General features: G+C 50.9%; 7 protein-coding genes and 1 pseudogene across 29 annotated transcripts in view; 4 read left to right on the plus strand and 4 right to left on the minus strand.

The window, feature by feature from the left end:
• The window catches only part of SUMO2 (small ubiquitin like modifier 2), a 15,129-nt gene extending 11,024 nt beyond the window's left edge, over positions 1 to 4,105 (plus strand). For both annotated transcript variants that reach the window (XM_055241190.2, XM_055241191.2), the window contains one exon: positions 3,434 to 4,105. In XM_055241190.2, coding sequence (XP_055097165.2) covers positions 3,434 to 3,496 — 63 coding nt within the window. In that variant the 3' untranslated portion in view covers positions 3,497 to 4,105. The remainder of the gene's footprint in view (positions 1 to 3,433) is intronic.
• A 15,730-nt stretch (positions 4,106 to 19,835) lies between these two features.
• Positions 19,836 to 43,561, plus strand: JPT1 (Jupiter microtubule associated homolog 1). Of its 6 annotated transcripts, XM_063617253.1 has the most exons (8): positions 19,839 to 20,184; positions 26,177 to 26,319; positions 27,215 to 27,312; positions 28,206 to 28,224; positions 32,476 to 32,558; positions 35,037 to 35,158; positions 37,387 to 37,482; positions 42,554 to 43,561. In XM_063617253.1, the coding sequence occupies exons 1-8, from the start codon at positions 20,129 to 20,131 to the stop codon at positions 42,594 to 42,596; spliced, it is 660 nt and encodes a 219-aa protein (XP_063473323.1). In that variant the 5' UTR covers positions 19,839 to 20,128; the 3' UTR covers positions 42,597 to 43,561. The 6 variants fall into 6 exon arrangements, 4 of the variants coding, with proteins under 4 accessions (XP_063473322.1, XP_063473323.1, XP_055097167.1 ...); XR_010115531.1 differs by lacking the exon at positions 42,554 to 43,561 and having other exon boundaries at positions 19,963 to 20,184; positions 34,261 to 35,158; XR_010115532.1 differs by lacking the exon at positions 35,037 to 35,158 and having other exon boundaries at positions 19,964 to 20,184; positions 42,554 to 42,770.
• A 3,411-nt stretch (positions 43,562 to 46,972) lies between these two features.
• NT5C (5', 3'-nucleotidase, cytosolic) lies at positions 46,973 to 48,605 on the plus strand. 8 transcript variants are annotated; one of them, XM_063617250.1, is made up of 5 exons: positions 46,982 to 47,302; positions 47,555 to 47,655; positions 47,730 to 47,782; positions 47,966 to 48,080; positions 48,195 to 48,220. In XM_063617250.1, the coding sequence occupies exons 1-4, from the start codon at positions 46,997 to 46,999 to the stop codon at positions 48,058 to 48,060; spliced, it is 555 nt and encodes a 184-aa protein (XP_063473320.1). In that variant the 5' UTR covers positions 46,982 to 46,996; the 3' UTR covers positions 48,061 to 48,080; positions 48,195 to 48,220. The 8 variants fall into 8 exon arrangements, with proteins under 8 accessions (XP_063473321.1, XP_063473320.1, XP_063473319.1 ...); XM_063617249.1 differs by having other exon boundaries at positions 46,985 to 47,302; positions 48,190 to 48,224; XM_063617248.1 differs by having other exon boundaries at positions 46,996 to 47,302; positions 47,754 to 47,790; positions 48,195 to 48,605.
• Positions 48,600 to 72,973, minus strand: ARMC7 (armadillo repeat containing 7). 8 transcript variants are annotated; one of them, XM_063617255.1, is made up of 4 exons: positions 72,504 to 72,914; positions 72,277 to 72,420; positions 53,211 to 53,315; positions 50,079 to 50,206 (listed from the first exon to the last, which is right to left on the minus strand). In XM_063617255.1, exons 1-3 carry the CDS (start codon positions 72,592 to 72,594, stop codon positions 53,233 to 53,235), a joined length of 318 nt encoding a protein of 105 aa, XP_063473325.1. In that variant the 5' UTR covers positions 72,595 to 72,914; the 3' UTR covers positions 50,079 to 50,206; positions 53,211 to 53,232. The 8 variants fall into 8 exon arrangements, 7 of the variants coding, with proteins under 7 accessions (XP_055097159.1, XP_055097160.1, XP_063473325.1 ...); XR_010115533.1 differs by lacking the exon at positions 53,211 to 53,315 and adding an exon at positions 67,321 to 67,808 and having other exon boundaries at positions 50,114 to 50,206; XM_055241186.2 differs by lacking the exons at positions 50,079 to 50,206; positions 53,211 to 53,315 and adding exons at positions 59,003 to 66,928; positions 67,194 to 67,198.
• A 4,110-nt stretch (positions 72,974 to 77,083) lies between these two features.
• SLC16A5 (solute carrier family 16 member 5) lies at positions 77,084 to 93,151 on the minus strand. Its single transcript, XM_055241162.2, has 6 exons — positions 93,106 to 93,151; positions 89,079 to 89,325; positions 84,755 to 84,898; positions 82,124 to 82,933; positions 79,063 to 79,277; positions 77,084 to 77,353 (listed from the first exon to the last, which is right to left on the minus strand). The coding sequence occupies exons 2-6, from the start codon at positions 89,275 to 89,277 to the stop codon at positions 77,135 to 77,137; spliced, it is 1,587 nt and encodes a 528-aa protein (XP_055097137.1). The 5' UTR covers positions 89,278 to 89,325; positions 93,106 to 93,151; the 3' UTR covers positions 77,084 to 77,134.
• A 10,827-nt stretch (positions 93,152 to 103,978) lies between these two features.
• Positions 103,979 to 107,960, minus strand: LOC129462345 (E3 ubiquitin-protein ligase TRIM65-like; annotated as a pseudogene).
• A 1,390-nt stretch (positions 107,961 to 109,350) lies between these two features.
• On the minus strand, positions 109,351 to 125,213 carry KCTD2 (potassium channel tetramerization domain containing 2). 2 transcript variants are annotated; one of them, XM_055241176.2, is made up of 7 exons: positions 124,962 to 125,213; positions 124,672 to 124,842; positions 122,933 to 123,041; positions 119,283 to 119,374; positions 115,429 to 115,524; positions 113,305 to 113,430; positions 109,351 to 112,228 (listed from the first exon to the last, which is right to left on the minus strand). In XM_055241176.2, exons 1-7 carry the CDS (start codon positions 125,211 to 125,213, stop codon positions 112,199 to 112,201), a joined length of 876 nt encoding a protein of 291 aa, XP_055097151.1. In that variant the 3' UTR covers positions 109,351 to 112,198. The 2 variants fall into 2 exon arrangements, with proteins under 2 accessions (XP_055097151.1, XP_055097152.1); XM_055241177.2 differs by having other exon boundaries at positions 124,672 to 125,049.
• A 22-nt stretch (positions 125,214 to 125,235) lies between these two features.
• Positions 125,236 to 132,298, plus strand: ATP5PD (ATP synthase peripheral stalk subunit d). 2 transcript variants are annotated; one of them, XM_055241188.2, is made up of 6 exons: positions 125,236 to 125,339; positions 128,520 to 128,650; positions 128,901 to 128,997; positions 130,991 to 131,062; positions 131,887 to 131,949; positions 132,095 to 132,298. In XM_055241188.2, the coding sequence occupies exons 2-6, from the start codon at positions 128,529 to 128,531 to the stop codon at positions 132,224 to 132,226; spliced, it is 486 nt and encodes a 161-aa protein (XP_055097163.1). In that variant the 5' UTR covers positions 125,236 to 125,339; positions 128,520 to 128,528; the 3' UTR covers positions 132,227 to 132,298. The 2 variants fall into 2 exon arrangements, with proteins under 2 accessions (XP_055097163.1, XP_055097164.1); XM_055241189.2 differs by lacking the exon at positions 130,991 to 131,062.
• The last annotated feature ends 5,298 nt before the right edge of the window (positions 132,299 to 137,596 follow it).

Here is a 137,596-nt window from a genome sequence, read left to right on the forward strand (position 1 = left end):
AAAATTAGCTGGGCATGGTGGTGCTCACCTGTAATACCATCCCAGCTACTCGGGAGGTTGAGCCAGGAGAATCTGGGCAGGGGAAAGGTGTCGGGGGCAGACGGTCAAGGTTGCAGTGAGCAAGGTTGCAGTGAGCGCAGAGGTCATGCCACTTCACTCTAGCCTGGGTGAAAGAGTGAAACTCTGTCAAAAAAAAAAAAAAAAAAAAGGCGCAATTATGGTATGTAGCCACAAGGAGGAGCTAAATTCTATTGATAAATGAGGCTGGGACAGGAACCTCATTTTTTAAAGGCATTTACAGTTTCACTGTAAAACTTCACATTTGGATAATTTTGTTTTAGTAGATAGATGACAGGCTTGTTTGGTTTTAAAAGAAATAGTAAAAGGCATCCATTGTGCTATACTCTCAGTTATTAGAATGTATTTCCTGTCTTAAAGCCCTCCTTACCCACCACTAAAACGGGATTATCTGCTATAGTAGTTACAAAGATTAAACAAGGAGTTATTTGTTTGGATCCGTGACCTTGAGGCATTTTAAAATCTTCAGGTTGAATTTGCAATTCATTTTACTTCATTTTGAAGAATTTGGAATTGATTCGTTTTAGAATTATTCTCCCAATATTTGTTAGATAGCAGGATTGTGATAAATTAAAACATCTTAGCAGGCCTCCTGCCCGCCCCTGCCTCCCCAGCTTTTTAAAATTTTTTTATTTTTCGAGACGGAGTTTTGCTCTGTCTCCCAGACTGGAGTGCAGTGGCGTGATCTCAGCTCACTGCAACCTCTGCTTCCTGGGTTCAAGCGATTCTCCTGCCTCAGCTTCCCGAGTAGCTGGGATTACAGGCGCCCACCATGATGCCTGGCTAATTTTGTTTTTATTTTGTTTGTTTATCTTGTTTTTATTTTATTTATTTATTTTTTGTATTGACGGAGTCAATACAAAATCAGCTGGGCATGGTGGCGCATGCCTGTAATCCCAGCTACTTGGGAGGCTGAGGCAGGAGAATTGCTTGACCCGGGAGGCAGAGGTTGCAGTGAGCCGAGATCGCACCATTGCGCTCCACCTTGGGCGGCAACAGCAAAACTCTGTCTCAAGAAAAAATAGGAAAACACAAATGTAGTCATATAATAAGCTGCTTTGCTCCTTGGGGTGTCCTTTTTTTTTTTAACTGCCCCTTACAGAGCATGGCTAACTTATATAGTCAGTGCACCCAGAGTTGGCTGCTGCTTAGTTTTAAAATTATGTTTTTATCCTAACACGGTATCTACGGCATGTTAAAGATATTTTCATTTCTGTACATGAAAATCTTATTTTTTAATGGCTATATGGTATTTAATATCTGAGCATACTATGTTTTATTAATTTGGGTGTTTTGTTTTTTTTTTTTGAGACACGGAGTCTTGCACTGTCACCCAGGCTGGAGTTCAGTGGCACGATCTCAGCTCACTGTAACCTCCACCTCACGGGTTCAAGTGATTCTCCTGCCTCAGCCTCCTGAGTAGCTGGGACTACAGGCATGTGCAACCACGCCCAGCTAATTTTTTGTATTTTTGGTAGAAACGAGGTTTCACCATGTTGGTCAGGATGGGTTTGACCTGTTGACCTGGTGATCCGTCCACCTTGGCCTCCCAAAGTGTTGGGATTATAGGTGTGAGCCCCAGCGCCCAGCCTAATTTGGGTTTTTATTGAGATTTGTTTTCAGTCTTTGCTAAACAGTGCAGCGAGATTCTTTAAACATATCACCCTTCTGTGGGCCCTCGACACAGACATATTCAGCTTTCATTTATTTAATTTTTTTTGAGACAGAGTTTCTTGTCACATGCAATGGCACGATCTTGGCTCACTGCAACCTCCACCTCCCAGATTCAAGTGATTCTCCTGCCTCAGCCTCCCAAGTAGCTGGGATTACAGGCATGCAGGCGTGCGCCACCACGCCCAGCTAATTTTTTTTGTTTTGTTTTTTGTATTTTTAGTAGAGACTGGGTTTCACCATTTTGGCCAGGCTGGTCTCGAACTCCTGACCTCAGGTGATCTGCCTGCCTCGGCCTCCCAAAGTGTTGGGATTACAGGTGTGAGCTGCCACACCCGGCACCCCCCCCACCTTTGTTTTTTTTTTTTTTGGAGACCAAGTCTCGCTCTGTCACCCATGTTGGAGTCCAGTGGCACAATATTGGCTCACCACAACCTCTGCTTCCTGGGTTCAAGCGATTCTCCTGCCTCAGCCTCCTGAATAGCTGGGATTACAGGCACATGCCACCATACCTGGCTAATTTTAAAAATATTTTTAGGCCGGGCGCAGTGGCTCAGAGGCTGAGGCAGCAGAATGGCGTGAACCCAAGAGGCGGAGCTTGCAGTGAGCTGAGATCCTGCCACTGGACTCCAGCCTGGGCGACAGAGCAAGACTCCATCTCAAAAAAAAAAAAAAAAAAAATTTTAATAGGGATGGGGTTTCACCACGTTGGCCAGGCTGGTCTTGAACTCGTGACCTCAGGTGATCCGCCCGCCTCAGCCTCCCAAAGTGTTCAGATTACAGGAGCGAACCATTGTGCATGGCCTCAGCCTTTTTTTCTCTTTTTTTAGTACAGGATCTTTCACTTTGTCACTCAGGCTGGAGTGAGCTGGTGTGGTCACGGTTCATTGCAGCCTTGATCTCAATTGATCCTCCCACCTCGGCTTCCTGAGTAGCTGGGAGTGTGGACATGTGTCACCATGGCTGGCTAATTTTTTTTTTTTTTTTTTTTTTTTTTTTTTTTTTTTTTTTAATTTTTGTAGAGATGTTGTCTCCCTATGTTGCCCAGGCTGGTCTAAGTGTCCTGGGCTCAAGCAGTCCTCCAATGTTGGCCTCCAGTAGTGCTGGGATTACAGGCATGAGCCACTGCACCTGGCTAATATTCTGCTTTTTACTCAAAAACTAAGTTTTGGCTGGGCGCAGTGGCTCACGCCTGTAATCCTAGCACTTTGGGAGGCCGAGGCAGGCAGATCACTTGAGCTCAGGAATTTGAGACCAGCCTGGCCAACATGATGAAACCCCATTTCTACTAAAAATACAAAAAAAATTAGCTGGGCATGGTGGCGGATGCCTGTAATCTCAGCTACTTGAGAGGCTGAGGCAGGAGAATTGCTTGAACCTGAGGGGTGGACGTTGCAGTGGGCTGAGATCACGCCACTGCACTCCAGCCTGGGTGACAGAAATCCTATCTCAAAAAAAAAAACACACACAACAAGTACGTTTTATCTAATAGTCATAAAAAAGGAAGCCAAGTGAAAAATTACTTAAACCAAGTGTGTTGATACATTAAGCTATGAGACATCTAAAATAATGAAACTTGGAACTTAGTGGAACATGTACATATTTTCAGCATACTTAAACCCGAAAATCATTAATTTTCAGAACTTAATCAGTGCTTTTACATTTGTTTTTTCTTTTATGCTAGTTGGAAATGGAGGATGAAGATACAATTGATGTGTTCCAACAGCAGACGGGAGGTGTCTACTGAAAAGGGAACCTGCTTCTTTACTCCAGAACTCTGTTCTTTAAAGACCAAGATTACATTCTCAATTAGAAAACTGCAATTTGGTTCCACCACATCCTGACTACTACCGTATAGTTTTCTCTATTCTTTCATTTCCCCCTTCCCCATTCCTTTATTGTACATAAAGTAACTGGTATATGTGCACAAGCATATTGCATTTTTTTTTTTTAACTAAACAGCCAATGGTATGTTTTGATTGACATCAAGTGGAGACGGGATGGGGAAAAATACTGATTCTGTGAAAATACCCCCTTTCTCCATTAGTGGCATGCTCATTCAGCTCTTATCTTTATATTCCAGTAAGTTATTTTGCTCTCACTGTTTTAACAAAAAAAAAAAACACAACAACATAAAAATCCTTGCATACCTTGTTCAATTGGAGAATTTTAATGTTTTTCATTTATCATTGTAAAACCAAGGACAATTTTATAACTTTTTTGTACGTAGCTGTTACATGTAGGGCAATCTGTCTTTAAGTAGGGATAAATTACTCTAAAACAAAAAAGAATCCTAGATAGTTTTCCCTTCAAGTCAAGCGTCTTGTTGTTTAAATAAACTTCTTGTTTAAAATGAGCTGTTTTCTTTATTCTGAGAAATATTAAATAGAAAATTGAGGCTTAGAAAAAACACATAAATAGGCCTGCTTAGAAGTAACATTTCAAGAAGGAAATAAAGCTACTTGGTGTTTCTGACAGACTGATACTGATGCCAAACAAAGAATAACAGTTTTATAAATATCACTTTGTTCCAAAAGTTTCTCTAGGTCCCATGTTAATATGCAAGTATACTAGCAGAAAAATTGGGCCATAGTATTGTGGATTTCCAGGTATTTTCTGTATATTAAGTGAGGCACAGAGCGTAGGGTATAGGGTAGCACATGTGGCAAGGAAAAAGTTCTGATTTTGCCTTTGTTGCTGATAAAACACTGAACCATTCTAGCCTGCACTTTAATAAGTAAATACTCCCTAACCTGAAATAAAGTTTTCATTCCTTATTCAAGGATTTTTTTTTGAGACGGAGTTTTCCTCTTGTTGCCCAGGCTGGGGTGTAGTGGTGCAATTTCAGCTCACTGCAACCTCCGCCTCCCGGGTTCAAGCGATTCTCTTACCTCAGCCTCCTGAGTAGCTTCGGGGTTATAGGTGCATGCCACCACGCCCAGCTAATTTTTTTTCTATTTTTAGTAGAGACGGAGTTTTATCACGTATGCCAGGCTGGTCTCGAACTCCTGACCTCAGGTGATCCACCCGCCTCAGCCTCCCAAAGTGCGGGGATTACGGCATGAGCCACCACGCCTGGCCTATTCAAGAATATTAAGGGGGCCGGGCGTGGTGGCTCACGCTTGTAATCCCAGCACTTTGGGAGGCCGAGGCGGGCGGATCACAAGGTCAGGAGATCGAGACCACGGTGAAACCCCATCTCTACTAAAAATACAAAAAAAAATTAGCCGGGCGTAGTGGCGGGCGCCTGTAGTCCCAGCTACTCAGAGAGGCTGAGGCAGGAGAATGGCGTGAACCCGAGAGGCGGAGCTTGCAGTGAGCCGAGATTGCGCCACTGCACTCCAGCCTGGGCGACAGAGCGAGACTCTGTCTCAAAAAAAAAAAAAAGAATATTCAGGGACAGAAAATATATATATATCCATCCTCAGAACCTTAAATATAGGGCCGGGCGCGGTGGCTCACGCCTGTAATCCCAGCACTTCGGGAGGCCGAGGTGGGCGGATCACGAGGTCAGGAGATCGAGACCATCCTGGCTAACACGGTGAAACCCCGTCTCTACTAAAAATACAAAAAATTGGCCGGGCGAGGTGGCAGGCGCCTGTAGTCCCAGCTACAAGGGAGGCTGAGGCAGGAGAATGGTGTGAACCCCGGGGGGTGGAGCCTGCAGTGAGCCGAGATCGCGCCACTGCACTCCAGCCTGGGTGAAAGAGCGAGACTCCGTCTCAAAAAAAAAAAAAAAAAAAAGAACCTTAAATATACAGGTCACTACAGTCTTTATTATTTTAATTTTTGTTTCTTAGGGTTTTTTTTTTAGGTGGTTGTGTTTTGAGACGGAGCATCACTGTGGCTCAGGCTGGAGTGCACTGGCGCAGTCTCGGCTCACTGTGAGCTCCGCCTCCTGGGTTCATGCCATTCTCCTGCCTCAGCCTCCCGTCTTAGGTCTTTTTGAAAGAGGTTATGCCTCTGTTGCCTAGTCTGGAGTGGTGCAGTGGTATGATCTCGGCTCACTGCAGCCTCCACCTCCAGGTCTTAAGAGATCCTCCCTGCTCGGCCTCGTGAGTAGCTAGAACCACAGATGCATGCCACCACAGCCGGCTAATTTTTGTATTTTTTTTACAGAGAGTTTCGCCATATTGTCCAGGCCGGGCTCAAACCCCTGATCTTAAGTGATCTATCTGCCTTAGCCTCCCAATGTGCTGGGTTTACAGGCGTGAGCCACTATGCCCAGCTGCTTTTTAATTTTTAAAAAATGTTTATTTTTGAGATGGAGTTTTGCTCTTGTTGCCCCGGCTGGAGACCAATGGCATGATCTCAGCTCACTGCAACCTCCACCTCCCAGGTTCAACTGATTCTCCTGCCTCAGCCTCAGGAAAAGCTGGGATTACAGGCATGTACCACCATGCCTGGCTAATTCTGTATTTTTAGTACAGAAGGGGTTTCTCTATGTTGGTCAGGCTGGTCTCCAACCTCCCGACCTCAGGTGATCCGCTTGCCTTGGCCTCTCAAAGTGCTAGGATTACTGGCTTGAGCCACTGTGCCCGGCCAAATTTTTATTATTTTTAAATTATAGGTGGGGTCTCACCATGTTGACCAGTTTGGTCTCGAACTTCTGGCCTCAATCCCTTGTCTTGGCCTCCCAAAGTGTTGGGGTTTCAGGTGTTAGACCCCATGCCCAATCACTACAGTTTTTGTTGTTTTTCTTTTTTTTTTGAGACAGAGTCTTGCTCTGTCGCCCAGGCTGGAGTGCAGTGGCACGACCTTGGCTCACGGCAAGCTCCACCTCCCGGGTTTACACCATTCTCCTGCTTCAACCTCCCTAGTAGCTGGGACTACAGGTGCCCGCCACCATGCCTGGCTAAATTTTTTTGTATTTTTAGTAGAGACGGGGTTTCACCATGTTAGCCAGGATGGTCTCCATCTCCTGACCTCCTGATCTGCCCGCCTTAGCTTCCCAAAGTGCTGGGATTACAGGCGTGAGCCACCACGCCCAGCCAACCACTACAGTTTTTAAATTCAAATATTTAGGGAAAGATGGCAGTTTTAGGCTGGGCGCGGTGGCTCAAGCCTGTAATCCTAGCACTCTGGGAGGCTGAGGCGGGTGGATCATGAGGTCAGGAGATTGAGACCATCCTGGCTAACATGGTGAAGCCCCGTCTGTACTAAAAGTACAAAAAAATTAGCTGGACTTGGTGGCGGACGCCTGTAGTCCCAGCTACTTGGGAGGCTGAGGCAGGAGAATGGCGTGAATCCGGGAGGTGGAGCTTGCAGTGAGCCAAGATCGCACCACTGCACTCCAGCTTGGGGGACAGAGCGAGACTCTGTCTCAAAAAAAAAAAAAAAAATGGCAGTTTTATAATCACAGATTATCTCATTGCCATTTTTGTTTTGAGACTGTCTTGCTTTGTTGCTCAGTGCTAGAGTGCAGTGGTGTGATCTTAGCACTGCAACTCCGCCAGGTTTAATTGAGCCTCCTGAGTAGCTGGGATTAGTCACCCACCACCACGCCTGGCTCGTTTTTTTGTATATTTAGTAGAGACAGAGCTTCACCATGTTGGCCAGGCTGGTCTCAAACTCCTGACCTCAGTTCATCCACCCACCTTGGCCTTCCAAAGTGCTGGGATCACAGGCGTAAGCCACTGCGTCCGGCTGCTGTACCTTTGTTTTGATACACTCTTTACATTCTCTGTTTCTATAGCAAATGAGCATTGCCAGTGACAACAGGAATGCAGTAGGTTTTTCTTTACGTTTGTATATGTATGAATTTTACTCTTGAATCAACTAATTTTCCTATATATACAGTGCCACCAGCTTGTTTTTTTAAAATTTGTGGGGGTTTTTGTTTGTTTGTTTGCTTTTGGAGACAGAGCCTCCCAAGTAGCTGGAATTACAGGCGCCTGCCACTATGCCTGGCTGATTTTTTTGTGTTTGTAGTAGGGACGGGGTTTCACCATGTTGGCCAGGCTGGTCTCAAACTCCTGACCTCAGGTGATGTGCCCACCTTGGCCTCCGAAAGTGCTAGGATTACAGGTGGGAGCCACTGCGCCCTGCTTATTTTATTTTATTTATTTATTTATTTATTTTGAGATGGAGTCTCACTCTGTCGCCCAGGCTGGAGTTCAGTGGCGCAATCTTGATTCGCTGCAAGCTATGCCTCCTGGGTTCATGCCATTCTTCTGCCTCAACCTCCCGAGTAGCTGGGACTACAGGCACCCGCCACCACGCCCGGCTAGTTTTTTGTATTTTTTAGTAGAGACGGGGTTTCACTGTGTTAGCCAGGATGGTCTTGATCTCCTGATCTCGTGATCTGCCTGCCTCGGCCTCCCAAAGTGCTGGGATTACAGGCATGAGCCACTGTGCCTGGCCTACTTTTTTTTTTTTTTTTTAATGGAGTCTTGTTCTGTCACCCAGGCTGGAGTGCAGTGGCATGATCTCAGCTCACTGCAACTTCCGCTTCCCGGGTTCAAGTGATTCTCCTGCCTCAGCCTCCCGAGTAGATGGGATTACAGGCGTGTGCCATCACTCCTGGTTAATTTTTTATATTTTTGGTAGAGATGGGGTTTTACCTTGTTGGCCAGGCTGGTCTCGAACTCCTGACCTCAAATGATCCACCTGCCTCAGCCTCCCAAAGTGGTGAGATTATAGGTGTGAACCACCATGCCCAGCAAAAAAATTGTATTTTGAAACAATGGGAAGTTTGCCTGCAGGAATCTTCAGTGTGAAGGGATCAGGTAAGGATATTGCTCTTGTTGCTTTAGGTAATATTTACTGGAATTCTGTGGTGTCCTAAAAAATGAAGTTTCGAATTCAAGCTACAGAACTTTATTTTGGCCAGGCGCAGTGGCTCATGCCTGTAATCCTAGCCATGATGCCTGGCCATGAGGGTTATTTTTGAGTTAGGAAGATGCTGATTTTATATATGATGAATTGATTCTGGATTGTGGTTTTGAATTAGAATCCTCTGGCAAGTTTTTAAAAAATACCAAAAGCCTGTACCCTACCCCCAGAAATGTCTTTTCAAAGCAATATGTAATTGAAAACCACCTCTGGCAGGCATCCTCACAAGTTAATCACCTTATGGTGAAGATTAAATGAGATAATGTGTTTTGGTTTTTTTTTAACATTGCTATGAAAATGTGTGTTTTATCTTTTTTTTTTTTTTTTTGAGGCAGGGTCTCACTCTGTTGCCCAGACTGGAGTGTAGTGGCATGATCTCAGCTCACTGTAACCTTTGCCTCCCAGGCTCAAACGATTCTCGTGCCTCAGCTTCTGGAGTAGCTTGGATTACAGGAGTGGGCCACTGCCACCTGGCTAATTTTTTGTATTTTAGTAGAGATGGGGTTTTACTATGTTGGCCAGGCTGGTCTCGAACTCCTGACCTCAAGTGACCCACCCGCCTCAGCCACTCAAAGTGCTGGGATTACAGGAATGAGCCACCGTGCCCAGGCAATGTGTGTTTGAGATGCCTAGCATGGTGTCTCCCACATGTAAGTTGTTTTTTGTTTTTATCTTTTTTTTTTTTCTTTTTCTGAGACAGAGTCTCACTGTCTCTTTGGTACCCTAAGAAGCAAAGCATCCATCTACAGGATGCGTTAGAGTTCTGATTATCTAAATGGTGACTTGAAAGTTACTGCTGGTTGTAGTAGGAAATAGAGGCATACCTCACAGGGACTATGGGCTTGGTCCCAGACTGCAGCACTGCAATAAAGAAGATCATCTCAATAAAACGAGTCACACACATTTTTTGGTTTTTCAGTGCATATAAAAGTTATGCTCAGCCCTGGCAATATAGTGAGACCCTGTCTCTACAAAAAACAAAAGCCAGATGCAGTGGTGCATGCCTGTAGTTCCAGCTACTCTGAAGGCTGAGGTGAGAAGATTGCCTGAGCCCGGGGGGAGGCCGAGGCTGCAATGAGCTGTGATCGCGCCACAGCGGTCCAGCTACGTTGACAGGGTAAGACCCTGTCTTGGAAAAAAAAAAAAAGTTTATACTGTAGTCAGGTATTCAGTAGCCTTATGTCTTTAAAAAAAATACATATTTTAATTTTTATTTTTTGGGAGGGGATGACAGGATCTTATTTTCTGTGTTGTCCAGGCTAGAGTGCAGTGGTGCAGTTATAGCTTACTGCAGCCTCGAACTCCTGGACTCGAGCAATACTCCCGCCTCAGCCTCCCAAGGTGTTGGGAATAATGAGCCACTGTGCCTGGCCCATACCTTAGAGTACTTTTTGTTTGTTTTGGAGACAGGGTCTTGCTTCGTCCCCCCAGCGTGGAGTGCAGGGGTGTAATCACAGTTCAGTGCAGCATGGACATCCCGGACGCCTGTAATCCCAGCTAGTTGGGAGGCTCAGGCAGAGAATTGCTTGAACTCAGGAGGATGAGGTTGCAGTGAACTGAGATTGCGCTACTGCACTCCAGCCTGGGCAACAGAGTGAGACTCCATCTCAAAAAAAACAAAAAACACAGTATCTGCAAAGTGCAATAAAATGAGGCATGCCTGTATGCATGTTTTATAATGAGACTTTGGTTTTTTTTTTTTTTTTTTTTTTTTTTTTTTTTTTTTTTGAGACGGAGTCTCGCTCTGTCGCCCGGGGTGGAGTGCAGTGGCGCAATCTCGGCTCACTGCAAGCTCCGCCTGCCGGGTTCACGCCATTCTCCTGCCTCAGCCTCTCCGAGTAGCTGGGACTACAGGCGCCCGCCACCACGCCCGGCTAATTTTTTTTTGTATTTTTTAGTAGAGACGGGGTTTCACCGTGGTCTCGATCTCCTGACCTTGTGATCCACCCGCCTCGGCCTCCCAAAGTGCTGGGATTACAAGCGTGAGCCACCGCGCCCGGCCGAGACTTTGGTTTTTATAGTGGTTAGCTAATTTTAAAAGTTCCTTGAGGTAAAACATAATTAGAACAGAGTATATAAACTAGTTTGAAATTAATCTGTTGTTTGGATTATAGATTGTTATTTCCCTGTAAGCAGTGCTGTGACTATATTAGGCACTTTTAGGATTTCTTTTTTTTTTTTTTTGAGGTGGAGTCCTGCTGTGTTGCCCAGGCTGGAATGCAGTGGCGTGATCTCAGCTCACTGCAAGCTCCACCTCCCAGGTTCACACCATTCTGCTGCCTCAGCCTCCCAAGTAGCTGGGACTACAGGTGTCCGCCACCATGCCCGGCTAATTTTTTGTATTTTTAGTAGAGATGGGGTTTCACCGTGTTAGCCAGGATGGTCTTGATCTCCTGACCTCAAGATCCTCCTGTCTTGGCCTCCCAAAGTGCTGGGATTACAGGCGTGAGCCACCACACCCGGCCTCACTTTTAGGATTTCTTATACCCTGAGGGCTTTGTGAAACACTTTAAAGTCCAAGAATTAACACCTAATATTTGTTTTCTTGGCCGGGTGTGGTGGCTCATGCCTGTAATCCCAGCACTTTGGGAGGCCGAGGCGGGTGGATCACGAGGTCAGGAGATCGAGACCATCCTGGCTAACACGGTGAAACCCTGTCTCTACTAAAAATAAAAAAAATTAGCTGGGCATAGTGGCAGGCACCTGTAGTCCCAGCTACTCGGGAGGCTGAGGCAGGAGAATGGCATGAACCAGGGAGGCGGAGCTTGCAGTGAGCCGAGATTTCGCTGTTGCACTCCAGCTTGGGTGACAGAGTGAGACTCCGTCTCAAAAAATATATACATTATATATATATATATATATATATATATATATATATATATATATATATATGTATTTTTGGCCGGGCACGGTGGCTCAAGCCTGTAATCCCAGCACTTTGGGAGGCCGAGGCGGGCGGATCACGAGGTCAGGAGATCGAGACCATCCTGGCTAACACGGTGAAACCCCGTCTCTACTAAAAATACAAAAAATTAGCCGGGCGTGTTGGCAGGCGCCTGTAGTCCCAGCTACTTGGGAGGCTGAGGCAGGAGAATGGCGTGAACCCGGGAGGCGGAGCTTGCAGTGAGCCGAGATCGCGCCACTGCACTCCAGCCTGGGTGACAGAGTGAGACTCTGTCTCAAAAAAAAAAAAAATTTATATATGTATTTTTACCGTTCATATTTTAAAGGCATATTATGTGGCTAAATTTGCCACAAGTTACAGAATTTAGAATGTTAAGGGAAGAATTTTTCCACATTTTTTCTGGGGATATCTTTTGAAGTTATGTATTTGTAATTTTAACAAATATCTTTGAAAAGGAGGCTAAATTCTTCTCTAGGAGAACAGGACAGATGGGTAATGGGTTTTTTTTTTTTGTTTTTTTTTTTTGAAACAGGGTCTTGCTCTGTCACCCAGGTTGGAGTGCAGTGACATGATCATGGCTTACTGCAGCCTAAACCTTTGGGCTCAAGCAATCTTCCTGCCTCAGCCTCTTGAGTAGTTTGGACCACAGGCACACACCACCATACATACAAAAATACAAAAAATTGTAGGCCGGGCGCGGTGGCTCACGCCTGTAATCCCAGCACTTTGGGAGGCTGAGGCAGGTGGATCACTTGAGGTCAGGAGTTCAAGGCCAGCCTGGCTAACATGGTGAAACCCCGTCTCTACTAAAAATACAAAAATTGTCCGGGCGTATTGGCGGCTGCCTGTAATCCCAGCTACTTGGGAGGTTGAGGCAAGACAATTGCTTGAACCTGGGAGGTGGAGGTTTCAGTGAACAGAGATCACGCCACTGCACTCCAGCCTGGGCGACAGAGCAAGACCGTGTGTCAAAAAAATAAAGAAATAAAATAAATAAAGAAATAAACAAAAAATTGGCTGGGCACGGTAGCTCACACCTGTAACCCCAGTACTTTGGGAGGCTGAGGTGGGCAGATCACCTGAGGTTGGAAGTTTGAGACAAGCCTGGCCAACATGGCGAAACCCTGTCTCTACTAAAACTACAAAAATTAGCCAGGCACTGGTGGTGGGCGCATGTAATCCCAGCTACTTGAGAGGCTGAGGCAAGAGAATCACATGAACCCGGGAGGCAGAGGCTGCAGTGAGCCGAGATTCGGCCATTGAACTCCAGCCTGGGCGACAGAGGGAGATTCCATCTCAAAAAAAAGAGAAAGTTTGTCTGGGGGCGGTGGCTCACGCCAGTAATCCCAGCACTTTGGGAGGCCGAGGTGAGTGGATCACGAGGTCAGGAGTTCGAGACCAGCCTGGCCAATGTGGTGAAACCCCATCTCTACTAAAAATACAAAAATTAGCCAGGCATGTTGGTATGCGCCTGTAGTCCCAGCTACTCGGGAGGCTGAGGCAGAAGAATCGCTTGAACCTGGGAGGCAGAGGTTGCAGTGAGCTGAGATCACGCCACTGCACTCCAGCCTGGGAGACAGAGTGAGACTCTGTCTAAAAAAAAAAAAAGTTTTTGTATTTTTTGTAGAGATGGGATCTTGCCACATTGCCCAGGCTGGTCTTGAACTCCTGGGCTCAAGCAGTTCTTTTGCTTTCAAAGCTTCCCAAAGTGCTAGGATTCTGCTTGTTTTTAAATAGAGAAATAGCAGTATAGTATTGGGTAAACAGGACAAACTTAAACTACATAATTTTATTCAGTCCTTACTCTGAGGAGGAGGAAATATGAATTTCCTCTTGAGGAGGACAATTTAGGAATCATGCTCTCCATCTCTACACTTTAGAGCAGTTAAAAAGGACCCAAGAGGGGCATGTCAGACCTTAGTAGAGTGTGTGTGCCATTCTGTTAACCTTAACTTGAAATAAAGGGAGCACATAAACTTGACAAAGCCATTTTCCACATTTGAGAACTCTCGGCTTATTTGTTTAATGGCAAATGAGTTTTAAAAAGAAATAAACTCCTTGAGCTGTCTTTTCCAGTACATTGATCTGTCTTTTTTTGTGAGGATACAGCTAAGAAAAGAATGGACAGATGCATACTAAATTTGGCCTTCAGAGTAATGGATGCAGAATGTGTCTGTGAAGATGTGGTTAAGTCACAAGTGATACACTTAAGGGACGCCCTGAGATGTTGGGATTGAGAAGTAAAGTTTGGGGGAAACACTTGTCCCTGGACGATTTTGTTAGTTCAATCACTTAACCAAGTGCAAAAGCACATGACTAGCATTTTTTCCTTTCTTTTTTTTTTTTGAGACAGAGTTTTTGCTCGTTTTCCAGGCTAGAGTGCAATGGCGTGATCTTGGCTCACCGCAACCTCCACCTCCTGGGTTCAAGCAGTTCTTCTGTCTCAGCCTCCCAAGTAGCTGGGATTATAGGCATGTGCCACCACGCACAGGTAATTTTGTATTTTTAGTAGAGACAGTGTTTCTCCATGTTGGTCAGGCTGGTCTCAAACTCCTGACCTCAGGTGATCCATCTGCCTCAGCCTCCCAAAGTTTTGGGATTACAGGTGTGAGCCAACACGTGCCTGGCCAGCAGTGGTTTTAAAATGAAATCTTATGGAAACCTGGTATTGTTTTAGGAGGACAGTCAAGAAAAAGGTGACAAAGGACAGAGGGAGAGAGGGCCAAGATCTGGGATCATCTGCCCAGTTTTAATCACAGCTGCTTTGCTGTTAATCTATTATATATATATGGGTTTTGCTTTCATAGAAGTTCAAGAGGCTGGGCACAGTGACTCATGTCTATAATCTCAGCACATTGGGAGGCAGAGGTGGGAAGATCCTTTGGAGCCAGTTCGAGAGCAGCCGGAGTAACATAGCAAGCCTCTGTTTCAACAACAAAAAAAGCCAGATGTGGTGGCATGTGCCTGTAGGCCCAGCTACTCAGGAGGCTGATGTGGGAGGATTCCTTGAGTCCAGGAAGTGGAGGCTGCAGAGAGCTAAGATTGTGCCACTGCACTTCTAACCTGGGTTATTTAGAGCAAGACTCTGTCTCAAAAAAAAATGAAGTTTAAGAAACACTGCTATAGGTCACGAAGAAGCTGTTAGACCATTCCTTGTCATCAGGATTAATCTTTCTTCTGTTTCCTTTGATTTTTTGGTTAACTGGAGAACTTAAACAAATATGCCAAACAGGCCAACAGCCTTACTCACTTGTTTGTTTTACATACATTTGCTCTGATTCATAAATCAGATTAGATTAAAAGAGTTCTCCTGGGACTGATTCCTTACCTTTGTAGCAAAGGTTCTCAGCCCAAGCTGTAAATGAGAATTACCTGTTTAATATTTTAAAGATATCCATGACTAAACCCTCACCCCAGAAATTGCAATTTAGAAGATCTTGGGTGGAGACCTGGCATTCATTTATATTCTTCAAAAATCTCATAGGTGATTCTGATGTGCAGCCAGGATGGGGCACTTCTAATAGAAAGTTTTCTTGATTTTTTGAGATGGAGTCTTGCCCTGTCGACCAGGCTAGAGTGCAGTGGCATGATCTGGGCTCACTGCAACCTCCGCCACCCAGGTTCAGGTGATTCTCGTGCCTCAGCCTCCCGAGCAGCTGGGACTACAGGGGCGTGCCACCACACCCAGCTAATTTTTGTATTTTTAGTAGAGACGGGGTTTCACCATATTGGCCAGGCTGGTCTCGAACTCATAACTTCGTGATCCACCCGCCTCGGCCTCCCAAAATGCTGGGATTACAGGCGTGAGCCACCTTGCCTGGCCAGCATGTACATTCTTATATTTATCTCATTCCAGCCCTCACAACTCAGAACAGGTGTCAGAGACGTTTGAACCAGAGCAACTCCATCTTGAATAAGTTCTGGGTAAAATAAGGCTGAGACCTAATGGGCTGCATTCCCAGACGATTAGGCATTCTAAGTCACAGGATGAGATAGGAAGTCAGCACAAGATACAGGTCATAAAGACCTTGCCGATAAAAGAGTTTTCAGTAAAGAAGTTGGCCAAAACTCACCAATACCAAGATGGCAATGAGAGTCATCCTAAAAATTAGCAGGGCGTGGTTGCGGGCGCCTGTAGTCCCAGCTACTCGGGAGGCTGAGGCAGGAGAATGGCGTGAACCCGGGAGGCAGAGCTTGCAGTGAGCCGAGATTGCGCCACTGCACTCCAGCCTGGGCGACAGAGCAAGACTCCGTCTCAAAAAAAAAAAAAAAAGAGTCATCCTCACTACTACAGCCTCTCCAGCACCATGACAGTTTACAAATGCCATGGCAACGTCAGGAAGTTACCCTATGTGGTCTAAAAACGGGAGAAACCCTCAGTTCTGGGTATTGCCCAGCTCTTGTTTAGCATATAATCAAGAAATAACCGGCCAGGTGCGGTGGCTCACGCCTGTAATCCCAGCACTTTGGGAGGCTGAGGCTGGTGGATCACGAGGTAGGAGATCAAGACCATCCTGGCCAACACGGTGAAACCCCGTCTCTACTAAAAATATAAAAAATTATCCAGTTGTGGTGGCAGGCACCTGTAGTCCCAGCTACCTCGGGAGGCTGAGGCAGGAGAATGGCGTGAACCTGGAAGGCGGAGGTTGCAGTGAGCTGAGATCACACCACTGCACTCCATCCTGGGCGACAGAGCAGACTCTGTTTCAAAAAAAAAAAAAAAAAGAACCATAAAAATGGACAACCAGCAGCCTTCCTGGCTGCTCTACCTGTGGAGTAACATTTTTTGTTTCTTTCTTTTTTTTTTTTTTTTTGGGACAGAGTCTCGCTCTGTCACCCAGGCTAGAGGGCAGTGGCAAAATCTTGGCTCACCATCAGCTCCGCCTCCCGGGGTCACACCATTCTCCTGCCTCAGCCTCCTGAGTAGCTGGGACTACAGGCACCCGCCACCATGCCCGACTAATTTTTTGTATTTTTGGTAGAGATGGGGTTTCACCGTGTTAGCCAGGATGGTCTCGATCTCCTGACCTCGTGATCCGCCCGCCTCGGCCTCCCAAAGTGCTGGGATTACAGGCGGGAGCCACCGCGCCCAGCGTGTTTTTTACTTTCTTAATAAACTTGCTTTCACTTTATGGACTTGCTCTGAACTCTTCTTCGTAATATCCAAGAAACCTCTCTTGGGCTCTGGACTGGGACCTCTTTCCAGTAACACAAGTGCTATTAATCCCTTTTTTGTTTTTTTGAGAAGCAGTTTCACTCGTTTTGCCCAGGCTGGAGTGCAATGGCGTGATCTCGGCTTACTGCCACCTCCGCCTTCTGGGTTCAAGCAATTCTCCTGCCTCAGCCTTGTGAGTAGCTGGGATTACAGGCGCATCACCACGCCCAGCTAATTTTTGTATTTTTAGTAGGGATGGGATTTCCCCATGTTAGTGAGGCTGGTCTCGAACTCCTGACCTTCTGATCCACCCACCTCTGCCTCCCAAAGTGCTGGGATTACAGGCGTGAGCCACCGTGCCAGCCTGCAATCCCATTTTATAGCTAAGAAAATTGAGGCTCAAGGGCATAAATGATGTACCAGTGTCTTATATTGGGAAAAGGCAAAACCAGAACTTAGGTCTTTTGACTTCTAGTCTATTGTAGCATTGCCTCACCAAGCTATCTTCTACTGACTGCAAGGAAATAAATACAACCTGAAAATGTAAGCCAAAAGACCATGCAAGTCAAGTCCAAACCCCTCATTTAACATACAAGTATGTGATTGCTTTCTAAATAAGTCTGATAATAAAATGGACTATCACTTTGATGACTTGTATATTGAGCCAAGCAGTTTACATCCATGAGGTCACTTAGTCTTCAAAACGCCACAGACCTCAAGTACTGTTGTGTGTTTATTTCAGAGAGGTGAAAACTAGAGCTCAGAAAAGGTAAGGGTGGAGATTCCAATCCAAATTTCTCCCATGAGAGTCTGAGCTAGCAACCACTATACTCCACTACCTCCTAGTTGATAATTATATGGTTTCTGAGGAGGGCGTGCTCATTGGCTAGATTGGTCTGATTTTTTTTTTCCTTTAAGGTTTTGGAAATGTAGGCTCAGCCTTTAAGAGTGGGAAGATTGCGGCCGGGCGCAGTGGCTCACGCTTGTAATCCCAGCACTTTGGGAGGCCGAGGCGGGCGGATCACGAGGTCAGGAGATCGAGACCACGGTGAAACCCCGTCTCTACTAAAAATACAAAAAAATTAGCCGGGCGTGGTGGCGGGCGCCTGTAGTCCCAGCTACTCGGCGAGGCTGAGGCAGGAGAATGGCGTGAACGTGGGAGGTGGAGCTTGCAGTGAGCCGAGATTGAGCCACTGCACTCCAGCCTGGGCAACAGAGCGAGACTCCGTCTCAAAAAAAAAAAAAAAAGGGAAGATTGACCAGGTGCGGTGGCTCACGCTGTAATCCCAGCACTTTGGGAGGCCGAGGCGGGCGGATCACGAGGTCAGGAGATTAAGACCATCCTGGCTAACACGGTGAAACCCCGTCTCTACTAAAAATACAAAAATTAGCCAGGCGTGGTGGTGGCCTGTAGTCCCAGCTACTTGGGAGGCTGAGGCAGGAGAACGGCGGGAACCCGGGAGGTGGAGCTTGCAGTGAGCTGAGATCATGCCACTGCACTCCAGCCTGGGCGACAGAGCCAGACTCTGTCTCAAAAAAACAAAAATAACAAAAAAAAAAAAAAAAGAAAGAAAGAAAGAAAGGGAAGATTGGCCGGGTGTGCGGTGGTTCACACCTGTAATCCCAGCACTTTGGGAAGCCAAGGTGGGCAGATCACGAGGTCAGGAGATTGAGACCATGCTGGCTAACATGGTGAAACTGCATCTCTACTAATAAACTACAAAAAATTAGCCGGGCATGATGGCATGCACCTGTAGTCCTAGCTACTCGGGAGGCTGAGGCAGGAGAATCGCTTGAACCCGGGAGGTGGAGGTTGCAGTGAGCAGAGATCGCGCCACTGCACTCCAGCCTGGGCGACAGAGCAAGACTCTGTCTCAAAAAAAAAAAAAAAGAAGATTTTGGCCAGACGTAGTGGCTTACACCTGTAATCCCAGCACTTTGGGAGGCCGGGGAGTGTGGATCACCTGAGGTCAGGAATTTGAGACCAGCCTGGCCAATATGGTGAAATGCTGTCTCTACTAAAAATACAAAAATTAGCCGGGGGTGGTGGCGCACGCCTGTAGTTCCAGCTAATACAGAGGCTGAGGCAGGAGAATCGCTTGAACCTGGGAGGTGGAGGTTGCATTGAGTGCCATTGCACTCTAGCCTGGGTGACAAGAGCGAAACTCCACTTCAAAAAAATAAAAAAAAGAAAGAAAAAAAGGGAAGATTCTAACACAAACAAGTGGTGTGCTTCATGCTATTGTGGTAAGCACATAAATGCATCATCCATGCTTTCTAGAAGAGAACTTCTCACTGGCTTTTCATGAAAGCCCGGGAGGAGGGTGGTTAACCTAGACTGCCCAGAATACAAACTTCCAACTACCTGAAAGGTGGCTTTGCAAAGAGGAATGTGGTTCAATTATTATGGAAATATTGAGACAAGCCAAGACATCTGCCTTAAGGAAATATGCAAGACATGAGAAGGGCTTATCTATCAACTGCCTGCCCTCTTTTGCCCAAGGCTTTCCTATTATGATCTTGTAAACCATCATTCCTGAATCCTCCAAGTGTATCTGCATTTGTCGCATGGATAGATTTACCCAGACAGGTGGAAGAGTCATGACTTAAGGGTTATAAACAGCTGCAGAGGCCTGAGCTGCTCCCATAGTCTTGGTAGCAGGGAATGAGTCCATTCCTGGTGCCAGGCATTAACCAGCCTTAGAATAGGCCCCCAAATAGGAGCGACTGTAATTTTGGTCCAGTACATGCACCACCCATTACAACTAAACAGTAACATTAAAATGTAAAGAATTTCCAGTCCTTTTAAAAGGGATCATCTTGGTGCGCTCTCTGTTGCTGACTCATAGTGCTGCTGCTTTGACACTATTAGGTTTCTAAATGGGACACACAGTAGGTATTCAATAAATAAATGTCAACTTGTTGCAGTACTTTTCATCCTTTAAGGAGGATGCCCTTACTATCCCACCATCAGTAAAGCAAATGAGAGAACAGTAACAGTGACAAATCTCCCTTCTGCTTGCCGAGGTTGTAACTTCCCAAGAAAGAGCTTCCCCCTCTGTCAGGTAACGTTTTAAAGTGACAGCCAGCCCAACTTGCACCCAGCGCGAGGTAGATTCGCCTTCCGTCCAATCATCGCCGAGCTTTTGGGGGTGGGGGAGGGGAGAGAGTCCCAAGGCCTTCCCAGACCAGGAAGGGGGCGGGCTTAGGCTGAGCCGTGGCCGCCACAGCCCATCGTAGTGCCGCATGGTGCTTGGCACTCCAGAGAGCCAATAGGAATGAAAGGATTCATTTGAATCGCCCAATGTCGACGGGCTAGGGGGCGGGGGTTGAAAACCCTATAAAGGCGTCGATCGGCCGGACACTCGGCTGCGGCGGCTCCTGCAGCGGTGGACGGCTGTTGGGTGTGGAGTTTCCCTGCGCTCCTCGGGTCCGACCCTTTGAGCTTTCTCCTCCCGCGCCAGCCTACCTCGCTCCTCGGCGCCATGACCACAACCACCACCTTCAAAGGAGTCGACCCCAACAGCAGGAATAGCTCCCGGTGAGGCGACCGTGTCGCGCCCTAACCGCGCGGGGCTGAGGGGCCGGGAGGGCCGCTGCCGGCGGGGCTGAGGGGCCGGGAGGGCCGCTGCCGGCGGGGCCTCGCGCCGGTCGTTGCGGGTAACGAGCCCCATGCGCTGTGCTCGCGCCGGGCCAGGTGGCAGGGTTCTGCCGTCGGCGCCGCCTTTGTGCCGCCTGGCGAGACCTGCGCGCCGGCCCCACCCGGGTCCCTGCTGCTCTCCATTCATTCCTTCCACGGAGTCAGGGGCTGAGGAGGCCGGGGCTGGTCGCCCCTCGGAGCACGGCCGGTTTTCGTTAATTGGAACCTTCGGGGAGGGCTTCGCTTTCTCCTGTGTGCATCCGGGCTGGTCCATCCCTAGGGTGGTGGGCTTGGCCCCCCAGGTGCCCGGGGAGCCTTTAGGGCCCCATGCGTGGTCAGGTCTTATTGTCCCATTGCTGGGCCACGCGCTCCTGCCTCTGGCCCGTGGCGTGCGGTTGGTCTCGCTCTCGCGCGCAGCCATTGGATCCGGAGACCGGATCGATCAGGTCCGGCGGGCTCCTTACCCTCGCCGTGCCCCCACTCCTTATTCGGACCTACCTGGCAGGTGCATTTGTGGTCGGGCGGGGCTGGTCATCGGCGACCCTTCACCTCCCGTTCAGGACCCAACCGTTCTTCCCCTCTTCGAAGTGCCTCCCCTCTTCCAAGTGTCTCCCCTTCCTAACAAAGGAAAGACCCCTTCTCCCCATCCCTGCGCTCATTTCTAAGGTGGGGGGCGGGGAACGAGCGAACCCGAGTGGGTTTTCAGCGCTTAAACCTTCGGACCATGGCCTTTGCATCCTACCTTCGCTTCCTTCTTTGACGTTTGCCGAGTGAGTTCATCCCTGGCCCTGGTTCCCTTGCAGGAGGAGGTTTCTTGTTCTTGGGCGGGGCCGGAGACATCCATTGTCTCTAACATGGTAGCTCTACCTGGGAAGCGGGGGATTTTTCTTGCCCTTCTTCCCACTGCTTTTTGGGCTTGGGGCACTGGGTACAGTGTTTGGACAGGAACCCTTTTCCAAGTCCTTGCTTAACTTGGTGGAAGGGTTTGATTCTGTGGAAGGTGTCCACATTGTCTCAGCTAATTGCACACTGTTCTTTAAGGTGGGTTACAGTTATGTCTGGGATCCTAATCAAGGCTTGCAAGAAGCTTAAATCACTTTTTTGAGCATGTATTTTACATCGATTATGACCTGTATTCATGTGTGGCTAGCCTCGGGGTCCTGGCCAAGTGGCACAAAGGGAGCCATTTTGTGGGGCTAAGAAGACACGTGAAATAGCAATATCTCACTGGGGTTAGAGAACTTGGGAACAAAAAGCACGCCTCACTCAGCAATTGAGCCTTAGGAGGAAAGCATGGGAAATGACATTCCTTTACAACTCAATTCTTTCAGGTTTACAAGGTCAAAAAGACTAGGGTAAGATTCAACAAAATAAATTTGTGATTACTGGGAATATGGGGTACTTGAGTAGCACAGACCTAGGAAACTGGTCGCTCCCTTTCTGTGTTCTTTCCAATGAGATGATTTTTTCAGAGGACAGGAACAGATTGAGCCTTGGTTTTTCATTTTGTGATATGAGGCCAACTTTCTGCCGGTTAGACTTCAGTCGTTGGAATGATAATGTGTAATCTGGGGTTTTATTCTTTGGGGTTGAGTTGATATTAGTGTTTTGTAAAGAATTTCAGTAATCAGGTCAAATGAATCCTCACACTTTTTTCATATGTACATTTGAAATGTGAGACAAATGAGTTTTGATTCTGTGAAATGAATGTTTAATTCACCTTTCATCATCAATTTCCCTCCAATATTATGCTCTAGGACTGTAGTAGCATTGTCATTTTATTGTCTCTCTACCTTCCCTTTTTCTATATTCTCACCTAATTCTCATAAACTTAATTTTGTCCAGTAATGTTCTCCTGGCCCCATAAACTCTTATAAATTTAGTCTGGTAGGGAATGATCTGCAAAGATATACAGAAACTTCGGGATTTAAAGAGAGAAGAAAGAAAAGGAGTAATTTTTTAAAAATTGCTATCTACAGTACATGGACACATTTTTGTTCAGTCTTAAATATATAATCCTGATTTAGTTGTCGTGTATGATTCTGAAAGAATAGTAGGATCCTAAAACATTGAGATACTTTCTGCCTTATGATCTACATCCTTTGTTTGGGGATATCTCACTATTACAAATGGTCTCTACAACACTGACGTCATCCAAGTTGGTTACTACCTGCTATTGCAGGAGGAACAGAGACCTTTAAAAAGTTGGACTGGTTAGAGTTTTGACTTGCTCTTAAGCTGGTGTTTGGGTACTAGTGTCTTTTTCTTCATTTTTTTTTTTTTTTTTTGAGATGGAGTTTTGCTCTTTTTGCCCGGGCTGGAGTGCAATGGCACAGTCTCCGCTCACCACAATCTCTGCCTTCAGGTTCAAGCGATTCTCCTGCCTCAGCCTCCCAACTAGCTGAGATTACAGGCATGTGCCACCACGCCTGGCTAATTTTATATTTTTAGTAGAGACGGGGTTTCTCTATGTTGGTCCAGCTGGTCTCGAACTCCTGACCTCAGATGATCCGCCCGCCTTGGCCTCCCAAAGTGCTGGGATTACAGGTGTGAGCCAGTGCGCCCTGCCTTATTTTTTTTAATTAATTTATTTTTTTGAGACAGAGTCTCACTCTGTTGCCAGGCTGGAGTGCAGTGGCGTGATCTCTGACTCACTGCAACCTCTGCCTCCCAGGTTCAAGCAATTCTTCTGCCTCTGCCTCAGCCTCCTGAGTAGCCAGGACTACAGGCACGCGCCACCATGCCCAGCTAATTTTTGTATATTTGTAGTACAGACAGTTTCACTATGTTGGCCGGGATGGTCTTGATCTCTTGACCTCATGATCCACCTGTCTCGGCCTCTCAAAGTGCTAGGATTACAGGCATGAGCCACTGCTCCTGACCTTAATTTTATTATTATTATTATTATCATTATTATTTTGAGACGGAGACTCACTCTTTTGCCCAGGCTGGAGTGCAGTGGCGCGATCTTAGCTTACTGTAGCCTCCGCCTCCTACAGGGTTCAAGCGATTCTCCTACCTCAGCCTCCCGAGTAGCTGGGATTACAGGTTCGCATCACCACACCCAGCTAGAAGTGCTAAATATTCTTGGAAAAATGTTTCTTGGCCGGGCGCGGTGGCTCACGCCTGTAATCCCAGCACTTTGGGAGGTTGAGGCGGGCAGATCATGAGGTCAGGAGATCGAGACCATCCTGGCTAACACGGTGAAACCCCGTCTCTACTAAAAATAAAAAAGTTAGCCTGGCGTGTTGGCGGGCGCCTGTAGTCCCAGCTACTGGAGAGGCTGAGGCATGAGAAAGGTGTAAACCTGGGAGGCAGAGCTTGCAGTGAGCCAAGATCGCACCATTGCAGTCCAGCCTGGGCAACAGAGCAGGACTCCGTCTCAAAAAAAAAAAAAAACAGAAAGAAAAATGTTGCTTATTTAAACTGCCTTATGAAGAAACAAAACCAGACCACTCGTATCACCAGTTAAGGAATTGAATCAGTAGTTAGAAAGTCTTTCCATATTCTGCAATTACACAGGCAGTAGGAAAACAAAAAAAAGAAATTTAAAAAAAAAAAAAAAAGTTGGCCAGGCTCGGTAGCTCATGCCTATAATCCCAGCACTTTGGGAGGCCGAGGCAGGCGGATTACCTGAGGTCAGGAGTTCAAGACCAGCCTGACCAACATGGTGAAACCCTGTCTTTACTAAAAATACAACAATTAGGCCAGGTGCAGTGGCTCATGCTGTAATTCCAGCACTTTGGGAGGCCAGGGGGGCAGATCACCTGAGGTCAGGAGTTCAAGACCAGCCTGGCCAACACGGTGAAACCCCGTCTCTACTGAAAGTACAAAAATTAGCTGTTTGTAGTGGTGGGCGCCTGTAATCCCAGCTACTCAGGGGCTGAGGCAGGAGAATTGCTTGAACCTGGGAGGCGGAGGTTGCAGGTGAGCCGAGATCACACCACTGCACTCTAGCCTGGGCGACAAGAGTGAGATTGTGCCTCAAAAAAAAAAAAAGAAGAAAGAAAAAAGAAAAAGTATTTCTATAAAACTACCTGCATTTTCTGTTTTGAGAGGTGGTAAGAGGAGTTAAATTGAGTTTTTCCAAGGAGGAGACAAATTGGTCAACCTATGGCAGAAAGATTTGGAAATGTTAAAAAATATATTACCGGCCGGGTGCGGTGGCTCAAGCCTGTAATCCCAGCACTTTGGGAGGCCGAGGCGGGCGGATCACGAGGTCAGGAGATCGAGACCATCCTGGCTAACACGGTGAAACCCCGTCTCTACTAAAAATACAAAAAATTAGCCGGGCGTGTTGGCGGGTGCCTGTAGTCCCAGCTACTCGGGAGGCTGAGGCAGGAGAATGGCGTGAACCTGGGAGGCGGAGCTTGCAGTGAGCCGAGATCGCGCCACTGCACTCCAGCCTGGGCGACAGAGCGAGACTCCGTCTCAAAAAAAAAAAAAATTACCATGTTGAACAGAAAGCTATAGATGATGTTCAAAGGAACACTGACATAGACCATGTCCTGGAATCTTATACTTAATTTCTCATACTGACTTTGCCCTCATGGGTAGTTATTTATGTTTATTGTGAGAATAGTGAGGTACAAGTATGTAAATGGCTTTTTAGTGAGGTTGAGATAGAAGAGACGATTATCAGCTCTTCTTGGGCTTCTAAATTGGTCAAGCTGACTTAAGTGAGTGTGTGTGTGTGTGTGTGTAAGTGTGTAAGTGATTAGAGATGGGGATCTCACTATGTTGCCTAGGCTGGCCTTGAACTCCTGGGCTCAAGCAATCCTCCTGCCTCAGCTTCCAGAATGGCTGGGACTATAGGGGCCTGCTACTGATCATGCCCAAGTTATTTATCTAGTTGAAAATAAGAAGGAAGTGATTTTTTAAAATTTCCTTTTTTTTGGCTGGGCGTGGTGGCTCATGCCTGTAATCCTAGCACTTTGGGAGGCCGAGGTGGGTGGATCATGAGGTCAGGAGATCAAGAGCATCCTGGCTAACACGGTGAAACCCCGTCTCTACTAAAAATACAAAAAATTAGCTGGGCGAGGTGGCGGGCGCCTGTAGTCCCAGCAACCCCGGAGGCTGAGGCAGGTGAATGGCGTGAACCTGGGAGGTGGAGCTTGCAGTGAGCTGAGATCGCGCCACTGCACTCCAGCCTGGGTGACAGAGAGAGACTCCATCTCAAAAAAAAAAAATTTATTTACTTTTTACATTTTGAGACAGTCTTGCTCTGTCACACAGGCTGGAGTTCAGCGGTGTGAACACAGCTCAGTGCAGCCTTGACTTCCTGGGCCGAAGCGATCCTTCTGTCTCAGAGTCCAGTGTAGCTGGGAGCACAGGCATGCGCCACTACGCTTGGCTAATTTTTAATTTTTTTTTTTATAGAGACACGGGGTCTTGCCATGTTGCCCAGGCTGGTCTTGAACTCCTAGGCTCAAGTGATGATCCTGCCTTGGCCTCCTAGGGTGCTGGGATTACAGGTGTGTGCCATTGTGCCTGGAAATGATTTTTAAATGAATAATAACAAGAAATGCTTCTAAACTTCTTTGAAAATATATTCAGCCAAGCCCAGTAGAGTAAGGTCCATTAGATCTTTTGCCATTTCTGAAAAGGGGACACCAACCAGGCTGTTATTTATGATGAGTTCCACGCTGTTTCAGCTGCCTTGTGTGATCGATGACCTTATTACAAGTATTATAAAGCAGTATTTAGTATCTTAACATCTAGCATTGAATGTAGATGCTGATGGAGTTGATTCCTTTTTCCTGTTAGCAGCTATCTGTTGTAGGGGTGAGGGAGATGAATGGGTGAGGAAAGTGAAATGAAAGTTGTCTGAAAAGATTTATGCCAAGAAATGTTTCAGTATGATCTGAAGTTGATGTTTTGCCATTATTTGTAGGGTTTTGCGGCCTCCAGGTGGTGGATCCAATTTTTCATTAGGTTTTGATGAACCAACAGAACAACCTGTGAGGAAGAACAAAATGGCCTCTAATATCTTTGGGACACCTGAAGAAAATCAAGCTTCTTTGGCCAAGTCGGCAGGTACTGTTATCTGTGCTCACTGTTCAAAGGGATGGGCCCAGCATCAACAGCCACAGATGCAGCTTGGGCACCAGCATGTGCCCCCATGTCTAAAAAACAAAACATAACAAAAATTAGCTGGTGGTAGTGGCAGTGTGCATTTAGTCCCTGATACTCTGGAGGCCAAGGTGGGAGGATTGCTGAGCCTGGGAGGTGGAGGCTGCAGTGAGCTGTGATTGAGCCACTGCCCTCCAGCCTAGGTGACAGAGTGAAACACTGTGTCAAAAACAAACAAAAGAAAAACCAACTACAGTTGGTTTTGAACTAATAACAAAATCTAGCTTAATGGTAATAAACAACAGTTTAGACTTAGCCCGAGAAGAAAGAAATGGGAAATACTGAGAGGCTGTGTGATGGATCAGAGTAAGGACTGAAGTCAGACTGGGTTAATGTTTAAGTGATCAGCTTAACTTCCTTAAGACTGTTTCCTTATTTCATAATGTGAGACTAACACATAACGTCAATTGCTGAAGTGTTTTTGTTTTGTTTTGTTTTTTGTTTTTTGAGACAGAGTCTCATTCTGTTGCCCAGGCTGGAGTACAGAGTGTAGTGGTGCCATCTTGGCTCACCGCAACCTCCACCTCCCGAGTTCAAGTGATTCTTCTGCCTCAGCCTCCCGAGTAGCTAGGATTACAAGCATGCACCACCACGTCCAGCTAATTTTTATATTTTTAGTAGAGACAGGGTTTTACCATGTTGGCCAGGCTGGTCTTGAACTCCTGATCTCAGGTGATCTGCCCGCCTCAGCCTCCCAAAGCGCTGGGATTACAGGCATGAGCCACCGTGCCCAGCCTGAAGTGTTTTGCTTTAGATTTTTTCTATTGTATTTCTGAAGAAAGTATATTTTGATTTTTAGGTGCCAAGTCTAGTGGTGGCAGGGAAGACTTGGAGTCATCTGGACTGCAGAGAAGGAACTCCTCTGAAGCAAGCTCCGGAGACTTCTTAGATCTGAAGGTCAGTGTGACAGCGTGAGGCCAGAAAGGCTCTGAGGTCAATATGATTCTGAAATTTGTACTAAGAGTTTCAGTTCTCCCACTGGAATTTTACATTGAGGTAGTTACAAAAGGGACTGGGCCATATTGATAATGGAAGATTGATAGTAAAATCATAGAAGTGTGTTAACATGGTCTCAGTCTGTTTCTGTATCTCTTTTACCATTAGGATTTGTTTTATCTCTCCTTTTGATTTTTGGAACTTGTGGATCTTTCTCACTTCCTGTGTGTCTCATATATAGACGCATTTCTGAGTTCAGGGGCTGTTTTTTTGCAGATACTGCTTTGCGTTGAACTCCAGGAGACTAGTGCTGGCATTACCATTAGTTGTGTCTGCAGTTGAGTACTGCCACCAAGCCCCCCAGGGTGTGTGCTGCAAAGTGGAAAGACCCCTCCCGACTAAGCACTAAAGCCCTCAGAGCACAGTGAGGCATCACCTGTCTGAGTGGGGAGAGAACTGGAGAAGGGCTTTGGAACTGATAGGGGTCCTTCCACAACTATTATCTAGTTTCCCCTTACCGGGGAAAGGAGAGAGAAATGAAAGGATAGATTTACCAGTTTTCCATTCTAATAAAAGATCTCTGAAATGCTAATTGGTGTTAGGTCCTCAGAGGAAATGTTGGGGTTTTTTTGTTTTAGATGTGGTACTGGCACTAGAGCAATTTATCATGCAGAATTTTTGCATAGCATTGTCCTAAGTTGGATAGAGGTAGCAGACTGACCCTGTGCTTGATTGCATCACAATGAAATGTCACATTTGGTTTCAAGTAGATGTTAGCTGCTATGAACTATGACTGTTTTGCGTGTTCCAAAATTTAAATAGGAAGTAAATTTTTGAATTTTTTTCTTTTCTAGGGAGAAGGTGATATTCATGGTAAGTACTTCTGAAGACCAAATTTCTGGCTTTGTCCATGGTTTTAGAACAGATCTGAATCTTGATTTAAATCGTGTCTTGGGGAAAGAGACTGGAGTGAAACCTGGCCATGCCCCAAGTGCCGCCATACTCTGGGTGGAGAGGAATAAAAATGAAACTGGAAAGTTAGTAAACTTGGCCACATTTTTAATCTGCCAGTAATGCAATCAATGCTAGAAAGGTAATAGAAGGGAAAAAACAGAGAATCCTTTAAAATTACATATATTGGCTGGGCATAGTGGCTCACGCCTTTAATCTCAACACTTTGGGAGGCTGAGGCAGGCGGATTGCTTGAGCCCAGGAGTTCAAGACCAGCCTGGAAACATGGTGAAACCCTGTCTCTATAAAAAAGTACAAAAATTAGCCTAGCGTGGTGGCACATGCCTGTAGTCCAGCTACTCGGGAGGCTCAGGTGGGAGGACTGCTTGAGCCCAGGATGTGGAGGTTGCAGTGAGCAGAGATCACACCATTATACTCCAGTCTGGGTGGCAGAGTGAGACCTTGCCTGAAAAAAATAAACTAAACCAAAATATATCTATACACACACACATACATATTAATCAGGTCAGTATTTGTTATACTTAATGAGAGCTTTTTTTTTTGAGACCAGGTGTCTCTGTTGCCAAGGCTGGAGTGCAGTAGGCAATCACAGCTCACTGTGGCCTTGACCTCCTTGGGCTTAGGTGATCCTCCCACCTCAGCCTCCTGAGTAACTAGGACTACAGGGGTACAACACCACACCTCGCTAATTTCTTTTTATTTTTAGCAGAGATGAGGTCTCACCCAAGATCGTGCCATTGCACTCCAGCCTGGGCAACAAGAGTGAAACTCCGTCCCAAAAAGAAAAAGAAAAGAGATGAGGTCTCACTATGTTGCTCAGGCTGGTCTCGAACTCCTGAGCTTAAGTGATCCTCCCACCTCAGCCTCCCCAAGTGTTGGTATTACTGGGAAGAGCCACAGCACCCAGCTGAGAGCTTTTTGTATTTATATAGTTATTTATTACAGACTAGCCAAGAGTGCAGTATTGAGAGGGGAAAGAGTAAAACAAGGTGGTTGATCTGTAACTATGAGCAATCGAGATAACTCACTACTAGCCAGAGAGAGCTTTTTAGTATAACCATTTCAAGCTCAGCTCACAGCATCTACTTTACAAAGCTCATTTGTTTTTATAGGGAGGTGCTTATTCAGCAAGACATTGGTTACCTGCTTGGTGATTTTGTAAATGATGATTTAGGGGGCAGATGTAAATTTTCAGCTAACCAACCATATTACCAATTATAGGTGGAAATGAGCTGTAATCATTGACTTAATTATCTTAAATCTTGGAAGTATTTATTGGCATTTCTGTAACAAGTGCTAAAGAATTGCCGGTGAATGCAAGGTTTATAAGTGTCAGGCAGTAGCAATCAGTGAAGTGCAGCAGTCACAAGGCCCTCTGGTCTAGACAGAAGCAGCAGCTTCCTCTTAAGGCCTTTTCCTACCCTTATGTTTTGTGGTGTGCTTATAAGGACACATGGAAAGGTTGAAGAAGCAGATTCTTCTCCTGCCTTCTCACACAGGGTTTTGTTTTTTTGGTTGTGTGGTTTTTTTTTTTTTTTTTTTTTTTTTTGAGATGGAATCTGGTTCTGTCACCCAGGCTAGAGTGCAGTGGCAGGATCTCAGCTCACTTCAACCTCTGCCTCCCGGGTTCAAGCAATTCTCCTGGCTCAGCCTCCTGAATAGCTGGGATTACAGGCACGCAGCACCAGGCCTGGCATGAGCCACTGCCCGGCCTAACAGTGCTTCTTGGTGGGCTTAGAGGAGAAGCTCCTGAGCCTTTGGGAGCATTGCCTGGGTTCTTCCTTACAGGACCTGTTTAGGAGAAAAACAATCAAACGTGTTTTTCCTCTTTTTTTCACACCACAATAACAATCATCAACACAGAATGTGACCAAATATGGGGGGGGTGGTTTGTCCCCACACACCAGTGGACACCAGTTGGGAGTCCTCCAATCCAGTTTCCACACCCTCCACCTGAAGATAACCTCAGATTCAACAGGTTGCGGGTCAGTCCCACAAGACTGCCCCTTCCCACCAGTTGTAAGTCTGGGCCTCTGGAACTTCTGACCGAGTGGCTTCAAGTTGGGGTTCCTGTGACCCCTTCTATGGTTTTAATTAATTTGCTAGAGAGGTTCACAGAAAGAACTCAGGGAAACACTTACGTTTACAGGTTCATTATGAATATATGATACATTTTTTTTTATTTTTTTCTAAACTGAATCTTGCTCTGTTGCTCAGACTGGAGTGCAGTGTCGCCCTCACAGCTCACTGCAACTTCAAACTCCTGAGCTGAAGCAATCATCCTGCCTCAGCCTCCCGAGTAGCTGGGATATAGGTGTATGCCACCATGCCTGGCTAATTTTTTTCTTTTTTGTAGAGATGTGGTCTATGTTACGTTACACAGGTCAGTCATGTGATCCTCCCACCTCAGCCTCCAAAAGTATTGAGATTACAGGCATGAGCCACTGCACCTGGGTTGTTACGAAGGATATTTGAAAGGATACAAATAAACAGCCCGGTGAGGAGATACTTGGGGCCTGGTATGGAAAGGTCCCAAGTACAGGAGCTCCTGTACCTTGGAGTTGGGGTGTGCCACCCTCCTGGCACATGGATGAGTTGTTGCACCTTCCTGTCAGCTTCCACATGTTCAGTTATCCAGAAGTCCTCAGAATCCATCCTTCTGGGTGTTTTGAGTTTTAAGACTGGGTTTTGCTCTCAACCAGGCTAGAGTGCAGTGGTGCAATCATTGCTCAATGTAGCCTCAACCTCCTGGACTCAAGCAATCTTCCCACCTTCGCCTCCCAAAGTGAGCCACCATGCCCAGCCCCTTTTGGGTTTTTTTTTTTCTTGAGATGGAGATTCGCTTTTTTTTTTTTCTGAGATGGAGTCTCACTCGCTGTCACCCAGGCTGGAGTGCAGTGGTGCGATCCTAGCTCACTGCATCCTCTGCCTCCCGGGTTCAAGCGATTCTCCTTCCTCAGCCTACTGAGTAGCTGGGATTACAGGCATGCACCACCACTCCCAGGTAATTTTTTTATTTTTAGTAGAGACAGAGTTTCGCCATGTTGGCCAGGCTGGTCTTTTTTTTTTTTTTTTTGAGACGGAGTCTCGCTCTGTTGCCCAGGCTGGAGTGTAGTGGCGCGATCTCGGCTCACTGCAAGCTCCGCCTCCTGGGTTCACGCCATTCTCCTGCCTCAGCCTCTCCAAGTAGCTGGGACTACAGGCGCCCGCCACCACGCCCGGCTAATTTTTTTTTGTTTTTTTAGTAGAGACGGGGTTTCACCGTGGTCTCGATCTCCTGACCTCGTGATCCGCCCGCCTCGGCCTCCCAAAGTGCTGGGATTACAAGCGTGAGCCATCGCGCCTGGCCAGCCAGGCTGGTCTTGAACTCCTGACCTCAGGTGATCCACCCTCCTTGGCCTCCCAAAGTGCTAGGATTATGGGTATGAGCCACCATGCCTGGCCAAGTTCCACACTTTTTGCCCAGGCTGGAGTGAAATGGCATGATCTTGGCTCACTGCAACCTCTGCCTCCTGGGTTCAAGCGATTCTCCTGCCTCAGCCTCCTGAGTAGCTGAGATTACAGGTGCACGCCACTATACCTGGCTAATTTTGTATTTTTAGTAGAGACGAGGTTTCACCACGTTGGCCAGGCTGATATTGAACTCCTGACCTCCAGTAATCCACCTGCTTGGGCTTTCCAAAGTGCTGGGATTACAGGCATGAGCCACTACGCCTGGCCCCTTTTGGTTTTTTATGGAGGCTTCATTACGTAAGCATGATTGACAACTGTACAGAAATATGATTAGACAAAAACGGTTCGATTTCATACCAATGGACTGAACAAAGAAACTCAGAAGGCCCGTCTGTTAGATTCTTCTCGGCCTCTCCGTGTAGCATTCCCTCCTCCAGGGTATGGAGCAGGACCCTCTGGATTAAGGGTCTTTTGACCTGCCATCAGATGGTCCTGCCCTGGGCAGGTAAAAGGAGGACAGGAGGTCACAAAGAGGTTCTGTTTCCTGAGGGCTGTTCCTGAGGCTTAATGCACCCCATTCAAAAGACTAGCAATGGCTATGGGAGTTACCAGCCAGTAGCTGTGGACAAAAACAGATTTTGTGTGTGTGTGTGTGTGTGTATGTATTTTCATATACGTATGTATATCATAATATCACAGGACCAGTTACTTTTGCATTGGACCGAAGATGTATTAATTACTGTTTGTGTTCTATTTGTACCATTCTGGAAAGACTTCTGGAGGTAAAATCTAGGTTTTTTGATTCCACTTCTTCCTTCCTTCTTCCCTACTCTCCCTTCCCCTCCCCTTCCCTCCCTCCCGCTCCCCCCTTGACGGAGTTTAGCTCTTGTTGTCCAGGCTGGAGTGCAGTGGCACGATCACGGCTCACTGCAACTCCACCTACTGGGTTCAAGCGATTCTCCTGCCTCAGCCTCTCTGAGTAGCTGGGACTACAAGGCCTGCCACCACGCCCAGCTAATTTTTTTTTTTTTTATTAGTAGAGACAGAGTTTCAACATGTTGGCCAGACTGGTCTTGAACTCCTGACCTCAGGTGATCCACCTGCCTCGGCCTCCCAAAATGCTAGGATTACAGGCGTGAGCCACCAGACCCGGCCGGTTCCACTGCTTTCTATATTCTGAATACTTTCACTGTCAGACCTTATTTAACAAGAATCAGCTAATCTTTATTCAATTATTTTGGCCAGTTAATACAACTAGAGGTTAGGGGAACTTGGAGAAGTATGTCAACAATGTGTCATTAGTCCTACCACATAATTAATAATTCTGTTCCCTGTTCAGTCCCCTTCACAGTTTGTTTTGTTTTTTTGAGACAGAGCAAGACTCTGTCACCCAGGATGGAGTGCAGTGGTGCGATCTCGGCTCAAGGCAACCTCCGCCTCCCAGGTACAAGCGATTCTTCAGCCTTAGCCTCCCGAGTATCTGGGACTACAGGTGTGCGCCACCACAGCCGGCTATTTTTTTTACTTTTAGTAGCGATGGAGTTTCACCATATTCACCAGGCTGGTCTCGAACTCCTGACCTCAGGCGATCCACCCGCCTTGGCCTCCCAAAGTGCTGGGAGGCATGAGCCACTGTGCCCAGCCTCGCTCAACTAATTTTTTTTTTTTTTTTTTTTTTTTTGAGACGGAGTTGCCCAGGCTGGAGTGCAGTGGCGTAATCTCCGCTCACTGCAAGCTCCGCCTCCTGGGCTCACGCCATTCTCCTGCCTCAGCCTCTGGAGTAGCTGGGACTACAGGCGCCCGCCACCAAGCCCGGAGAATTTTTTTTTTTTCAGTTCTTTTTTTTTATTATTATTTTTTTTTTGCACACAAAATAATAAACATTTTCTAAAAATACAAACAAACAAAAAGATGCATATCAAACATATTAGGAAGGTTGCACATGGGAAGACAGGGAATAGAAATGGGGGGTGGGAATTAAAGAAAATAAATGAGAGAGGGACTTTGTATGGATCAATAACTCAATCCTCTATTTGATAAAGAAGGAGGAGAAGGAAGAGGAAGAAAAAGAAAGTGGGATAAAGGATCAGAAAGGGAGGAAAATAGAAAAAATTAGAGTATAATTGGCTGGGCGCGGTGGCTCACGCTTGTAATCCCAGCACTTTGGGAGGCCGAGGCGGGCGGATCAGGAGGTCAGGAGATCGAGACCACGGTGAAACCGTCTCTACTAAAAAATACAAAAAATTAGCCGGGCGTGGTGGCGGGGGCCTGTAGTCCCAGCTACTCGGAGAGGCTGAGGCAGGAGAATGGCGTGAATCCGGGAGGCGGAGCTTGCAGTGAGCCGAGACTGCGCCACTGCACTCCAGCCTGGGCGACAGAGCAAGACTGCGTCTCAAAAAGAAAAAATTAGAGTACGACTCCAGAGTAGACCTGTTTTGTTGTCGCTGGGTTGGTTGGTTGGTTTGTCTGTTGTATTTTTCATAGGTTTCGCCATGTTGGCCAGGCTGGTGTCGAACTCCCAGCCTCAAGTGATCAACCCGCCTTGGCCTCCCAGAGTGCTGGGACTACAGGCGTGAGCCACCACGTCCAGCCCCCACATTGCATCTGGCCTCCGTGGTAGACCTCCCAGTCGGGGCTGCCGGGCAGAGGCACTCCCCACATCCCAGACGGGGCAGCCAGGCAGAGGCGCTCCTCACTTCCCAGACAGGGTGGCGGCCGGGCAGAGGCGCTCACTTCCCAGACGGGGCGGCCGGGCAGAGGTGCTCCTCACTTCCCAGACAGGGCAGCGGCCGGGCAGAGGCGCTCACTTCCCAGACGGGGCGGCCGGGCAGAGGGACTACTCACCTCCCAGACGGGGCAGCCGGGCAGAGGTGCTCCTCACCTCCCAGACGGGGTGGCCGGGCAGAGACGCTCCTCACTTCCCAGACGGGGCGGCCAGGCAGAGGCGCTCCTCACTTCCCGGACAGGGCGGCCGGGCAGAGGCGCTCCTCACTTCCCAGACAGGGCAGCGTCCGGGCAGAGGCGCTCACTTCCCAGACGGGGCGGCCGGGCAGAGGGACTACTCACCTCCCAGATGGGGCAGCCGGGCAGAGACGCTCCTCACCTCCCAGACGGGATGGCCGGCAGAGGCGCTCCTCATCTCCCAGACAGGGCGGCCGGACAGAGACGCTCCTCACTTCCCAGACGGGGCGGCCGGGCAGAGGCGCTCCTCACATCCCAGACGGGATGGCCGGGCAGAGGCGCTCCTCACTTCTTCCCAGACAGGGCGGCCCAGCAGAGGGACTACTCACCTCCCAGATGGGGCGGCCGGGCAGAGACGCTCCTCACTTCCCAGACGGGGCAGCGGGACTACTCACCTCCCAGACGGGGCGGCCGGGCAGAGGTGCTCCTAATCTCCCAGACGGGGTGGCCGGGCAGAGGCGCTCCTAATCTCCCAGACGGGGTGGCCGGGCAGAGGCGCTCCTCACTTCCCAGATGGGGCGGCCGGGCAGAGGGACTACTCACCTCCCAGACGGGGCGGCCGGGCAGAGACGCTCCTAATCTCCCAGACAGGGTGGCCGGGCAGAGACGCTCCTCACATCCCAGACGGGGTGGCCGGGCAGAGACGCTCCTCACTTCTTCCCAGACGGGGCGGCCGGGCAGAGGCGCTCCTCACTTCCCAGATGGGGCGGCCGGGCAGAGGGACTACTCACCTCCCAGATGGGGCGGCCGGGCAGAGGCGCTCCTCACCTCCCAGACGGGGCAGCCGGGCAGAGGCGCTCCTCACCTCCCAGACGGGGCGGCCGGGCAGAGGCGCCCCTCACATCCCAGACGATGGGCGGCCAGGCAGAGATGCTCCCCACCTCCCTGATGGGGCGGCGGCCGGGCAGAGGCTGCAATCCCAGCACCCTGGGAGGCCAAGGCAGGCGGCTGGGAGGCGGAGGCTGCAGCGAGCCAAGACCACGCCACCGCACTCCAGCCCGGGCAACACCAAACACTGAGTGAGCGAGACCCCGTCTGCAGTCCCAGCACCTCAGAAGGCCAAAGCGGGCAGACCACTCGAGGTTAGGAGCTGGAAACCAGCCTGGCCAACATGGCAAAACCGCGCCTCCAGCCAAAGGAGAAAAATGAGGGAGGGGTGGTGGCGCACGCCCACAATCCCAGGCAGGCCGCAGGCCGAGGCAGGAGAATCACCGGAGCCGGAGGCAGGGAGTCTGCAGGGAGCCGAGTACACTCCAGCCTGGGCAACAGAGGGAAGAAAAGAAGGGAGAATTTTTTTTGTATTTTTAGTGGAGACGGGGTTTCACCATGTTAGCCAGGACGGTCTCGATCTCCTGACCTCGTGATCCACCTGCCTTGGCCTCCCAAAGTGCTGGGATTACAGGCGTCAGCCAACGTGCCCAGCCACAACTAATTTATTTTTAGCAGACACGGGGTTTTCGCCATGTTGGCCAGGCTGGTCGCAAATTCCTAAATCCTTTATTTTTCCCCCCAGTGGTTACCTGGTTACCTGTTGTTGTTTTTTCCTTTTTTTTTTTTTTTTTCTGAGACGGAGTCTCACTCTGTCGCCAGGCTGGAGTGCAGTGGCACAATCTTGACTCACTGCAACCTCCGCCTCCCGGGTTCAAGTGATTCTCCTGCCTCAGCCTCTCGAGTAGCTGGGACTACAGGCATGCACCACCATGCCTGGCTATGTATTTTTAGTAGACACAGTATTTCACCATGTTGGCCAGGCTGGTCTCGAACTCCTGACCTTAGGTGATCCCCCTGCCTTGGCCTCCCAAAGTGCTGGGATTACAGGTGTAAGCTACTGTGCCTGGCCTTTTTCCTTTACGTTTTTGATCTGATATATTCCGTGTGGCTGACTGCTGTAACTTTAGCTCATCTGTCTTAAAATGACGAGGGGCGCAATAATATTTTTCCCTTTACTGAGACAGGTTCTCACTGTTGCCTGAACCACGAGTGCAGTGGCACAATCACCATTCACTGCAGCCTTGAATTCCGGGTTCAAGCCATCCTCTCACCTCAGCTTCATGAGTAGTTGGGACTACAGTTGCATGCCACCACGCCTGGCTAATTTTTGTGGTGGTTTGTTTTGTTTTTGAGATGGAGTCTTGCTCTGTTGCCCAGACTGGAATGCAGTGGCATGATCTTCGCTCACTGCAGCCTCCACCTCCTTGGTTCAAGCAATTCTCCTGCCTCAGCCTCCCGAGTAGCTGGGATTACAGGTGCCCGCCACTGTGTCCGGCTTATTTTTGTGTTTTCAGTAGAGACAGGGTTTCACCATCTTGCCCAGGCTGGTCTCAAACTCCTTACCTCATGATCCACCTGCCTTGGCCTCCCAAAGTCTCGGGATTACAGGCGTGAGCCACCGTGCTTGGCCAATTTTTGTAGTTTTTGTAGAGACAGGGTTTTGCCATGTTTCCCCGGCTGGTCCTGGGTTCATGTTGATCTTCCTGCCTTGGCCTCCCAAAATTCTGGGATTACAGGTGTGAGCTGCTGTGCCTGGCTGGGGTACAGTAATAAGATACATCTGGAGGATTAAAGGTCAACCCCAATTCAGTTTAAATAAGATAGATTCCCTTTGGATATACGGGAAATTTATTTTACCTCTTGGGCAATTAAACGCAGGAATGGCTACAGGAATGACTTCGGAGTTTACATCTTGAGAAATCTAAGAGGGAGAAGGTCCAGGAAGTTGAGGCAGAGAAGTCTCCCTGACTGCAGGCAAGTTAGATGGTCGGCTACATTTCTTCCAGTTCTGATTCTTTGATGCTTACAATGAATCATTTTCTTCTATTCAGATAGCAATGTCTTTGTTCAGTTATCTTATTGATGTGCCAAAGAAAAGAGACAAGTCAAGAGTGTCTAAAATGTATATTTTGGTAGAAATAATTTCATTTAAAGCCCCTTTTTTTTTTTTTTTTTTAATTATCTTCAGCAGACAAAAGCTTTCTGTGTCAAATTGGTATAAAAGCTTCTAAACATTTGGCCGGGTGCAGTGGCTCATGCCTGTAATCCCAGCATTTTGGGAGGCTGAGGTGTGCGGATCATGAGGTCAAGAGATCAAGACCATCCTGGCCAACATGGTGAAACCCCGTCTCTACTAAAAATACAAAAATTAGCCAGGCGTGGTGGCGCACGCCTGTAATCCCAGCTACTCGGGAGTCTGAAGCAGGAGAATCGCTTGAACCTGGGAGGTGGAGGTTGCAGTGAGCTGAGATCACGCCACTGCACTCCAGCCTGGCAAGAGAGAGAGAGACTCCATCTGAAAAAATAAAAGTTTCTGAACACTTACTCTCAATTCCTGTACTTACCCCATTATGGGCTGGAAACAAACAAACCTCCCTCCTCTGTGGCTGGAGTATTTCTGACTGGACAGACATTTATTTATTTTTGAGACAGAGTCTGACTCTGTCGCCCAGGCTGGAGTGCAGTGGCACGATCTTGGCTCACTTCAAACTCCACCTCCTGAGTTCAAGCAATTCTCTTGCCTCAGCCTCCTGAGTATCTGTGAATACAGGCGCGCACACAAGCCCAGTTAATTTTTGTACTTTTGTAGAGACGGGGTTTCACCATGTTGGCCAAGCTGGTCTCAAACTCCTGACCTCAGGTTATTCAGCTGTCTTGGCCTCCCAAAGTGCTGGGATTACAGGCGTGAGCCACTGCACCTGGCCTGGACAGACATTTAAAGTGAGGCCTACTACACTCCATAGGTGGTTTTTTTTTTTTTTTTGAGACGGAGTCTCGCTGTCGCCCAGGCTGGAGTGCAGTGGCGCGATCTCGGCTCACTGCAGGCTCCGCCCCCCGGGGTTCACGCCATTCTCCTGCCTCAGCCTCCCGCGTAGCTGGGACTACAGGCACCCGCCACCACGCCCGGCCAATTTTTTGTATTTTTAGTAGAGACGGGGTTTCACCGTGTTAGCCAGGATGGTCTCGATCTCCTGACCTCGTGATCCACCCGCCTCGGCCTCCCAAAGTGCTGGGATTATGGGCATGACCCACCGCGCCCGGCCCCATAGGTGCTTTTTTATTTTTTTCTTCTTTATTAGTATGTTATGTATTTGTGAAAAACAAAACAGTTCTAGTAATAATGTAAGACAAATATAAGATTGGTAGTATTGAGCTTGATTCATCTGAAGAGGATTTTATGAAAATAAACCACCATGGCAGGACTGCAAGATAATTTTTTCTTCTTCAGAATGTTCATTAACTGCTTGATTCAGACAGAGAATGAAGACTTCAGTGGATCCTGTGTGTATAGCAGGAGGCCATGTCCCACCAGCAGAAATGAAACTGCTTAAACTAACAAGTTGTCTCAGTCCGAATTCTCTTTATCTTGAATATTTTAAATATGGAGTTTTGTTTTTTATATTTATAATTATATTTAGGTTATTTCAGGGACACTTATTGTAGGACTTGTGTATCTGATCCAGTGCATTTGATCTTGCTTCTTTTACAATGGATGTAACCAAGGAAACTAATGGGTGACCCTCTCTGAGTTTTAGTTCATAATTGTGACAGCTGTCATTCTGAAAAGCTTCATACTCTATTTTTGCTTGTAGTTAAATAGTATAGAACATGTTATATGTTACTTCTATAGAGTGTTCCAGAAATTCATGAAATGTTAAAAGCAGCAGTAGCATGTTAACATTAACAAAGCATCAAAAATAAATAAATAAACGTCTGTCCAGTCAGAAATACTGCAGCCACAGAAGAGGGAGATTTGTTTGTTTCTAGCCTATCATGACATAAGTACGTGAATTGAGAGTAAGTGTTAAAGACCTCTTCTTGGCCAGGCATGGTGGCTCACGCTTGTAATCTCAGTACTTTGGGCAGCTGAGGCGGGTGGATCACTTGAGGTCAGGAGGTTGAGACCAGCCTGGCCAACATGGTGAAACCTCATCTCTACAAAAATAGAAAAAAATTAGCTGGGCGTGGTGGCGGGCGCCTATAACCCCAGCTATTGGGAGGCTGAGGCAGGAGAATCGCTTGAGCCTGGGCGGCGGAGGTTGCAGTGAGCCAGGATCACGCTGCTATACTCCAGTCTGGGCGATGGAATGAGATGCAGTCTCAAAAAAAAAAAAAAATCCATTAATATAGGAGCATTATTAACTGCCCTTACTGCCTTTTCAGGCAAAGGGACTTCTGTGAAATATTTTTACAAATATCTTAGAATATGCAACTGAATTTGATTGGTTAACACTGAAATAAACTTGCTATTAAAAAGAAAACTAGGGCCCAGTATGGAGGCTCACGCCTGTAATCCCAGCTCCTTGGGAGGCCAAGGCAGGTGGATCACCTGAGGTCAGGAGTTTAAGACCAGCCCGGTCAACATGGTGAAACCCTGTCTCTACTAAAAATACAAAAAATTAGTCGGGCGTTGTAGCGTGCACCTATAATCCCAGCTACTTGGGAGGCTGAGGCAGGAGGATTGCTTGAACCTGGGAGGCGCAGGTTGCAGTGAGCTGAAATTGCACAGTTGCACTCCAGGCTGGACAACAAGAGCGAAACTCCATCTCTCTTTTTTTTTTGATACGGAGTCTCCCTCTGTCACCCAGGCTGGAGTACAGTGGCGCAGTCTCGGCTCACTGCAAGCTCCGCCTCCCGGGTTCACGCCATTCTCCTGCCTCAGCCTCTCCGAGTAGCTGGGACTACAGGCGCCCGCCACCACGCCCGGCTAATTTTTTTGTATTTTTAGTAGAGACGGGGTTTCACCGTGGTCTCGATCTCCTGACCTCGTGATCCGCCCGCCTCGGCCTCCCAAAGTGCTGGGATTACAAGCGTGAGCCACCGCGCCCGGCCAACTCCATCTCAAATAAAGAAAAAAAAGGAAAACTAGGCCGGGTGCAGTGGCTTAATGCCTGTAATCCCAGCACTTTGGGAGGCTGAAGCGGGCATATTACCTGAGGTCAGGAGTTAGAGACCAGCCTGGCCAACATGGTGAAACCCCGTCTCTACTAAAAATACAAACATTAATCAGGCATGGTGGTGCGTGCCTGTAATTCCAGCTACTCAGGAGGCTGAGGCAGGAGAATTGCTTGAACCCGGGAGGGAGAGGTTAAAGACCCTGTCTCAAAAAAGAAAAAGGAAAACTAGGCTGTGTGAAGGGTGAAGGTGGCTCATGCCTATAATCCCAGCACTTAGGGAGGCTGAGACGGAAGGATCACTTGAGCCCAGGAATCCAGCCTGGGTAACATAAGGAGACCCCATCTTTTAAAAATAAAAAAAAATACACAAATAGCCAGTTGTGGTGGTACGCACCTGTAGTCCCAGCTATTTGGGAGACTGATATAGGAAGACTGCTTGAGCCCAGGAGTTTTGAGGCTACAGTGGGCTATGATTGAGCCACTGCACTCCAGCCTGGGCCACAGAGTGAGACCCTGTCTCAATATCACCCACCCCCCCACCCCCGCAAAAAAAAAAAAAAACTAAACTAAAAATATGTAAACTATTAAGCTGTTAGTAAAAATTTCCTTTCGTAGAAAATACAGAATTTTTGCATTCACTTTTCACTTTGAATCAGTGTTTTTTCTTGGTTTAGAAACAACCCTAATGAGAGACAATTCATTTGGAAAGTTGGATTAGTTCCAGTTTTTTTGCTGTCAGAAAATTGGATAAATAGCCTCTATCATGTGATAATTACTGTAAAGCAATGAAGCTTGACAGTGAAGTGAGGGATTTGAAAAAATGCAGTTAATAAGCAAGGTGAATTAATACCCTGTTTGTAAATATGGATACATTTCCAAAAGTGAAAAAAAGAAGTTGATACCATTTATGTTAAATGTAACCAAAACATGTTACATGTTATCTGGCTACATGTAAATAAATATACATAAAACAAGTGGACTAGAAGGCTGCCCAGGACTTGCAGTGGGACCTCTGAGAATAGTGAGAGCGGGACCCACCCAGAACTGGAAGGGGCCATAGAGCTAGTGTTCCCTGTTCTTATTTAAAAATCTTCCAGCCGGGCGCGGTGGCTCACGCTTGTAATTCTAGCACTTTGGGAGGCCGAGGCGGGCGGATCACGAGGTCAGGAGATGGAGACCACGGTGAAACCCCGTCTCTACTAAAAAAAATTAGCCGGGCGTGGTGGCGGGCGCCTGTAGTCCCAGCTACTCAGAGAGGCTGAGGCAGGAGAATGGCATGAACCCGGGAGGCGGAGCTTGCAGTGAGCTGAGATTGCGCCACTGCACTCCAGCCTGGGCGACAGAGCGAGACTCCATCTCAAAAAAAAAAAAAAAAAAAAAAATCTTCATGTCCTCGGGCCGGGTGCGGTGGCTCACGCCTGTAATCCCAGCACTTTCGGAGGCTGAGGCAGGTGGATCACGAGGTCATGAGTTCAAGACCAGCCTGGCCAGGATGGTGAAACCCCATCTCTACTAAAAATACAAAAATTAGCTGAGTGTGGTAGCAGGCACCTGTAATTCCGGCTACTTGGGAGGCTGAGGCAGGAGAATCGCTTGAACCTGGGAAGTAGAGGTTGCAGTGAGCCAAGACCACGCCATTGCACTCCAGCCTGGGCAACAGAGCCAGACTCCATCAAAAAAAAAAAAAAAAAAAAAAAACTTCATGTCCTCATATATTTGTGTAATTTAGAAAAGAACGTAAACAACAAATATGGGAAAAGATGAACAATGGTTAATTCTGTGGAGTGGGAGCATGGCGGGTGATTGTTATTTTCTTTATACTTTTAGGTATGTTTCCAACCATCAAACAACAACAACAAAAAAAACACACCCTTGATCTTAACAGGAAATGGCTGTCGTTATGTTATTTCTATTCCGTGTTTTCACAGAAAATGTGGACATAGACTTGCCAGGCAGCCTGAGGCAGAGTGAAGAGAAGCCCGTGCCTGCCGCACCTGTGCCCAGCCCGGTGGCGCCGGCCCCAGTGCCATCCAGAAGAAATCCCCCTGGCGGCAAGTCCAGCCTCGTCTTGGGTTAGCTCTGACTGTCCTGAACACTGTCGTTTTGTCTGTTTCCTCCATGCTTGTGAACTGCACAACTTGAGCCTGACTGTACATCTCTTGGATTTGTTTCATTAAAAAGAAGCACTTTATGTACTGCTGTCTTTTTTTTTTTTTTTTTTTCTGAACAGGTTTCTCTCTGTCCTTGACTCTTGGGTCTGTGGGCTGTGGCATGAGTGTTTTCTAGTAGTAGATTGGAGGGAAAGCTTTGTGACACTTAGTACTGTGTTTTTAAGAAGAAATAATTTGGTTCCAGATGTGTTTGTTAGAGGATCTTTTGTACTGAGGTTTTTAACACTTTACTTGGGTTTACCAAGCCTCAACTGGACAGACCATAAACAGTCCACAGGCAGCGTTCCTGCCAGGCCCCAACCCACAGGGAGTCTCTCCGCAGAGCCTTCTTGGTGTTGCCCTAACTTGCCAGTGGCCTTTGCTCAGAGCCTCCTCCTTTGCCATGTGAACAATGAAGAGGCCTGCGCCTCATGCCTTGCCGCCTGCAAAGCAAAGAAACTGCCTTTTATTTTTTAACCTTAAAAAGTAGCCAGATAGTAACAAGACCGGCTGGCTGATGAGCAAAGCCTCTGCTCTCAGGCAGAGGAAGGCTTGGATGTACAATGAAACTGACTGGAACTAAAAGCAGTAAAGCAAGGGAGGCAATCACACCGAAGTGGGTCTTCCTCCAGGAACGGGGTCCCACAGGGGTGTTGTTTTAAATAACTTAATGCTGTGTGCATGATGCTGGTGCTTGACCATGAAAGGAAAGTCTCATCCTTAAAATGTGTTGTACTTCACAATCCTGGACTGTTGCTTCAAGTAAACAATATCCACATTTTGAAACATTGTGTACTGTGTCTTCTTTTTGAGATGGTTTCAGTGTTCTCCCTGGTTAGATGCTTTTCTCTTTGTCACTATAAATCCTGCCCACTGATTGGATGAGTCATTTGAAGTTAAATAGCCAGTTGTGCTTGTAATTAGCTACTTGGGAAGCCAAGGCAAGAGGATGCTTGAGCCCAGGAGTTTGAGGCTATCCTGGGCAACATAGTGAGACCTCCTTAAAAAACAAACAAAAACAACAGTTAAAACAGATGAAGACCCAGAGAGAAGTGGGTTTCTTTCTGAAGAAGGCTCTAAAGATAAGCAGGTTAGACTCTTCTTCTACCTCCCCTTTGTTCTGGGCAGTAACATTTTAAAGTGTTCTCCAAGACTGGGCAACCTGGTGAAACCTCGTCTCTACCAAAAATAGCCGGGTGTGATGGCACACGCCTGTAGTCAGGAGGCTGAGACAGGAGGATTGCTTGACCCTGTGAGATTGAGGCCGCAGTGAGCCATGATCGCACCACTGCATTCCAGCCTGGGTGACAGCAAGAACCTGTCTCAAAAAAAGTTCCCCAACTTTAAATATGCGGGGTTTTCTCCCCACCAGCAAGCAAGCAAGCAATTCTGCAGTGGATACCAGCTAGGTGTCCTCCAATTTTTTTTTTTTTTTTTTTTTTTAAGACTGTCTCAGTCTGTCGCCCAGGCTGAAGTGCAGTGGCACAATCTCTGCTCACTGCAACCTCTGCCTCCTGAGTTCCAGCGATTCTCCTGCCTCACCCTCCCGAGTACCTGGGACTACAGGCACGTGCCACCACACCCAGCTAATTTTTGTATTTTTAGTAGAGACAGGGTTTTGCCATGTTGCCCAGGCTGGGGTCAAACTCCTGACCTCAAGTGATCTGCCCACCTCGACTTCCCAAAGTGCTGGGATTATAGGCATGAGCCACCGTGCCTGGCCCTCCAATTCAATTCTGACAATCATTTACCTGGAGATAGCTTTGATTCCACAAGTTGAGGTCTCAGTCCCCAAGACTGCTTCCCCTTGAGATAACTCGCAAGTCTGGGCCTCCAAAATGTCTGTGTGTCTATGAGTCATATGCATGTTGACTTGAGCCCCTCTTAGACTGGTTCGTCAGGCTTTTTTTTTTTCTGAGATGGAGTCTCGCTCTGTCACCCAGGCTGGACTGCATGGCATGATCTCGGCTCACTGCAACCTCTGTCTCCCGGGTTCAAGCGATTCTCCTGCCTCGGCCTCCTGAGTAGCTGGGATTTGTAGGCACGCCCCACCATGCCCAGCTAATTTTTGTATTTTTAGTGGAGATGGGGGTTTCACCATGTTGGTCAGGCTGGTCTCGAACTCTTGACTTTGTGATCCACCTGCCTCGGCCTCCCAAAATGCTGGGATTACAGGCGTGAGCCACTGCACCCGGCCCTGTCAGGTTTTTGTTTGTGTGTGTGATGCTTCTATTACATTTTTTTCTTTTTTTTTTTTTGAGACGGAGTCTCGCTGTGGCCCAGGCTAGAGTGCAGTGGCGCGGTCTCAGCTCACTGCAATCTCTGCCTCCCAGGTTCACGCCATTCTACTACGTCAGCCTCCCAAGTAGCTGGAACTACAGGCGCCCGCCACCACGCCCAGCTAATTTTTTTTTTTGTATTTTTAGTTGAGACGGGGTTTCACCATGTTAGCCAGGATGGTCCCGATCTCCTGACCAAGTGATCCGCCTGCCTCGGCCTCCCAAAGTGCGGGGATTACAGACGTGAGCCACCGTGCCCAGCCTCTGTTACATATATTTGGAAGCAGTGGGTTCGTCAGAAGGGGAACAACAGCGAGATGGGCCACTTAAATCTGTGTTTATAATTTTGGCTCTCCCCTCCCCCCACAGGGACTCCCTCTGTCACCCAGGCTGGAGTGCAGTGGCAGGATGAAGGCTGTGTAGCCTCAATTGCCTGGGCTCAAGGGTTCCTCCCACCTAAGGCTTATGAGTAGCTAGGACCACAGGCATGCGCCACCCTACCTAGCTTATTGATTTGTTTATTGTAGAGACAGGGTCTCCCTATGTTGCTCAGGCTGGTCTTGAATTCCTGGGCTCAAGCTCTCCCACCTGGGCTTCCGAAAGTGCTGGGATTACCAGCCTGAGCCACGGCGCCTGGCTTGACAGTTTGTAGGTAAATAGATTTGGGTGGAGTCAGGAAGTTTCATGAAATCCACAAAAAGAAGAGTCAACAAAATTTATCACAGTTCAGCATGTTCTTTTCTTTTTTTTTTGAGAAGGAGTTTTGTTCTTGCTGCCCAGGCTGGAGGGCAATGGCATGATCTCAGCTCACCACAACCTCTACCTCCTGGGTTCAAGAGATTCTCCTGCCTCAGGCTCCAGAGTAGCTGGGATTACAGGCATGCGCCACCACGCTAATTTTGTATTTTTAGTAGCGACGGGATTTCTCCATGTTGGTCAGGCTGGTCTCGAACTCCCGACCTCAGATGATCCGCCCACCTCAGCCTCCCAAAGTGCTGGGATTATAGGCGTGAGCCACCGCACCTGGCCCTGTTCAGCATTTTCTAGACGGGAGTAGGTAAGCGATGTCAGTTCCACATAAAGTCCTGAGAACAGTCCTGATTACCTGTGCTTGATCAAAATCATCTTTCCGGGGGAAACCACGCTTGAAGCTCCCATGTTTCAAGCCAACTCTAGTGTGAATTAGTCTCTTAACCAGCTAGACTTACACAAACCAGTCAACAGATTCATTTCACTTTGTAGTCCTTGAGGGATTTTTCCCGCTCCACTGCACAGACGAAATCAATCCACTGAGACCACGGTACTGCGGTAAAAAGAGTTTGGCCAGGTGCGGTGGCTCACGCCTGTAATCCCAACACTTTGGGGAGGCCGAGCAGGCAGATCACTTGAGGTCAGGAGTTTGAGACCAGCCTGACCAACATGGCGAAACCCCGTCTCTACTAAAAATACAAAAATTAGCCAGGCGTGGTGGCGGGTGCCTGTAATCCCAGCTACTCGGGAGGCTGAAGCAAGACAATCAGTTGAACCCGGGAAGCGGAGGCTGCAGTGAGCCGAGATCGCGCCGCCATTGCACCGCAGCCTGGGCGACAGAGAGACTCCGTCTCAAAACAAAAAAAAAAAAAAAAAGAAAAAAAAATGTGGAGCTAGCCCCACAGGTTTAGGACCCTTGACTCCTCGTTTAGATGCTTCCCAGTATTTCAGAGCATCCCTTTGTTGGGTCCCCGGAAGGTCGGTCCCCTACTAGTAAAGTGGGGTGAACGGGGGTATGTCTGCCGTAAAGTGGGAGGCCGCCGATGGGGACAAAGGCTGGGTGCCGAGGAAGCGCAGGGTCTGAAAAGTGCCCCCCAAAGCCGTTCCTGCACCCGAACCCTAGGAAGGCCTCGCGCAACCGCAGGGCCGTCAGCACTGGTTTACAACCTGGGCGGGGCGGCCCGGAGGCTCTATGCAAATCAGCCCGGAGGACCCCGTGCGGCGCCTGGGCCCCGGAAGCAGCGCTCCCCTCCCCGCTCCCCGCGCTTCCGGCCCAGCCCGCGCCCCCCAGACCCGGAGAGCCCGCAGCTCCGGCCCGGCGGCGATGGCGCGGAGCGTGCGCGTGCTGGTGGACATGGACGGCGTCCTGGCCGACTTCGAGGCCGGCCTTCTGCGGGGCTTCCGCCGCCGCTTCCCTGAGGAGCCGCACGTGCCGCTGGAGCAGCGCCGCGGCTTCCTGGCCCGCGAGCAGTACCGCGCCCTGCGGCCCGACCTGGCGGTAGGGGACGCGGGGTCCCCACCCGGGCAGGGCCCGCTCGCTCCGTTCCGGCGGTCTCCCCCTTCTCTGTGAAGGGCGCAGAGCTCTCACCCTGGAACCCGCGGGCAGCGCACCCTGGGGAGGAGCCTTTGGGCGCGTGCCCCTGACCGAAGCCCCCTCCGCCCCTCTGAGCTCGGCCCCGGAGCCCCCAGGAGCCTCCCTGCGAGTCCTCGCGGGAACGGGAAGCCGGGACCCAGAACTCTTGTCTTTCAGGATAAAGTGGCCAGTGTGTACGAAGCCCCGGGCTTTTTCCTGGACCTGGAGCCCATCCCGGGAGCCTTGGACGCTGTGCGGGAGATGAACAACCTACCGGAGTAAGGAGAGTGGGGGCGGGCGGAGTCCTGGGCGGGCTCCTGGCTCCCGGCGGTAACCGCGTCCTTCTCCGCAGCACGGAGGTCTTCATCTGCACCAGCCCCCTGCTGAAGTACGACCACTGTGTGGGTGAGAAGGTGTGGCTGCCCCGCCCCTGCTCCGCACGTGGAGCTGCCTAAATCCTGATTTTAAAAAGAAACCACCAGAAACCCAGGTGGGGGTGGGAGACTCTCAAGGGCTTAGATCCCACTCCCTGTCCCTGAATTACGGCTTCCATCAGGCCCTACTCACAGACCTGTGTCTTCTACACAGTACCGCTGGGTGGAGCAGCACCTGGGGCCCCAGTTTGTAGAACGAATTATCCTGACAAGGGACAAGACGGTGGTCTTGGGGGACCTGCTCATTGATGACAAGGACACAATTCGAGGTTGGATCCGTTATCCTTGGCAGCCTCCAGGCCTCTGGCCTGCCCGGATTAGGGAGAGGGAGTAATAATACCCATGACAGATGGCAGCGCGCTGACTTTCCCGTCCTAGGCCAGGAGGAGACCCCAAGCTGGGAGCACATCTTGTTCACCTGCTGCCACAATCGGCACCTGGTTCTGCCCCCGACAAGGAGACGGCTGCTCTCCTGGAGTGACAACTGGAGGGAGATCTTAGACAGCAAGCGAGGAGCTGCGCAGCGGGAATGAGCGGGGATGCCACGGGCAGCAGCTGGAGCTGAAGGAAGGGCAGGCCCACAGCGGCCACCGCAGAGCCGAGTCGGGGCGGCATCGTGCTGGTGCCTCTGGCCCCGTGGAGTGGAGGAGGCAGATACCGTTAAGCGCTGTGCTGCCGGGCCCCAGGCCCAGCCACCCGGTACCTCCCGGCAGGCTGTCCCTGGACCCTGGCTGGCATGGAAATACAGTGGGAAGACCAGTCGGGACCCTTTAATAAAAGACCTTGGCTTTCTAGTTTTCTAGGACCCTTTATTTGGGAACATAAAGGGACAGCCTCCCTGAGTGGGTGCTGATGAGCCCTTCCCTCCCCTCTGAGTCCAGTGGTCCCCTAATCTGCCCCCTTTCCACGCCCACCTGGGTACCATTCTTGTAGCACCTGCCATTCCTGGGCCATCTAAGGGGTCAGCCTTGAGGGGGTACACGAGGCAAGGACCCCCCATTTTCCCTGAGCTCCACCTTTCCATCGGGTCCCACGGTCCTTCTGTTGACCAGGGGGCACCGTGGACATGGAGCCACATCCTTTATGTTGCTGTCTCTTCCTGACTCCCTTGAGCACCACTCTCACTGCGTCCCTGATGCCCTCGTGAGATACACTTCCGGGGGTAGGGCTCCCCATCACTGAGTGTGACAGCAGAGGAGGGCCGAAGCTTTTAGCCGGGGCCATGGGGTGGCGAGTGGGGGAGGAGGGCCGAAGCTTTCAGTTGGGGCCGTGGGGTGGCAAGGGGAGAAGATGCAGTTCCCAGGGCTGGTGCCTCTATTCCGACGTGTCATCACCTGCATGGTCTAGTGCTTGATGCCCGATGGCCACATTAAGTCCCTGGGCTGTCACTAAAGAGCAGGGACCACATCTTCATCTTGGAGTCATGGTGCCTGGCAGATAGCAGGGCTGGGCGGACAGTCAATGCTGGGCCACAGGTTATCCAGGTTGGTATCCACCAGGCCCAAATGCCCAGCTTGGAGAGCCCCTGGGGGAGGTATCCATCCTCCAGAGCCCTGGAGGGGGCACATCTTCCCAGGGTGAGATCCTTTTACCACAAGGCATCTCATTCCTATCCCTGAATACTCCAGACACTTCTGTTAAGGGATAATCCCTGATTTCCTGCAGCGAAGGCAGCTCTCCTAAGCCTCAGGCCCAGCTCCTGAGAACACTGTCCTGCAAAGCCTCTGGGTCCAGGCACTTGGCCGCTTCTTATACCAGGGCCTGAGCCTGGCGGTGGTGGCACCAGACGTAGGGTTGAGTGCCAGCCTATGAAAGCAGCTCCAGTTTGATCTTCTCCGTGTGTCTCCGGACTCTGGCTTCCTCACTCCCAGTGGCGTTTCATCAGTGTAAATGCCTGTCCTGCTGAAAGAACTGCCTTTCAAATGGCTGAAAAGGCACCAATGGGGCAGCATGTGCTCCCCCTGTTCCCTGCGTCCACATCAGGACCGTGGTCTCCAGCAGCAGGGGTGCTGCGGTCTCGCGGTCTCCATGGATCAGCGCTGCCGCGGGGCCACGCTCCTCGGCAGTGGGATACCCAGGGCAGAGTGCGCCTGCCGGCCGCGGGCCTCGGCCACCTGGCGGGGGGAGCAGAAGTCCTCCAGGAAAATCTGTGCCAGGTTCCGGAGCCTGGCGCTGGCAGAGAGGGAGAAGCGAAGCATGCACTGCACCACGGGCGTGGCGGTCAGCTCTGGGAGAAAGCTGCGGCCCGGCGGGCTCAGGTGCATGAGCGTGGTGATGGCGGACAGCACCGTCTCCTCGTTGGGGCTGGACAGGCAGTTGATGATGAGTGGGACGCCTCCCGCCTGCAGGATGTGCTCCTTGTTGGCCCTGTCTGGGCACAGGTTGCACAGGCCTCCTGTGGGAGAGCAACGAAGAATCTGGGTAGTGTAGCCCCGGGCCTCCTCCCAGCTCCCCTGCCCGTGAGCCCCAGGGAGGGGCCCAGGCTGTTGAGAAGCTGGCCCCAGCACAAGGGATCCCAAGCCCATTCCGGCTCCTGCCTTCTCAAGGTTCCAGAAAGGCCTGCCTGCTCCAGCCCAGCCTCCCAGAAGCGGGCACAAATCCCTTTCCCTCTCGGTTCAGCAAGTTCAATGGCTGATATGCTTTTTTTTTTTCCCTTTCTTAAATGTAAAAACCTAAAACAAGGCCAGCCCAGACACAGTGGTTCACGCCTGTAATCCCAGCACTTTGGAAGGCTGAAGTGGGTGGATACCTAAGGTCAGGAGTTCGAGACCAGCCTGGCCAACGTGGTGAAACTATCTCTACTAAAAATACAAAAATTAGCTGGGCGTGGTGGCAGGTGCCTGTAATCCCAGCTACTTGTGAGGCTGAGGCAGGAGAATTGCTTGAACCTGGGACGCGGAGGTTGCAGTGAGCCGAGATTGCACCACTGCACTCCAGCCTGGGCAACAGAGCTAGATTCTGTCTCAAAATAAATAAATAAATAAAATAAATAAATAAAAAACTAAAACCCTATAATGTATCATCACCTTAGAACAATTTATAAAAATTATAAAAATAGGCCGGGCGCGGTGGCTCACGCTTGTAATCCCAGCACTTTGGGAGGCTGAGGCAGGCGGATCACGAGGTCAGGAGATCGAGACCACGGTGAAACCCCGTCTCTACTAAAAATACAAAAAATTAGCCGGGCGTGGTGGCGGGCGCCTGTAGTCCCAGCTACTCGGAGAGGCTGAGGCAGGAGCATGGCGTGAACCCGGGAGGCGGAGCTTGCAGTGAGCCAAGATTGCGCCACTGCACTCCAGCCTGGGCGACAGAGCAAGACTCCGTCTCAAAAAAAAAAAAAAAAATTATAAAAATATAAGATGATGGTTTCATGGGTATCTACTTATACCAAAATTTATCAAATTGTACCCTTTAAATATGTACAGTTTATTATGTCCATTATATAGCAATAAAACTGTTAAAAATACTAGAATGGGCTGGGCACAGTGGCTCACACCTGTAATTCCTGTGCTTTGGGAGGCCAAGGCAGGAGGATCCCTTGAGCCCAGGAATTCGAGACTGGCCTTGGCGACATGGCAAAACTCTGTCTCTACCAAAACACACAAAATTAGCCAGGCGTGGTGGTACACGCTTGTAGTCCCAGCTACTTGAGAGGCTGAGGTGGGAGGACTGCTTGGGCCCAAGAAGTGGAGCTGCAGTAAGCCATGATCGCACCACTGCATTCCAGCCTGGGCAACAGAGTGAGATCCTGTCTCAAAAACGAACAAATGGCTGGGCACAGTGGCTCATGCCCATAATCCCAGCACTTTGGGAGGCCGAGGTGGGTGGATCACCCTGAGGTCAGGAGTTCCAGACCAGCCTGGCCAACATGGTGAAACTGTGTCTCTACTAAAAATACAAAAATTAGCTGGGCCTGGTGGCACATGCTTGTAATCCCAGCTACTTGGGAGGCTGAGGCAGAATAGCTTGAACCCGGTAGGTGGAGGTTGCCGAGATGGCACCACTGCATTCCAGCCTGGGCAACAGAGCAAATACTACGTCTCAAATGTTAGGCGGCTGACCTAACGTTTGTTTTTCATTCTACAATTTGAAATATGTGAATACATGTAAGTATTTACTAAAAATGGGATACTCTGCTTGCTGCTTGGTCAGTTTTCTGAGATGGGGTGGGGTCTCCCTATGTTGTACAGTCTGGTCTTGAACTTCTGGCTTTAAGCCATCCTGCCTTAGCCTCCCTGGGAGTTAAGACTGACTACAGGCATGCACCACTGTGCATGGCTTATGCCAGCTTTTTTTTCTTTTTTTGAGACAGAGTTTTGCCCTGTTGCCCAGGCTAGAGTTCTGTGGCATGATCTCAGCTCACTGCAACCTCCGCCTCCCAGGTTCAAGTGATTCTCCTGCCTCAGCCTCCCAAGTAGCTGGGATAACCGGCATGTACCACCATGCCTGGCTAAATTTTTGTATTTTTAGTAGAGACGGTGTTTCACCATGTTGGCCAGGCTGGTCTCGAACTCCTGACCTCAGGTGTTCCACCCGCCTCGGCTTCCCGAAGTGCTGGGATTACAGGCCTGAGCCACTGTGCCCGGCCCAGCTTTTTTCATTTACCAATATATGGTGATTAGCGGGGCACGGTTGAGCATGCCTATAGTCCCAGCTACTAGGGAGGCTTAGGCAGGAGAGTCGCTTGAACCCAGGAGGCTGAGGTTGCAATGAGCCAAGATTGTGCCATTGCACTCACGAGTGAAACTCCATCTCAAAACAAACAAACAAACAAAAAAAACCATGTATTGTGAACATCTTTCCATGCCAACAAATCCACATTCATGGCTATGCAGTGATTGCAGATTTTTTTTTTTTTTTTTTTTTTGAGATGGAGTCTGGCTCTGTCTCCCAGGCTGGAGGGCAGTGGCGCAATCTCGGCTCACTGCAAGCTCCGCCTCCCGGGCTCCCGCCATTCTCCTGCCTCAGCCTCTCCGAGTAGCTGGGACTACAGGCGCCCGCCACCACGCCCGGCTAATTTTTTTTTTTGTATTTTTAGTAGAGACGGGGTTTCACTGTGGTCTCGATCTGTTGACCTCGTGATCCGCCCGCCTCGGCCTCCCAAAGTGCTGGGATTACAAGCGTGAGCCACCGCGCCCGGCCAGTGATTGCAGATTAATGGTAAGGAGTGTACCATTTGACAGATGTAGTGTAATTAAGAGATTAGAGCATTTTAATGTTATTTCCATGTCACCGTTACTAGGATTCTGGGGGAAAACAGAAAAGGCAACAGTGAGAGATCAGTGGTTCTGGATCAAAGAACTCACGTGCTCAGGTAATGTGGCTGGAATCCCACTCCCATTCCCTCAGGTCAGGCCTCCTCAATGTAATGACCTCTTAGCCTTGGGGACAGATGCTACCTTGTTTTGGAGGTCACTCTGCTCAGCACCGGCTGCTCACTGCGGGAAGATGACTTCCTGTGCATCCTGAGCTTCCTGTCATCACGGTACCCCTCCCTTTGGTTCCTGCTCAGTGGAGGAAGCCACCTCTCAGCTCATTTGCAAAACATGCCCAGTGTCCTGAGTGACCAATCAGGAGTGAAGGCCACAGCTCTACCCACTTCCCCTGTTTTTCTGGAAACTAACAAAGAGAAGACTTACCTGAACCTGAAACCCAACTAAGACATCTTCCCCAGCCAGAGGGACAGGTGCCCATGGTGTCCCTGCCAAGGACCCTCCTCCACTGACTGGGGCAGGAGTCTGCCAAGGTTTCACTCTGCTGCCTGCTCCCGCAAGCACCTGGGTCAGGCTGGTCCTGCTTTGGAGGAACATTTTTTTTTTTTTTTTCTGAGATGGAGTTTCGCTCTTTCACCCAGGCTGGAGTGAAGTGGCGCGATCTCGGCTCACTGCAACTCCTGTCCCCCAGGGTTCAAGCGATTCTCCTGCCTCAGCCTGCCAAGTAGCTGGGATTACAGGTACATGCCACCACGCCCGGCTAATTTTTTTGTATTTTTAGTAGAGACAGGGTTTCACCATGTTAGCCAGGCTGGTCTTAAACTCTTTTTTTTTTTTTTTTTTTTTGAGACGGAGTCTTGCTCTGTCTCCCAGGCGGGAGTGCAATGGCGCGATCTCGGCTCACTGCAAGCTCCGCCTCCCGGGTTCATGCCATTCTCCTGCCTCAGCCTCCCGAGTAGCTGGGACTACAGGCGCCCGCCAACACGTCCGGCTAATTTTTTGTATTTTTAGTAGAGATGGGGTTTCACTGTGTTAGCCAGGATGGTCTCGATCTCCTGACCTCGTGATCCGCCCGCCTCGGCCTCCCAAAGTGCTGGGATTACAGGCTTGAGCCACCGCGCCCGGCCCAATGGTCTTAAACTCTTGACCTCAGGTGATCCACCCATCTTGGCCTCCCAAAGTGCTAGGATTATGGGCGTGAGCCACCGCGCCCAGCTGGGGAACATTATTAAAGGATCCCACTGCATGTGGAGTCAATTCCAGACGTCCGTGTGCTCCTTACCCCTGAGCCGTCCTGTCTGTTCTTCCCTCTCCCTGGCACTCATTGCAGTCGCCAACCTCAGTCCATCCCTGAGACCTTTCAGCCCCCAGCTGGCACACGCTGACACCCTCTTGCTGGTAACAAGCCCTCCACTGCTCTCCTTGCGAGTGGCAGCTTCCTGGGATACCCAACTATGCGCTCTGCCACGTCAGGGCAGCCCTTCATCACCTGGTCCTTTAAGCACTGACCCGGGGCGGAAAGGGCTGATAGAACCACAGATGGTCAGGGAGCTGGACAGTGTGGCTCCCTGACATCCTGCCCACCCTGGACTTCTGTAGTTCTTAGATCTGGGCTGCAGCTCACAGGCAGGACACATCTGAGGGAGGGAAGGAACTCTTTGGCCTCTCTGGAGTCCTGAGAAAGAAAAGCAGCAGCAGAGGGCAAGCAGGCCCTGACCGAGCACTCTCCCCATGGGGCCCTTGGAGCCTCCCTTGTGAGCCCCACTTCAGCACTTGCTAAAGCACAGGGTGGCCCCTAGCGTGGCTGTGGCGGTCTGTGGGCTGCCTTCTGTCCTTGCTCTGTCCCTTCCACCAGGAGCTATAAGGCAGGTCCCAAGCTCCTAGAACTGTGGACACTTCACTGAGCACACACTGGACACATGACTGAACCCTAGAAACAAGTGCTATCATCACCCCCATTTCCGTGGGAGAAGTCGAGGCTATGAGAGGCTGAGTGAGCTGCCCAAAACGCTGAAGAGAGGGAGCCTTTTGCCCCTCCCATGGGAAATGGCGGCCCTCTGGAAGCAGTAAGGACAACAAATCCGGCCTTGGGCAGATGCCAGGCTCAGGCTGGAGCAGGGGCAGTGGAAGTGCTGTGGTTGGACTCAGCTGCTCAGACACACCCGAGGCATGTCTCCCGAGCTGACAGGGGAGTGGCCTCCTGTGCACACTGGACTGCAGGGGGGGTGATGGGATTTCTCTCTGTGTAAAAGTGTGATAAGGTGAAGCCCGAGTCACTGCCTGGCAGCTGAGTCATCACCACACCCAGGTGCGCCTGGGCAGGGCACTGCCACCCAGACTGCGGAAAGCCAGAGGGTGGGGGCAGGAGGAGGCCTCGGGAGAGCCCCCCTCTCCATCCCTCCCCACGCAGAGGCCTGGGAGTCTGCAAGGATGGACCGGGTGCCCGCCAGAGCTCACCAGCTGCTTGGGCCCTCTCTGCAGTGGCAGGGAACTCCTGAAGCTCCTCTGCCTGGTGGGTAGGGTCCCTTAGAGATGAAGAAGGGGGTGAGGGCCAGAAAAGAAAAGGGCAGCGAGTTTCAGGGCAGGAAGTCTGAGCTGGAGCAGAAAGATGAGCCAAGATGGCGCCAGAGGACCCACAAGAGGTCACAGCCACAGCTGCTTTGAGCTTCTCCCTGGGTCTACCTGTGTGAACCTGCCCTGAAGAACTGAGGAGCGCCATGGAAAAAGAGCAACGTGGAAACTGGGAGCTTCCTAGAATGCTTGGTAATAGCCAGATGGCTAAATTATGGTACAGGTATATGATGAAACAGCATACAGTACTTTTTTTTTTTTTTTTTTTTGAGTATGAGCCTCGCTCTTGTCGCCCATGCTGGTGTGCAGTGGCACGATCTCGGCTCACTGCAACCTCCCCCTCCCAGGTTCAAGCGATTCTCCTGCCTCAGCCTCCCAAGTAGATGGGATTACAGGCATGTACCACCACGCCCAGCTAATTTTGTATTTTTAGTAGAGACGGGGGTTTCACCATGTTGGCCAGGCTAATCTCGAACTCCTGACCTCGTGCCTTGGCCTCCCAAAGTGCTGGGATGACAGGCGTGAGCCATTGTGTCCGGCAATATTTACAGTTCTTAAAAATAATGTCTTCAGGCTGGGCGCGGCAGATCACGAGATTAGGAGATTGAGACCATCCTGGCTAACACAAGGTGAAACTCCCTGTCTACTAAAAATACAGAAAATTAGCCGGGCACGGTGGTGGGCGCCTGTAGTCCCAGCTACTCAGGAGGCTGAGGCAGGAGAATGGCCTGAACCCGGGAGGTGGAGCTTGCAGTGAGCAGAGATCGTGCCACTGCACTCTAGCCAGGGCGACAGAGTGAAACTCTGTCTTAAAAAAAAAAAAAAAGAAAAAAGTCTTCAAAGGCCAGGTGTGGTGGCTCATGCCTGTCATCCCAGCACTTTGGGAGGCCGAGGCGGGTGGATCACAAGGTCAGGAGTTCAAGACCAGCCTAGCCAACATAGTGAAACCCCGTCTCTACTAAGGAAAAAAAAAAAAATTAGCTGGGCCTGATGGTGTGTCCCTGTAGACCCAGCTACTTGGGAGGCTGAGGCAAGAGAATTGCTTGAACTCGGGAGGTGGAGATTGCAGTGAGCCGAGATCGTGCCACTGCACTCCAGCTTGGGTGACAGAGTGAGACGTCGCCTCAAAAATTAAAAAAAAAAAAAAAGTCTCCAAAGAATAATTCATGTTAGAAAATGCCTGTAATTTAAGATGAAGGAGGGAAGAAGGACACCAGATTGTACATACAATAAGATAGGCCTGCTAAGACGCCACCTCCTCTAAGAGCTTTCTGTGAGCACCTAACCTGCCCCCCACCACACCCCCCTCACCAGGCTTTGCTTCTTTCCTTCACACTTACTGACATCACAGTACTTATTTGTCGAAACGTTTATTGGCTGTTGCTCCACCAAACTATAAACTCCGTGAGAATGGGGACTCTGCCTTGTCTCCTTCTCCATCAGCAGCCTCGCATGTAGCAGGTGTTTAACAAACAGGAAAACGTTATCTCTACAGATATTCTTTTAAAAATTAAAAAAGCCAGGGCCAGGCGCAGTGGCTCACTCCTGTAATCCTAGTACTTTGGGAGGTGAGGCAGGAGGATCACCTGAGGTCAGGAGTTCGAAACTAGCCTGGCCAACATGGTGAAACCCCGTCTCTACTAAAAATACAAAAAATTAGCTGGGCGTGGTGGCACACATCTGTAGTCCCAGCTACTCGAGAAGCTGAGGCAGGAGAATCGCTTGAACCCGGGAGGCGGAGGTTGCGGTGAGCTGAGATCACAGCACTGCACTCCAGCCTGGGCAACAAGAGTGAAACCCCGTCAAAAATAATAATAATAATAATGATAATAATTTTAAAAGATATTATGCTCTTTTGTTTGTGTTTTGAGACGGGGTTTTGCTCTGTCACCCAGGCTGGACTGCAGTGGCGCAATCTCGGCTCACTGCATCCTCCGCCTCCTGGGTTTAAGCAATTCTCTGCCTCAGCCTCCCGAGTAGCTGGGATTACAGGTGCCCGTCAACATGCCCGACTAATTTCCTTTTGTATTTTTAGGAGAGACAGGGTTTCACCATATTGGCCAGGCTGGTCTCGAACTCCTGACTTCGTGATCCACCCGCCTCGGCCTCCCAAAGTGCTGGGATTACAGGCGTAAGCCACCATGCCCGGTCAGACGTTATTCTTTTTTAAAAGCTGAATTTCACTGAGAAACGAGAAAAACTCATCAAATGACACCATTAACACAGTAAAAAGGCAAAAGGAGAAAACATTCATTGACTATCCATCTGACAGGAGGCTGGTATCCACAACACATCAAGAACTCCTGCATATCAATAAAAGATGAACAACCCAATTTTGAAAATGAGCAAAAAGACTTAGTCTTCTTTGCAAAAGGGCCAAAACATATGGAAATATGCTCATTACGTATCCGAGAAATAAAAATTATAACTACAAGAATATGCCGGCCGGGCGCAGTGGCTCACGCTTGTAATCCCAGCACTTTGGGAGGCCGAGGTGGGCGGATCACGAGGTCAGGAGATCGAGACCACGGTGAAACCCCGTCTCTACTAAAAAATACAAAAAATTAGCCAGGCGCGGTGGCGGGCGCCTGTAGTCCCAGCTACTCGGAGGCTGAGGCAGGAGAATGGCGTGAACCCGGGAGGCGGAGCTTGCAGTGAGCTGAGATTGCACCACTGCACTCCAGCCCGGGTGACAGAGCGAGACTCTGTCTCAAAAAACAAACAAACAAAAAAAAGAATATGCCACTACACAGTCAACATAATAGCAAAAATAAAAAACACTGCTGCTGGGTGCGGTGGCTCACACCTGTAATCCTGGCACTTTGGGAGGGTGAGAAGGCTGGATCACTTGAGGTCAGGAGTTCCAGACCAGCCTGGCCAACATGGCGAAAACCTGTCTGTACTAAAAATACAAAAATTAGCCAGGCATGGTGGCGTACACATGCAACCTCAGCTACTCGGGAGGCTGAGGTGGGAGAATCGCTTGAACCCAGGAGGCAGAGGTTGCAGCGAGACGAGATCGCACCAACTGTGCTCCAGCGTAGGCAACAGAGCGAGACTCCATCTCAAAAACAAAAAAAAAATGGCCAATACTAAGTGTTGGCAAGGAAGTAGAGCATATAGCATAACCTGGTGTAACTACATGGAAAAGTGATTTGGCAGTTTCTCATGACGTTAAATGCACATCTACCCTAGGACTGCGCAACTCCACTCCTAGGTGAGAGAAATGAGTACATATTTGTATGAACATGATCCTAACAGCTTCATTCATAAAGTTTTAAACTAGAAACAACTCAAATCTCCGTCTACAGGCAGATGCATAAACAAATTGTGGCACATCCAAAGGAATGGACGATGATACTGCAACAATTTGGATGAATCTGAAAAACATAATGTTGAGTGAAAGAAATCAGATACGAGAGTAGATCCTGCATGATTCTGTTTGTATGAAGTTCAAGAACAGGCAAAACAAATCCACCGGATAGAGGTTAGAATAGTGGTTGCCTTGGAGTGGGAGATACTGACCCAGCGTGGGTGTGATGAGAGTTTCTACGTCTTGGTTTAGGAGCTGCTTACATGAATGTACACATAGCTCAATGAATTTCAAAATTCACCAAACTGGCACTTAAGATATGTGCATTTTATTCTGTTGATCATACTGTAATCTTTTTTTTTTTTTTTTTTTTTGAGACCGAGTCTCGCTCTGTCGCCCAGGCTGGAGTGCAGTGGTGCGATCTCGGCTCACTGAAATCTCCCCCTCCCGGGTTCAAGTGATTCTCCTGTCTCAGCCTCCTGAGTAGCTGGGACTACAGGCGCCCGCCACCATGCCCGGCTAATTTTTTGTATTTTTAGTAGAGATGGGGTTTCACCGTATTAGCCAGGATGGTCTCGATCTCCTGACCTTGTGATCCGCCCGCCTCGGCCTCCCAAAGTGCTGGGATTACAGGCGTGAGCCACCGCGCCCGGCCGCCATACTGCAATCTTAAAAATTGTTATAGAACAGAAAGGAGAACAAGTTCTGACTGTCTGATGAACATGCTCTGCACAAGGTGAAGAGAAAACAAGAAGCAAGGGCAGGGCCTTCTAGACATCAGGAAACACAGGAACTCTATACGAGAACCCTGGGGGAGGCAAAAGAGGAAACCCCACACGAGAGCAAGATGAGAAAGTCAGAGACTCGGGGAGGTCAGGTGGGTGACCTCAGCTCACATGCCATGTCGGGCACTGGGGCAGGGAGGGACAACCCGGATCATGAGGGGAAGGTCAAAGGATGGTCCCAGGGATTAAATGAGGTGATGTTGGCCAGGCATGGGGGCTCACGCCTGTAATCCCAGCACTTTGGGAGGCTGAAGGTGGATCACCTGAGGTCAGGAGTTCAAGACCACCCTGGCCAACATGGCAAAACTCCATCTCTACTAAAAATACAAAAATTAGCTGTGCATGGTGGCGGGCGCCTGTAGTCCCAGCTACTTGGGAGGCTGAGGCAGGAGAATGACTTGAACTTGGGAGGTGGAGGTTGCAGTGAGCCCAGATCATACCACTGTACTCCAGCCTGGTCAACAGGGTGAGACTCCATCTCAAAAACAAAACAACAAAACGAGGTGATGCTTCTGACAAATGCTTAGCTGGCACCTGGCACCTGGTGGCTGGGCAGGCCCTCGGCAAGGGCAGCTCAAGATACAGCTACATCTGGGGACTCACCCATGCTGAGCTGAAGCAGCCCAGGGTCAAAGTCTTCACAGCAGGCCGGGCGTGGTGGCTCACGCCTGTAATCCTTGCACTTTGAGAGGCCGAGGCGGGTGGATCACCTGAGGTCAGGAGCTCTAGACCAGCCTAGCCAAGATGGTGAAACCCCGTCTCTACTAAAAATATAAAAAATTAGCCGGGCATGGTGGCAGGCGTCTGTAATCTCAGCTACTCGGGGGGCTGTGGCAGGAGAATCACTTGAACCCGGGAGGCAGAGGTTGCAGTGAGCCGAGAGCACACCATCGCACTCCAGCCTGGTGGGACAGGAGTGAGACTTCGTCTCAAAAAAAAAACAACAACAAAAAAAAAACAAACATATATATATATATATATACATCTTCACAGGGGATTATTTGTTCTTGGGTTTTCCTTTACTGTCTTGAAAATGGCTCCTTCAATTTCAAGTCTGAAGGACAGACAGTACACAGAGTAAGCTACCCTTTGTGTAAGAAGGCAGGGTGGAGATGAAAACACCTCTGTGTATGCACTCACGCTGGCAAGACACCAAAGTGTAATAAGGAAATGGGTTAGTACGAGGCAGGGAACAAGGTAGAAGGGAACAGAATGGAGGTGAGACTTCTGAAAATACCCTGCAATAAAGTTTTTTTTTTTTTTTTTTTTTTTTTTGAGACGGAGTTTCGCTCTGTCACCCAGGCTGGAGTGCAGTGGCGTGGTCTTGGCTCACTGCAAGCTCCACCTCCCAGGTTCACGCCATTCTCCTGCCTCAGCCTCCCCAGCAGCTGGGACTACAGACGCCCACCACAACGCCCGGCTAATTTTTTTTTGTATTTTTTTTTAGTAGAGACAGGGTTTCACCGTGTTAGCCAGGATGGTCTCGATCTCCTGACCTTGTGATCCGCCCGCCTCAACCTCCCAAAGTGCTGGGATCACAGGCATGAGCCACCACACCCAGCCCTTAAACTGTTTTAGTAACAAAACTGCTAAGTATTCTATGATATTCTAGGATTCAACCAGTTTTCATGAAAGCAGAAAATTATCTCCTGATTCCTTCATATCTCCATGCAACATCTAGGATGGTGCAAGTATACAGGACATTTAAGAGTCAGTCAATGGTGGTGTGGGCAGACACTCCCAAATGAATTCCAACGGCTTTCATTTAGGACTTGAACTCAGAATTCTTTCATTCAATGACTATTTACTGAGATCCTGGCTTTACATCTGGTTTCCATAATTCATCCACCTCCCATCCAACATCCCAAACAAGGGCAGCTCTGGCCTAACCAAGGCCGTCTCCCAGTGCCAGTGTCTGTTCCTTCTTTTTTTTTTTTGAGACGGAGTCTCGCTCTGTCTCCCAGGCTGGAGTGCAGTGGCGCAGTCTCGGCTCACTGCAAGCTCCGCCTCCCGGGTTCACGCCATTCTCCTGCCTCAGCCTCTCCGAGTAGCTGGGACTACAGGCGCCTGCCACTACGCCCGGCTAATTTTTTTGTATTTTTAGTAGAGACGGGGTTTCACCGTGGTCTTGATCTCCTGACCTCGTGATCCGCCCGCCTCGGCCTCCCAAAGTGCTGGGATTACAAGCGTGAGCCACCGCGCCCGGCCTGTTCCTTCTTTTTTTGTTTGTGGTTTTTTTGGAGACAGTGTCTTGCTCTGTCACCCAGGCTGGAGGGCAGCGTCATGATCATGGCTCACTGCAGCATCGACCTTCTGGGCTCAGGTGATCCTTCTGCCTCAGCCTCCTAAGTACCTGGGACTACATGCGTGTACCACCATGCCTCATTGATTTTTTATATTTTTTTGTAGAGCTGGGGTCTTACTGTGTTTCCCAGGCTGGCCTCAAACTCCTGGGCTCAAGTGATCCTCCCACCCCAGCCTCCCAAAGTGCTAGGATTACAGATATGAGCCACCGCACCCAGCCCCAGTGGCAGTTCCTCTATGACACTGGTACAGTGTGGCCCCGGACTGTGGGCACTACCAGCTGCAGCAGAAATTACTACCAGTTGCACCAGAACTCACTCAGGGATGTGGCAGAGACAGCAAGGTGCCGTAGAGACAAAGAACAAAGGAAGAGGCCGGGCGGGGTGGCTCATGCCTGTAATCCCAGCACTTTGGGAGGCCGAGGCAGGCGGATCATCAGGTCAGGAGTTTGAGACCAGCCTGACCAATGTGGTGAAACCCCATCTCTACTAAAAATACAAAAAAATTAGCTGGGCATGGTGGTGCGCACCTGTAATCCCAGCTACTCAGGAGGCTAAGCTAGGAGAATCGTTTGAACCTGGGAGGCAGAGGTTGCAGTGAGCCGAGATTGTGCCACTGTACTCCAGCCTGGGTGATAGAGCGAGACCTCACCTCAAAAAAAAAAAAAAAAAAAAAAAGAACAAGGTACTAGAGTCTGAGCCTGGTGCCAGCTGGGTTCCCGGGGCACGGAATTTGGATCCTGGATGACAGGGGCGAAGTCCTGGCTCCAGTTATCACTAACAGCGGGAGCCCCAGGCAGTGGACTTGCCTTCACTTGGTGGTGGGGGTTCCTGATATGTAAAAAGGGGTTAGAACCATCTGCCTTGCCATTAATGACAGATTCAGAGGCCTTGTGGGCAGGGCTGGTTCGGGTGGGCGTGTGGTGAGCACACGGTGTGCACTGGGCGGGCATCCAGGAGAGGCAGCTTTTATCCCAACAGCACCCAAACAGGAGCCCTGGACCCTGGGGAGAAAAGGCAGCCAGAAGCACAAGAAAGGGTCAATAAACTAGTTCTACAATTGCTCTAAATGGGCAAATCCACAAGAGGCCACAAAAGAGGCCAGAGACTTGAAAACCCATGCACGTTCTCCGCAGTCGCTGTAGCCGGATCCTTCCTCACGGCTGTGGCGGTGCCGACGGCCAACTGAGAGGAAGCCACAGGAGAAAGAGACCGCCATACAGAGACGACGGTGAGCAAGGCCAGGCTGCTGCTGGCGAGTGGTTGCTGCCACTGCAGTTCCACTGCCACCGCTGATGGGAACACTTGAGGTCAGACTGAAGCCCTGGCTGACATCAAGAGCGGGGGCTTCTCTAGGGGCCTACAGGCCCTCAAGCATGGAAATCTTGAGTCCCTTCATGAAATTCCAGGCACCTAGCTAGTCCTGAGAAGCAAACGAGCAACTTTATAAGCAAGAAGGTAATAGCTTAAAACAATAGCCAAGGAAGTCAGAATCAGGGGATGTCTGGTTTCCCCATAGAAACTAAAGATAACTTTTTTTTTTTTTTTGAGACAGTCTTGCTCTGTCGCCCATGCTGGAGTGCAGTGGTGCGATCTTGGCTCACTGTAACCTCTGCCTGCCTCCTGGGTTCAAGCGATTCTCCTGCCTCAGCTTCCAGAGTAGCTGGGATTACAGGCTCCTGCCACCACACCCAGCTAGATTTTGTATTTTTAGTAGAGACAGGGTTTCAGCATGTTGGCCAGGCTGGTCTTGAACTCCTGAGCTCAAGTGATCCACCCGCCTCAGCCTCCCAAAGTGCTGGGATTACTGGTGTGAGCCACCACGCCCGGCCTAAAGATAACATCTTAATATCTGTCCTTGAGTTGCTTTTCAGAAACCTGGACCCTCAACAAACAGTTCCCCTGGCACTGAGAGCTCAGATAAAAGGAACTGAAAACTGCACTCTGACCACTCTTTAGACTCCCTGAGGGGCCTGGAGGACACGCTCACAGGTCATAGCTAACACTCTTTTTTGCTGATGCCAACTTTGTAGACAAAGCTTCACCTCCTTAACCAATCACAAATCAGAAAATCTTTGAAGCCACCTATGATCTGTGCCCCATCCCTTGGAGATATCCTGCCTTCTTAGGCCAAACCAATATATAGCCTCCCAGTGCTGATTTAAAACTTTGTCTGTAACCTCTGCCTCCTGCCTTTGAATACCCTTACCCATAAGCCATCTGGGAGTTTGGGTCTTAAGCATGGGCTGCCGGATTCTTCTTGCTGGTCGCCCCGCAATAAAGGCCTCACTTTTGGCTGGACACAGTGGCTCACGCCTGTAATCCCAACACTTTGGGAGGCCGAGGTGGGCAGATCACCTGAGGTGAGGAGTTCGAGACCAGCCTGGCCAACATGTCGAAACCCAGTCTCTACTAAACATACAAAAATTAGCCGGGTGTGGTGGCAGGTGCTTGTAATCCCAGCTACTCAGGAGGCTGAAGGCAGGAGAACTGCTTGAACCAGGTAGGCGAAGGTTGCAGTGAGACAAGATCGCACCACTGCACTCCAGCCTGGGCAACAGAGGGAGACTCAGTCTCAAAACAAACAAACAAACAAACAAACAAACAAACAAACCAAAGCCGCACTTTCTCACTGCAGTTTTGTCAGTAATTGGCCTTAGTGTGCAGGCTGAGCGAATCCATTTGGTTGGATAGCATCCGGCTTCCAGCCCTCAGAGACGAGGCAGAAGTGCTGGGCCAAAGAGCAGACCTCACTCAGGGCTGCCACAGCAAAGCCAGCATGGAAGGGTACCTGTGAGTGTGGTGGCTGCAGGGACAGACAGAAGGAAGCCTGCATTCTCCACCCTGGCCTGCGACAGCCAGACGAGGGGCAGCTGTCTGCACCGCAGCTTCCTTATTGATAAAATGAGCAATTTGGGGTAAACTCCTTTCTAGCTTTCACTCCACAATCCTAGGAATCGGAACTCCTCTAAGGGCAGGAAAAGGGCTTTAGAGGCCCTTTTAGACTCTGACTGCTTTGGGTTTAAGTCTCAGGTCTGGTACTCTTTATTTATTTACTTTTTTTTGAGACGGAGTTTCACTCTTGTTGCCCAGGCTGGAGTGCAATGGCGTGATCTTGGCTCACCTCAACCTCCACCTCCTGGGTTCAAGCGATTCTCCTGCCTCAGCCTCCCGAGTAGCTGGGATTACAGGCGCGCACCACTGCACCCAGCTAATTATATTTTTAGTAGAGATGGGGTTTCTCCATGTTGGTCAGGCTGGTCTCGAACTCCTGACCTCCGGTGATCCGCCCGCCTTGGCCTCCCAAAGTGCTGGGATTACAAGCATCAGCCACCACGCCCGGCCTAGGTCTGGTACTCTTTAAACCTTTGGCCAGCCCACGGAACCTCCCTAAGCCTCAGAGTCCTGATTGGAAAGAAGGTGGTGTAAGCACATCTACTTCAGTACTATCTCCAATGCACAAGAAGCAAGCGCCTGGCACCCAGTGGGTGCTCCCCAAGTGTGAGCTAATGCCATCCATGATGGGGGCACAACAGCACCGGGCCTGCAGCCAGGCTCTCCCCACCTAACATTGCCTGGGCACCCTCTGGGAGGCTGAGGATGGGTGTTCCTGTCATTCCATGATGTTTTTCCAGAAGGTAAGAATTCCTGGAGGAGATGAGTGGTTCCCTTGATAGGACGTTATCCCATCCCCCACCTCACCTCTCTGAGAGAAGGGGCAACTGCTCACCCTCAAAGGGTTTTGGGTATTTGTCTTTGGATGGCGACCAAGGGGATCCTATCTATGGCTGCAGACACTAACCCTAAAAGAGCACTCTGGTGTTTCATTTAATTCTCTCAACTGATGTGAAGCAGCTACTACCACTGTCCCCATCTGACAGATGATTGGAGGAGAGAGAACCCACACCCAGATGCCTGCCTGACCCCGAGGCCCAGCTCTCATCCAACTCACCGTGCTGCTTGCCAACAAGCAGACACTTGTTTTGTTTGTTTTTGTAGGGACAGGGTTTTGCTATGTTGCCCAGGCTGCTCTCGAACTCCTGGGGGCTCAAGCGATCCTCTTGCTTCAGCCTCCCAGAATGCTGGGATTACAGGTATGAACCATCCTGCTCAACCAAGCAGACACTGGTTTTGGTTCTTTCTATTTTTTGGAGACAGAGTCTCGCTCTGTCGCCCAGGCTGGAGTGCAATGGTGTGATCTTGGCTCACTGCAACCTCTGTCTCCTGGTTCAAGCAACTCTTCTGCCTCAGCCTCCGAGTAGCTGGGACTACAGATGCGTGCCACCACACCCAGCTAATTTTTGTATTTTTAGTAGAGACGGGATTTTGCCATGTTGGCCAGGCTGGTCTCAAACTCCTGACCTCAAGTGATCCACCCGCCTCGGCCTCCCAAGTGGGATTACAGGTGTGAGTCACCGCACCCGGCTTGGTTGTGGTTCTGCGAGCCACAGCCATGGGCAATCCGACCCAGCTCTCCACTCTGCCAGTCCTTCCAGAACCAACCCTGCCCAGGGGTGCTGCACCAAGTCATGGCCAGGACCATCTATTAAGTGAAGATCCCCTGCCTTTCCTTTCTCTTCTCTCCTCCTCCCTAGGCCAAAAGGCCTAAGCACTCAAACCATGCAGACAGAAGCAAGGCTGGCTCTGGCTCAGGGAGATCACAATCTCAGGGCTGCCACAGGCGATAAAAGACTCAAAGCTCCAAAGCACAGCACAGAGTCTTCTCCAGAAACAGCAGAATAAATGCCTGTCGGGGATCCCCAAGCAGAGACACTAAGAGAAAGGGAAACGACGGCAGTAAGAAAATACGCGGTGGCTCTCCTTCTCAGTCATGCATAATAAATACAAGAGAAATTTCGAGAAATTTCATCTGCAGAGGGTTCCACGGAGGGATTCGACGCTCAGAAAGTCACTGTGCTTGGGGCAGGGGAGCTTGCTCGGATAGAAGAAGGAAGAGAAAAAAGGGACGAAAAAATGGTTGGGAAAAGTAAAACTGGTGATAATGACCCTAACAATTCTAGATAAAGTAGCTGCACAGAGACACAGATGCACAGACACACACATCCACACTTCTACTCCCACAACCGCCTGCGAGGCAGGCAAGGCGGGTGAGGAAACCACGCTCGGAGAAGGGACGGGACTCAGCTTCTAGGAATCAGCTGTGAAGTGGAGACGCGGGGACCGCAGACTCCAGGACCCGGGCTCAGTCACTCACGCGGGAAAGCTGCCCAGGATGGCAAGAACCCAGCCCAGGCCCACGCCGCCCCCACAGCTCAGTGGACCCGGACCTCAGGGTGCCCGTCCTGGGAAAGTTGCTTCCTGACCCTGAGGAAACGCCAGCAGGAAAGACTCCACTTGGTAAACACTTTTTTTTTTTTTTTTTTTTTTTTTGAGACGGAGTCTGGCTCTGTCGCCCAGGCTGGAGTGCAGTGGCGCGATCTCGGCTCACTGCAAGCTCCGCCTCCCGGGTTCCCGCCATTCTCCCGCCTCAGCCTCTCCGAGTAGCTGGGACTACAGGCGCCCGCCACCACGCCCGGCTAATTTTTTTGTACTTTTAGTAGAGACGGGGTTTCACCATGGTCTCGATCTCCTGACCTCGTGATCCGCCCGCCTCGGCCTCCCAAAGTGCTGGGATTACAAGCGTGAGCCACCGCGCCCGGCTGGTAAACACTTTTTGTGGGGACTGCTCTGTGACTTCCGCCAATTTTTCTCCAGAGTCAGCAGCTTGATTTGAAGGAGCTCTATTGCCCCCTGGTGGAGGTTTAGCCACATGCTTCTGCAGGGGCCACCGTCACCATTCAGACTGCAGCAGCTGTGGGGCAGAGGCACGAAAAGGGAGGGGACGGAGGACGTTTTAGAGACCAACTTTTTAGAATATTTGTTTGGCGTAATAATCTTCTAGAGGAGCTGGCATCACTCGGGGACCTGGGCAACTAGGGCTCCTGCCCTGGCTTGGCTTTACCAGGCGCCACTCTGGTCCTCTGCAGGGCAGTTAAGTCCAGGGAGCTCACCCAAAGCCCACGGCCGTCCTTCCCCTGCACCTGGAGCTCCAGGCCCTAAACCTGCTCCCACAGCCGCATGGGCCTCTCTCCTGGATCCTGACTCCCGGGGTGAATGCCATTGTTGGTGTGTGCACTTCCAAACCCAGGGAGTGGCCAAGGGGCAGCTGTCTGTGGGGGTGTGAATCTGTGCACACATGTGCTGGATGGAGCCCCCTCATGGAAAGAAGACCCTCATTTGTAGTCTAGCCCCAGGAACCTCCTCTCCTCTTTAGAGGAGACCTGGATGGTCTTTCAAAAATTTGAATCACACTTATAATAATGTATTTTTGCCGGGCGCAGTGGCTCACGCCTGTAATCCCAGCACTTTGGGAGGCCGAGGCAGGTGGATCACAAGGTCAGGAGATCGAGACCATCCTGGCTAACATGATGAAAGCCCGTCTCTACTAAAATACAAAAAATTAGCCGGGTGTGGTGGCGGGCGCCTGTAATCCCAGCTACTTGGGAGGCTGAGACAGGAGAACGGTGTGAACTCGGGAGGCGGAGCTTGCAGTGAGCCGAGATCGCGCCACTGCACTCCAGCCTGGGTGACTGAGCGAGACTCCGTCTCAAAAAATAATAATAATAATAAAAAATGTGTTTTTAAAAATGTGTTACTTGGGTCAGGCGTGCTGGCTCACGACTGTAACCCCAGCACTTTGGGAGGCTGAGGCGGGCAGATCACCTGAGGTCAGGAGTTTAAGACCAGCCTGGCCAACATGGTGAAACCCCATCTCTACTAAAAACACAAAAATTAGCCGGGCGTGGTGGCGGGCACCTATAATCCCATACCCGGGAGGCTGAAGCAGGAGAATTGTTGGAACGCAGGAGGCAGAGGTTGCAGTGAGCTGAGATTGCACCACTGTATTCCAGCCTGGGCAACAGAGCAAGACTCCACCTCAAAAAATAAAATAAAATAAAAAGTGTGTTATTTCATCCTATCAAGACCTTCAACCCAATTTCTGGATTATAGGAAATAAAGGGGATAAAGAAACCACAAAAAGGCAATGAGACAAACCGGAAGGGGGAACATTTGCATTCCTGGTTGGGGCCTTCAAGAATCAGTGTTATGAAATGAGGGTCTGTTTAGGGTTACAAGAGATTTATCTCTTGGGGCCAGGAGTTCGTGACCAGTCTGGGCAACACAGTGAGACCCTGTTTCGACAAAAAATTAAAAAAAAAAAAAATTGGCTGGGCATGGTGGTGCACACCTGTAGTCACAGCTACTTGGGAGGCTAAGGCAGGAAGACTGCTTGAGCCCAGGAGTTCAAGTTTATGATGAGCTATGATCACAGCACTGCACTCCAGCCTAAGTGACATAGTGAGACCCTATCTCAAAAAAAAAAAAAGAAAGAAAAAGAAAAAAAGAATAAAAAGAGAGATTTAAGATAATTTATGGGCCGGGCGCGGTGGCTCACGCCTGTAATCCCAGCACTTTGGGAGGCCGAGGTGAGCGGATCACAAGGTCAGGAGATCAAGACCATGGTGAAACCCCATCTCTACTAAAAATACAAAAAGCCGGGCGTGGTGGCAGGCGCCTGTAGTCCCAGCTACTCGGAGAGGCTGAGGCAGGAGAATGGGGTGAACCCGGGAGGCGGAGCTTGCAGTGAGCCGAGTTCATGCCACTGCACTCCAGCCTGGGCAACAGAGTGAGACTCCGTCTCCAAAAAAAAAAAAAGATAATTTATGTAGTGACTTCCTTCCAATGGGTATAATATAAAGAGGGGAAAGAAAGAGTAATTTTACAGTGGAGAAGCCTGACAAGACTTCAGCCAGGGGATTACGTGTGTGTTGCCCAGGCTGGAGTGCAGTGGCTATTCACAGGCGCAATCGTGCAATCGCAGCACACTACAGACACTACAGCCTCAAACTCCTGGACTCAAGCGATCCTCCTGAGTATCTGGGACTACAGGTGGGCACTGTGCATGGCTTGAAAAAGGAATTTTTGTTTGTTCTCAAAATTTTGTTTGCTTCAAACTATTTCCCACGGCCTAGATCTAAGCTCCTGCAAGCTCTGGTCCCGCTGAACTCTCTAAACTCTTTTTGTGCCATTCTCCACTTCACTACAACGATCCTACCACATCGACCTTCCGTCCGGCTCCTTCCTGTTTTAAGGCCTTTGCCCATGCTGTGTCCCTGCTAAAATGCCTTTCTCATGATGGCCAAAACTGAAGTAACCCCCACCTTCTACTGCTGTCTCTCATCACCCCATTTATTTCCTTCTGAGCATCGTCTTTTCTGTTTGCTAACCACCTGTCCCCCCTACTAGAATGTAAGCTCCTGAAGGGCAAAGACCTTTCCCTAACGTGTTCACCATACTCCAGCATTTAGAGCAGTAGCTTGCATATATGGTACACGTGCAATAAATATCTACCCAGTGAATAACTCAATAGGTCTTAAGATCATAACAACTACAGAAGCCATAAGTTACAGACTGCAAGCCATCTCTGCTTCTCTTGATATGAAAACACTAAATATCAGTTATTTTTATTTTTGAGACAGATTCTCGTTTTGTCACCCAGGTTGGAGTACAGTGGCCCAATCCCAGCTCACTGCAGCCTCGACCTCCCAGGCCCTCAGCCTCCTGAGTAGCTGGGACACCACGCCAGACAAATTTTTTTTTTTTTCTTTTTTAGCAGAGATGGGGTTTTGCCATGTTGCCCAGGCTGGTCTTAAACTCCGGAACTCAAGTGATCTGCCTGCTTCAGCCTCCCAAAGTGCGGAGATTACAGGTGTGAGCCACCTCACCCGCCTGAAATTGTTTGTTTGTTTGTTTTTGAGACAAAAATTAGCTGGACGTGGTGGCGAGTGCCTGTAATCCCAGCTACTACCGAGCCTGAGGCAGGAGAAGCTTGAACCCAGGAGGCGAATGTTGCAGTGAGCTGAGATCGCGCCACTGCACTACAGCCTAGGCGAGAAGAGTGAGACTCTGTCTCAAAAAAAAAAAAAAAAAAAATTAGCTGCACACAGTGGTGTGCACCTGTAGGCCCAGCTACTCTGGAGGCTGAAGCAGGAGGTATTGCTTGAATCTGGGAGGCAGAGGCTGAAGTGAGCTGAGATTGTGCCACTGCACTACAGCCTGGGTGACAGAGTGAGACCACGTCTCAAAAAAATATGTTTTGCCCAGGCTGGGGTGCAGTGGCACTATCTTGGCTCACTGCAACCTCTGCCTACCGGGTTCAAGCGATTCTCCTGCCTCAGCCTCCCAAGTAGCTGGGATTACAGGCGCCCACCACCACGCCCAGCTAATTTTTGTATTTTTAGTTAGAGATGGGGTTTCACCATGTTGGCCAGGCTGGTCTGGAACTCCTGACCTCAGGTGATCCACCCACCTCAGCCTCCCAAAGTGCTGGTGCTGGTATTACAGGTGTGTGCCACCGCGCCCAGCTACAAAACTGCTCTTTTTTTTTTTTTTTTTTTGAGACAGAGTCTTGCTCTGTCACCCAGGCTGGAGTGCAGTGGCACGATCTCGGCTCACTGCAAGCTCCGCCTCCCGGGTTCACGCCATTCTCCTGCCTCAGCCTCTCCGAGTAGCTGGGACTACAGGCGCCCGCCACCACGCCCGGCTAATTTTTTGTATTTTTGGTAGAGACGGGGTTTCACCGTGGTCTCGATCTCCTGACCTCGTGATCCGCCCGCCTCGGCCTCCCAAAGTGCTGGGATTACAAGCGTGAGCCACCGCGCCCGGCCAAAACTGCTCTTTTTAAAACATATTTTTTTGAGACGTGGTCTCACTCTGTCACCCAGGCTGTAGTGCAGTGGCACAATCTCAGCTCACTTCAGCCTCTGCCTCCCAGATTCAAGCAATACCTCCTGCTTCAGCCTCCAGAGTAGCTGGGCCTACAGGTGCACACCACTGTGTGCAGCTAATTTTTTTTTTTTTTTTTTTTTTTGAGACAGAGTCTCACTCTTCTCGCCTAGGCTGTAGTGCAGTGGCGCGATCTCAGCTCACTGCAACATTCGCCTCCTGGGTTCAAGCTTCTCCTGCCTCAGGCTCGGTAGTAGCTGGGATTACAGGCACTCGCCACCACGTCCAGCTAATTTTTGTACGAGACGGGGTTTCGCCATGTTGGCCAGGCTGGTCTCGAACTCCTGACCTCAGGTGATCCGCCCGCCTTAGCTTCCCGAACTGCTGGGATTACAGGTGTGAGCCACCACGCCCGGCCCCAAGGACTCACTTCTAACTCACTTATCTCACCCTGGCCCATTTAGGCTTCTAGGGAACGGACCCCCTGCCCTTACCAATAGCAAACTCCACCAGGGTCTCATTCTCCTCCGACAGCGAATCGAGAAATAAATCCAGGACCTGCAGCTGCCGCAGATACTCGTAGTTGCTGGGATCATAAGCGAAGTTGGCGAGGTTGGCGAGGACTTGCTCCTTGGCGTCTGCAACGGGAAAGCGGCACTGAAGCCAGGTCCGGGCGGCGGTCACAGAGGACCCTGCCACCTGATCCCACCGTGGCTCTCACCTTGGCTTTGGGTCTCCTGGAATTCCGTGACCAGCGCCTGCAGGTATCCCAGCCGCCCGACGTGGGGGTTCACCTTCGGTTTCTGGGCCATGGCCGCGGTGACCGAGGACCCCCAGGGACGGGCGGGAGGGTGGGAAAGGTGCGGGGGGGAAAGCCGAGCGAGACCCTCACCCGCCCTCCACCTGTCTGGAGAGGGAAGACGCGGGGCGGCAAATGGGTTTCTTTCCTGGGTTCAGATTCTGCAGTAATTTGCAGCTGGAAATGGGATATGGGAGATGGGGCGAGGGTCTCAGAATCCTGTAGGAGTTGCGTTTGAAAATCGAAATTGGGGCGCGGGAGACAGGGAACCGTCTGCGGGTTGGGGCTGGCGGAGGTGGCACTGGCGCCCCGGCTCCCGGGCTCGGTTCCGGCCTCTCGGCGGAAGCCGCGCTGTCCCTACCTCTAAAGGGGCGGGACGAGGCAGGCGAGGGGCGGGGCCGTCGCCGAACTCCTTGGCGCGCGTGCGCGGCGCGCTTTCCGTTTTTCTGCATGCGGAAGCTCTTTAGCCTGTGCAGGAACCAGCAGCGAGCGGCTTCGCTGAGGCAGGTGCGAGCGTGGGTGGGCGTACTGCGAGGAGCAGCCTGGTCTCCCATATCCCATGTCCAGCTGCAAATTACTGCAAAATCTGAACGCAAGAAAGAAACCCACTTGCCGCCCCCGCCAACAGGAGGGTGGATGAGGGCCTCGCTCGGCTTTCCCGCCCCACCTTTCCCACTCTCCCGCCGGTCCCCCGGGGTCCTCCGGTCCCCCGGGGTCCTCCGCCGCCCCAACATGGCCCAGAAGCCGAAAGTGAGACACCCATGTCGGGCGGCTGGAATTCCGCGAGGAGCAACTCAGGAGCGCAACGGAGTCTGGCAGCACCCATGTTGGAGGACGTCGAGGCAGAAGCACCTCCAGGGTCCCCACGGCTGGCGGGGGCGCGGCCCATCCTCCTTGACCAGGACGCCCCTTTGGAGCGCAGGCGTCAGCTCCTTACGCCCCCCCATCAGTCCTTTGCCCCTTTTGCAAAAAGCCTAGCGACCCCGACCCGCCCTCCATCCCAGCCCCGAGGTGGGTCCGCCAACTCTGGACAGAAATCAAAGGGGACTGGGTCATGTCCTGGTGCTTTTTGTCAGCCAGGTGGATGGCGCGCACCCGGGGCAGCACGGGGGAGCCGGAGGAGGAGCCTTGATTGTGGCGCTTTCGGGGCTTTCTGGATGCTGAAGCCCTTCGGCCAATTCCTTCTCGGAGATTATCAGGAAGCGGGTGTGTGATAGATGACGCGTGGTTACAGGGAACAAAGCACCAGGGAAGGAGGTGGCCTAGCCACACTCCCATTGCATTTGACAACGTAGCGGCAGAGGTGGCTTAGGCTGTGAGTGTCCTGAGAGTGCAAAAGTTGTTAATCTAAATGGAGTCACTTGTGTTAAAAAACAGAAAAAAGAAAAAAAACCCGACACAGCCCAAGAAACCCATGACGAGGGTTCTAGTGCATAAATATCTGATAACGAAAACTATCATAAAGACTCTGCAAAAACCACAACCTTGCACAAAGGCCGTCACAACCTTGCACAAAACATACTTTTGAATGGCCATCTGCCCAGCAACTGCTTGTCCAACCTTGAGCGGTCACCTTTGTTATTAATCCTTCTACCTAAGGATAATTATTTCAAAACAATTATATAATCCTATTTTTTCCCTTAAAGCCTGTCTTCCTTTACCTCCCTGAATACCCATATAGTTTACTATGGCATGGATACTACCACGCAATGCCCTATGCCCAAATAGATACCATTTTCTTTGAGAGAGCCTCTCTGTTATTTAGGTTGACAAAGGCAAGGACCATTATCTTAAGCCCTGGGCCTGGATGAAGGCAGAGTGGCCGTCACACTCCAGCCAGCTGCAGCCCCATTGGAAGCAGGCCTCACCTCTGAGGTTTCAGGTCCTTGTGGTCAGCCCCTGCCCTATGTACACCCTCCAACGCAGGAGTTCTAACTTAGTCTGGGTGCCTAGGCCCCAGGACCCTCACCAAAGCCCTTTGGCTTCTGTTGGGAGCCTCTGCAGCCTGGGAAGTGCATCTTACCCCGAAGTGCCCAAGAGGTTTCTCTGCCTCTTGCTGGACAGAGCAGCAAATAGGAGCCCAGAAACAGGGAGGATGGAAGTAAGCTCCATCCCTCCCTGCCCAGGAACTGCCCCAGACCTTCTCTAGAGGTTCGCAGGCAATCAGCTAGGTGGGGACTGCAGAATCAGATGAGCCACCCCATCTTCCCTCATTGGACTTCTCCCTTTTTTTTTTCTTTTTTTTTGAGATGGAGTCTCGCTCTGTCGCCAGGCTGGAGTACAGTGGTTCAATCTCGGCTCACTACAACCTCCGCCTCCCGGATTCAAGTGATTCTCCTGCCTCAGCCTCCCGAGTAGCTGGGATTACAGGCACGCGCCACTGCACCCAGCTAATTTTTGGAATTTTTTTTTTTTTTTTTTTTCTGAGACAGTGTCTCGCTCTGTCACCCAGGTTGGAGTGCAGTGGCGCGATCTCGGCTCACTGAAAGCTCCGCCTCCCAGGTTCACGCCATTCTCCTGCCTCAGCCTCCTGAGTAGCTGGGACTACAGGCGCCCGCCACAACGCCCGGCTAATGTTTTGTATTTTTAATAAAGACGAGGTTTCACCGTGTTAGTCAGGATGGTCTCGATCTCCTGACATCGTGATCCATCTGCCTTGGCCTCCCAAAGTGCTGGGATTACAGGCGTGAGCCACCGCGCCCGGCCTAATTTTTGTATTTTTAGCAGAGACAGGGTTTCACCATGTTGGCCAGGATGGTCTCGATATCTTGACCTCGTGATCCTCCTGTCTCAGCCTCCCAAAGTGCTGGGATTACAGGCTTGAACCACCGTACCTGGCCAGTCTTCTCCCTTAAGGCCTCAGGGAGGGGCCCTCCTTGGGATGGAATTCTCAGCCCTTGGTAGGTCTTACCTCTGCCCAGTCTCTGGCACCCAGTAAATACTGAATAAATATTTATTGAAGGAATTCCGCCCAGAGATGATTGTTATTCTTGCCTAGGAGCAGGTGACATGAAAGTTTCTTATGCAGAACATTCATTGATACCTTTTTTTTGGGGGGTGGGGGGGACAAGGTCTCTGTCACCCAGGCTGGAGTGCAGTGGTGTGATCACAGCTCACTGCAACCTTGAACTTCTTGGCTCAAGGGATCCTCCCACCTCTGCCTCCTGAGGGCTTGGACTACAGGCCTGTGCCACCATGTCCAGCTAACTTTTAAATTTTTTGTAGAGACGGAGGTCTCCTTATGTGGCCCAGGGTGGCCTCTCAAGTGATTCTCCCATCTTGGCTTTCCAAAGTGTTGGGATTACAGGTATGAGCCAGCACACTTGGCTTTTTTTTTTTTTCCCTTTCCTTAATTTTTCTGTAGAGACGGGGTCTCTATGTTGCCCAGGCTGGTCTTGAAGTCCTGGTCTCAAGTGATCCTCCTGCTCTGACCTCCCAAAGTGTTTGTTTGTTTGTTTTTTGAGACAGAGTCTCATTCTGTCACCCAGGCTGGAGTGCAGTGGCATGATGATCCCAGCTCACCACAACCTCTTCCTCTCCAGTTCAAGCAAATTTCCTGCCTCGGCCTCCCAAGTAGCTGGGATTACAGGCGCCTGCTACCCCGCCTGGCTCATTTTTGTATTTTTAGTAGAGATGGGGTTTTGCCATGTTGGCCAGGCTGGTCTTGAACTCCTGACCTCTAGTGACCCACCGGCCCCTGTCAAAGTGCTGGGATTGCAGGCATGAGCCACCACGCCCGGCCTTTTTTTTTTTTTTTTTTTTTTTTTTGAGACGGAGTCTTGCTCTGTCTCCCAGGCGGGAGTGCAATGGCGCGATCTCGGCTCACTGCAAGCTCCGCCTCCCGGGTTCATGCCATTCTCCTGCCTCAGCCTCCCGAGTAGCTGGGACTACAGGCGCCCGCCAACACGTCCGGCTAATTTTTTGTATTTTTAGTAGAGATGGGGTTTCACTGTTAGCCAGGATGGTCTCGATCTCCTGACCTCGTGATCCGCCCGCCTCGGCCTCCCAAAGTGCTGGGATTACAGGCTTGAGCCACCGCACCCGGCCTTTTTTTTTTTTTTTTTTTTTAAGAGACAGGGTCTTGCTGTGTTGCCCAGGCTGGCTTCAAACTCCCAGGTTCAAGTGATCCTCCCACCTCAACCTCCCGAGTAGCTGGGATTACATGTGCGCACTACCATCTCCAGCTGATACCTTTTTTCTTTAAATGTTTTCAGGAAGTGGGCTCATTATGGGATGCACACAAAACCTGGTGGATACTAGCACCAAAAGCACCTATCTACCAGCCCCACCTCCCTCCTTTTCCATTCACCTGCGATGGAGCAGACAGGATTTGGCAAAGTACGTGCAAGCACTCTCCCTTCAGGGCATGTGATATTGACGGCAGCCAAGTGTAAGACTGGGCGGGGAGCCAGAAGGAAATGGGGTCTTCAGGATGCTCACCGAGTCAGACTTTTCAACTGGAAGAGACCAGCTCATCCAAACGAACCTCCTATGTTTTCTTTTTTAAAATTAAATTTTATTATTTTGCTCTAACAAAGTAACCTCCTACTTTTTCAAGGCTCAGAGGTGGTCAACAATTTGCCCGAAGTCACATGGCAGACAGTGGCAGAGTTAAACACACACTCGGGGCTATTCCAGCCCAGAGCCCTTTGCTTGGCCTGTAGTACCGCCTTTGGCCATAAGAGGCACTCATGGCTGGTCCTGGAGGAGGCAGGACATCCCCAAAGATGCTTATTGACGCCAGCTGGACATGGCTGGCGGGAAGACTGGCACTCGTTTATGAAAATAAAATCTCCTGATAAGGTTTTCTTGCCGGAGCCTGGTTGAGCCTGAATCAACAAACAACAGCCTGAACCTGAACACCCCTTGCTGAGCGGGGAGGAAAGGAAGGGGGAGGGGAAAGGACTCCAGCTCTGTTTCAGCTTCATTAGTTCCCAGAGTTTATGACCTGCTTCAGGGAACATTTTTGTGTGTAATTCAAACACACTGTGTTTTCTCATTCCCTCAGTACCTTGCTGGGACAAGAATGGGCTGATGACAGCCAGCCCCTGGGTGGTGACTTCAGGGAAAGGCACCAGCAAAATGTGTGTGTGGGGAGCTCGGACCTCCAGGTCACAGGTCACAGGCACAGGTGTACGGGGAGCAGGGGTGAGTCCAGCCAGCCACTTACCCCAGGGTTGACACCAATAACACGGCAGGGAAAAGGGGGGCCTCCGGAGAGGACAGGAATGGGGAGTAAAAGAGCTTCTCTTGCAAAAGCAGCCCCATTTTCACAACAGTCTTCGGGCTGCCTGGCAAGCCTTCCTCTCCCGTCAGTCAAATGTCTGGCTCCCCCTACCCGGCACTAATCCTCCCCGCCAAGGAGACAGGGTGGGGAAAGGAAGGAGGAAGCTCCTAGATAGAGCAGGTCCTGCTGAGACTGCAGGGGGAGCCCTCAGACTTCACCAATTCTAGGATCCAAGCCAGGGGCCCCCCTCCCGTTCTCCGCACAGGCGCCAGGATGGGCGCGCCACTCAACCTTTAATCTGTCACTATCCGGCCAGCCAGCTCCTCAGCCTGGACCTTGCACTGCCTCTCATCATCAATGCGAGGCCCAGTGACTTTTGTGGGGGCAGCTGCACCACCAGCCTTGGTTGCCCTACAGGTGAGGGCTGGGTCACTTGGGAAGAGCAGGGCAGCAGGAACCTGGAGGAAGGTGAGCTCTTCAGAACTGTCTGGAGGCCAGAGAAAGACAAAGAGAAATGATGGAGGCATCCAGGCTGGATGAGAAGGTCCAGTGCGTTGAGCTGTAGGAGCAGCAACACACAGCCAGCTGCACTGAGCCGACCGGGACAAACCTGAGCAGGGCTCAGACCCAGCTTCCTGGGCCCCGAGTACCCTGGTACCCAAGGAAAAAAGTCCGGAGGGCCCGCTCCTGGATTCCACTAGTTGTTAGAAAAGGGTTCCTCTGGCTGGGCGCGGTGGCTCACACCTGTAATCCCAGCACTTTGGGAGGCCGAGGTGGGCGGATCACCTGAGGTCGGGAGTTGGGGACCAGCCTGACCAACATGGAGAAACCCCGTCTCTACTAAAAGACAAAATTAGCCGGGTATGGTGGCACATGCCTGTAATCCCAGCTACTTGGGGGGCTGAGGCAGGAGAATCGCTTGAACTTGGGAGGCAGAGGTTGCAGTGAGCTGAGACAGTGCCACTGCCCTCCAGCCTGGGCAACAAGAGCGAAACTCTGCCTCAAAAAAAAAAAAAAAAAAAAGAGTTTCTCAGGGCATCTTCAGAGGCCAGCCTCCAAAGTCCCAGCTCCTGGCAGAGTCCCAGCTTGCAGAGCCTGGACGGTCCAGGCTTCCTGGGCTGCTCTTCACCCAAGCCCCTGGTGAAGGAGCTGGAGGTCCCCCTCCTGGGCTGGGCTAAGACAGTGTTCACTCAGTGATCCCAGGACTCAGACACTGGTCACACAGGTGACCCCTGGGTCTTAGACGCTGGTTACATACATGATCTCAGGGGACCGTTGCTTCCCAGAACTGTCTTTGGCTTCCAAGAAAAGATCCCGCTCCAGGGCATCCGCCGCGACAGCCTGCTTGCCTTGCTCCTTCTTCTGCAGGGCGTAGAAGCTGCCACCCATGAAGAGGGCAGCTGAGATGAGGAAGAAGCTGGACATGTAGAAAACATAGCTAAAGTTGTTGGTGGCGTCCAGGAGCAACCCTGGGGAACAGAGATCAAGTTAGGCCAGTGCTACCAGGCCTCCCCTCAACTAAACTGTGTGTTCCCTGACAGCAGGTATTTTATTTTTGTCTCTGCTGTACTAGGAATTGTGGCTGACACCCAGTAGACACTCAACAGATACTTGTTGAATGAAAGGAGGGGAAGAAACACTAAACGTCCTCTGGCCTGGGCAGGAAGCGTCCACAGGCTGCAAGAGAACTTAAGGGCATGTGGTGGCAGGGAACTAGTGGAGTCTGTGATATGTGCTCACCGACCCTCCAGGTCTCACCTATGCCTCCTTCTGAAGAGCTCTCCCCACTTGTTTGCTTAAATAATTCCCTTGGGGCCTGACACGGTGGCTCACGCCTGTAATCCCAGCACTTTGGGAGGCTGAGGTGGGTAGACCACGAGATCAGGAGTTCAAGACCAGCCTGGCCAAGATGGTGAAACCCCGTTCCTACTAAAACTACAAAAATTAGCCAGGCGTGGGGGCAGGTGCCTGTAATCCCAGCTACTTGAGAGGCTGAGGCAGGAGAATCACTTGAACCTGGACGGCAGAGGTGGCAGTGAACCAAGATCGTACCACTGCACTCCAGTCTGGGCAGCAGAGTGAGACGCCATTAAAAAAACAAAAAGAATTCCCTTGGATGGGCACAGTGGCTCACACCTGCAACCCCAGCACTTTGGGAGGCTGAGGCAGGTGGATCACAAGGTCAGGAGTTCGAGACCAGCCTGGCCAACATAGTGAAACCCTGTCTCCACTAAAAATACAAAAACTAAGGCAGGGAGTGGTGGCTCATGCCCGTAATCCCAGCACTCTGGGAGGCCAAGGCCGGCAGATCACGAGGTCAGGAGTTCGAGACCAGCCTGGCCAATACGGTGAAACCCCATCTCAACTAAAAATACAAAAATTAGCCGAGTGTGGTGGCACGCACCTGTAGTCCCAGCTACTCGGGAGGCTGAGGCAGGAGGATTGCTTGAACCCGGGAGGCAGAGGCTGCAGTGAGCTGAGATCCCGCCACTGCACTCCAGCCTGGCGACAGAGTGAGACTCTGTCTCAAAAAAAAAAATTAGCCGGGCGTGGTGGCGAGTGCCTGTAATCCCAGCTACTAGGGAGGCGGAGGCAGGAAAATTGCTTGAACCTGGGAGGCAGAGGTTGTAGTGAGCTGAGATCACACCATTGCACTCCAGCCTGGATGAGAGAGAGAGAGACTCTGCCTCAAAAAAAAAAAAAGAAAAAAGAATTCCCTTGGAAACTGGGACTTCCAACGCCACACTTGGACAGAGTCCCCATTGGGCTGAACGCAACCTCCCGGATCTACTCTAATAACTGCCGCCTTGTGTTGTCTGACTGCTCCCCAGTACCAAGGGCTTTACAAACCTGCCTTCATTTGCTCAGAATCTCACGCTCTCAGCTGCCTCTCATGTGCACCTCTACCTCCCTATTCGGTTTCCCTCGCATCATAAATCACCACTATGGTTGCGGATGTGTCTCTTTGTTTTCACTCCTGACTCCTGCTCTAGAAGGTAATCCCCCAGAGGAAGGGGACTTTTTTTTTTTTTTTGAGTTGGAGTTTCACTCTGTCGCCCAGGCTGGAGTGCAGTGGTGTGATCTTGGCTCACTGTAACCTCCACCTCCCGGGTTTAAGCAATTCTCCTGCCTCAGCCTCCCAAGTACCTGGGATTATAGATGTACACCACCACGCCCTGCTAATTTTTTGTATTTTTAGTAGAGATGGGATTTCACCATGTTGGTCAGGCTGGGAATGGAGACCTTTTGATCCCCATGCACACCCAGAGGCTGGCAGAGGTGAATAAATGGTTAGGGCAGGTGTTCTCTTCCGCATTTTGCAGATGGCACTGTGGCTCAAAAAAGGAAAAAGACTTGCCCGGGTCCCACGGGCAGGAAGCAGGAGAACTGGGATGATCATTACAGGAAACTCTGCAGGATGCTGACTGCACACTAGACTCTCTCCTAAGCTCTTTCCCTGGAGGTAGATTCTATTTATCCCCACTTTATTGATAGGAAAAAGGAGGTGGCCAAGCGCGATGGCTCACACCTGTAATCCCAGCACTTTGGGAGGCTGAGGGAGACAGATCACTTGAGCCTAGGAGTTTGAGACCAGCCTGGGCAACATGGTGAAACCCCATTTCTATAAAAAATATAAAAATTAGCTGGGTGCGGTGGCATGTGCCTGCAGTCCCAGCTACTTGGGGGGCTGAGGTGGGAAGATTGCTTGAGTCTGGCAGGTTGAGGCTGCAGTGAGCTGTGACTGCACCACTGCACTCCAGCCTGGGTGACAGAGCAAGACCTTGTCTCAATAAAAAGGAAAAAGGAGGTATAGGGAGGATGATGGAGGACTGAGGTTTGGCACACAAACCCATGCTTTTTTTTTTTTTTTTTTTTTTTTTTTTCAGATGGAGTCTCACTCTGTCGCCCAGGCTGGAGTGCAGTGGGTGATCTCAGCTCACTGCAACCTCTGCCTCCCGGGTTCAAACGATTCTCCGGTATCAGCCTCCTGAGTAGCTGGGACTTACAGGTGCCCGCCACCACGCCCAACTGATTTTTTGTATTTTTAGTAGAGACGGGGTTTCACCATGTGGCCAGGATGGTCTCGATCTCCTGACCTCGTGATCCACCCGCCCCGGCCTCCCAAAGTGCTGGGATTACAGGCGTGAGCCACCGCGTCCGGCCAAACCCATGCTTTTAACTGTTCATACACTGAGTGCCAGGTGGGAAACCAGCTGTAGCACAAACCTCTGGAGATGCTGGACTTGGCCCAGATATGTCTAAACTGTTCCCCTTTTACCACACTATCTGGCTGCCCTCCCTCCCAGCTCCTCACCGGCCAGTGGTGGGGAGATGAGGAAAGCAAGGCCGTCCAGGACAGTGAAGAGTCCCAGGGCTCTGGGGAACTGATCCATGGGGACGATGTCCATGAGAACCTGGAAGATGAGGGCGCCGATGCCGCTCATGGACACGCTGTACGCCAGGCAGTAGCCCACGAGCACCCAGAAGTCACCTGATGCTGCACACACCAGGTTAGTGAGCCCATTGAGCAGGAATGCCAGGCTGAACAGGTACTTGCGGTGGCTAGCAAAGGCCGGCCGTCCTGCCATCAGCCCGGCTAGGGGCCTCAGGAAGATGTTGCTGAAGCCGATGATGGAGATGAGGAGGGCTGCCTGCTGCTCGTCCACGTTGTGCCACATGGCATATGGCACCAGGAAGACTTGTGGCAGTGGGAAGCCCAGGAAGGCCCACATCACACCCAGTATGTACACACAGTAGCCTGTGTTGTGCCGCAGGATGTCGAAGGCCAGGTGGCGCTGGATGGTCCGGCCGCATGCGGCCAGGCAGCCAAGTGCAGGTGTCTCGGGAGATGGCGGGGGACATTCTTCGGTCTCAGGGGCCACACTGGTGGCCACAGGCCTCATGACGGCCCCGCAGATGCAGCAGTGGAGAAGGACCCCGCCGAAGACTAGGAAGGTACCCCTCCAGCCCAGGTCCTCCAGAAGGTAGCGGGAGAGCAGCGGCCAGAGCGTGATGCCCAGGGAGACGCCCACGGAGGCCAGCGCGTTGGCCAGCACCCGCCGGCGCACAAAGTAGAAGCCCAGCACCGTGATGCTTGACTGGAAGCTGAAGCACATGCCCAGGCCTGCGGGGCAAGAGGGGAAACCAGCCTGGAGGCGCACTGGGGCCTTCCACCTGCACCCGCGGGTGGGGTCAGGGGTCATTTCACACACCTGCCCTCCTCTGGTTCTAGTCCATACCCAGCTCCAAGTCCCCGGGGACTGACAATGGAATAAGCTGGCCTCACCACCTCCCTGTAAGCACCCCACCCCAGATCTGCCCTCCCAAGGCTGCCAGGGCATCCCCGTTCCCCTAGGTGTAGCATGAGAGTTATCTTTCAAGAACCCAAATTGGGCCGGGTGTGGTGGCTCATGCCTGTAATCCCAGCACTTTGGGAGGCCAAGGTTGGCGGATCACTTGAGGTCAGGAGTTCGAGACCAACATGGTGAAACCCCATCTCTACTAAAAATACAAAAAATTAGCCAGGCTTAGTGGCAGGCGCCTGAAGTCTGTAATAGCTACTTAGGAGGCTGAGTCAGGAGAATCACTTGAACCCGGGAAGTGGAGGTTGCAGTGAGCTAAGATTGTGGAGGTTGCAGTGAGCTGAGATTGTGCCACTGCACTCCAGCCTGGGCAACAGAGCAAGACTCTGTCTGAAAAACAAACAAACAAACCCCAAATTGGAATAAGTCTCTCTTGGCTTAACACCTTCCAAAGACTTCCCATCACACTTGACAAAAAATCCACAGTCTCCACAATGCCCAGGAAGGCTCTCTGTGGTCTGGCTCCAGCCCACCTCTCAGATGCCATCTGAGGCTGCTCCCTGTCACTCACTACGATCAAGCCACAGGAGCTTCTTTCTCTGCCTCTGGACATGAAGCTGCCCCTACCTCGGGTTATTTGTAGCTGCTGTTCCTTCTGCTTGGAATCTGCTTCCTCCAGACTTTCCACTCTCCTCCCAGTTCAGACGCCACCTCTCCAGAGGGGCCTTCCCAGCTCCCCACCCACTCAGCGTCTGCACCTGCACACCGGAGCATGCTGGAGAGAAAGTTCTCAATCATGTGTGACCATGGTCTCAGGCGGGCCCTCAGGCTGCCTGTGACGCCACTACAGCTCCCTCAGTCATGCCTTGCCTGCCCTGCTAGGTGACTACCGGGTGTCTTCCTCTGTGCACCCCAACACCCCCTCCCCATCCTCATGCTCAGCTGCCTATGTGCCTGCCAGCCAGTGACAATGGCTTGCCCATTCCCCCAGTGGCTGTCCCTCCCTCCTGCCCTGCATCCTCTCCACTCAGAGGCACCCCTCTAGCAAGTCCCCTCTCTCCTGCATCATCCTTTTTCTCTTCTTTCCTAGATCCTTCTCCTTCGTTATGTCTCCCATTAAAAAAAAAAAACCTCTCTAGACCTCATAACCACTTACGGGTACAGTCTGTTCCTCCAGTCCCCTTAAAACAAAATGCCGTGGAAGGGCTGGGCATGGTGGGCTCACAACTGTAATCCCAGCACTTTGTTTTTTGTCTTTTTGAGATGGGGTCTTGCTCTGTTGCCCAGGCCGGAGTGCAGTGGTGCGATCTTGGCTCACTGCAACCTCCACTTCCCAGGTTCAAGCGATTCTCTTGCCTCAGCCTCGAGTAGCTGGGACTACAGGGGCCCGCCACCAAGCCTGGCTAATTTTTGTATTTTTTTTTAGTAGAGACAGGATTTCACCACGTTGGCCGGGCTGGTCTCAAACCCCTGACCTCAGGTGATCTGCCCGCCTCAGCCTCCCAAAGTGCTGGGATAACAGGTGTGAGCCACCGCACCCAGCCAGCAGTTCCAGAAGATTAAGAGGCCTGCCTGCCCTGTCCACTTGTGCCTGGCACTTTCTAGCAGGTGCCTATAAATTCTGGAGATGAAGTGATAGTCACCTGTGATGAATCCTGCTGTGAAGTAGAGCTGGCTGAGGTTGCGAGAGAAGGAGCTGGCCACCATGCCCAGGCTGGCCAGCACACCCCCCAGCATCACGGTCACTCGGCAGCCGAAGCGTCCCACCAGGATGCTGCACAGGGGCCCTGTGGGAGAAGACAGCCAGCAGGTAGCAGCTGAATGAGGAGGTGGTGGGAGAGGAGGAGAGTGGCTGGGAGAGGGCAGTTCCAGCTGGAACTAGCCAGGTGGTTTCAAGGGCACGAGCAGGCCTGGATTCTGATACCCACCTGCCATGGACTGGCCATGTGGCCTGAGCAAAGCCTGATCCCTCTCTGTGCCTCAGTTTTTTCCCCTACAAAGTAAGGATTCAGACTGGGCGATGTTTGACCCTGATGAGGATTCCCAGAAAGGTGGAGCAAGACCCTGCACTGCACGGACCTGAGGCTGCTCATTCTATCCGGGTGAAACAGGATTGGTTCATGAGTTTACCTCCCCCACTTTGCTGGGGGTCTGTTGGTGGGAGGAGTCGGGACAGTGTTCCAGAGCATCTAGACTACAGTGTGCACCTTCAGATCCTGTTTTACCTGCCCCACCCCCACCCTAACATCCTCAGGAAGACTGGCTAGATCCCTCCCACCCTCCCACCACCTTCCCAGCCCTACAGCTGAGGGGAACCCTGGGCCCCTCTGGGCCTCCTTGCACTGGCCTCTAGAGTGTTCTGCAGAAAATCAGGCAGGGTACGTTCTCCCCTCCTGCACCACCTCCAGCACCACCAAAGTCTGCACCTAGAGGTTTGGCTCCGTGTAGAGAGGGGCCTGTTCCTTGCCTGGTTCTCAGATGCTTTCTCACCAATCCACACCCCCAAAAAATAGAAAAGAGCTGCAGACTGCTCCTTGGCACCTCACAGGGGCCCCATTCACCCAAGCACATGTGGAGCTTCTTTAACTTACTCTCCGAGAGTGCAACTAAAGGGACAGGGAAGTGTGTGCACATGAGGTGCTTGTGTGTGTCTGCAGTGGAGAGGGGATGTGTGGTGTGAGCCAGTGTGAGTATAAAAGTGACAAAGTAGCCACCGGGTGCGGTGGCTCACGCCTGTAATCCCAGTACTTTGGGAGGCCGAGGTGGGTGGATCACTTAAGGTCAGGAGTTCGAGACCAGCCTGGCCAACATGGTGAAACCCCATCTCTACTAAAAATACAAAAATTAGCCAGGCATGGTGGTGCATGCCTGTAATCCCAGCTACTTGGGTGGCTGAGGCAGGAGAATTGCTTGAACCCGGGAGGCAGAACCTGGTGCGCTCCATCCTGGGTGACAGAGTGAAACTACATCTCAAAAAAAAAAAAAGTGATGGAGTGGCCGTGTGTGGTGGCTCACGCCTGTAAACCCAGCACTTTGGGAGGCTGAGGCAGGTGGATCGCCTGAAGTCAGGAGTTGGATACCAGCCTGGCTAACATGGTGAAACCCCGTCTCTACTAAAAATACAAAAATTAGCCGGGTGGTGGTGCATGCCTGTAATCCCAGCTACTAAGGAGGCTGAGGCAGGAGAATCGCTTGAACCCGGGAGGTGGAGGTTGCAGTAAGCCGAGATCGTGCCATTACACTCCAGCCTGGGCAACAGAGGGAGACTCCGTCTCAGAAAAAAAAAAAAAAGAAAGTGACAGACTAAGTGAGCAGCCCGTCCTCAGCATAATTAAGCAGAGGCTGGTGGCCTGGCGTCTCTGCCCCTGTAGAGGGGGAGGTGGCTCTGGAGAGGACTGACCCACAGATCTTCCTCACGCCAGAGACTCTGGCCTGACTTAGGGAAGGTGACATTGGGGAAAGCCCAGAGTCATAGGGTTGGGGGCGGGGATGGGGCTGCAGGCCAGCTGCATAGCTGAGGGTGGTGTGGCCGGGCGGGACGCAGGGTGTTTCCTCTGCCGTGAACTTGCTCTTCAGCCTTGGGCAGGTCTTGTGTTTTATGCCTGCTTGCTTTCCTTACCTCTAAAAGGCGTAGGTAGGGGCAGGGGCACTTGAAAGGATCAGTGAAAGTATCCATGATTCATTGTGTTTAAAGTTTCTACAATACTGTGGTCAGGTGCCATGGCTCATGTCTGTAATCCTAGCACTTTGAGAGGCCCAGGCAGGTAGATCACTTGAGCCCAGGAGTTTGAGACCAGCCTGAGCAACATAGTGAGACCCTGTCTCTACAAAAAGTAAAAAAATTAGCTGGGTATGGGCTGGGCGCAGTGGCTCACACCTGTAATCCCAGCACTTTGGGAGGCCACGGCCGGCGGATCATGAGGTCAGGAGATCCAGACCATCCTGGCTAACACAGTGAAACCCTGTCTTTACTAAAAATACAAAAAATTAGCCAGGCATGGTGGTGCGCACCTGTAGTCCCAGCTACTCAGGAGGCTGAGTCAGGAGAATCACTTGAACCTGGGAGGCAGACGTTGCAGTGAGCCGAGATTGTGCCACTGCACTCCAGCCTGGGCAAGAGCGCAAGACTCCATTTCAAAAAAAAAAAAAAATTAGCTGGGTATGGTGGTGCACACCTGTGGTCCCAGCTACTCGGGAGGCTGAGGTGGGAGGATCGCTTGAGCTTGAGAGGTCAAGGCTGCAATAAGCTGTGATCATGCACTGTGCTCCAGCCCAGGTGAAATAAGCAAATAAATAAATAAACATAAATAAAATAAAATGTCTACAGTACTCTGAATGAGCACAGGCTCATACACGCGTATGTGTACATGAGAGAGATGGCCAGCCAGGAATCCCATGCTGATGGAGATGCTGAGATGCCTGCTGGGGGTGGTGAACCCCGAGTCGGCTGGGGAGTAGGTTCCCCACCGGGTGCCCGGTTCCTAGCCCCTGGCCCAGGAACCCTGCTCTGCCTGTGTGAGAAGAAGCCCTCTGGGATTCCCACTCCCTGCCCCAACGCTGCAGGCCAGAGGCCATATGGCACATTCAGAGCTCACCCAGGAGGGTGGTGCTTTCTCCCAGCCTGACCTCCCTCCCAGTTTGAGGGCAGGACCTGGAATAATAGGCAGGCTGATGGTGGCCAGTGGAGGGAGTAGCCAGGAGGTAGCCGGGGAGATGGGCAGCTGCGGCCAGCAGACACACGCCTGCAGAGGCCTGTGGGCCGTCAGCTCGGGCTCCTGTCCACCGGGCCCCTCCGAGGCCAGGGTCTACGCAGTCTCCCTGGAGAGCTCCCAGGAGCCAAGGGCAGGTCCCTGTGTCCGGGGCTACTGCGGAGAACCCTCCCTCTGCCCTGCTCTCAACGCTGGGGTCAGGGTGAGGCAGTCACACTCCTGGAAAAGCCAGCCAGGAACAGGGGCCTCTGAGGCCCTATGGTGGCAGAGCCAGGAGAAGGGGCAGACAGGGGCTGCCTTCCTCCCTCACACCCACTTAGCAACCTCCTGTCTGCAGGGAGTCCCGGGAAAGCTGGGGCTCCTTCCTTGTCCCCCTCTTGTTCCTGGTGTCTTTTTTTTTTTTTTTTTTTTTGAGACAGTTTCACTCTTGTTGGCCCAGGCTGGAGTGCAATGGCATGATCTCGGCTCACCACAACCTCTGCCTCCCGGGTTCAAGAGATTCTCTTGCCTCAGCCTCCCGAGTAGCTGGTATTACAGGCACCTGCCACCACGCCCGGCTAATTTTGTATTTTTAGTAGAGACAGGGTTTCTCCATGTTGGTCAGGCTGGTCTCAAACTCCTGACCTCAGGTGATCTGCCCGCCTCGGCCTCCCAAAGTGCTGGGATTACAGGCGTGAGCCATCGCGCCCGGCCATTCCTGGTGTCTTCCTTGCGTCCCCTTTCCTATCCTGAAGCCACTCCCTGCCCCAGTGAGGGTCTCCAAAATATTAATAATTCACAGCCGCATACATTTCCCAGCTCCCAGCACCTCCAGGGAAGACAGTGGTCTTCCCTGCTATTCCATGTGGGAGCTGGGCAGGATACCGGGCATTACCCTCAGATTGCAGAGGAAGCAACCGAGGTTCAGAGAGACCGGCCAGCTGGAAAGCAGGAGAGTCTTGGTGGGCTGGCCCCAGCGCTCTTCCCAGCCTGGCACTGAGCGCCCCAGCACACCTACGCCTGTGTCTGAGTGGATCCCACAGAAAGGACACAAGGCTCTGCCTGGCTTTGCAACTCGGGCACCTCCCCACTCTCTCCCCGGCTCCAGCCCAGTCCAGCTGGATTCCAGCCAGGGGCCCCCGGTAAAATCCAGTGAAACCTTAGGAATTCACCCAGGAGGCAAAGCCTGTGGCCTCAGAGGGAATCAGAAGGCCAGGGAGGTTGTGGCTTCCCTGCAAGCCCCGGGCCATTCTCATGGGCCCCTCCCCAGGCCGCTCACCTGCCATGTGGAGCACAGCCGTGAGGATGGAGGGGAACCAAGAGGTCTCGCTGTTGCTGGCCTGGAACTCCCATTGCAGTTCAGTGAAGAAGATGCCGATACACGTGGGGAAGCCCAGGGTGAGGCCCTGGGTCACCATGGTGGCCAGCAGCACCACCCAGGCCCAGCTGCCATCTGCGTGCTCCAGGGCCTGGGGCATCCTCTGCTGCCGACGCTGCCACGGCCTCACTGCCAATGTGGCTGCTGCCTGGGGAGGGGACAGAATGGAGCCTGGTGGTCAGCAGGCTCTCCGTCTCTCCTGGCCCACCTGCCACCTTCTCTGGGCAGCTAAGCCATCCCTTCCTCACACCCAAGTACCAGGTGTCACAGAGGGGCACCGCCCCTGGGAGGTGGCCAGAGGCCCACGCGTTGGCCTTGGCATCTCCTTTCACCCACTTCCCAGAGCCAGCCTGGCAGGAGGTGGCAGGAAGGACAGGAGGGACAGGAGGGACAGGAGGGAATAGGAGGGACAGGACGGGGCAGGGCAGGTGGCACCAGGCAATGGGGTACAATTGTTTCTAATTGTTACATCACTTAGAAGTCAGCAGGGGGACCTCCTAGCCCACTCAGTCACTGCCTGTAGAATGCAGCAGACCTCTGGGGTCAGTGTGGTCCCAACGCCCCCCAAATGCACACAAGTATACATTTCAGACACTCCTGCCCAGGGTTCCTGCATAGGAACACAGACTTTCGCAATGCCTCAGAAGCGGCAAAGTTACTACCAGCGCTGTTGTGAAGGCCCGAGTGAGCAGGCCGGTGCTGGGCGCAGCCACGGAGCATACACAAAAGAGTTTAACAAGCACCCAAGCAGCAGCTTTGGAGAAGGCATGGGCCTCATCCACCCCCACACCCCCAGGCCTTTCCCATCGGCCCCTTTGCAGTCACCCTGCAACACTCCTTTCAAACAGAGCTCAAGGCCAAGACTCAAATTCTGCAATCACACTGAATAATACACACACACACACACACACACACGCAGTGGCACACAGACACAGACACATACCCAGTCACACACGAACACAGTCACAGCGCACACTCACACAGACAAGCACAGAAACATACAGACACACGCACACACACAGAGACACACACTCAGATAGTCACACACACAGAGACACACACTCAGATAGTCACACACACAGAGATCAACTGACCTACACAAAGACCACACAGGCACACAAACTCATATAAAGACACAAACTTGGCCGGGCACGGTGGCTCACGCCTGTAATCCCAGCACTTTGGGAGGCTGAGGCAGGCAGATCACGAGGTCAGAAGATCGAGACCATCCTGGCCAACGTGGTGAAACCCCGTCTCTACTGAAAATACAAAAATTCCAGCTACTCGGGAGGCTGAGGCAGGAAAATCGCTTGAACCCAGGAGGCAGAGGTTGCAGTGAGCCGAGATCACGCCACTGCACTCCAGCCTAGTGACATAGCAAGACTCCATCTCGAAAAAAAAGAAAAAGACACACAAAATAGACACTCAAAAAAGTCCAGAGACACGAAGACACTGACAGACACATACTACACAGATGCGTACTCACACAAACACAGAGATATGTACCGTCACACACAATGCAAACATACAAACTCACACACAGAGGCATACAAGCAGGTACACAAGACACACTAGCAGACACGCACACAGTTACACACAAACACAGAGAGACACACGCACATGTACACGCATGCAGACATGCCCAGAGTCACACATGCTACACAGACATACGGACAAACACAAACACACAGTGCAGACATGCACATGTGCGTGTACACACGTGCACACACACACACACACCTCACATCTTTGGCTCAGCAAGGTGCAGCCAGTCCTATCTTAGTTCAACACCACCCAGGCCACTCCCCTCATCACTGAAGCTGCCATAACCAGGCCTCCAAAGTCCCAAGGTCCCCTCCCCAAGTCTGGACCTGTTTTTCAACCCCCTCTGTCCTGCCTCCTGTGCCCTGGCCCCCAAACTCTCAGACCTCACCGCCTGGGGGCTCTAGGCTGCAGCAGGCACCGCAAGGGAGCAGCCTCCACCTCAGTGAAGCCCACGCATCCTGAGCTGCTGTTCCCACAGCCTCCCTCCCTTTCACGCCCAGGTCCTGGGAAGCTCCAGGGAAACTCACAACTAACTACCAGAAATATGAAACCCCCTCTTCCTGCCAAGCCCAGCACCCCACTGCTTCCCCCCAGGCCTAGGAGTTTTAAAGCAGCACCTACGCCAGCTCCACCCTGAACTGCCTCCTTTGCTGTCTCCAATCCTCCGCCCTCCCAGAGGACCCTGGGAGCCCCACCAAGGTGACCGTCCCATTCATTGCAGCCTCAGGGTGTGAGGGTGTGTGACCCATGTGTAGGGCAGAGCACTGCCTGCCCTCCTGCCCTCTGCGTGCGACCTCTGGCTAGCAATCCTCCCAGGCTGGCCCTCCTCCTGGCCCAGCTCCAGGACAGGCAATCTCGCAGATGGGGCTTCTCCGGCAATCTAGCCCTCGCCTCTCCTAGGATTTCTGTTCCCTCAGCAAACGGAAAGGCCACAGGCGCCACCTGATCCTCTGTGTGGCCCCGATGTCAAGGTTCCAGCCCTGCTCCATAGCTCGCCTCTCCTCCCCAGCTCTTCCGCTCTCCCACTTGACACTCTCACCTCTTCCTCCCGGAAAGGCCACAGCCTTCCTGGCTTCCTCCTGCCTTTCCCTGTTCCCTGCCACCCAGCCCTGGCACTCCCAAGCCCCGAGGCCCTGGTGGCATTTGGGACGCCTGGAGGCTGGACCCCAGCCCTGCTCCCTCTCCCCACTGCCTGGCTCTGGTCCCTCCTTGCTCTGCCGGGAAGAAGTCTATGAAGTCTCTTTGATAAGAGCTCTTCTCAGCATCCACTTTTTGGGGCAGTGTTTTTGGGGACTTTGCCCAGGCTCCTGTGACCTTCACTCTGGATCCCACCTTCCATCCAGAACCATTCAGTGGAGCTGACTGTTCCTGAACATCTCTCTCCAGGCCCCAAGCCAATCCGAGCCCAGGAACCCTTATGCACCTTTGCACACTAGAAGCCCTGCTGCCAGGCGGGGTGCGGTGGCTCACGCCTGTAATCCCAGCACTTTGGGAGACTGAGGCAGGTGGATCACGAGGTCAGGAGTTCGAGACTAGCCCGGCCAACATGGTGAAACCCCGTCTCTACTACAAATAAAAAACTAGGCTGAGGCAGGAGAATCGCTTGAACCCAGGAGGCGGAGTTTGCAGTGAGCCGAGATCACGTCACTGCACTCCAGCCTGGGTGACGGTGAGACTGTCTCAAAAAAAAAAAAAAAAGAAAAAAGAAAAAATTCAGCCCTTAGGCTGGTGCAAAGGTAGTGAGTAATTTCAGTTAATTGTTCACAGGCAGGTACAGATCGAACTCCTTGTTCTACTCTTTCCCTCCTTCTTACTACCGCTCCTGAGTAGTCTTAAAAGAAGATTCAGCCCTAGCAGCATCCCTGGGAGCTAACCTGACTCCCATCCCAGGCTGGGCTGCACCTCCTTCCTGTTTTCTCGCCTTTTTTTTTTTTTTTCTGAGATGGAGTCTCGCTCTGTCTCCCAGGCTGGAGTGCAGTGGTACAATCTTAGCTCACTGCAATCTCTGCCTCCCGGGTTCAAGCAATTCTCCTGCCCCAGCCTCCGAAGTAGCTGGGATTATAGGCACACGCCACTATGCCTGGCTAATTTTTGTATTTTTAGTAGAGATGGGGTTTCACATGTCGGCCAGATAGTCTCGAACTCCTGATCTCAAGTGATCCGCCTGCTTCAGCCTCCCAAAGTGCTGGGATTACAGGCCTGAGCCTCCGCACCCGACCTGTTTTCTCACCTTAATAGTGGTCTTCACACCACACTGGAGTGGATCACCCCCTTCTTTATTGTCACCCCCACCCTGCTACCCCCTTCCACACTATGAGCAAGAACCTGTTCATGAACCCCCACCCAGCCTCTGAGCACAAAAGAGGAGATGAATGTGACCCACCTGTGTTCCCCAGGGGGAAGGCAGGCCCAGGACCAAGGGCAATGCAGCTTCCAGGCAGGGAGGTCCATTCCAGACTCAAGCAGGGCAGAGAGGTGGTGGGGCCAGGGCTCTGGCTTGGCCTCTGCCCCGGCAGGGAAGTGCTCTTTTCTTTGTACTGGGAACCATGAGTCATGGTCACTGCCTGGTGTGTGCTTTGGGCAAGGAGGTAGACAGGGCAAGATGCTTCGCTCTCACTTGCTGGGACTAGGGGTGAGGTTGGGCCCCAGGGGCTGCCAAGCTCAGCTCTCAAGGACCCCTAGGCCCAATGAGACCAGCTTCATAGCCCAGTGCCATGAAGCTGGATGTGTGGGCAGGGAGAAGTTTAGATGATACTTCTGGTCTTTCTCCCATCTCACACAAGCCCAGCCTATGTTTACAGGGTGCCTCATCTGATAACAGGGGCCTCACTAGGGCCTGGGAATCGTTTCCCTGCCCCTGGAGCTGGAACGCCTGCTCACGGAAGAGCGGATGCTCTCAGCCAGGGGTCTCGGGTTAGGGGCCTGGTGTCCAGAGTCGAGGGGGCCTCCTCTTCTTCCCAGCTCTCCTCCCGTGGTGGGAGAGCCCCGGGCTGGAAATGAGGCAGGCCCTGGGGGCCCCTCCCTCCTTCCCATATCAAGTAGGCTCCTGGGCTGGAGCCCAGGACCCAGGCAGGCAACAGAGGGGCTCCGGCCCAGCAGAGAGCAGCAAGGGCAGGCTTGAGCGTGGGGCTGAGAACCCTCAACTCTGTGGTTGGCCTAGGGAGGAGGGAGGCAGCCCCAGAAGTGGGGTGGCTGCGGCAAATCACTCTCTCCCTTCCCCTTATCACCCCATATTCACTGCAGAACCAGCAAGGGTTTGGGACAGGCAACTGGGACCTCATGCCGTACTCTCGCCCTGCCCATCCCCGCAGTCCTGTCCCGGAATCTGGTTTCCACTCCGCTGTCCCTCCCTCCCCGGGGCAGAGCTCCTCCGAGTGGGGCTGCTGGGATCCCGGGCTGTGTCCGCCCTGGAATTTCGGGCCAGGAGTCCCAGCGCCCTCGGGCTTGGGGGTCATCACCCCAGGCCCCGGGGCAGCCCAGAACCAGGACAGGAAGACTTTTCTAGATCCTCACCGCCACTGAGCCCGCCCAGGCGGGAAGAGACCTGGGGCCCTGGCAGGAGGTCTGCGACAGCGCTAGAGGGGACTGGGCGAGGAGGGGATGCGTCCGAGGCAGTGGGGCCCGGGGAGCCCGCTCACCCGCTAGCACGGGCCTGGCGGAGAGGTGACTCAGCTCCCCCGAGCGCGGCGTCCTGCGGCCCGGGCCGGTCGCGACGAGGACCGCGGGACTGGGCCAAGCGCCGCGGCCAGGCAGGGCGGGCCCAGGGCGGTGTGGGCGGGGACCCACCTTCCAGCCTCCCCGGGATTCCGTCGGGTGGGGAAGGGGCCAGGACGCGGGAGGGGCGGCGGGCGTGGCCGGGGACAGTCCAGCAGCAGGGCCGGGCTCCGGACGCAGGCGCCGCGGGATATCCGTGTGTCTGAAATTTGCACCACCTGGATGCCCTCTTTCTAGCTTCTGGTTTTCCCGGCTCAGGGTCTAGGGCCCCGGGCTTGGGGCGGAGATAACATGCCATAAAGAGACCACACCTCCCAGGAAGTGGGGTGGGGAAGGCGCAGAGCCCGAGGTTGAGGATCCCTTCTTTCTGCGCTTTCCCTGCCCAGGAGCCCTTACAATGAAAGCCTCGAGCTTTGAGGGCTGCGCCTGCGGGTGGGAGTCCAGGCAGTCCCTTGTAGGGGAGCAGGCAGACCCCTCAGCCCTGGGAGCAGGTGAGAGGACACCCACCACTTCTGCATGTGGCCCTCAGAACTACAGGCCCTTTTCAGGTTTTTCCCCCTTCCTCTACCTGGGTAGCCCTTGATGTGTATTAGTTAAAATATACTCAGTTGGCCGGGAGTCTTGCTCTGTTGCCCAGGCTGGAGTGCAGTGGCACGATCTCAGCTCACTGCAACCTCCCCCTTCTGGGTTCAAGCAATTCTCCTGCCTCAGCCTCCTGAGTAGCTAGGATTGCAGGTGCACGCCATGGCACCCGGGTAATTTTTGTATTTTTAGTAGAGATGGGGTTTCACCATGTTGGCCAGGCTGATCTTGAACTCCTGACCTCAGGTGATCCACCCACCTCGGCTTCTCAAAGTGCTGGGATTACAGGCATGAGCACCGCACCCGGCCTTGTTTATTTTTGATCTGTGGACGGTGGAGTTTCACAGCCTCTGACCTTCACCCTCCCTCTTCTCACTCCACATGGTGACTCCAGCCACACCCTGTATACCCATGATCCGGTGCCTTTTATGTCCAGTCCAGATATTCAACCTGGAACCTATCCTCGTGTGCCTCAAAGGCCCTTAAAACCCAACACTGACCGGAACTCGCCATTGACACTGTCCTCTGCCGCCCCTGCTAAACCTGGGATACTTTATGTGCTCCATGCTTGAGCAAATTACAGCACCACGTCTACTTAGGTGACTGAGCCAAATCCCATGAGTCTCTTTGACCTTCGCCTCTTTCACAACCAATCCACCAATCCACAACCAAGTCCCACGCACTTTACCCCCTTGCTGTTTCTCAAACCTGACCATTTACCCTCATCTCCATCCCCGCACCATCCACCGCCACCTGTTGTCCAGCTCAGACCTCAGAGTCCTTTTCAACACTGTAGGTGACTGATCTTTCGGATCCATTAAGCCTGATCTTGCCCTACTGCCAACCCTGCTTAAAACCCTGCAGGCCTTGGCCAGGCGCCGTGGCTCATGCCTGTAATCCCAGCACTTTGGGAGGCTGAAGCAGGAGAAGCACCTGAAGTCAGAAGTTCGAGACCAGCCTGGCTAACATGGTGAAACCCAGTCTCTACTAAAAATACAAAAATTAGCCGGGTGTGGTGGTGCATGCCTGTAATCCCAGCTACTCGGGAGGCTGAGGCAAGAGAATCGCTTGAACCCGGGAGGTGGAGGTTGCAATGAGCTGAGATCGCGCCATTGCACTCCAGCCTGGGTGACGAGAGCGAAACTTGGTCTCAAAAAAAAAAAAACGAAACCCTGCAGGCCTTGGAGATGAAGGTGAGCCCCTAGGGTGGCTATAGGGCCCTTCCAAGCCTGGCGCTTACCCACCTTTCTGGCCTCAAATCATTCTCCCTCACTCACTGACCTCAGCCACTGTAACCGCCCAGCGGGTTCACCTTGCCCGCTGCCTAGACAGACCCGATTTATCAAAACAGGGGGATTGCAATAGAGAAAGACTAATTCACGCAGAGCTGGCTGCATGGAAGACCGGAGTTTTATTACTACTCAAATCAGTCTCCCTGAGTATTTGGGGATCAGAGTTTTTAAAGATAATTTGGTGGGTAGGGGCTGGGGAAGTGGGGAGTGCTGCTTGGTCAGGTTGGAGATGGAATCACGAGGGGTTGAAGTGAGGTTTTCTTGCTGTCCTCTGTTCCTGGGTGGGATGGCAGAAGTGACTGAGCCAGATTACCAGTCTGGGTGGTGTCAGCTGATCCACGGAGTTCAGAGTCTACAAAATATCTCAAGCACTGATCTTAGATTTTGCAATAGTGATTTTTTTTTTTTTTTTTTTTTTTTTTTTGAGACAGTCTCGCTCTGTCGCCCAGGCTGGAGTGCAGTGGCGCAATCTCGGCTCACTGCAAGCTCCGCCTCCCGGGTTCACGCCATTCTCCTGCCTCAGCCTCTCCAAGTAGCTGGGACTACAGGCGCCCGCCACCATGCCCGGCTAATTTTTTGTATTTTTAGTAGAGACGGGGTTTCACCGTGGTCTCGATCTCCTGACCTCGTGATCCGCCTGCCTCGGCCTCCCAAAGTGCTGGGATTACAAGCGTGAGCCACCGCGCCCGGCCCTGCAATAGTGATGTTATCCCGAGGAGCAATCTGGGAAGATTCAGACTTCTGCAGCCAGGGGCTGCATGACCCCTAAACCGCAATTTCTTTCTTTCTTTTTTTTTTTTTTTTTTGAGACAGAGTCTCACTCTGTCACTCAGGCTGGAGTGCAGTGGCACAATCTCAGCTCACTGCAACCTTCGTGTCCCAGGTTCAAGCAATTCTCCTGCCTCAGCCTCCTGAGTAGCGGGGCTTACAGGCTCATGCCACCATGCCTGGCTAATTTTTGTATTTTTAGCAGAGACAGGGTTTCACCATGTTGGCCAGGCTGATCTTGAACTCCTGACCTCAAGTGATCCACCCACCTCAGCCTCCCAAATTGCTGGGATTACAGGCACGAGCCACCGTGCCCAACAAATTTTTTTTTTTTTTTTTTTAAGATGGAGTCTTGCTCTGTCACCAGGCTAGAGTGCAGTGGCACAATCTCGGCTCACTGCAACCTCCGCCTCCAAGGTTCAAGCGATTCTCCTGCCTCAGCCTCCTAAGTAGCTGGGACTACAGGTGCGTGCCACTGTGCCCAGCTAATTTTTGTATTTTTAGTAAAGACAGGGTTTCACCATGTTGGCTAGGATGGTCTCGATCTCTTGACCTCATGATCCGCCTGCCTTGGCCTCCCAGAGTGCTAGGATTACAGGTGTGAGCCACCGCACCGGCACAATTTTCTTAACAGTATCTTTTGAAGAGCAAAAGTTTTTAGCTTTGATGAAGTCCAGTTTATATATTTTTTTTCCTACAGTTCGTTCTTTTTGTGTCCTATCTTTGTTTACTTTAAGGTTGGAAAGTTTTTTTTTTTTTTTTTTTGAGATGGAGTCTCGGTCAGTCGCCCAGGCTGGAGTGGAACCACACGATCTCAGCTTACTGCAACCTCTGCCTCCCAGGTTCAAGCAGTTCTCCTGCCTCAGCCTCCCAAGTAGCTGGAATTACAGGTGCCCGCCTCCACACCTGGCTAATTTTTGTATTTTTAGTAGAGACAGGGTTTCACCATGTTGGTCAGTCTGGTCTTGAACTCCTGGCCTCAAGTGATTCACCTGCCTCGGCCTCCCAAAGTGCTGAGATTGCAGGTGTGAGCCACCACGCCCAGCCCTGAAAAGCCTTTATCTCAGTGTGTAGCTCAGTGTGGGCACCACTGTGACCAACCTTAGGGTCTGTTCCCTCAAACCCCTGAGCTGTAGTGGGGGCAGGGACTGCATCTGCATTGCTCCCACTGCACCCACCCTGCGGAGCCTTGTGCCTGGCCCACAGGAGCCACTCATGGGACACTTATGGAGCACTGAAGCAAACCGGGCAGAAATGGAACCATCTCCAGCTGTGTGGTTCACTGTGTGAAACACAAAGGCAAAAAGGCCTTTGACCTCCAGACAGAAAATGTCAACGAGAAAGATGCAGCTTCCAGAAACCCTTGGCAAGGACCCAAAAGCCTTTTAACCAGTGCCCCTGACACTGACTTCTGACACTTTGATTCTAATTTACTTTGGCAAGAGTGAGCGACTGGCTCCAGGAATGTTGCTTCACTTTTCATCACTTTTCACGCAGTGTTGCTGTACCTACACATTACCAACAACAGGGGCACTATCTGTGTTGGGGACAGGACTTGAGCATTGCAGAACATTTGGCATCCCTGACACCCCCTCCTTGTCTGTGATATCCCCTGCTAGGATGAGGTGACTGAGCCACTCACCTCCGGCTCAGAATATTAGGGGACACCAAAAAAGCTCAGTAATTAAGACAAAAAGTTAATGCAATATTGTTAGAAAATCCCATCAGCAATCCATGGGCCTTGGGGCAGTTGCCTGGCTTTGTGAATAAATTTTCTTTGGAACCAGCCAGAGAATTCCTGTGAGAGGAGTTTGGCAGGGAGTGCAAGTGTCAGGTCGGGTCAGATCTGTTCTTTTTTTTTTTTTTTTTTTTTTTGAGACAGAGTCTTGCTCTGTTGCCCAGGCTGCAGTGCAGTGGCGCGATCTCCGCTCACTGCAAGCTCCGCCTCCCAGGTTCACGCCATTCTCCTGCCTCAGCCTCCCGAGTAGCTGGGACTACAGGCGCCCGCCACCACGCCCAGCTAATTTTTTGTATTTTTTAGTAGAGACGGGGTTTCACCATGTTAGCCAGGATGGTCTTGATCTCCTGACCTCGTGATCCACCCGCCTCGGCCTCCCAAAGTGCTGGGATTACAGGCGTGAGCCACCGCGCCTGGCGATCTGGTTTTTATTTTATTTATTTTATTTTATTTTATTTTATTTTATTTTATTTTATTTATGTTTTTGAGACCGAGTTTTGCTCTGTCACCCAGGCTGGAGTGAAGTGGCACGTTCTTGGCTCACTGCAACCTCCGCCTCCTGGGTTCAAGCAATTCTCCTGTCTCAACCTCCCCAGTAGCTGGGATTACAGGCACGTGCCACCACATCTGGCTAATTTTCTTCTTCTTTTTTTTTAGACAGAGTTTTGCTCCTGTTGCCCAGGCTGGAGTGCAATGACGTGATCTTGGCTCACTTTGCAACCTCCGCCTCCCAGGTTCAAGTGATTCTCCTGTCTCAGCCTCCCTAATTTTTGTATTTTTAGTAGAGACAGGGTTTCACCATGTTGGCCAGGCTGGTCTCAAACTCCTCACCTCAGGTGATCTGCCTGCCTCGGCTTCCCAAAGTGCTGGGATTACAGGCGTGAGCCACCACACCTGGCCAATATTATTTATCTCGATTGCTAAGTTTTCGATGCCTTCCCTTAAATGTTGCACTCCAGGTGACCGTCTCATTTCCTTCACTCTGGTCACTGCCCCGCTCACAACGCCCTGTGTTTCCCAGCCCCCTGGTCATCTGAGAAGCCCTGGGAGTCATATAAGCCTCAGTCAATATGAATGGCATCCCTAACCATGCCGTTTTACACATCAGGAAACAGGCTGAGAGAGGCATGTGTCTCTCCCCTGACCCACCTGCTCAGGAGGGTCCTCAGGCTCAAGAATCTTCAGGCTACAGGGAGGTCAAAATGGACACAGAAGGAGACAGGCAGTTTCTTTGTCCTGCCTAGATGCAGTGGGTACATGGACTCAGCTTCAGAAGGGACGAAGGGGATGGCACGAGAGGGGAAGGAAGGTGGGAAGCAAGCATGCCTGGGCCATCCAAACCCAGCCTGGCCCAGGAAGGGATCTGCAGTGGTCTCCACCCTCCAACCTCTGGAAGGGTTCCTTAGTTCTCGGGCCCACTACTATTAAGCATCTGCTGTGTGTCAGGCGTGCGTGAAGCATTAGAGTCATAGACATGACATACCCAGCTGACCCCTGGGTCTGATGGTGAATTCACACATGAAACAAGACAACGTGGGTGGCAGGGGGAACATGTGCAAAGGGTATTATGGAGCAGATGGGAGGGAAACTCGCCTGGCTTGGAGAGTGGAGACTGAGACTTCCTGGAACTCTTAGCTGAGTCTTAGGGAATGAGTGGGAATAACACAAGCAGGGGGTGAGTGTGAAGGGTGCTTCAGGCAGAGAGGACAGCTTGAGCAAAAAGGCCAGGAGGCAGGATGCTTTGGGGGTGGAATGGAGTGGGGTAAGAGTGGGGATGAAGGGGGCTGGTGATGAAGACAATGGGAGCTATGGAGACAGGTGTTCATGGCAGGGAGCTGGAAAGAAATGAGGGAAGGACTGGGCTGGCAGGGCGGGCTGAAGATGGCCCACCTCTCCTTAGCTGGTGGAGCCTGGTCCGGGTTGCCACCAGCTGCCTTCCATCCCAGGAAAAGTGCAGAGGTGAGATTATGTTCTCTTGGGAAAGATACTCCTGACAGTCATCGGGTACCCATGGTATGCCAGGCAGGGCCTCTGTTGAGGTTCCCACAGACACCCTCTCCCTTCCGGCCCAGCCCTGAGCACACTGCCCTTGTGGGGAGGGAAGGGTTAAAGGCACCTTCCCCAGTCTCCTGCCATTTGGTCTTGCTCCCTGCTTCCTCCCGTCTGTGAAAATGGGATGGTGGGATGCCTCCAGGTTCTTTGGCTCTACTCAGACCCTCCCGAGTCTGGGTCAAACTTGGAGTAACATCCAGGAAGCAACATATATAGCTTTGACGGGGTTGCCTCTTGTCACCCACTTGTAGTGGGAACCAGGGAAGAGATTAAGGACAAAACAAAGCTATTGGACAGATTTGTAGGATGTATTAATAATATGCTGCCAGTGAACAAGCCGTTTTTGTCTCATGATTAAAATAAACAACCTTTTTCTATTTTGACAGTAATTTGGGAAAATATGCACAGTATGGATACTGGTGAAAATGTACCGTATGGCTGGGTGTGGTGGCTCATGCCTGTAATCCTAGTACTTAGGGAGGCTAAGGTGGATCACTTGAGCTCAGGAGTTTGAGACCAGCCTGGGCAACATAGTGAGACTTCATCTCTTTAAAAAAAAAAAAAAGAAAAAAAGTACCATATGACCTGTTACTCTGTCTTCCAGCTTCCTACATTTTCAGCTGATACCTTGCTCTGTCTGTTATAGACTGGAAGGAAATACTGCAGGAGAGGCTGTCTTTTGGGGATAGGATTATGAGTGTTTTCTTTTTTTCTTTTTCGAGATGGGAGTCTCACTCTGTTGCCCAAGCTGGAGTGCAGTGGTGTAATCTCTGCTCACTGCAACCTCTGCCTTCCTGATTGATGCCATTCTCCTGCCTTAGCCTCCTGAGTAGCTGGGACTACAGGCGCACGCCACCACACCCAGCTAATTTTTTGTATTTTTAGTAGAGACAGGGTTTCACCATGTTGGCCAGGCTGGTCTTGAACTCCTGGCCTCAAGTGATCCACTTGCCTCGGCCTCCCAAAGTGCTGGGGTTACAGGCATGGGCCACCATGCCCAGTAGGTTTTATTTTATGTGTTTCTATGTTGTGTAGATTTTCTACAACGTATGCATTATAGGAGAAGTGGTGTAGTACAGTGATTAAAAAAGCAGACTGGGCCGGGCGCGGTGGCTCACGCCTGTAATCCCAGCACTTTGGGAGGCCGAGGCGGGTGGATCACGAGGTCAGGAGTTCAAGACCAGCCTGGCCTGGTCACAGATGTGTGACCACACCCAGCTAATTGCCCAGGCTGGTCTGGAACTCCTAGGCTCAAGTGATCCTCTCGCTTCAGCTTCCCAAAATGCCGAGATTAGAGGCATGCGCCACCGCACCTGGACCTCCTGTGATGTTTTCCCCCATGAAGCACAGGCTGAAACCTGGGCCACTAATTTCTCCAGGAACAGGCCAGGCAGAGACCAGACACCCTGACATTCGGTTTGCTAACCTGCCTCCTTGAAAGCGCAGGCCTGCTTGCCATCTGGCTCGTGGAAATACTGAAAAGAGTTTCAGGACCCTCAGGACTACCATTGTGGACCTATGGGGGCCTAGGACTCCCCCAAATAAGGAATAGCTGTTTGAGAGCAAGTATCATCCCCGGGACATTTGGATGTGTGCCTGAGGGTGTCACGCACCATCCTGCCACCAAGTGTCTTTCAGAGCTGGGAGGACTTGGCGAGGAAGCCCCCGTCCTTGCCAGCCCCGTCATGTGGGAAGACTCTGAGATATATGCGGCTGCTGCTATCCACTTGGGTCACGCATTCAGCTTTTCAGCATTTCCTGACCTGAGCCCTCCTCTGCAGAAGCCTGTGGCCACTGGTGCCAGGAAGAAGACTGTAGGGTGGGGAGGCAAGATGTGGGTTTTGGGTGAAAGGTCTTTGAATAAGGGGCAAAGAATTCGAGCTCATTCCTTACTTCACAGGGGCAGCAGCCTGTGGGGAATGAATCATTGGGATCGGAGCTGAGCGAAGGCTCCAGGGAGAAAGGCCACCACGACTGCTGCAGCCAGGGCTTCCTCAGAGGAGCCCCCCCGCCCCTGCCAACCTTCAGAGAACACTCTGTTCCCCCTGTGCCCTCCTGGCTCCAAAATGACCACCTTGAAGGAAAAACCGGGTCACTAATTTTTCCCGGAACAGGCCAGGTGGAGACGGGATTCAGGAACACCCCTGGGGCACTGTGTGGGCTGGTTCTGGAATGCGTTGCCCTTGGGATTTTTTTCTTCCATGATTTGTATCAGTTCCTCTTCAGAGCCAATCATTAACCTCGCTGAGAGCCCTTGCTTGAGAAGCCATAGGAACAAGTGGCTGGTTGAGGCTGGAAATGTGGAGGTGGCTCCATGGTGCGCCCAAATCTTCGGCTTCCCCAGACAGAGGAGCTGAGTTCTCAGTCACGGCCAGGCCAGGGTCCCCTGTCAGGGTCTCGGCCTGGATTCAGCCTCTGGCGGGATGGCAGAGGCCTGGATATGGACATAGCCCCTCTGCTATGAGCAGTGCTACCTTCTGGGAGCTGAGTGGGTTGGTGATGGCTGGGGATGGGGGAGCAGCTTTCAGCAGCATTCAGCAGGGTGGAGGGGGTTTAAGGTTTACCCACCCACGACAGCGTCACACCCCCTCTGGGCTGTAAAACACCAGCTGAGTGAGCAGCTCTGCTCTGGGCAGCAGCCCCACCCCTGCCTGGGCTTGGGTCCCCAGCCCATCATTTTTGGATCTGAGGTAGGCCTGGGCTCCTCCAGTTTAACCTCTTAAGCGACAATGAAGCCACTCAGACAGCCCACCCGTACCCCAATCCATCTGGCGCCACCTCTCAGTCTGACCACCTGGCCCAAACCTTGCCCACTCTCAGACGACAAGGCCTTTGGGACAGGCCCCAGCGCCAAGCGGCCAAGACCAGCCTGGAGAACCAAGGCCAGGGAAAGCTGCTGGGATGGGGTTTGGGAGTGGGCTGTGCATCGCAGTCAGGAATCCCCCACCCACAAAGCCACGGGACTGTCCCCCGTGCCTGGGGGAACTCTAGCCGGATTAGAGCCCTCCTGTGGCTGTGGCGAGAAAGGGTCGCCTGTGTTTTCGGAGGTGGGATCGCGCAGGGCCGGGAACCCCCCTGGCGGGCCAGCCAGCGCTTAGATACGTCCAGGTTTATTTATGGGGTGCTGCCACCGGCGGCGCGGGCTCCGGGCGCCGCTTGAGCTTGGCCGAGACGCCGCTGCTGAACATGACCGCTGGGTAGAGCGGCTAGAGGGAGGCTGCCAGGAAGCGGTAGAAGAGGCTGGCGCCACCCGCCAGGCCGTAGAAGGACAAGCCGCCGGCGCCGCAGTCGAGCGCCACGCCCAGCGTGCGGTGGTAGGCGCGGTGCAGCACGGTCTGCGCGTTGTCATTCCACACCGAGAACTTGAGCGAGTCCCACTCCAGGCACCACGAGTAGGGGTTGCGGCCCAGCAGGTAGACCACGCTGCGGCTCGGGCGGCCGCACAGCGGGGAGCTGCGGTGGTAGGTGACGCCCAGGCACACCCACGAGTTGGACACCTCCACCTCCCGTCCTAGTGGCGGCCCTCGGACAGGCCGCGCGAGCACAGCATCTGCGGTCACTGCTTGAAGCCCGGGAAGTGGCCGCCCCCGTCAGGGGCTCCGGTCTCCTAGAGCTGGCTGTGGTGGGGTCAAAGTTTAGGTTGCAGTAACCTGGCGGGTGGAGGTGGAGAAGCCGGGTCAGCAGCCTCCAGGGCAGGACGCTGGCTTGCAAGGCATTTGCATACAAGTCAGGGGATGCTTCCACCCAGGCGGCTGTCCCCAAACTCAGCCCGCTGCTCAGACACAGCCTGGAGGATGAGTGGGTGCTGCCCAAGGTCACCCTCCTCCCCCTGCCATCAGACCCTAACATCATCTCCCTTTGTATTTCTTCAGGCACACAAGACTGAGTGGGGGCCCAGCGAGGTGGCTCACGCGTGTAATCCCAGCACTTTGGGAGGCCAAGGCGGACGGATCACTTGAGGTCATGAGTTCGAGACCAGCCTGACCAACATGGTGAAACTCCATCTCTAATAAAAATACAAAAAATCGGCAAGACATGGTGGCGGGCACCTGTAGTCCCAGCTACTCGAGAGGCTGAGGCAGGAGAATCACTTGTACCCAGGAGGCGGAGGTTGCAGTGAGCCGAGATGGCGCCATTGCACTCCAGCCTGGGAGACAGAGAAAGACTCTGTCTCAAAAAAAAAAAAGGCCAGGCACGGTGGCTCACACCTGTAATCCCGTAATCCCAGCACTTTGAGAGCTGGTTGAAGAAGCTGAGGCCCATGTCCAGCAGCCGTGTCCGGAGCTCAGCCAGGGTCTCTGGCAGCTGGGGGAAGCTCTGCGTTTCCTCACAGTTGATGCCCATCGGGGGTTCCATGCAGGCTGAGAACTGCTTCAGTCGGAGGAACTCCTGGATGCAGGGAGGGGCCAGAGGTACCACCTGTTAGCCAGGACCTAGGCAGATGCCACGGGCTCAGAGGCCTCCAGAACCATGGGCCGGTGGGGCAGAAGCTTCCTGTTTCCAAACCTGGGCATCTCCTTTCCCTCCTCCTAGCTGTTTGGACATCAGAGGTCAGGGCTTTGCCAAGGGCTTGGCCACTGTGGCCTAGTGTGCACTGGGCAAAGGGGATTTTCAGAAAATGATGGGAGGATTTTTGTTGTGCCTTGAACTGCTTAGTAAAAGCCATTGCCAAATGCTTCCCATTGTGCTCGGGGGACAAGGTGAGCAGTTGCTGTAGATGTCTGCCCAGGGTGTGATGGCAGCTAAAAGGAAGCTGGAGTTCCCAAGCACAGGGTTTGGGCAACTCCAGTCCCCGTCCAGAAAAGGCTACTGCTTGGCCCCACCCGCTACTTACAGCAGCATCAGTCCAGGCTTCAGGGCCAGGCCAGGACTGGGGAAGGAAAAGGGATTTCACGATTCTTTTTTTTTTCTTTTTTTGGGACAGAGTCTTAGTTTGTTGCCCAGGCTGGAGTGCAATGGTGCAGTCTTGGGTCACTGCAACCTCCACCTCCTGGGCTGGAAAAGGGATTTCTTATTTTATTTTTTTTTTTTTGAGATGGAGTCTTGCTCTGTCGCCCAGGGTGGAGTGCAGTGGCAGGATCTCGGCTCACTGCAAGCTCCGCCTTCCGGGTTCACGCCATTCTCCTGCCTCAGCCTCCCCGAGTAGCTGGGACTACAGGCGCCCGCCACCACGCCCGGCTAATTTTTTGTATTTTTAGTAGAGACGGGGTTTCACCTGGTCTCGATCTCCTGACCTCGTGATCCCCCCGCCTCGGCCTCCTAAAGTGCTGGGATTACAAGCGTGAGCCACCGCTCCCGGCTGGAAAAGGGATTTCAATCCAGGCTCTATAGATTGTTCTGGCCTCACTCTCAGCCATGATCCAGGGAAGTCTGGAGAAACTTAGACCGTGTTAGATGCCTGAGATCCCATGTGTTCCAGGAAAACCAAGGCGGGAACGTTAAGGTAAGGCTGAGCTCTGAGGTGGAGAAAGCCAAGGGTGTTGGTGCAAGCTCAAGACAGAAGACCTAGAATGGGGAGGCTCCCTGAGGCGGGGGAATGGACACAGTGAGGCACCCTAAAGGCGATCTAGTGTGTGTGTGTGTGTGTGTGTTTTTTTTTCTTTTTTTGAGATGGAGTTTTGCTCTTGTTGCCCAGGCTGGAGTGCAATGGTGCGATCTCTGGCTCACCACAACCTCCGCTTCCTGGATTCTACCAATTCTGCCTCAGCCTCCCGAGCAGCTGGGATTACAGGCATGTGCCACCACACCTGGCTAATTTTTGTATTTTTAGTAGAGACAGGGTTTCTCCATGTTGGTCAGGGTGGTCTCAAACTCCCCACCTCAGGTGATCCGCCTGCCTCGGCCTCCCAAAGTGCTGGGGTTACAGGCGTGAGCCACCGCACCCAGCTGTTTTTTTTTTTTTTTTGAGACGGAGTTGTGCTCTTGTTGCCCAGGCTGGAGTGCAATGGCATGATCTCGGCTCACTGCAACCTCCATCTCCTGGGTTCAAGCGATTCTCCTGCCTCAGCCTCCCGAGTAGATGGTATTACAGGCGCCTGCCACCACGCCTGGCTAATTTTTGTATTTTTAGTAGATATGGGATTTCGCCATGTTGGTCAGGCTGGTCTCAAACTCCTGACCTCAGGTGATCCACCCACCTTGGTCTCTCAAAGTGCTGGGATTACAGGCATGAGACACCACGCCCGACCGAGATCTGATGTGTTTGTTGGTGGAGGGAGAGTGGAAGCTGTGATGGGGCTGAGCCAGAGGCAGAGCGGTGGGACATTGCCTGCAGAAATTGCTGGTCACTCTGGTTGATGAGCAGGGTGTGGAGCCAGACGCTGTCTCCCTCCAGCTTCAGGAGCTGGTTATGGCTCTGCTGGATGGAGCTGCTCAGCATACCCAGGGCGGCTGCTTCCTCTTTCTCCACGAAATCCAAGATCTGCATCTGCAGCTGTTTGACCTCCTGGATGATCTCCGAGAAGTGAGTGTTCACCTCACCTCGCATTGTCTGGATCAGTTTCTGGAGGTGGTGGGGTGTGTAGAGAGGCGTCTGTGAGCTCCACTCCAGCACCCCTACTGTCACAGCCTGGAGCCCACCTAGGCATCCTGTCCCTGACTGCCTGATCCCATGCCATCCACTCCAAGTCCTGAGAGGTCCCTGCAGCCTGATGCAGGGCGCTGGGGAAGCCTGGGCCGGGGGTAGGGTGGGCCAACCCTACCGAGAGAAAGGCCACCCGGCTCTGGTGCTTTTGGCTATCAGCAGCGATGATCAGCATCTGGTTCTCCACAGTGTCCTGGACCTTTTGAACCTCGACCTGGGGTAAGGTGTTAGGGGAGAGGAGGAGGGGCCCCTGATTCAGAGAGGTGGCCTCAGATAAGCCCTTCTGCAAACAGGCCCATGTCCGAGCCCAGAAGAGACATCCCTCATTCATTCATCTGCTCCGCTTAATGAGAATGAGAGCCCAGGGCTGGATGGCCCACGGTTTAGCCCTCTGCTTGGAGAGCTGCTCCCACTCCCTGAGAGCCTGTTTCTATTTGATGATCATAGGGTTTCAGGCCACAGGAAGGGGACTTGGAGAGCTCGGGAGGTGGTAGGGCCAGGAGGGGCATAGCAGGTATACAGCCATGTGGGCTCCCTGGGGCAGTGCTGCCAGGCCCAAATCCCACATAAGCCTTTAGTCTCCACCTATCCCAGCAACGGGCATTTTCATTGTTGTATTACACAACGGTGCGATTCCAAGTGCTGTCCATGAACCACTGCTGGCTCTTAGCAACATAAGCTCATGCCAGGTTGTAAATCAATGTAGTCCTTCCTTCATTGACAAAGTTTTTTTTTTTTTTTTTTTAGGCAGTGTCTCGCTTTGTCCCCCAGGCTAGAGCACAGTGGTGCAATCTCAGCTCACTGCAACCTCTACCTACCTCCCCGGGTCAAGCCATATTCCCAACTTAAGCCGTCTTCCCACCTCGGCCTCCTGAGTAGCGGAGGCTACAAAATCTTGCAATGAAAAAGTGTCAGCCGGGCGAGGTGGCTCAGGCCTGTAATCCCAGCACTTTGAGAGGCCCGGGGGGCAGATCACTTGAGGTCAGGAGATCGAGACCATCCTGGCCAACACAGTGAAACCCCACCTCTACTAAAAAGGGTTGCCTGCGTTTTTGGAGGTGGGATCACGCAGGGCCGGGAACCCCCCTGGCGCGCCAGCCAGCGCTTAGATAAGTCCAGGTTTGTTATGGGGTGCTGCCACGGGTGGCGCGGGCTCCGGGCGCCGCTTGAGCTTGGCCGAGGCGCCGCTGCTGACCATGACCACTGGGTAGAGCGGCTCGAGGGAGGCTGCCAGGAAGCGGTAGAAGAGGCTGGCGCCACCCGCCAGGCCGTAGAAGGACAAGCCGCCGGCGCCACAGTCGAGCGCCACGCCCGGGGATGGTAGCTCATGCCTGTAACCCCAGCACTTTGCAGGGCCGAGGCGGGAGGATCACCTGAGGTCAGGAGTTCGAGACCAGCCTGGCCAACACGGCAAAATACCGTCTCTACTAAAAATACAAAAATTAGGCAGGCGCGCAGGCAGGCACCTGTAATCCCAGCTACTCAGGAAGCCGAGGGAGAATTCCTTGAACATGGGAGGCAGAGGTTGCAGTGAGCCGAGATTGCACCACTGCACTCTAGCCTGGGTGACAGAGACTCCAACTCGGGAAAAAAAAAAAAAAAATCTCACACTCCTCCCCTTGTCTCTTTCCAGCTCTCTGGTGGGCAGCCCATCTGTCCCACCTTCTGTTTCTCTGCATTCTCTGGGTCTTTTCAGATTCAGTAAAATGAAAGGGAGGAGGGAGAAGGCCCAACACCCCCTTTGGCAGTTTCAGTAGCAAGAGAAAAGGACTTGGTCAGCTGTCCTGGTGGGAAAGGTAGTTAAGTCATCTCCTGAGACCCATGTGAGAACCATTGACAGGAAGTGACAGTGGCAACCGGGAGACTGCAGTAATGGAAAACACACCAGAGTTCTTGAGATTCAGAAGTTTGTTTCATATCTTTATTCACAAAAAAAAAGTCACAGCATTTCACACTATTCAAACACACAAAGAGGAACAGAGGGTGCCCACCAGTGACAGCCTCGTCCCTAAGGTCCGGATCAAAGGCCACGCTGGAGGGTGGGGTGTCCTCTCGGGCCTCCTCTCAGCATCCCGTGGCTCCCTGCTCCCAGCCTCACTGACACCCCCAAGAGCAGTTACAACTGTGCAGAAACAAAGCCACTTTAGAGGAGGCTGGGCCCCACCTCATTGCCATGGAAAAAGGCCAGATTCTGAGGAAAAGACAGAATCGGTGCTACTGTGTCATCAGCTGGGGGATGCTGGGCACTCCTGGGCCTGGCTGACATCACCTGCGTCCCAGACCTAGGGTAGCGAAAAAGGCAGGACCCTCCCCACTTGGCAGTACTGGGCAGCAGAGTGTGTGGGTCACTGGTCACGTGACAGCCCCAAACTGCCACGCAGACCTCTCTGATGTGATCAGCCAGACACTCGGAGAGCACAAGGCTTTCAAGCAAGAACACCAGCCTGGTTCCTAAAGGGGGTGGGTGAACAACACTCCCAGAAATCTTAAGAAACCACAGAGTTCTGGAGTGCTGGAACAATACAGGTGTCATTGGGTTGCAGCAAGGAGGGAAACTTGGTGAACACCAGCCCTCCGAGAGGGCGGAAATACCATTCCTGTCTATGTCCCGGAGCACGTGCCTGTGCCTTGGGGCTCAAGAGCAGTCTTTTCATGGTGGCAACTGTGGAATCTAAGAGGAATGAAGGAAACGGCACCCTCAGGAGGTGCTCAACATTGGTGTCTGCCCCCCAGGCCTCCTTGCTGAACCTGGTGAGAAAGCTGGGGTTGGTCGAGGAGCCCCAGCCCACGCTGATCAGGCATGCCCCAGGAAAGCAGACAGGGACAAGCGCCTCAACGAGACTGGACACAAGGCCACAAACCAAGCTGCTTGTCCTCTGTCAGTCTGACGTTACTCATTGCACCTAGCCAAGGAGCGCCTCTTCCAAAGTCCTCCCTCCCACCCGGCTCAGAGCAGCCCTTCCCGTGATCACTACTTTCCTTGGCCACATCTAACTTTTTTTTTTTTCTCTGAAAGATATGACTGGATGGATGCCTGTGACTCTTGAAGGGGTGGCTGCTTTTACTGAGGATGGCAGTTCATCTAACACTTTACAGCTGTAAAATGTGGCGCATAGGTGCATAGACGTTGATGCGTCAGCAGAAACCCCTGTATACCGGGTTCTATGCTATGCTACAGATACAGAGAAACAAGGAGAGTGAGGGTCCTAGGGAGAAGTTAAGCCATATGGGCATGGTAAGGTCAGAAGCTCGAAAGACACTTGGCACAGTCTGCAGTCATTTCCAGAAATTACTACCCAGACGTACCTTGGCAAGCAGGTGAGCTGTGGAGCACAGAGGACATCACCTCTGAAGGTGCCCAGGAGCACCTGGCTCGAGGAGGCTTTCATAGGAGCAGTCCCCAGAGCCCCTTCCCTTTCTCCGTGCCATCTGCCATACTACTGAAAGTTATCGAGGGCGGACAGGGTCCCCTGGCTCCACCGCATTCCATGACTGCTCAGCGAGACCCACATGCTCGGAGAGAAAGTATGGACACAAACTCTGTGGATGCAGCCTGAAAGAGGGTGCTGCCGCATCCGGATCCTCGCCAGCATGGCACTCCAGAAAAGAAAGTAATGGTGGGGGTGAGGGGGAGGTGGTCAGAGACACAGGGGGTCCCCAGGCTGCCTAGCACATACATACACACCACTGGGGGCAGTACAGAGGGGAGCAGGTCCGCCAAGGTTAGAAACCAAGAGACACAAATATTGCACATTCAGTCAAGGCATTTCCAAGAGACAGTCACGGAAATAACTCTCTGAGACACAACAACATAACACATTTGGCAACTTTCAAAGAAACAGCCTTCCCCACTCCAAGTCATCAAGGGGTCCATAAGTGCCTTCATCTTTGGTCCAGTTGAAAAAGCCAGGGAAGGAAGACAGGGCCAATGGGGAGTAAGAGGAGGCTGCAGGTGCAATTCCTACAGCTCCCACTTGTCTGTCTGACTCAGTGCAGGACGCTGCCTGTCTCAAACCGCCTCTTGGAGGGAAAACAAGCTCTCCAGAGGGTCCCGGCTGCTGGAGAAAGCTGAGGCAAAGCTGCATGTGGTGGCAGCCGGGAGCCCCAAATCCAGAGCAATGATCACCAACCTCCAACTACAACAAAGGACACCCCATCCTCCCTTTCCTTGGAGGCTCTATTCATGGCAATGTGGGGTACTCTGGCAACTCTATGCTTTACCTAAAACCTCAATTAGACAAACTGCAGCTAGAACCCTTTGCATCTGCTGCAGGTCTTGGAGGGTGCATAGGAGGGACGGTGTTCCAAAGCAGCTGCTAACGTCCAATGTGGCACACATAGGGTAAAACCATGGCACAGCACAGGAACAATCCTCTTTGCTCCAGCTTCCTTAAAGTACAGGCCATTTCCAAGGAGCTAGGCCTTCCGCCCTCATCCCCCAGATCCCCAGAAGACTCCAATTGGGAAGCCAGCCCAGCCGCTGTTGTAAAGATCTGTTCTAATACTGGCTAAGCAAATGAAAGCAGGTTTCTGAAAAGGTATTCTGCAGCCAGAAGTCGCATCTGTCTTTGGAGTCCTGCAGGTGGGGAGGGAATCCCTTTAGTTTTGACCAGAACACTTCTTCACAGGGGGCCAGGCTCAGCTGTGCTTTGCAGTGGCTCGGTCACTGGACAGGAGCAAGGTTTCACTTCACAGAGGGGCTCTGCTGACTGCTCTCCTGAAGGTCTGGAGTTTTTGGGGTCTTAGTTTACATCCGCGATCCTCTCTCCTGAAGAATCTGAAAGTTGGAGATGGGGGAGAGGCTGAGGCTGCTGAGGGAAAGACAGAGATGTCAGGGGATGCTTTCCACTGGACCCGATGAGTGGCATGATGGTCCTGTTATCCCAGGAAGCAAGCAGGGGTGCAGCCTCAGCCTCACCTGCAGCGCTTCTGGTGCCAAACACTCTCTTGCTGGACACAGCTGGGTCTGAAGCTTATGTGCTGTTGGACCAAAGCTTTGCAAACTGAAAGGAAGTGGTTCCAGCTTACCTGGTATCCATGATTTAGAAGCTGTGTGTGTGTGTTGGGGGTGCGGAGGGTGCACAGTGGAGGGAAAAGAAACAGTGTCAAACAATTTTCCAGGAACTTAAGGGAGGTAAAGGTCATGAAGGTAAGAAAACACCCTTTTCTCCTGAGGCAGTGAAAAAAGAACAGTTTTTTTTTTTTTTTTGAGACGGAGTCTCGCTCTGTCGCCCAGGCTGGAGTGCAGTGGCACGATCTCGGCTCACTGCAAGCTCCGCCTCCCGGGTTCCCGCCATTCTCCTGCCTCAGCCTCTCCGAGCAGCTGGGACTACAGGCCCCCCCCACCACGCCCGGCTAATTTTTTTGTATTTTTAGTAGAGACGGGGTTTCACCGTGTTAGCCAGGATGGTCTCGATCTCCTGACCTCGTGATCTGCCCGCCTCGGCGGATCCCTCGGATTCCTCCCAAAGTGCTGGGATTACAAGCGTGAGCCACCGCGCCCGGCCAAAAGAACAGTTTTAAAGAATAAACACAAAATACTTTCCAAGTCTGAGTTCAGAAATCTTACCCTGTAGTAATTAGTGGCAACCAGCTTTTCTTTGTCATTGATCTGGCAGAGGATGGAGGAAGTCTACCCTATTTAGGTTCGTAGTTCCTAACTAAAAACACCTGTCAGTGCTCCGTAAATCCCAATTTCAATTACAACCGTCAAAAAGAACAAAATGAGGGGAAAATGCAACGCTGGCTCTAGAAGGCCAGGGAAGAAGTGAGGAGCAAGAGTTCAGGAAAAGCCCACAGAGGGGGTGCAAACAAGCAAGCCAGAAGCAACTGCCCGGGGGAGGGGCTCCTTACCTTCGCCTTTTCGCTCGGCTCTATGACGATGCCGTTGGTAGAATTATTTAGTTCTCTGGAGACAACACAGAGGAATTCTGCCTGATCCTCATTGCCGTAGTTATAGGAAGATCCGATGCTGATGAGCTGATGAACCAAGAATACAGTAACATTCACATGGCGACCTTAACATATGAAAGTGCTACACAAATCACCCCTCTTCCGACTGAACTTTTGTTTGAGTTCTCAAAGGTTTAACTCTTTATATGAGTTCTCTGTGACTACCAAGGCCCCCGGGGAGAAATGGGCCTGTTCTTCATCAGGGCATCATTGGTGAGGCCTCCCCAGGAGGAAAAGTATGAGCTCCACTGTCCCCTCTCCCAAGCTCTGAAGTCCCCCCCACCAGTCAGCGGCAGGATTAACACGCCCACACCTCCTCGAGCACACCAAGGGAAGACAGAACGCATCTGCCAACAAAATGGACACTTGCTTCAGTTACACACACAGCTGGCTCCTCTATCAGCAGAAGCCCTAGACCGGAGACAGGAGGCTCTGGAAAGCACCAAGCCAATAACTGATCAGCTACTGGAAGTCACATGCTGCTGGTACTTTTTATTTCCAGACAGGGTCTAGCTCTGTCACCCAAGCTGGAGTGCAGTGGTGCAATCACAGCTCACTGTAGCCTCCACCTCCTGGGCTCAAGTGATCCTCCCACATCAGCCTCCTGAGTAGCTGGGACTACAGGTGTGTGCCACCATGCCTGGCTAATTCTTTTATTTTTGATAGAGAAGGGGGGTCTCACTATGTTGCTCAGGCTGGTCTCCGAACTCCAGGACTCAAGCAATCCTCCCACCATGGCCTCCCAAAGTGCCGAGATTACAGGTGTGAACCACCGTGCCCAGCATGCTGGTACTTTTAACCTTTTTGGATAAGAGACTTCAGAATTTAATTCTAAAAAGGAAATACACACGCAGGGGAGCACCTCAGGCAGAGGGTGGGGGCATCCCAGTGAGCAGGCGAGGCCTCACGTGGGCGGCATGGCTGACTGCGGTAGGATGGGGCTGGGGGCGCCTCCGCCTGCCTGAAACTAACTTCTTCATCCAGAAGGGAGGCAATGAGAACACCCTCCGGCTTCCCACAGGACAGTAATAAGATGAGAAATGTAACAAGAAATTATTCATTTTAGTTTCACAGAGAATACATTAAAAAAATCCTTTGCTTAAGAGCTCATATTAGGAAAAATACTTCTGGAGTGGAGGGCATTAAATTCTTGGCAACGTTTTACAACCCATGCCCAGTAAGAACCAGGCTGACAGACACAGGCAGAGTGGATTCCATGGTGGAAGCTAAGTGTGAGGAATATCACCGCTGGCTCTGAAGGCAGAGACAGCTTTGCACTTGATCTGTGAGATAATAGCGTTAATGCAAAGTGTGAGTTTTCTCTTAGAAGGTAAGCATCTGGTGAGACAGCTGTTGACCTCTTAAAACTCCACACATAAGTAGGCATAATCCATGTGAAATCATATTTCCTCTATTCGCTCTGGCCTTCCTATGTTTTGAAGGCAACAGACAATTTAACAAGTCTGCCATCTAATGGAGGAAAACAGTGAAGCTCCAACTGTCATAGCTGTTTTGATAGCTCAATTGTAAGCACGAGGCGGAGAGAAGTGGGGGAAACGGCTGCACCACACTTCCCATGGCGCCTGATCCTTCCTAGCACAGCTGTACACCAAGCTCTTCGTGGTGGATTACATAAGACATTCAGAACCAAAAATTTCTGACCCTGGGAAAAGAAATGGAAGGATTGTTGTTGAATCCCAGTCTCCTTTGGGGACTCATTCTACAATCCTTGTGAGGGAACAAAAACCAAAGGCTTTGAGGCACTTCAAGCCTAAACCGCTCGTTGGCTCCCCTGGAAAGTCTGGGTGTGAAGCTAAGACATGATGCTCCTCTGTTTCCCCAACTCCTCACGTACCACTAGGCCAGCAGTGCCCACCAAATGGCTCTTCGCCCATGTTTTGGAGTAGGATCCCACCTGGCCGTACCCGTCTCCCATGGTTATTAATTGGCCATCCACACTGATTGTTTGAAGAGCTGCAGACCCCCTGAACGGGGCCTGGGATTGCTGCTCTGTGAGAGATGTACCTGTTCGAATTTCCAGCCGTCGGACATCGTGGACACCATCTGCGTGAGCTCTTCTTCCTGACACTGCAGGACTCTGTACACGTGCTTCACGGGGCCCTGCAATGACCAGGCGCAGACTGAGAACAGCACTAAGGACACCACAGTTTGCAGCTGCCCCAAGGAGGCTCTTCAAATGAATAAACACTGAAAAGGAGTTTGCTTGGAAATCTTTTCTTGGCAGCCACCCACCATCCCCTTTTACAAATAGTACTGTGGCGTTTCTTTTTCTTCTCTTCTCTTTAAAAAATGTTTTTCTTTTTAAATGACCACAAGCCAGCATACTGTGGCTTTTCAATAAAAACGTATCCAAGGAATGAACGAAAAAAAAGGTAAAATAGTTCTGAACTTCAGAGGGATGAATGATTGAGCAACTATGCCAACAAACTTAGATTTAATCCATTTCCCCAAGTCAAAAATAAGGTAAAATTATTATTTATTTTTTTATTTTTTGAGATGGAGTCTCGCTCTGTCGCCCAGGCTGGAGTGCAGTGGCGCAATCTTGGCTCACTGCAGGCTCCGCCTCCCAGGTTCACGCCATTCTCCTGCCTCAGCTTCCCGAGTAGCTGGGACTACAGGTGCCTGCCACCACGCCCGGCTAATTTTTTCTATTTTTTAGTAGAGATGGGGTTTCACCGTGTTAGCCAAGATGGTCTCGATCTCCTGACCTCGTGATCCACCCACCTCGGCCTCCCAAAGTGCTGGGATTACAGCCGTGAGCCACCGTGCCCGGCCTATTTATTATTATTTTTTAAGACACAGTCTCGGCTGGGTGCGGTGGTTCACGCTTGTAATCCTAGCACTTTGGGAGGCCGAGGCGGGCGGATCACGAGGTCAGGAGATTGAGACCACGGTGAAACCCCGTCTCTACTAAAAATACAAAAAAATTAGCCGGGCGTGGTGGCGGGCGCCTGTAGTCCCAGCTACACGGAGAGGCTGAGGCAGGAGAATGGCGTGAACCTGGGAGGCGGAGCCTGCAGTGAGCCGAGACTGTGCCACTGCACTCCAGCCTGGGCGACAGAGCGAGACTCCGTCTCAAAAAAAAAAAAAAAAAAAAAGACACAATCTCACTCTGTTGCCCAGGCTGGAGTACAGTGGCGTGATCTCGGCTCACTGCAACTCCGCCTCCCGGGTTCAAGCGATTCTCCTGCCTCAGCCTCCCGAATAGCTGGGATTACAGGCGCCTGCCACTACGCCTGGCTAATTTTTGTATTTTTAGTAGAGACAGGGATTCACCATGTTGGCCAGGCTGGTCTTGAACTCCTGACCTCATGATCCACCTGCCTTGGCCTCCCAAAGTGCTGGGATTACAGGCATGAGCCACCGCACCCGGCCTTATTATTTTTGAGATGCAGTCTCGCCCTGTTGCCCAGTCTGGAGTGCAGTGGGGCTGTCTTGGCTCACTGCAACCTCCACCTCCCAGGTTGAAGCGATTCTCCTGCCTCAGCCTCCCGAGTAGCTGGGATTACAGGCATGTGCCACTACACCCAGCTAATTTTTGTTTTATTTTTTTTCCTTTTTTTGAGACAGAGTCTCGCTCTGTCACCCAGGCTGGAGTGCAGTGGTGCCATTTCAGCTCACTGAAATCTCCGCCTCCCGGGTTCAAGCGATTCTCTTGCTTCAGCAGCCTCTTGAGTTGTTGGGATTACAGGCGCCCACCACCACACTTGGCTAATTTTTGTATTTTTAGTAGAGACGAAGTTTCACCATGTTGGCCAGGCTGGTCTCGAACTCCTGACCTCAGGTGATCCGCCCGCCTTGGGCCCCCAAAGTGCTGGGATTACAAGTGTGAGCCACCGTGCCCAGCCAATTTTTTTGTATTTTTAGTGGAGACGGGATTTCGCCATGTTGGCCAGGCTGGTCTTGACCTGAGGTGATCCGCCCACCTCAGCCTCCCAAAGTGCTGGGATTACAGGCATGAGCCACTGCGTCCGGCCGACAATGCTATATTTTTTCTTCTACGTTTTCTCCCAAAAGAGGTATGACGATCGCCGGGTGCAGTGACTCACGCCTATAATCCCAGCACTTTGGGAGACTGAGTTGGGCGGATCATCTGAGGTTGGGAGTTCAAGACTAGCCTGGCCAACATGGTGAAACCCCATCTGTACTAAAAACACAAAAAATTAGTTGGGTGAGGTGGCGCGTGCCTGTAATCCCAGCTACTTGGGAGGCTGAGGCGGGAGAACTGCTTGAACCCGAGGCAGAGGTTGCAGTGAGCCAAGATCACACCATTGCACTCCAGCCTGGGCAACAGAGTAAGACTCTGTCTCAAAAAAAAAAAAAAAAAAAAAAAAAAGAGATATAACTATCATTAACCAAAGCACTAAGGATTTCAAAGATTTCCTTCCATATTACATATAGTACAAATCCTCTGAAGATTTTAATTGGTTCTAACCACATATTTTGGAAACCAATTGTGTAAGTACAAAATTCAGAGTATCACAAAAGATCTGTGATGTTGGCCACAGCTGTCAAAGTCCCAGGTATTTAAGATGCCATTATACTGCCTCTTTTTTCCCTCTTCCAAAGTAAACCACTTGTGCTCTGAAATGCACCAAGATCAATCACCTACAAAAAATACTAGTATAAGAAATAGGAGTCTGGGTATGGTTGCTCACGCCTGTAATCCCAGCACTTTGGGAGGCTGAGGTGGGTGGCTCACCTAAGGTCAGGAGTTTGAGGCCAGTGTGGCCAACATGGGGAAACCCTGCCTCTATTAAAAACACAAAAATTAGCCGGGCGTGGTGGTGCATACCTATAATCTAGCTACTCGGGAGGCTGAGGCAGAAGAATCGCTGGAACCCAGGAGGCAGAGGTTGCAGTGAGCTGAGATCGCACCACTGCACTCCAGCCTGGTCAACACAGCGAGACTCTGTCTCAAAAAAAAAAAAAAAGAAAAAGAAATAGGAAAGTAGTTAGGTGGTAGTCACTAAGAGCTAAGAGGTCATGAAACCGAAGGTAGGGTTGAGGCCCACATCTTGGGCTTGGCTTGAATGCTGCAAGTGTGAGGGGCTACAGGTAAGTTCAAGGAGATAACATGTTTGAAAATCCACGCACAAAAAAATAAAGAAAAATACAAAATGAAATAAAACGAAAATCCACACACGGCCAACTTCATCTTAGAGCCACATACAACAAGTACAAAAGAGGGTATCTTTGAATAACATCAAATCCATTTTTCAGTTTCACTACATAAAAAGGACAGATGGAAAGACAGGTAACATCAAAAAGGTCTTGACATTCCTAGAACAAAAAAGCTTCCAAAGGGGTATAAATCCACAAGCCTTCAGAATCTAGAAGACTAATTAATTTAACTGTGGTCATCAAACAGAAATCTTATAATGCTCTCCAGGAATTAGCTAATGATGAAGAAGGGAGAATGTTCAGGTACCGTGACTTGAATCATTTCAAATTACATAATTCATGGTACCATCAAAATCTACAGTAAGCGGCCGGGCGCGGTGGCTCACGCTTGTAATCCCAGCACTTTGGGAGGCCGAGGCGGGCGGATCACGAGGTCAGGAGGTCGAGACCACGGTGAAACCCCGTCTCTACTAAAAATACAAAAAAATTAGCCGGGCGGGGTGGCGGGCGCCTGTAGTCCCAGCTACTCGGAGAGGCTGAGGCAGGAGAATGGCATGAACCCGGGAGGCGGAGCTTGCAGTGAGCCGAGACTGCGCCACTGTACTCCAGCCTGGGCGACAGAGCGAGACTCCGTCTCAAAAAAAAAAAAAAAAAAAGGCATCCTTTTCAAATCACAGACCGACTGACAGAGGCCCACTTGAGACCTCCCTCCGTAACAGTTCCAAATACATTACTTGTGAAGTTCTGTTCTCATTGTCCCGTATCCTTTCCTTAACCAGCCGCACAAGGGACGCGATGTTGTAAAACTCCGCCTCCTCCAGCACACCTGGAACAAGGACAAAACTGCAGTCAGATGGGTGCGAGAGTTCGCCAGAAAAACACCAAGGAGAGGCTGAAGGTTGCATGCTTGCTAAAAACTGCTTATTTATTTATTTACTTATTTTTTGAGACGGAGTCTTACTCTGTCGCCCAGGCTGGAGTTCAGTGGTGCCATCTTGGCTCACGGCAACCTCCGCCTCCTGGGTTCAAGTGATTCTCTTGCCTCAGTCTCCCAAGTAGCTGGGAGTACAGACACACACCACCACGCCCAGCTGATGTTTGTATTATTTTCCCCGTGCCTGAGACAGAGTTTCATTCTCGTTGCCCAGGTTGGAGTGCAATGGCATGATCTTGGCTCACTGCAACCTCCGCCTGCTGGGTTCAAGAGATTCTGCTGCCTCAGCCTCCCGAGTAGCTGGGATTACAGGCGCTTGCCACCATGCCCGGCTAATTTTTTGTATTTTTAGTAGAGACAGGGTTTCATCATGTTGGTCAGGCTGGTCTTGAACTCCTAACCTCAAGTGATCCGCCCACCTTGGCCTTCCAAGTGTTGGGATTACAGGCATGAGCCACAGCTCCCGGCCTAAAAACTGCATTATTTAAATGTAAATACAATCTCTCTCCTTCTGCTAGAAAGTATCTCTTTGCTATTTTCGGTAAACCCATGACCTTTTCTCCAACATAAATTAGTCAAACACCAGGGTATGTTCTGCTCACTCCATTTCAACCCTCCTTTCCCTACCTGGCACCTGTCCATTAGCTGCAGGACACTTTTCCCATATGTCACTTAGTTCCTGGAACTAGTCATGTTGGACACCTCCTGAACTTGATATTTTTCTCCAATCTGCCCACAAAAGGACTGGGGGTGGGGGTGTGTGTACAAATTTATGTGGGCCAAACTTAATAGGAGGCTAATCATTTGAACAATATAAAAGGCAACCATTTAAAGACTCGCATGCTAATGAACTCAAAGGCCTTAGGGCAACTATGAGATGTGTGATCCTACAGGAACAAATTTGCTATAAAAGCCATTATTAGGACAACTCACAAAACTGCAATACAAGCTGTAGATAAAAGCATCAGTATTAAATTTCCTGAGTTTGATAACTGTACTGTCTGTGGTTACATAAGAGATTATCCTTGTTCTTGGGAAATATATACAAATATTAAGGGGTGAAATCTGCAATCTATTCTCAAATAGTTCAGAAATAACTGTGGTGGGAGAGACAAGAGGATGGGGGTAGGGAGGGGGTAAGAGAGAATGAAGGACGATGCGAGTATGATTTAAAAAAAAAAAAAAAAAAGTCGGGCATGGTGGCTCACGCCTGTAATCCCAGTACTTTGGGAGGCTGAGGCAGGCAGATCATGAGGTCAGGAGATCGAGACCATCCTGGCTAATACGGTGAAACCCTGTCTCTACTAAAAATACAAAAATTAGCTAGGCGTGGTGGCGGGCGCCTATAGTCCCAGCTACTCGGGAGGCTGAGGCAGGAGAATGGCATGAACCTGGGAGGTGGAGCTTGCAGTGAGGCGAGATCGCGCCACTGCACTCCAGCCCGGGCAACAGAGCAAGACTGTCTCAAAAAAAAAAAAAAAAAAAAAAAAAAAAAAAAAAAAAGCTGGGTATGATGGCTTGTGCCTATAATCCCAGCTACTCAGGAGGCTGAGGCAGGAGGATCATGTGAGGCCAGACGTTTGAGACCAGCCTGGGCAAGATAAGATAGTGAGACTCTGACTCTTAAAAAACAAACAAAAAGATCTCCCCAAACCCCAAATATGACAAAAATAACATTGAAAATTGGTTAATCTGGGATATAGGGCGTTCTCTGTGTTATTCTTGCTCTTTTCTCTAAGTTTTAAATTACTTCAAAATAAAGTTTTTTTAATTAAAAGCATTAGAAAAGATACTTAACTAAAAGGGGGTAATTGAATTGTTTGTATCACAAAGGATAGATGCTTGAGGGGATGGATACCCCATTCTCCATGACGTGCTTATTTCACACTGCATGCCTGTATCCAAACATCTCAGGTCGGGCGCGGAGGCTCAGGCCTGTAATCCCAGCACTCTGGGAGGCTGAGGCAGGTGGATCACTTGAGGTTAGGAGTTCAAGACCAGCCTGGCCAACATGGTGAAACCCTGTCTCTACTAAAAATACAAAAAATTAGTCAAGCATGGTGGCACACGCCTGTAATCCCAGCTACTTGGGAGTCTGAGGCAGGAGAATCGCTTGAACACAGGAGGCTGAGGTTGCAGTGAGCCGAGATCGTGCCAGTGCACTCCAGCCTGAGTGAAGAAAAAAAAGGAAAAATCTCATGTACCCCATAAATATATACACCTACTAGGTACTCACAAAAATTAAAAAAGAAAAAGAAATAAGATTAAGATCACCCATGAGTTGGTAACTGTTGAAGCTGGATAGTGGATGCATGGAATTCACTGTACTATTTCCACTACTTTTGTATGCATTTGAAATATTGTTTAAAAAGGGACATTTAAAAAAAAGAGACAGAGAGCAATTCCTCTTTCTACTGGCTGAAACAGAGTTGTTTTGCAGTCACTTCATTAACTAGTACAGCCATTACAAGCTTTCTTACTCAGAGCCAAAGCTCCCAGATCAGGGTGCCCTGGATTTAGGGACAGTCCCCTTTACAACTGAATGCCTTCAGTAGGACCACGCCAAGCCTTGTAGAAAGTGGACTAGACCCACTTACAGTCCCAATGCCCTACAAACCACAAAGATGAGGCAAGTGATGATACACCTGACAATGAACTAGAGAATGAATTAGGTCAGCTGCAAACATTTACAGGGAAGCATGAGGCCAGAGTCTTAAAAGAAATGAGGCCAAGCCTTTATTATTTTTGTACAACTGCGAGTTCAAACCAAAATTAAAACTATAAATAACTGAATGTCAGAGATGTCTTGCTTCTTCAGACTACAGACACTCACTGCTAGCACACAAATAAATGTAAAAAAAGGATCGTGACAATTCTGGAGATTTGGAAAGAACTCCTGAAGTTATCTGCAAAGCTGAGCTACCTGACCAGGCGCGGTGGCTCACGCCTGTAATCCCAGCACTTTGGGAGGCCTAGGCGGGCGGATCACGAGGTCAGGAGATCAAGACCATCCTGGCTAACACAGTGAAACCCCGTCTCTACTAAAAATACAAAAAATTAGCCGGGCGTGGTGGCGGGCGCCTGTAGTCCCAGCTACTTGGGAGGCTGAGGCAGGAGAACGGCGTGAACCCCGGGGGGTGGAGCCTGCAGTGAGCCGAGATCGCGCCATTGCACTCCAGCCTGGGCGACAGCGAGACTCCGTCTCAAAAAAAAAAAAAAAGCTGAGCTACCAATCTTCCTTCTCACCCAGGAAGCTGAACAAAGCCTAAGGAGGCTTCCTTAATCATGACTCCCTCAGACAAGACTGGTAGTTTCTGCTCTGTTTCATAAACCTGAAACTATATCTGCACATGAGCTTGATGAAAATGTCAAACAAAATTTAAATCTGTAAAACAACTTTAAAGATTCTACTTGCATTTTGAAAATCCCCAATGCAAACAGTGCTCTTACCTTCTTCTGCCAACTCCTTAGTAATGATGAGTTTCCCATGGCGGAGGTAGTTTAGGATAGGACCAAAGTAGGTGGGGTCCCTGTCAATCAGATAGGCTCCTGTCTCATCCTGCCAACCAAACACAAGGGTATCATTGTGGAGCTTTGAGGAGTATTTTAAACAAAGGCAGGGCAGGGTTTCACCATCTTTGTCAGTGCCGCAAGACAACAATTCATTCCATCAGCTAAAAAAGACTTTAGTGATGGCAAGTTTTGTTACACATTTGTTTATCACAAACTATTGGTAAGAAAGCTATAGCTTTACGTATCTTGGACATTAAGATCATCTTAGGTAGGGTGGTACAGACAGTCATACTCATTTAGGCGTTTACTTCCTGGCTGGAATTCGAAATCTTTGCTTGGACAATAATTACAGTGACAAACATTTTTCTGTAGGGTGTTTGTTATTAAGAAAGGGAGAAAATGGCATAGCTGTGTAATTGAAATCTTTGCTTGTGATGGACATTCTGACTTTTCCACTGCCTCTGAACTGCATTCCTAATTCCAAGAAAACCTCTGTGTAGTTGGCAATGCTCCTGAGCTCAAGGCCAACATCAGTGGGAGTTTGCACTGCCAGCTGTAATCTCACACACCCCAGCTCTGTGCCCAGCGGAAGCTTGGTACTGCCAGGACTTGGCTCTGAGCAGCTTTAATCCTACTCATCTTTACAGTAAAAGGAACAAGAAGAAACTGGCTTCTATTACCACAAGGAGGATATAGGGTAGATAAAAATAATTCCTTTATAAGCAAGGGTTTTCAAATCTCTTTAAAGTTAGGGCAGGATAGCTTTCCATCAATCTGAGATTTCTTAGAGGAGAGGAATAAACGAAAACAACGAATGTTTACGCACCTCCAGCTCTGTTTTGAGGTGACCAGCTGAGTGCTATATGGGATATAGGACGGTGTGAGTTATGGTCAGTGCCTTTGAGAACTTAAAAGTGAACATGTAAAGTTAAAAAGAAATGGACACAGTTCAAACTGGAAATGGTTTAAGTGTCTTGTCACCTCTCAACCCTTTGGTTAGCAACCATGCATCCTGCCCAAAATTTTCCCGGGAAAATTTTCATTTTCCTTCTGTCTTAGCCTAGATTTGCAGCGGCAAACGGTTAACCTCTTTCCAAAAAACGCATTTGATCTAAATATGGACCTAAACCAGTGACTGTTAACAGATAAAAGTTTTGCGACCAGGACTATAGGAAAGCAGTGTGATACCACAAGGAGCGCTTCCTGCAGCTGTCGAAGCACAACTTGGCATAGGGGTCCGAAAGGGAGTCTGAGAAGGCTACAAGGATGCCTGAGCTCACCCTGACCCAGTTCTGGATGCATCTGGCACCGGCAGTGGGGGGGCTGAAGAGGAGCCAGGGAAAACTCATGCAGATCTCCGTGGGATGTCAGGGACAGAGAATATGGAGAAGGGGTGTGGAGTGCGTTCTCGTGGGTGCAGGTGGGCGCAGTGTGGGAAGGAGTCTCGGAGAACGAAGGGCGGGGTCAGGGAGAAAGCCGGAGTATGCCTCAGCATGGGAGAAGGGGAGTGGGAGGTCCCGCTGAGGCCCCTGCGAGTAGTGTGGGAGGCAGGGGGAGGATGGGGTCCCGGCCTGAGGGGGCTGCCTGTGAGGAGCGTGTCTCAGGACTCTGGGGACCGATCTAGGAGAAACCAGGGGATCCGAAGGCCCGGGGGCGCGCCCGAGGGCGGGGCACACCTTGTCTGAGTCCAGCTCCGGGTCCTCCTGGCAGCAGAGGCGGCAGAGGAATGACTTGGGCTCCCGGCCTAAGGTCTGTCTGGTGGTCACGAAGTAGGTGCCTCCCACGTTCAGCCTGACCCAGCGGGCCGCGCCGCCGCCCCCTGCCCGCTCGGGTGGTCCGGGACCCGGCTCCAGCGGCTGCGCGACGGCGGCAGCCGGGCGGCCGTGCCCGCGGGGCGTGGGGCCAGCCGGGCGTGGGCTGGGGGGCCCGCGGACTGGGCCACCCCCGTCGCCCACCCCGCTCCCACCGCCCCCTCCCAGCCCCGCCATCGCCGCGTCCAGCTGCAGTTCCGCCATCTTGGGCCGCCGCCGCCGCCGCCGCCGCTGCCCGCGCGCAGCCGGGCCGGCCCATTTCTCGGCAGGGAGAGCCGGGCCGGCCCATCGGCGGGGGTGGGGCAGAGGGGAGAGGGACGGGAGCGCCCCCAACCAGCGCCCGGGGACCCGCGCGGCGGAGGCGCTGTGCCCGCCCCCGGGGAGATACTTCCGGAACCAGCCCTCATCTCTATTGGCTGATCTGTCGAGCAAGGCCCACCCCCTTGGCTTTGGGGTTGGCTGAGGAAAGATCTTCCGTTGACCCACTTCCGTTACTTGCTGCGGAGGACCGTGGGCAGCCAGGGTCGGTGAAGGTGAGTGGGGCTTGGGGCGTTGGATCCGATCCCTGGAGGTCTCCTCTGCTCTGCCCCCTCCAAACCTCACGCCGACCCTTGTCACGCCCCCATCAAGGACGCCGGGCCCTCGGCTTGCCCCGCTGGCAGAGTGTCCATTGTGTAGCTGCCGCTCCTCGCCCCGCGATCCCTTCCTCAGCCCTCCTTGGCGCGCGGGGTCACGGGGGCCCGGCTGTGTCCCGGGCGCCGCTGATTTAGGCGCTGCCACAAGCCGTGTCTCGTGCAGTCCGCTGCCAGCGCGGCAGACTTCAATAGTTTGGTGGGGGGACTGGGGAAACGTTACGCGGACAGTGTTAACTTGCCGAGGGACGCTCAGCTGGCTGCGGGGTTGCGCCCTTCCCCTCCCTCCGGCAGTTTCCAGGATTCGAACGTTTAGAGCGTTCAGGGCTCCTCAGGTGCAGAGTTCGGTTACTCATTCAAGAAAGATTCATTGAGCACCTCCTATGCGCATGATCTGTTCTAGGCGCTGGGGATTAAGCAATAGATTTTTAAGAATTAAAAAAAAATTCGCCGGGCGCGGTGGTTCACACCTATAATCCCAGCACCTTAGGAGGCCAAGGCGGGCGAATCGCGAGGTCAGGAGTTCGAGACCAGCCTGGCCAGCATGGTTAAACCCTGCCTCTACTAAAAATACAAAAAATAACTGGGCGTGGTGGAAGGCGCCTGCAATCCCAGCTACTCGGGAGGCAGAGGCAGGAGAATCGCTTGAACCCGGTAGGCGGAGGTTGCAGTGAGCCGAGACCACGTCGCTACACTCCAGCCCAGGCGACAATGCGAGACTCCGTCTCACACACACACACACACACACACACACACACACACTTATTTGTGACTTCTACTTTCCACTGATGTTTGGGAAGTCTGTAAGGGTGCTTGGTTCCCTGGTAACTTTAAAATCACATGCGAATTGCCTTAACACCTCCCCTCCACAACAGGAAACAAGCTGTCCTGAGAAAGAAAGGAAGGATGGGACAGGTGTTTGACAACTTTCTTGAAGATGCTGAGAAAGATTGCTTCCGCCTCCCTTGTATTCCACTCCAAGCTTATAGAGATCTTTGACTTTGCAGTCTTTTAATATCTGACCCTGATCTTACTTAAAGAGGACTATTTTCTTATTTTCTGCCTTTTTTTTTAAGTGGCTGTAGTCGTTTTCCGTATTTTTCGCACATTTTCACATGTGTCTAATACCTCTTAAAATGCAGGCCGGGCGCGGTGGCTCATGCCTGTAATTCCAGCACTTTGCAAGGCCGAGGCGGGTGGATCACCTGAGGTCAGGAGTTTCAGACCAGCCTGGCCAACATGGAGAAACCCTGTCTCTACTACAAATACAAAAATTAGCTGGGTGTGGTGGTGGGTGCCTGTAATCCCAGCTACTCCGGAGGCTGAGGCAGGAGAATCGCTTGAGCCTGGGAGGTGGAGGTTGCAGTGAGCCAAGATGATGCCACTGCACTCCAGCCTGGGGGACAGAGTGAAACTCCATCTCAAAAAAAAAAAAAAAAAAAGTGCAGAACGTGTGCTGGTGTTGCTAGGGTATAATCCGATGTGAATAAGAAGATGCAGGTGTATTACCAATCTAGTTGGAAGGGGATAGCCCTTTTAAGTTTGTAAAACTATGGAGCAGGTTGATGTGCACAATTTCATGTGATACTTTTAGCAGCCCTCTGGGACAAGCAGGACTGATAATGCCCATTTTACACATAAGTACATTTTAGCCTAGAGAGTGCTTTATTTAAGGTTGTTGAAACTTAGGTATGTGTCAGTTTCTGTCTACTGGGGAATCAGTGAATAAAAAACCTAGGTGGAAATGTCTTTATTAACTTTCATGCAACAAGAGTGTTATTTTTAGTAATATTTCCAGAGGCACATGGAGGGGATAAAGAGAGCTGGGTTTTTTTTTTTTTTAAGACAGAGTCTCACTCTGTTGTCCAGGCTGGAGTGCAATGGCACTATCTCAGCTCACTGCAACCTCCGCCACCCAGGTTCAAGTGATTGTCCTGTCTAAGCCTCCTGAGTACCTGGGACTACAGGTACATGCCATCACACCCGGCTAATTTTTGTATTTTTAGTAGAGACAGGGTTTCACCCTATTGGTCAGGCTGGTCTTGAACTCCTGACCTCAAGTGATCCACCCGCCTCAGCCTCCCAAAGTACTGGGATTACAGAAATGAGCCACTACGCCCAGCCTAGAGAGCTGGGCTTTTAAGGCTAAATAGGAGTTGGGAGAGAATTTTTTTTTTTTTTTTTTTTTTTTTTTTGAGATGGAGTCTCACTCTGTCGCCCAGGCTGGAGTGCAGTGGCGCGATCTCAGCTCACTGCAAGCTCCGCCTCCCAGGTTCACTCCATTCTCCTGCCTCAGCCTCCTGAGTAGCTGGGACTACAGGCGCCCGCCACCATGCCTGGCTAATTTTTTTGTATTTTTAGTAGAGACGGGGTTTCACCGTGGTCTCGATCTCCTGACCTCGTGATCCGCCCGCCTCGGCCTCCCAAAGTGCTGGGATTACAAGCATGAGCCACCGCGCCCGGCCAAGAGAATGTATTTGTATGCCACGTTGCACACTTTGAATTTGAAAAGCTACGCTGTCCTTTTCTTTTTGAGACGGAGTCTTGCTCTGTCGCCCAGGCTGGGATGCACTGGTGCGATCTCAGCTCACTACAACCTCTGCCTCCTGGGTTCAAGTGATTCTTGTGCCTCAGCCTCTGGAGTAGCTGGGATTACAGGCGTGGGCCACCACGGCTGGCTAATTATTGTATTTTTAATAGAGACGGGGTTTTGCCATGTTGGCCATGCTGGTTTCGAACTCCTGACCTCAGGTGATCCAACCGTCTTGGCCTCCCAAAGTGCTGGGATTACAGGCGTGAGCCACTGCGCCTGGCCGCACACCTTGAATTATCTTGAATTTGAAAAGCTACACTGTCTTTTTTCTTTTGAGTTGGAGTCTTGCTGTGTCTCCCAGACTGGAGTGCAGTGATGTGATCTCAGCTCACTGCACCTCCTGGGTTCAAGTGATTCTTGTGAAGACTTGCATGTTTCTAAGATTTAAAGGATTCTCTCTAAGAGCTCTAATTTTGTTATTTATCATTTTTCCCAACTGAAAATTCACCTCATAAAAAAGCCTTGTTTTTATTTGACTTATTTTTCAGGATCCCAAGATGGCTGGGCGAAAACTTGCTCTAAAAACCATTGACTGGGTAGCTTTTGCAGAGATCATACCCCAGAACCAAAAGGCCATTGCTAGTTCCCTGAAATCCTGGAATGAGACCCTCACCTCCAGGTCAGTATGTTTCTGAGAGGGAACCCCATACTTGCCACTGAATCTAGAAACAAAACAGTATTAAGGAATTACATATGAATTCTTGATGCCCTTATGACAACATATAAAGAAATCCTTGCATTTTCCTGATGATCCTAGGAGAGGAAAGTGTGGTGACCCCCAGGCCATAGGAAGAAGGGATAGGAAAATTACCATGTGAACTTTCTACTGCTTATGAACAATCCTAACTTTTGCCTTTCCTTGTGGGCAGGTTGGCTGCTTTACCTGAGAATCCACCAGCTATCGACTGGGCTTACTACAAGGCCAATGTGGCCAAGGCCGGCTTGGTGGATGACTTTGAGAAGAAGGTGAGACTTCACACCTCTAAAGCACTGAGCTTGTAACATGCCTGTGGGTGGGGAGCAGGAACAGGGATAATTACGTACGCAGCATGACAGCCAGATCCCTAAGGAAGCTTAGGAAAGATGCGTATGGCCAAAGGCCTTGTGGTCCATTGAACTGTAAATAGGTGCAGGAATTTAGGCTCTGTTCATTCAGCAGTACAGTGTAGCCTTAATCTGGGAGCCAGAGGGCTTTCTGATCAGCACAGGAGTTTTGACCTGCTGTTTCTGACCTGGGCCGGTTCACCCCTTCTTAGGCAACCTGGTGGTCCCCCGCTCTTGGGAGGTCACCGTATTGATGCTGAACTTGGTGAAGACACCCGATCGGCATAACACACTACAGCCCAGAACTCTTGGGCTCAAGCAATCTACCTGCCTCAGCCTCCCGAGTAGCTGGGACTACAGGCGTGTGCCACCACGCCCCAGAGGGCTTTCAAGTTAAATGTTTGCCCACCTCCTGGGTTCCTTTTAGCTTCCTTCCTGTCTCCCTTTGGAACAAACTGATGTTTTTTTCTACTCTTTTCCTGCATTTTTTCTTTTGAGATGGAGTTTTGCTCTGTCACCCAGGGTGGAGTGCAGTGGCACGATCTCAGCTTACTGCAGCCTCTGCCTCCGAAGCTCAAGCCATCCTTCTGTCTTAGCCTCCTGAGTACCTGGGACTACAGGCACATGCCACCACCACACCTGATTAATTTTCGTTTCTTTTTTTTTTTTTTTTTTTTTTTTTTTTTTTGGTAGAGACAGGTTTCTGTCATATTGCTCAGGCTGGTCTAAAACTCCTGGGCTCAGGCAGTCCACCTCTGCTTTTTTTTTTGAGTTGGAGTCTCACTCTGGCACTCAGGTTGGAGTGCAGTGGCGCCATCTCAGCTCACTGCAACCTCTTTCTCCCGGGCTCAAGCCTTCCTTCCACCTCATCCCCCCGAGTAACTGGGACCACAGCACCACCATGCCTGGCTAATTTTTTATATTTTTGGTAGAGATGGGGTTTCGCCATGTTGCCCAGACTGGTCTTGAACTCCTGAGCTCGGGTGATCCACCCTCCTTGGCCTCCCAAAGTGCTGGGAGTACAGGTATGAGCCACCATGCCCAGCCTCTGCTCTTTTTAACTGTCCCTTGTAGCTGTAATTTCTCATCCATCTATCCTCCTCTGATATTTACACAAATCTCAATATCCAGAGTTCATTTGCTTCTTCATTCAAAGATGCTTATGGAGGGCCTACTCTGTGCCAGGTAGTGTTAAGTGCTGGAGCCATAACACTAAGCAGTCTTTTTTTTTTTTGAGACGGAGTCTCGCTCTGTCACCCAGGCTGGAGTGCAATGGGGCCATCTCAGCTCACTGCAGTCTCCACCTCCCAGGTTCAAGCAGTTCTCTTGCCTTAGCCTCCCGTGTAGCTGGGACTACAGGTGCTGGCCACCTTGCACAGCTAATTTTTGTATTTTTAGTAAAGACGGGGTTTCACTGTGTTGGTCAGGCTGGTCTCGAACTCCCGACCTTAGATGATCTGCCCACCTCAGCCTCCCAAAGTGCTGGGATTACAGGCGTGAGCCACCGCGCCTGGCTAACACTAAGCAGTCTTCTAAGGAGACCATTCATTATGCAGTGCTACTTCCACCAGTCAGCTCTCTAGGGTTTCATGCAGAAGAGAATTCAGAATTTCTTTACAAGTCAAGGTGCTAAGAGGCCATTTTTTTGGTCATCATGTCCAGCTGTCCTTTTCAGATGAAGAAAATGAAGCTCATCATAATAAAGAATTGTCCAGGGTTCCCAGTTAGTGATAGGGCTGAGAAGACCCTTGAGCTCCTGTTCCCAGTCTAATCTTTCCACTCCAATACTGAGACAGCTATTGGTTTCCACTTGGGACACAGAATGTCTTTCAGTATGACCTTTAAGTATTCGTAGCTTCCAGCGCTTTGAGCTCCTGGGTGTATTGGCGATGACTCACTGTCCTTGTGTTTGTAGTTTAATGCCCTGAAGGTTCCCGTGCCAGAGGATAAATATACTGCCCAGGTGGATGCCGAAGAAAAAGAAGATGTAAGTAGTTAAGGCTCTTGCTTATTCTAAAATTCTCTTGATCTTGACAGCTCTCTATTATAGCTAAGTTAAGGTAGAGTGAATTAAATGGAAAAGAGTTAGCCATATAAAGGAATGGCTTGTCAATAAATGCAACAACATGGATGAATTTCAAAATAATTATGCTGAGTGAAAGAAGCCAACAAGAAAAAGAAGGGTATAGCATATGATTCCATCTTTGTAAGACTCTAGAAAATGTAGTTTGTCTACAGTGGCTGCCTGAGGATGGTTGAGAGGGGACTGTTGGTTTCACAGGTGGATACAAATATCAAAACTTATCAAATGGTGTTCTTTAAATATGTGCATTTTATCATATTTCAGATATACCTCAACAAAGCTGTTAAAAACAAGGAGTTGGATTTAGAAAAATTATCCAAGTAGTATTCAAATACCTAATGATTTGCTTGAAAGCACTGAAGGCCAAACTTGGAACTCAGTGGCTCCACCAAAGAGAAGTCTGGCTAGGTGCTCAGGTGGCGTGTCCTGACCATTCAGTGGCTGAGCCCTGTGAAAACAGGCATTCTGTAGGTCTTCCAGATGAGGAACTTGCAGAAGCAGCCGGATGCTGCCATCCTAAGCTGGTTTTCCATATGGGCTTCTCTGTGAGTGTTAGGAAAAGCTGTGGTTTGCCTCTCAGAGTGAGCGCCCCCAAGTGGTCAGGGTAACCACGGTTTCTCCATAGAGCAATAGGACAGCAGGAGTAGGCTGAGACGACTCCTACCTTAGCAGCTGCTGGGGTAGAATGCAGCCTGGTTTCAGAACTGAATTTCTCTTTCTTCTTAAAGGTGAAATCTTGTGCCGAGTGGGTGTCTCTCTCAAAGGCCAGGATTGTAGAACATGAGAAAGAGGTAAGGATGATGGGTAGCCGTTGCCTATAATATCGTTTTTCTCTTTCATGGCCACACATCTTTCACTTGGTGGCAGGAACCTGCCTTGGATATTCTGCTTTCCGTCTCTGTTTACATTAACTAAACACATTCCCGCTCTTTCCAGATGGAGAAGATGAAGAACTTAATTCCATTTGATCAGATGACCATTGAGGACTTGAATGAAGCTTTCCCAGAAACCAAATTAGACAAGAAAAAGTATCCCTATTGGCCTCACCAACCAATTGAGAATTTATAAAATTGAGTCCAGGAGGAAGCTCTGGCCCTTGTATTACACATTCTGGACATTAAAAATAATAATTATACAGTTCTCGGTGTGTCTTCTTCTCTGTGGTTGAGATAATTAAGCCTGTCTTCTGAGGTGGCCTCACTGGCAGTGGGCTTTTTGTTTAAATGGAAAGGTGAGCCTAGAGAGGTTCGTTGGGCTGGTTGTCTGACAGGCTATGTAGGCGCCACTTGCTGAGGCCCCAGGATTGCTGAAATGGCAACAAATAACACTAGGGGCTATGGCAGTGTATTTCACTGTGATGTGGTAAAGCATTGTTACCTGCTGATTCTCTTCAACTTCCTCTTTGGTTTCAAACCCCTGGTTCCAAGGGAGTGCTGCTTGTCCATTAGTAAGTCACAAGAACAGCTGGTCCAAATGGCTAGGTGTAACAGCAGGGATTTACTTTTCTGTGCTTCAGATTTTGAGCACAAAAGTGGTATTAGAAAAGGAAACTTTGGGCTGGGCATGGTGGCTCATGCCTGTAATCCTAGCATTTCGGGAGGCCCAGGCGGGTGGATCACCTGAGGTCAGGAGTTTGAGAGCAGCCTGGCCAAGATGGTGAAACCCCATCTCTACTAAAAATACAAAAATTAGCTGGGCGTGGTGTGGGGGGGCACCTGTAATCCCAGCTACTTGGGAGGCTGAGGCATCTTGGCCTCAGCTTGAGGCTTGATTGAACCTGGAAGGCAGAGGTTGCAGTGAGCCGAGATCGTGCCATTGCACTCCAGCCTGAGTGACAGAGTGAGACTTTGCCTCTAAAAAAAAGGGGAAACTTATGTTGCAAAGTTAACTTACAGCTTTTTGCATTTGAACATGGAAAATTATTTTATTATTATTTTTTAAGACAGAGTCTCACTCTGTCGCCCAGGCTGGAGTGCAGTGGCACACTCTCAGCTCACTGCAACCTCCATCTCATGGGTTCACGCCATTCTCCTGCCTTAGCCTCCTGAGTAGCTCGGACTACAGGTGCCCGCCATCACGCCCGGCTAATTATTTTTATTTTTAGTAGAGACAGGGTTTCACCATGTTAGCCAGGATGGTCTTGATCTCCTGACCTCGTGATCTGCCCGCCTGGGCCTCCCAAAGTACTGGGATTACAGGCATGGGCCACCGCGTCCGGCCTGAACATGGAGGATTATTTTAACTTAATTAAGTTTTTAAATCCCCACTATTTATTATGGTTAGCAGACCTGAGCAACGTCAGGAAATAGAGATGGTTTAAAGCAAGGTAGTAGATCATAGAGGAATGCAAGTATTTAAAAAAAAAAAAAGTATGGTGGTAGAAAGAATTGTCCTTAAGGTCAGAGGACCTGTTATGCCTACAACCTAATTGCTGATTTTAGATTAATTGTTTACTGGCTTGAGACTTTAATTTTCTCATTTACAAATATCAGGATTGTAATGAGAATTAAATGAGATAACCTGGGAAGTTTCTAGGTCAGAAAGTAAGCAAAGACTGACTTGATGTGGCTTAAATCCTGTAGGAAAAGTCTACATGGTGTACGCAGGGGAGATGTGACATTTCTGCCATTTCTTTTTGTTTTTTTCTTCCTCTGAGACGGAATCTTGCTCTGTCGCCCAGGCTGGAGTGCAGTGGCACGATTTCTGCTCATTGCAACCTTTGCCTCCCGGGTTCACACCATTCTCCTGCCTCAGCCTCCCGAGTAGCTGGGACTACAGGCGCCCGCCACCACGCCCGGCTAATTTTTTGTATTTTTAGTAGAGACGGGGTTTCATCGTGTTAGCCAGGATGGTCTCGATCTCCTGACCTCGTTGATCTGCTCGCCTCGGCCTCCTAAAGTGCTGGGGTTACAGGCGTGAGCCACCGCGCCCGGCCCATTTCTGCAGGCGGAGTATATTGGAGAAGAGCAACAATGCCTGACAACCCTCGAGAAATCAGTGTAGTCTTAAAGAACGTAAGCCAAGGAGAGCCTGGGTGCGTGGCTCCTGATTGGTAGGAGTAAGGCCGGGTTGAAGATGGAAGGCAGCGGAGGGGCGGAGCCTACTCCCCCCAAAACTGCCTGAGTCAACAATAAGACTGGGCAGAGATGAGGAGCGGTAGCTGTGCAAGGCCTTTAATGTGCATAACAGAGGTACTACACCCTTCCCCTGCGAGACTGCAGAGTCACTGAACTGGCACTCAGCCATCCCGCTGAGGATCTGAGGATGCAGACGACAGCCAAGTGAAAGCGCAGGGATTTGAGAAAAAATGCAGTTTACTTGGAGCATACTTAGAGCTCGCGCTGTTCAATGAGAGCACCGCTGAGCCCCGTGAAGGTGTTGGGATGTGAAGGGGGCATCCCCAGCATTAGGGGAAGCCCTGTGGGAGATTCCCTGTGCTAAATAACAGTGAACAAACAACTGGGAACAGGCTCAGCTAAAGGCACGTGGGTGGGAAGGGGGTACTTTTATTTTTTATGCCCTCTCGGGATTGTTCAGCATTTTTGCGTTGTACATGCATTAATTTTACATTAAAAAGGTAATTGGGCAGGGCGCAGTGGCTCACGCCTGTAATCCCAACACTTTGGGAGGCCGAGGCGGGCAGATCACCTGAGGTCGGGAGTTCGAGACCAGCCTGACCAACATGGAGAAACCCTGTCTCTACTAAAAATACAAAATTAGCCGGGGTGGTGGCGCATGCCTGTAATCCCAGCTACTCAGGAGGCTGAGGCGGGAGAATCGCTTGAACCCGGGAGGCAGAGGTTGTGGTCAGCCGAGATCGCGCCATTGCACTCCAGCCTGGGCAACAAGAGCAAAACTCCGTTTCAAAAAAAAATAATAATAATTATTGGCTGGGCGCGGTGGCTTACGCTTGTAATCCCAGAACACTGGGAAGCCGAGGCGGGCAGATCATCCGAGGTCAGGAGTTTGAGACCAGCCTGGCCAACGGCGAAATCCCGTCTCTACTCAAAATACTAAAATTAGCCGGGTATGGTGGTGGGTGCCTGTAATCCCAGCTACTCGGGAGGCTGAGGCAAGAGAATGGCTTGAACCCACGAGTCGGAGGTTGCAGTGAGCCAAGATCGCACCATTGCACTCCAGCCTGGGTGAAAGAGCGAGACTCCGCCTCAAAAAAAAAAAGTAGTAGTAGTAAAAATAGGATTACGCTTTGCAAATCACCAGGGAGGGGAAAAGTATATTCTATATAGCAAAAGTTATAGAATTAAAACCAATAGCATAATTACAGAATCAAACATAATTATGACGAATACGAATCAGTAAAGACCTCCTGTTAGGCAAAATTCAAACTGAGTCAACCCCATATCTAAGTACAAGCTGTCTGTCTTTGGCTAGGTTGGCTGTATCGAGATTACTCTAAAAGCTGGCATCAAAGGAAAAAAATTAAGTATCCTGCCTTTCTTTTTTTCCTTTTTCCTTTTTTTTTTTTTTTTTTTTAGGTGGAGTTTCCCTCTTTGTTGCCCAGGCTGGAGTGCAATGGCGTGATCTTGGCTCATTGCAACCTCCACCTCCTGGGTTCAAGCAATTTTCCTGCCTCAGCCTCCCAAGTAGCTGGGATTACGAGCATGCGCCACCACGCCCAGCTAATTTTTGTATTTTTAGTAGAGATGGGGTTTCACCATGTTGGTCAGGCTGGTCACGAACTCCTGACTTCAGGTGATCTGCCCGGCTGGGCCTCCCAAAGTGCTGGGATTACAGGCGTGAGCCACCGCAGCCAGCCCATCCTGCCTTTCTTAAACAAGTATTTTAGGATAAACAAATAGCTCAAATTTACAAGTGAAAATTCTTTTTTTTTTTTTTTTTTTTTTTGAGACGGAGTCTTGCTCTGTCGCCCAGGATGGAGTGCAGTGGCGTGATCTTGGCTCACTGCAAGCTCTGCCTCCCGGGTTCACGCCATTCTTCTGCCTCAGCCTCCTGAGTAGCTGGAACTACAGGTGCCTGCCACCACGCCCTGCTAATTTTTTTGTATTTTTAGTAGAGATGGGGTTTCACCGTGTTAGCCAGGATGGTCTCGATCTCCTGACCTCATGATCTGCCCACCTTGGAATCCCAAAGTGCTGGAATTACAGGCGTGAGCCACCACGCCCGGCCGTGAAAATTCTTTACAAAGTATTTCAGCTAACGTGAAAAGAATAGTTTACATTAGAAAAATCACTATTGTGTAATCCCTAATGAAATTGTTTATTCAGGCAAAGACGATCAGTGGCTGAAACCATTATATGAAAGGTGGATGGGAACTTGACCATGAATCAGGCTTTTGCCTCCTAGAGCCATAAAGATAGGGCTGACCAGGCACAGTGGCTCATGCCTATAATCCCAGTACTTTGGGAGGCTGAGGTGAGGGGATTGCTTGAGACCAGTCTAGGCAAATAGTGATATTCCGTCGCTACAAAAAAATACAGAAATTAGCCGGATGTGGTGCATGCCTGTGATGCCAAATGCTTTGGAGACTGAGGTGGGAGGATCACTGGAGCCCAGGAAGTCGAGGCTGCAGTGAGCCATGGTTGTGCCACTGCACTGCAGCCTGGGTGACAGAGACAAAAGGGATTCATGGAATAAGTCAGGCAAAATTTTGATAATTGATGTATCTAGGTAATGGGTATGGGAGAGTTCATTTACTGTTCTACTTTTGTGTGTGTTTGAAGTTTTTCATAATAAAAACAATTTTTAAAGCGTGGACAGAAATGTGACGTTATAATCGCACTATCTAGCAAAGTAGAATTTGAGACAACATGAAATGGGTCAAATGTAATTAAAAAAAAAATTGAGAAAAGGTCTCCCTCTGTCGACAAGGCTGGGGTGCAGTGGCATGATCTCGCCTCACTGCAACCTCCACCTTCTGGGCTCAAAAGATCCACCTCAGCCTCCCAAGTAGCTGAGACTACAGGCACCTGCCACCATGCCCGGCTAATTTTTTTTTTTTTTTTGAGACGGAGTTTTGCTCTTGTTGCCCAGGCTGGAGTGCAATGGCACAGTCTCAGCTCACCACAGCCTCCGCCACCTGGGTGCAAGTGATTCTCCTGCCTCAGCCTCCCAAGTAGCTAGGATTACAGGCATGTGCCACCATGCCCGGCTAATTTTGTATTTTTAGTAGGGACGGGGGTTTCTCCCTGTTGGTCAGGCTGGTCTTGAACTCCCGACCTCAGGTGATCTGCCCGCCTCGGCCTCCCAAAGTGCTGGGATGACAGGCGTGAGCCACTGCGCCTGGCCGCACAGCTAATTTTTGTATATTTTGTAAAGACGCGTTTTCACCATGTTGCCCATGCTGGTCTTGAACTCCTGAGCTCAAGAGATCCGCCCACCTCAGCCTCCCAAGGTGCTTTATTCTTTTTTTTTTAGATGGAGTTTTGCTCTTGTTGCTTAGTCTGGAGTGCAATGGCT

This window comes from Symphalangus syndactylus, chromosome 14 (genome assembly GCF_028878055.3).
Source record: "Symphalangus syndactylus isolate Jambi chromosome 14, NHGRI_mSymSyn1-v2.1_pri, whole genome shotgun sequence".
Taxonomy (NCBI): Eukaryota; Metazoa; Chordata; class Mammalia; order Primates; family Hylobatidae; genus Symphalangus; species Symphalangus syndactylus.

What these genes read in the sequence shown, in the direction of transcription:
- JPT1 (XM_063617252.1), top strand. Translation starts at nt 20,129, where the DNA reads ATGACCACAACCACCACCTTCAAAGGAGTCGACCCCAACAGCAGGAAT. An exon ending in AACAGCAGGAATAGCTCCCG is followed by an intron (nt 20,185 to 26,176) that starts GTGAGGCGACCG and finishes CATTATTTGTAG; the next exon opens with GGTTTTGCGGCCTCCAGGTG. An exon ending in TTCTTTGGCCAAGTCGGCAG is followed by an intron (nt 26,320 to 27,214) that starts GTACTGTTATCT and finishes TTTGATTTTTAG; the next exon opens with GTGCCAAGTCTAGTGGTGGC.
- NT5C (XM_063617248.1), top strand. Translation starts at nt 46,997, where the DNA reads ATGCAAATCAGCCCGGAGGACCCCGTGCGGCGCCTGGGCCCCGGAAGC. An exon ending in CCCTGCGGCCCGACCTGGCG is followed by an intron (nt 47,303 to 47,554) that starts GTAGGGGACGCG and finishes CTTGTCTTTCAG; the next exon opens with GATAAAGTGGCCAGTGTGTA. An exon ending in TGACAAGGACACAATTCGAG is followed by an intron (nt 48,081 to 48,194) that starts GTTGGATCCGTT and finishes GTCCTAGGCCAG; the next exon opens with GAGGAGACCCCAAGCTGGGA.
- ARMC7 (XM_055241184.2), bottom strand. Translation starts at nt 72,594, where the DNA reads ATGGCCCAGAAACCGAAGGTGAACCCCCACGTCGGGCGGCTGGGATAC. An exon ending in CCAGGAGACCCAAAGCCAAG is followed by an intron (nt 72,421 to 72,503) that starts GTGAGAGCCACG and finishes TTCCCGTTGCAG; the next exon opens with ACGCCAAGGAGCAAGTCCTC. An exon ending in CCTGGTGGAGTTTGCTATTG is followed by an intron (nt 50,207 to 72,276) that starts GTAAGGGCAGGG and finishes GCTCTCCCACAG; the next exon opens with GAGGCCTGTGCAACCTGTGC.
- SLC16A5 (XM_055241162.2), bottom strand. Translation starts at nt 89,277, where the DNA reads ATGCCCCAGGCCCTGGAGCACGCAGATGGCAGCTGGGCCTGGGTGGTG. An exon ending in CACAGCAGGATTCATCACAG is followed by an intron (nt 82,934 to 84,754) that starts GTGACTATCACT and finishes CTTGCCCCGCAG; the next exon opens with GCCTGGGCATGTGCTTCAGC. An exon ending in CATCTCCCCACCACTGGCCG is followed by an intron (nt 79,278 to 82,123) that starts GTGAGGAGCTGG and finishes TCTGTTCCCCAG; the next exon opens with GGTTGCTCCTGGACGCCACC.
- KCTD2 (XM_055241176.2), bottom strand. Translation starts at nt 125,213, where the DNA reads ATGAGGGCTGGTTCCGGAAGTATCTCCCCGGGGGCGGGCACAGCGCCT. An exon ending in TAAGGAGTTGGCAGAAGAAG is followed by an intron (nt 119,375 to 122,932) that starts GTAAGAGCACTG and finishes TCCTTGTTCCAG; the next exon opens with GTGTGCTGGAGGAGGCGGAG. An exon ending in AGCCGAGCGAAAAGGCGAAG is followed by an intron (nt 112,229 to 113,304) that starts GTAAGGAGCCCC and finishes TCCAACTTTCAG; the next exon opens with ATTCTTCAGGAGAGAGGATC.
- ATP5PD (XM_055241188.2), top strand. Translation starts at nt 128,529, where the DNA reads ATGGCTGGGCGAAAACTTGCTCTAAAAACCATTGACTGGGTAGCTTTT. An exon ending in TGGATGACTTTGAGAAGAAG is followed by an intron (nt 128,998 to 130,990) that starts GTGAGACTTCAC and finishes TTGTGTTTGTAG; the next exon opens with TTTAATGCCCTGAAGGTTCC. An exon ending in TTGTAGAACATGAGAAAGAG is followed by an intron (nt 131,950 to 132,094) that starts GTAAGGATGATG and finishes CGCTCTTTCCAG; the next exon opens with ATGGAGAAGATGAAGAACTT.